Genomic DNA, 139,598 nt, shown 5'->3' with positions numbered 1-139,598 from the left:
TGTAACAATTGATGGCAGTGCAAGCATTTGCTAATTGTAAAGTTTTTCTATAAATGGCTTCTTGGGGGTCTTTTGTCTGAAGCCAGAGGTCTCAGTTTGAAAGTATTAGGGGCTGGGCGCGGTGGCTCACGCCTGTAGTCCCAGCACTTTGGGAGGCCAAGGCGGGCGGATCATCTGAGGTCGGGAGTTCGAGACCAGCCTGACCAACGCGGAGAAACCCCGTCTCTACTAAAAATACAAAACTGGCGGGGCGTGGTGGCACATGCCTGTAATCCCAGCTACTCAGGAGGCTGAAGCAGGAGAATTCTTGAACCCGGGAGGCAGAGGTTGCGGTGAGCCGAGATCACACTCCAGCCTGGGCAACAAGAGCGAAACTCTATCACACACACACAAAAAAAAAAAAAGAGAAAAGAAAAGAAAAATAAAGAAAGAAAAAACAATGCATTACGGCATAAAAGGGGAGAACTTTTTTTTTTTTTTTTTTTTTTTTTTTTGTGGGGATGGAGTCTCGCACTGTCGCCCAGGCTGGAGTGCAGTGGTGCGATCTCGGCTTCACTGCCAGCTCCGCCAAGGGAAGGACTTTTAAGAAGAAAAGGACTGGGGAGGTGCTGTAGAAAGAGGACTGCTTTGAAAATGGTGGTGGGGGGTGGAGAAGTAATGGGGCCTGTGTAGGACTATCTAAGGAATAGAAACTTTGTTTTGGGGCAGCAATTGAAAATGTTCTCATTGAAAGGCTCCTGAAGTTTACAAAAATATCAAAAGTGTAATTTTGACTGTAAAAGTTTGGTAGATAATTTTAGACTGGCAATTGGAGTAGAATGTATTTTTTTTCTATCTTCTCATCTACAAATGTGAATGTTTCAGATAATAATAACATTGGCTACCATTTATATAGTGCCTAGGGTAGGCACTTTAATTGTTTTATTTACAGTGTCAAGTTTTCACATTATGGTAAATTTGGAATTATTTCCCCTACTTTACATAAAGAAAATGGAAGTTGAAAAAGTTAAATAATTCACACAGCTAGTAAGTAGTAACATTGGGATTTGAACCCAGATCTGCATGAGTACAAAGCCTGTACTGTTTCCACTATACCAACTTAATCTGTTAATTTAAAATTTTTTTCATACTGCAAGATGATAATGTTTCACAGTCATTTTTCATGGTGCTAGAATTCGTGTTTATAAAGTACACTGAATAGTTTAGAGGAAATTGGTACATACATTAAAAGGATTATTTGGGGGGATTTCTTGGTAAAGCACTCTCAAGACATCTGTTCAAATGATGAATGAACTGAACTGCAAATTATTGTCCTTAGTAGTTTCCCACAGAATTCTGATAAATAAAATAAGTTGAGTGCTTCCTTTCGTGGTAGAGATAGTTTACCTGATCCACAAAAAGCTTTTTCAAAGTGGGAACTGGAGGGAATTGCCACTTTATTTATTTATTTCTTTATTTTTGAGACGGAGTCTTGTTCTATTTCCCAGGCTGGAATTCAGTAGCACAATTTCAGCTCACTGCAACCTTCGCCTCCTGGGTTCAAGCAGTTCTCCTGCTTCAGCCTCCTTGTAGCTGGGACTACAGGTGCCTGCCACCATTCCTGGCTAAGTTTTGTATTTTTAGTAGAGACAGGGTTTTATCATGTTGACCAGGCTGGTCTCGAACTCCTGACCTCAAGTGATCTGCCCACCTCGACCTCCCAAAGTGCTGGGATTACAGGCATGAGCCACTATGCTTGGCCAGAATTGCAACTTTAAATGCAATTCTGAATATCTATTTGTAAAAGGAAATTAACGTAAAATGTGTAAGTAATACCTAATACATTTGAACAGCAATTTCAACTTCCTCTCCTTCAGCTTCTCATTTGCATTCTTGTTATCAGATGAGAACTAGATAAAAATTCCCTTTCCCTGCGCATCCTAACAGGGGTACTGATGCCTTCTATTTGTCTGTTCAGCACTATGCCAGACTCAGAAGAATCAAAGAGGAAGATCTCTGCCCTCTAGACATTTTCACGAAAGACCTTTAGCACAAGTTCACAGTCAGTCCTGCTTGGGGGTCTTTAGGAATCCTAATGCATTCTGGATCTCTCCTGCCCCAAATACCTTGTGCTGCTCCATCTGGTTCTGAGTTTTTACTGGGGGTATAACATTAGACTTACTGTCTAGTGTATGGTACTTATGGAAGGAACAAACCATGACGATCACCGAGTATCTAGTGTTGAATGGAACGCAGTTAGTAAAGAGGCCTTTTGTCCCTGGGTTTTCCTGTGGGAATCTGAGCCATTATGTCAAAAATTTTGCCTCCAGTTTATTCCTTACTGAAGGTGAGATAGGTGGGCCTTCTAGGCTGGTTTTTCCGGGTGGTGGGGGCAGACCTCTGTGTGAGAAGCCACCTGGATTGCTTATTTAAAATGTGGGTTGGGACTTAGAGAGTGCAGCAGTTCCCGTCCCAGACCTACTGAATCAGACTCTCAGGGGATAGAGCTCTGGACTCTGCATTTGTAACAGGTATAGCTCAAGTAATTATGATTTATGTTAGTGATTAAGATCACTGCCTATATGCAAGTTAATCTTTTTAGTAACACACTATAAGTATTTGGAAGAGAAATAGCTTCCTGTCTCTGCCATAGTACTTCCAAGTTAAGCGTACGTGTGTAGGCTGGGCATGGTGGCTCATGCCCTGTAATCTCAGCACTTTGGGAGGCCAAGGTGGGAGGATCACTTGAGCCCAGGTGTTTGAGATCAGCGTAGGCAACAAAGTGAGACCTCATCTGTACAAAGAATTTAAAAATTGGCCAGGTGCAGTGGCTCACATCTGTAATGCCAGCACTTTGGGAGGCCAAGGCGGGCGGATCACCTGAGGTGGGGAGTTCAAGACCAGCCTGACCAACGTGGAGAAACCTTGTCTCTACTAAAAATACAAAATTAGCCGGGCATGGTGGTACTTGCCTGTAATCCCAGTTACTCAGGAGGCTGAGGCAGGAGAATCACTTGAACCAGGAGGCTGTGGTGAGCCGAGATCATGCCACTCTTGTTGCTCCAGCCTGGGCAACAAGAGTGAAACTCTGTCTCAAAAACAAAAAACAAAAACAAAAACAAACCAAGAAAAGGCACTTGTATAATTAAAAGAACCTGACAGGGAAATTTTAAGATGGCAAAACTACTGGTTCTTTTTTTTTTTTTTTTTTTTAAGACAGGGTTTCACTCCTGTTGCCCAAGCTGGAGTGCAGTGGCACAATTACAGCTTACTGCTGTAGGGTTGACCTCCCTAGCTCAGCCATCCTTCCACCTCAGCCTCTCAAGTAGCTGAGACTACAGGTGTGCACCACCACACCCAACTAATTTTTTAAATCATTTGTAGAGATGGGAGTCCCACTACATTGCCTAGGCTGGTCTCAAACTCCTTGGCTCAGGTGATTCTCAAGCTTTAGCTTCCCAAAGTGCTGGGATTACAAGTGTGAGCCACCACACCAGGCCTTATTTCTTTGTTTGTTTGTCTGTTTGTTTTTGAGATGGAGTCTCACTCTGTCACCCAGGCTGGAGTGCAATGCACGATCTCAACGCACTGCAGCTTCCACCTCCCGGGTTCAAGCAATTCTCCTGCCTCAGCTTCCTGAGTAGCTGAGCTTACAGGCGCCCGCCACCACACCTGGCTAATTTTTTGTATTTTTAGTAGAGATGGGGTTTCACCATGTTGGCCAGGCTGGTCTCTAACTCCTGGTCTCAGGTGATCTAGCACCTGGCCTTATTTGAACCTTTGAAAGTTTTTAAAACTAAGACCTCGTTTGAAAGTTTGAAAGCTGGCCGGGCGCGGTGGCTCAAGCCTGTAATCCCAGCACTTTGGGAGGCCGAGACGGGCGGATCACGAGGTCAGGAGATCGAGACCATCCTGGCTAACACGGTGAAACCCCGTCTCTACTAAAAAAATACAAAAAAAACTAGCCGGGCGAGGTGGCGGGTGCCTGTAGTCCCAGCTACTCGGGAGGCTGAGGCAGGAGAATGGCATAAACCCGGGAGGCGGAGCTTGCAGTGAGCTGAGATCAGGCCACTGCACTCCAGCCTGGGTGACAGAGCGAGACTCCGTCTCAAAAAAAAAAAAAAAAAAAGAAAGTTTGAAAGCTTTTGTTTTAGCATTTGACCTGATAGTGACCCTGTCCTTATTTTGACCACACCCTTTCTTCAACATTTTTAAATTTCAAGATACTTGCTGTTGGTGCCTATTGGGAAATAATAATTTGAGGCAAATCTCTGGGCCCTACATCATCTCTCTTTATGGAATAATATTTTTGCAGTAAGTCCTATAAAATGAAAAGCATTCAAGATAATAAAGGAACCAGAGTTCTCAATTCAAATCAGTACAACTCAGTATTTATAAAAATTTTACTCTGCCTTTCTAAAAAAATAAAAATTGAGCTATGTGCACACTGGGATGCTTTATTTTATAGTTTTCTTATTTAAAATGGAGATTATATTGTCATGTCCTGTTTTTCTCTTTATCTAACTTGAAGTAGCAATACTTAAATTTGTCTTTGAAAGAATAGGCCCCCTAAGTATTTTCTTTTTTCTTTTTTGAGACAGAGTCTTGCTCTGTCACCCAAGCTGGAGTGCAGTGGCGTGATCTTGGCTCCTGCAGCCTCCGCCTCCCGGGTTCAAGCAATTCTCTGCCTCAGTCTCCCGAGTAGCTTGGATTACAGGCGCCTGCCACCACATCCAGCTAATTTTTGTATTTTCAGTAGAGACAGGGTTTCACCATCTTTGCCAGGCTGGTCTTGAACTCTTGACCTTGTGATCCACCCACCTCGGCCTCCCAAAGTGTTGGAATTATAGGCGTGAATCACCACGCCTGGCCAGCCCCGTATTTTCTAGGAACTGTTTTCAGATGCTACATGTAAAGAATGTTATTATTATAAAGTATACTTCTATGAACCTTCTCTGTAAATCTTGAGAAATTTAAAGTTGTGCTTCTTGTTAATGTAGTGTTTTCCTCATTAGTCAGAGGCAAAGTTTGAAGTGTAGGATGAGTTTATGAGAAGTGTCAGTGTTAATTCGTGAAAACTTTCATTTGTGTCATGTTGCATCTAACTTGATGTAATTTGCTTGTTAATTTCACTCTTTTCAAAGAGTGAGTCCCATTGGAGCTCCCCCCACCCCACCCCGCCCAAGATGGAGTCTTGCTGTGTCACCCAGGCTGGAGAGCAATGGAGCGCTGTTGGCTTCCTGCAACCTCCGCCTCTAGGTTCAAGCGATTCTCCTGCCTCAGGGTCCCAAGTAGTTGGGATTACAGGCATGCGCTACCACACCCGGATAATTTTCCATTTTTATTAGAGATGGAGTTTCTCCAGGTTGGTCAGGCTGGTCTCGAACTGCCGACCTCAGGTGATCTGCCTGCCTCGGCCTCCCAAAGTGTTGGGATTACAGGCGTGAGCCAATGCGCCCAGCCCTGGGAGCTTTAACAGTGAGGCTTTGAGGAAAAATACAAAACCGATCTTCAGACACAGGTCATATTGGTGTATTTATTTTTTTTTTATTTATTTTTTTTGAGACAGAGTCTCGCTCTGTTGCCCAGGCTGGGGTGCAGTGGGACCATCTCAGCTCACTGCCACCTCTGCCTCCCGGGTTCAAGCGATTCTCCTGCCTCAACCTCCCAAGTAGCTGGGATTACAGGTGCCCATGCCTGGCTAATTTTTTGTGTTTTTAGTAGAGACGGGATTTCACTGTGTTAGCCAAGATGATCTTGATCTCCTGACCTCATGATCCACCTGCCTCGGCCTCCTGAAGTGCTGGGATTACAGGTGTGAGCCATCACGCCCAACCCTATTGGTGTATTTATTGCTTTCTTTCTAGACTATAAGTTTCCTCAAAATTAGAGATCGTTCATCTTTCTTTTTTTTTTTTTTTTTGAGACAGAATCTCACTCTGTCACCCAGGCTGGAGTGCAGTGGTATGATCTCAGCTCACTACAACCTCTGCCTTCTGGGTTCAAGCGATTCTCATGCTTCAGCCTCCCAAGTAGCTGGGACTACAGGCGCATGCCACCATGCCCAGCTAATTTTTCGTATTTTTAGTAGAAACAGGGTTTTGCCACATTGGCCAGGCTGGTCTCAAACTCCTGACCTCAAGTGATCTGCCCCCCTTGGCCTCCCAAGAGTGCTGGGATTTCAGGCATGAGCCACTGCATCCAGCCTGATTGTTCATCATTCAACAGATGTATTAGACAGTGTTAGACACTGGAGCTATTGGGTGAATAAAATGGAAGCAGTTTCCACCTTCAAGGAGTGTAAAGTGGAATGAGAGAGAGATGAGATGGGGGGATTGCTCAGAGAGAGTAATTTCCTTACAGTTGTGCTACAGGCCATGAAGCAAGGACAAGAATACTGTGGAAATACTACCAGGGACCCTATTCTAGCCTGATGAGAGTGACGTTGAAACTGAGACCTGGAATATGTGTTAAGGAAAAGAAGATTAGAAGACTGAAGCGTAAAGGGAAGGGTGTTGAATGTTCATGGTTGAGGCACCAGCATATGTAAAAGAAATGAGGCAGGAAGGACCTAGAACCCTTATGAAACTGAAAGCAGCACAGGGTGAGTGTAACATAAACTAGTTGCATAGTTGGAGAGAGAGTAGTACAAATGAAACTGTAGAGGTAGATTCTGTTTTGACCCTTTGAGGATGGAGAAGTCAGTTTAGTGGACTACACTCAGCAGTAAAAATAAAATTGAATTGATAGAAAACATCAAGTGTGTCATACATAGTAAAGATAAGTAATGAAATTTGTGCGTCTCATATGTACATGTAGATGTATACTGGGTTATGAGGTATAATTTATCTTACTGTGAGCTGGATTAAAAAGAAAAAATTTTTTTTTTTTTTGAAACGGAGTCTCACTCTGTCGCCCAGGCTGGAGTGTGGTGGTGTGATGTCGGCTCACTGTAAGCTCTGCCTCCCAGGTTCAGGCCATTCTCCTGCCTCAGCCTCCTGAGTAGCTGGGACTACAGGCGCCTGCAACCACGCCGGGCGAATTTTTTTGTATTTTTAGTAGAGATGGGGTTTCACCATGTTCGCCAGGATGGTCTCGATCTCCTGACCTCGTGATCTGCCCGCTTCGGCCTCCCAAAGTGCTGGGATTACAGGCGTGAGCCACCGCACCCAGCCAAAAAACTGTTCGACCAGGTGGGCCAACATGGCGAAACCCCATCTCTAGGTAAAATACAAAAATTAGCCAGATGTGGTAGCACACATCTGTAGTCCCAGCCACCGGGGAGGCTGAGGCATGAGAATCCCTTGAACCTGGGAGGTGGAGGTTGCAGTGAGCTGAGATCACTACTGGACTAGCCTGGGTGACAGAGAGAGACTCCGTCTTAAAAAAAAAAAAAAATGTAAAGCCACTGGAGGTCCTCAGCCTCCCCAGTGGCTGGGACTACAGCTGTGTGTTGCCACACCTGGCTAATTTTTGTATTTTTAGTAGAGACTTTGGATTTTATTCTGAGGGTAATGGGAAGCCATTGAAGGATTTTAAGTTGAAAAGATTTTCAGATTTGCCTTACCCAGACTATGTGGAGAGTAATATGGAGGGGGACACTAATTAGGTGGCAGATAGAGGAGTCCAGATGAGAAATGTTGGAGAACATAAGATTCATTAGAATGGAAGCTCCAGGAGGGTAAGCGCGTGTGTTCACTATACTATCCCTGGCATCTAGAGCAGTGCCTGTATGCAGTTGGCACCCAGTCAGTGTTTATTAAATGAAGGACTGACTTGGATTGATATGGTTGTTATAAAGATGACAGATAGTAGAATTGGTTGGACATAATGTTCAGTATGTAGAACTAAAAGGATTTGAAGACCGAGGACTGATTAGATGTTAGGATGAGAAGAGGATTATTAAGGATTGATGCCAGGCTCTGGCATGAAATGGGGAATGCTGGAGGAGCAGGTTTAGAGGTGAAGATCCTGCATTCAGTCTGGGATATGTGGAGTTTGAAGTGACTATGAGATATCTAAGTGGAGACATCAAGTAGGTAGTTGAAAATAACGCTTGAAGGCCAGGCACAGTGGCTCACACCTGTAATCCCAGCACTTTGGGAGGCTGAGGTGGGAGGATTGCTTGAGCTCAGGAGTTCGAGACCAGCCTAGGCAACATTGTGATGAAACCTAGTCTCTACAAAACAAAAAAAAAATTCTTTTTTTGAGGGGGAGTCTCACTCTGTTGCCTAGGCTAGAGTGCAGTGACACCATCTTGGCTCACTGCAACCTCCGCCCTGGGTTCAAGCGATTCTTGTGCCTCAGCCTCCTGAGTAGCTGGGATTACAGGCACATGCTACCATGTCCAGCTAATTTTGTTGTTTGTTTGTTTGTTTTTATTTTTTTATTTTTTTTTGAGATAGAGTCTCGCTCTGTCACCCAGGGTGGAGTGCAGTGGCGCCATCTCAGCTCACTGCAACATCCGCCTCCTGGGTTCAAGCGATTCTTCTGCCTCAGCCTCCTGAGTAGCTGGGACTACAAGTGTGCGCCACCACACCTGACTAATTTTTTGTATTTTTAGTAGAGACAGGGTTTCACCATATTGGCCAGGCTAATCTCTAACTCCAGACGTCATGATCCGCCCACCTCGGCTTCCCAAAGTGCTGGGATTACAGGTGTGAGCCACTGTGCCTGGCCATTTTTTGTATTTTTAGTAGAGATGGGGTTTTGCCATGTTGGCCAGGTTGGTCTGGAACTCCTGACCTCAGGTGATCCACCCCCTCTTGGCCTCCCAAAGTGTTGGGATTACAGGCATGAGCCTACTGTGCCCAGCCTCTACAAATATATATATATATATATATATATATATATATATATATATATATTTTTTTTTTTTTTTTTTTTTTTTTAGACAGAGTCTCACTCTGTTGCCCAGGCTGGAGCACAATGGTATGATCTTGGCTCACTGCAACCTCCACCTCCCAGGTTCAATCAGTTCTCCTGCCTCAGCCTCCCAAGCATCTGGAATTACAGGGGCCCACCACCACACCCAGCTAATTTTTGTATTTTTAGTAGAGATAGGGTTTCACCGTGTTGGCCAGGCTGGTCTTGAACTCCTGACCTCGTGATCCACCCACCTCGGCCTCCCAAAGTGCTGGGACTGCAGGCATGAGCCACCGTGCCTGGTCTACAGAAATTTTAAAGAATTAGCTGAGCGTGGTGGCATGCGCCTGTGGTCCCAGCTATTCATTCAGAATAAAAGCTACATAAGCTGGGTGTAGTGGTGTGTGCTTGTAATCCCCGCTACCCAGGAGGCTGAGATAGGAGGATCACCTGAGTTTAGGAGGTTGAGGCTGCAGTAAGCCACGATCACACCACTGCACTCCAGCCTGGGTGACAGTGAGACCCTGACTCAAATAATAATAATAACGGTAATAGTAATTATGCTTGCCTGACAGAGTAGGTACTTAATAAATTTTTGTTGAATAAACAAATGCTACTTGGCATACCCATGGTGTCAAGTTTTCTTTCTGTTTTTTTTTTTTTTTGAGACCGAGTTTTGCTCTTTGTTGACCTAGCTGGAGTGCAGTGGGGCAATCTCAGCTCACTGCAACCTCCACCTCCCGGGTTCAAGTGATTCTTCTGTCTCAGCTTCCCGAGTAGCTCAGACTACAGGTGCCTGCCACCACGCCTACGCCCAGCTAATTTTTGTATTTTTTGCAGAGACAGAGTTTCACCCTGTTGGCCAGGCTGGTCTTGAACTCCTGACCTTGGGTGATCCGCCCGCCTAGGCCTCCCAAAGTGCTGGGATTACAGGCATGAGCCACCATGCCTGGCCTTTTTTTTTTTTTTTTTTTTTTTTTTTTAATTTTATTTTTAGATCTGGGGTCTCACTCTGTCACCCAAGCTACATGGTGGGACATTTTCTAACTTGGTTACATTGAGATTACTTGAAGAGATAAGGGACACTGTCACCTTGGGGGTTCCTGTTCCAGCCCCTCTACTGCAATACTGATATCCCTTTTTTTTTTTTTTTTTTGAGACGGAGTCTCACTTTGTTGCCCAGACTGGAGTGCAGTGGCACAATCTCGACTCACTGCAAGCTCTGCCTCCTGGGTTCACACCATTCTCCTGCCTCAGCCTCCCAAGTAGCTGGGACTACAGGCACTTGCCACTATGCCTGGCTAATTTTTTTGTAGCTTTAGTAGAGATGGGGTTTCACTGTGTTAACCAGGATGGTCTCAATCTCCTGACCTTGTGATCTGCCCGCCTCGGCCTCCCAAAGTGTTGGGATTACAGGTGTGAACCACCATGCCTGGCACCCCCCTCCCTTTTTTTTTTTTTGAAGACAGGGTCTCGTTCTGTCACCCAAGCTGAAGTGCAGTAATGTGGTCATGGCCCACTGTAGCCTTGACCTCCTGGCTTCAAGTGATTCTCCCTCCACGGCCCTCTGGAGTAGCTGGGATCACAGGTGTGTGCCACCATGCCCAGCTAATTTATCTATTTATTTTGAGCCAGAGTCTTGCTCTGTCACCCAGGCTGGAGTGCAGTGGTGTGGCCTCAGCCCACTGCACCCTCTCTGCCTTCCGGGCCCAACTGGGTCTCCTCCCTCAGCCTCCTGTGTAACTGGGATTACAGGCACGCGCCACCACATAGGCCTGCTTTTTGTATTTTTAGTAGAGATGGGGTTTCATCATGTTGGCCAGGCTGGTCCCAAACTCCTGACCTCAAGTAATCTGCCCATCCTGGCCTCCCAAAGTGCTGGGATTACAGGCATGAGCCACCACTCCTGGCCCCAGTGAATTGATTTTTAATTTTTTGTAGAGACAGGGTCTCCCTATGTTGCCCATGCTGGTCTCAAACTCCTGGGCTCAAGGGATCCTTCCTCTTACCTTGGCCTCCCAAAGTACTGGGATTACAGGCCACCTGTAAGCCTCCTGTGAGCCACCACGCCCAGCCAATATTCACTGTTTAAATCAACCAACAGTTTTGCTGTGAAAGGGACACTAGGAAGTAACTTCTCGGATTTAAAGCTCTGTGAATTACTGTTTTTTCCTTGTCATCTTGTAGATCCTCCCACTTCTCTCTGTTCCTGTGGCTACTTACTTTGTCTAATGTGCTGTTGTGGGTTCCTTCTCAGTCCTCTCTGTACTTCCAACACGGCCCCTCTAGTCTGTTCGTCTACCAGTTTTAGTGCTCTTTTTTTTTCTCTCTCTCTCTCTTTTTCCAGGAGTGCTCTTTTAAAACCCTTGCTGGATTGGGTTACTCCCCTGCTTCAAACCATTTGATGGCTTCCCACTGCCTAACTTCCATGCTCCTCACCCTGTTTTATAAAGCTCAGAATGATCTGGTTTCTTCTTACCACTAACCCAGCTCATTCCATTCTCCCGCTTGCCTGCTAAACTTTAGTCACAGTTTCTCTTTCAGTTCTTTGACTAAGCCAAGCTGTTATCAGCTTCAGGGCCTTAGCTGTTCCATCTGAAGGCCTCTGTCCAGAAAACTGTACCATCTTTTCCTCTCGTAAAGTTTCAAGTCTCAGCCTCAGTGCCTAAGAGAAGCCTCTCTAACCCCCCTGCTGCAGACAGCCCCTGCACTCATTTGATTCACTTCCTTCTTAACACTTACCATTACATGGAATTCATTGTTTCTTTTCTTGTTCATTGTCTGTCTCCCATACTTGATTTTAAATTCCATGGGGTCAAGGACCATGTATCTTTTCCTTATTTTTTCTTTGTTTTTTTTTAAATTTTTTTATTTTTATTTTTATTTTTTTTTGAGGCAGAATCTCTCTCTGTTGCCCAGGCTAGAATGCAGTGGCACAATATCAGCTCACTGCCATCCCTGCCTCCTGGGTTCAAGCAATTCTCCTGTCTCAGCTTCCTGAGTAGCTGGGATTACAGGTGCATGCCACTATGTCCGGCTAATTTTTTTTTTTTTTTTTGAGACAGAGTCTCGCTGTCCCCTAGGCTGGAGTGCAGTGGTGCAATCTCGGCTCACTGCAACCTCCGGCTCACTACAATCTCCACCTCTTGGGTTCAAGCAATTCTCCAGCCTCAGCCTCCCAAATAGCTGGGACTACAGGTGTGTGCCACCATACCCAGCTAATCTTTTGTATTTTTAGTAGAGACAGGGTTTCACTGTGTTAGCCAGGATGGTCTTGATCTCCTGACCTCATGATCCACCTGCCTTGGCCTCCCAAAGTGCTGGGATTGCAGTCGTGAGCCACTGTGCCCGGCCTAATTTATGTATTTTTAGTAGAGACGGGGTTTCACCATATTGGCCGGGCTGATCTTGAACTCCTGACCTCAAGGGATCCACCTGCCTCAGCCTCCCAAAGTGCTAGGATTACAAGTATGAGCCACCACACCCGGCCTCTTTTTTATTTTTTAAGACACAGGATTTCGCCCATTGCCCAGCCTGGAGTGCAGTGGCGAGATCCTAGCTCACTGTAGTCTCGACTTCCGAACTCAAGCGACCCTCCAACCTCAGCCTCCCAAGCTATTAGTATTATAGGCGTGAGCCACTGCACCCAGCCCAGAAGTCTTTAAAGCTTATAATACGTTAAAGTAATATGGGAAAAAAGGACATGGTAAAGACCATAAACATATTACTATGCAACTCAGCAATCCCAGTCCTAGGTATTTACTCAAGTGAAGTAAAAACTAATGTTTACATAGAAGACTGTACATGAACATAGAATTACCCCCAAATGGTAACAACTCAGATGTTTTATTATTATTGTTGTTGTTCGCTACCACACTTTTTTTTTTTTTTTTTTTTTTTGACGGAGTTTTGCACTTGTTGCCCAGGCTGGAGTGGAATGGCATGATCTCAGTTCGCTGTAACCTCTGCCTCCCAGGTTCAAACAATTCTCCTGCCTCAGCTTCCTGAGTAACTAGGATTATAGGCATGTGCCACCATGCTCGGCTAATTTTGTATTTTTAGTAGAGACGGGGTTTCTCCATGTTGGTCAGGCTGGTCTCGAACTCCTGACCTCAGGTGATCTGCCCGCCTTGGCCTCTCAAAGTGCTGGGATTACAGGCATGAGCCACAGTGCTTGGACTTTTTTTTTTTTTTTTTTTAAAGTAAAGACAAGGTCATGCTATGTTGCCAAGCTGGTCTCAAACTTTTGGGCTCAAGCGGTCCTCCCACCTTGGCTTCCCAAAGTGCTGGGATTATAGGCGTGAACCACTACACCTAGCACAAATGTTTTTCAGCTGGTAAATGGTTCAACAAACTGTGATACATTCATTTAGTGGAATACTACTTATCAAAAATAGAGACAAACTATAGGAATGATACATGCTGCAGTGTGAATGAATCTCAAATGCTCTATGCCAAATGAAAGAAGCCAGACTCAAAAGGCTAAGGCACTATATGATTCCATCTATATGATGTTCCATAGGGATAGAAAACAGGTCTCTAGTTGCCAGGGAATGGGAGAAGGGATGTACAAAGACAAGAGAATTGAGGGATGATGGAACTATAGAGTGTAGATGATGGGATATGGAGTGGAACCTCCTTAACAGGAAGGCAGTACTAATGTGTTTTTTTTTTTTTTTTAGAGGCAGAGTCTCACTCTGTCGCCCAGGCTGGAGTGCAGTGGCACGATCTGGGCTCACTGCAAGCTCCGCCTCCCGGGTTCACGCCATTCTCCTGCCACAGCCTCCCAAGTAGCTGGGACTATAAGCACTCGCCACCATGCCTGGTTAATTTTTTGTATTTTTGGTAGAGATGGGGTTTCACTGTGGTAGCCAGGATGGTCTCTATCTCCTGACCTCGTGATCCACCTGCCTCGGCCTCCCAAAGCGCTGCAATTACAGATGTGAGCCACCGCACCCGGCCGTGCTTTTTTTTTTTTGAGATAGAATCTTGCTCTGTCATCTGGACTGGAGTGCAGTGGGGCGATTTCTGCTCACTGCATCCTCCGCCTTGCGAGTTCAAGCAATTCTCCTGCCTCAGCCTCCCGAGTAGCTGGGATTACAGGTGCACGCCACCATACCTGGCTAATTTTTTGTATTTTTAGTAGAAACGGGGTTTCATTATGTTGGCCAGGATGGGCTCAAACTCTTGACCTCGTGACCTGCCCGCCTTGGCCTCCCAAAGTGCTGGGATTACAGGCGTGAGCCACTGCGCCTGGCCGGCAGTGCTCATGTCTTAACACTTTAGTTACAGTAACTTTTTTTTTTTTTTTTTTGAGATGGAGTCTTGCTCTGTCACCCAGGCTGGAGTGCAGTGGCATGATCTTGGCTCACTGCAACTTCTGCCTCCCAGGTTCAAGCAATTCTCCTGCCTGTAGCCTCCTGCCTACAGTAACTTTTAGCAACTGTCTACTGTGTTCTGATTGAAAGCAAATCCAAATCTATTGGTATCAAAACAGGAATACCAGTGTATTTGTGAACCTGAAAGGGTCAGAGAAGAGATTAGATCTTCTCTATATCAGAGAAGATATAGATCTTGATTGTGGTCGTGGTTTAAAGTATTTGTCAAACTCATAGAACTATATGTGTTAGTATATTGGAAGAGTATATTAGAAAGGATAAAATATACTGTATATAAATTATACCTCAAGTTTGGGTTTTTTGTTTTGTTTTTGTAGAGACTGGGTCCCTACAAGCAAGCCTCCCACCTTGGCCTCCCGAAGTGTTGGGATTATAGGTGTAAACCACTGTGCCCAGTTTACCTCAAGTTTTAAAACGACTATAAACACCCAAGTATTGATATAATTTGCATTTGGTCCACAGAGTTACCATTTTGGTATGAAAAAGTAGAGTATGATTTCAGTCTTTCAGGAAGTTGGTATGTTAGCTCTCTCTAGTGAAATGACAAGAGTTAACATTTTATGAGTGTTTATGAACAAGAAAGTGTCAGCTGTTTAATCTGAGAAGGTCATTTCTCATTCTAGCCAAGGAGGGAGGGTATACTCCTAAAATAGAAAGAGACTGGAAGAATAAAACAGATACTTTGTAATAGTCTGTTATTTTACAATCTGTCTTGGCACTTGATCCATAATTGTATAGTGCCATCATCATTAAGGAATATTACTACTAGTGTTTTTTTTTTTTTTTTTTTTTTGAGACGGAGTCTCGCTCTGTCGCCCAGGCTGGAGTGCAGTGGCGCGATCTCGGCTAAATACCCATTGATGGACAAATTGATAAAGAAAATGTGTGTGTGTGTGTGTATGTGTGTGTATTGTATATATTTGTATATATATACACACACAATGGAATATAGATGTATAAATACATACACACACATAATAGAATATTACTCAGCTTTTTAATTTTTCTTTTTTTTGAGACGGAGTCTCGCTCTGTTGTCCAGGCTGGAGTGCAGTGGCCAGATCTCAGCTCACTGCAAGCTCCGCCTCCCGGGTTCACGCCATTCTCCTGCCTCAGCCTCCCGAGTAGCTGGGACTACAGGCGCCCACAACCGCACCCGGCTAATTTTTTGTATTTTTAGTAGAGACGGGGTTTCACCGTGGTCTCAATCTCCTGACCTTGTGATCCGCCCGCCTCGGCCTCCCAAAGTGCTGGGATTACAGGCGTGAGCCACCGCGCCCGGCACTACTAGTGTTTATTAGCTTTATCTTCTTTCTTGTGGCAGAAGGGAAAAATGTTTTAGACTAGTAAACCATGACTCAATTAGGAGCCAGGGTTCTATCTGCCGAGGGTTGAATCCTGACTCTGTCATGTACTAGCTGTGTTACTAGGTAAGTTACACAGCTTGGGGAAGTTAAACTCCTTAGTTTCTTGGCCTGGTGCGGTAGTTCACACCTGTAATCCCAGCACTTTGGGAGGCCAAGGCAGGTGAATCACTTGAGGTCAGTAGTTCAAGACCAGCCTGGGCAACATGATAAAACCCCATTACTACTAAAAGAACAAAAATTAGCCAGGCATGGCTGGGTGCTCACACCTGTAATCCCAGCACCCTGGGAGGCCAAGGCAGGCAGATCACAAGGTGGGGAGATTGAGAATATCCTGGTTAACATGGTGAAACCCCGTCTCTACTAAAAAAAAAAATTAGCTGGGCTTGGTGACGGGCGCCTGTAGTCCCAGCTACTTGGGAGGCTAAGGCAGGAGAATGGTGTGAACCCAGGAGGCGGAGCTTGTGGTGAGCCAAGACTGTGCAACTGCACTCCAGCCTGGGTAACAGAGCGAGACTCCTTCTAAAAAAAAAAAAAATTAGCCAGGAGTGGTGGCGGGCGCCTGTAGTCGCAGCTACTGGGGAGGCTGAGGTAGGAGAATGGTGTGAACCCGGGAGGCAGAGCTTGCAATGAGCTGAGATCATGCTACTGTACTTTAGCCTGGGCAACAGAGCAAGACTCCGTCTCAAAAAAAAAAAAAAATTAGCCAGGCAAGGTGGCATGCTCCTGTAGTCCCATCTACTTGGGAGTCTGAGGCACGGGAATTGCTTGAATCTGGGAGGGGGAGGTTGCAGTCAGCTGAGATCATGCACTGCGCTCTAGCCTGGGCAACAGAGTGAGGCTGTGTCTCAAAAACAAGAGACCAGGCCTGGTGGCTCACGCCTGTAATCCCAGCACTTTGGGAGGTCGAGGCGGGCAGATCACAAGGTCAGGAGATTGAGACCATCCTGGCCAACTTGGTGAAACCCCGTCTCTACTAAAATACAAACAATCACGGAGGTGTGGTGGCACGTGCCTGTAGTCCCGGCTACTCGGGAGGTTGAGGCAGGAGAATCACTTGAACCCAGGAGGCAGAGGTTGCAGTGAGCTGAGATCGTCCCACTGCACTCCAGCCTGGGTGACAGAGCAAGACTCCATGTCCAAACAAACAAACAAACAATAAAAATCAAGAACAACAACAAAAATCTCTTTTCTTTCATTATCTTTAAATGGTAATGCTATCAGTTGTTGTAAAGATTAAATATCAGATGTTTAGAAAAGTACCTGACATTGGCCTGGGCACAGTGGCTCACACCTGTAATCCCGGCACTTTGGGAGGCCAAGGTGGGTGGATCATGAGGTCAGGAGATCAAGACCATCCTGGCTAACACGGTGAAACCCTGTCTCTACTAAAAATACAAAAAAATTAGCTGGGCGTGGTGGTGGGCGCCTGCCAGCTACTGGGAGGCTGAGGCAGGAGAATGGTGTGAACCCCGGGAGGCGGAGCTTGCAGTGAGCTGAGGTTGCTCCACTGCACTCCAGCCTGGGCAACCCAGTGAGACTCTGTCTCAAAATAAAAGAAAAAAAGAAAAAAGTACCTGGCATCTAGTGAGTACAGTATAATTGTGGACTGATATTGGTATTAGCAGAAAGCAGAGCAAGTAACCTTTTACTGTGTTGTTGAGTGACTGGACTGAGTTGGGGAGACTTCATGTGAGAAGGGAACCATGTGACAAAGCAAATCTCGGTTGTAGTCATGGCTTACTTACTGGTACTTCCTTCTTACTGTCATCTCGCTTAAATGACCAGGACAAGGCAGAGGTGGGTGAATGGGAGAATAGGGCTTGTGAAATTAGGATTCCGGTGTAGTGGCCAGCACACTTACTGCTTGTTGTCAGAAACTGGATTAAACACTGGACACTTTTTCTGGTTTAAGTATTCAGATTATAAAATGACCTCAGAAATTACAGTTTGTAAGCTTATTCAAAACTGCCCCACAAATGCCAATTTTACCATAAAATACAGTAAAAGGTTAGCTAGCTATACCAGTTAAGACAGTGAGTAGGTTACCTTTATAAACGTAATTCTTACCAGTCCAAGAGAATCAATGCTTCTGTTGTTTAGGGTAGAATCAGGAACAATTTGGGGATAGCCTCCAGTTTGGTTCCAGTTCCTGCCCAACTTGAGACATATATTTCCCATTTAAAAGGTGGGGCAGATTTTGTAATCATTTCTTCAGCACCTTGGAATCCTAGCCGTCAGTCTGTTCATGCTGATAGAAGTCCGTGTGACAGTGTCCTTTGGTTGAAAGCACAAAAATATAAAAAAGATCTAGAGAGGGTGGGCATTTTATTATTCTTGATATTCTTTCTCTGCTGAACAAAACTGATGTGCCTATTTCTGTCCCATTAGGAGCTCTTGTCCCTGGCAAAGCGAAAGCGCAGTGACTCTGAGGAGAAGGAGCCGCCTGTGAGTCAGCCTGCAGCCTCGTCAGACTCGGAGACGTCTGACAGTGACGATGAGGTGGGTGTGGAGGGCCTCAGGTTCTGGAACCATTAGATAGTTGAGGGTCCTCACTTTGGTGGCTCCTGTTGGCCTCACTTCCTTAAACTGAGACTTACAACGTAAGATCTACAAGAATTATTGGGGAAAGAAAATGATGTAAGGAAGGCCGGGCGTGGTGGCTCATGCCTGTAATCCCAGCACTTTGGGAGGCTGAGGTGGGTTGATCACCTGAGGTCAGGAGTTCGAGACCAGCCTGGCCAACATGGGGAAACCCTGTCTCTACTAAAAAATACAAAAATTAGCTGGGCATGGTGGCGCATGCCTGTAATCCCAGCTACTCCAGAGGTAGGAGAATTCCTTGAACCCAGGAGGCAGAAGTTGCAGTGAGCCTAGATCGCCCCACTGTATTCCAGCCTGGGTGACAATGCAAGACTGTGTCTCAAAAAAAAAAAAAAAAGAAAATGGTATGATGAAAGCTACTGAATGTCATATTCATTGTGCTGCTAATTACCTAGCGGGTCCCTCTGCAGAACATGCGTAGCCATTCTGTAGCCTTTTTTTTTTTTTTCCAGCCTTATTGCAGAAGTGGTACAGTCAGTAGTCATGTTTTTTTTTTTTTCTTTTTTTTTTATTTTTTGAGACAGAGTCTTGCTCTCTTGCCCAGGCTGGAGTGCAGTGGCGCAGTCTCTGCTCACTGCACTGGGTTCACACCATTTTCCTGTCTCAGCCTCCTGAGTAGCTGGGACTATAGGTGCCTGCCACCATGCCTGGCTAATTTTTAAAATTATTTTTAGTAGAGACGGGGTTTCACCTTGTTAGTCAGGATGGTCTTGATCTCCTGACCTCGTGATCCACCCGCCTTGGCCTCCCAAAGTGCTGGGATTACAGGCGTGAGCCACCGCGCCCGGCCTCTCTTTAATTTTTGAGTCATCTTTTTAATCTCACTTTCATGTTAGAAAATAAATTCTATCAAGGATGCCATTGTTTAATGGGAAATACTTTAGTGAGAAAAGAAACTTTCTTTGGGAAGGTCGATTCAACATCCCTCAGAGTGACGGTGTTAACTTCAAAGGAGGAAAATCCAACTGTTCATTGTCTAGACCACTGTCACTTTCCCCAATTACCTACCAACAATGGCAGGCCCTAAACGGTCCGGAACCTTAATGGAAGACAGGGATGAGGGGACAGATATTTGAAACACTTCTACATGTTTCTCATTTGATTTGTTTATTTTATTTTTTTGAGAAGGAGTCTCACTCTGTCGCCCAGGCCAGAGTGCAGTGGCATGATTTTGGCTCACTGCAACCTCTGCCTCTCGGGTTCAAGTGATTCTCTTTTGTTTTTTTGTTTTTATTTTTTGAGATGGAGTCTCGCTCTGTCGCCCAGGCCGGAGTGCAGTGGCCAGATCTCAGCTCACTGCAAGCTCCGCCTCCTGGGTTCACGCCATTCTCCTGCCTCAGCCTCCCAAGTAGCTGGGACTACAGGCACCCGCCACCTCGCCCGGCTAGTTTTTTGTACTTTTCAGTAGAGATGGGGTTTCACCGTATTAACCAGGATGGTCTCGATCTCCTGACCTCGTGATTCGCCCGTCTTGGCCTCCCAAAGTGCTGGGATTACAGGCTTGAGCCACCGCGCCCGGCCGGGTTCAAATGATTCTCTTGCTTCATCCTCCCGAGTAGCTGGAATTACAAGCATGCATCACAATGCCCGACTGATTTTTTTTAGTTTTAGTGGAGACAGGATTTCGCCATGTTCGCCGTTCTGATCTCAAACTTCCGAGCACAGTTGATCCACCCGCCTTGGCCTCCCAAACTGCTAAGATTACAGGCATGAGCCATTACATGAAGTCTTCCATTTGATTTAAAGTATTTTCTTCCCCTTAGTAATTCCTTGGAGAGAAGCTGGATATCACCTTTCAATGTAATTTCTTACCCTGTAGCCTAGGAAAATATTTGTTAACAGTAAAATAAAAAATGTTTATTTAATATAATGAAATTTAATTAGCAGCTGAATGGTGTTTACCTGTGCCCTGAATGTGCATATTGGAGTGATTCCCTTCTGATCAACTGTAGTGATAATCTCTTTTTTTTTTTTTTTTTAAGACTGAGTCTTACTCTGTCACCCAGGCTAGAGTGCAGTGGTGCAATCTCAGCTCACTGCAACCTCTGCCTCCTGAGTTCAAGTGATTCTCCTGCCTCAGCCTCTCGAGTAGCTGGAACTACAGGCATGCCCCACCACACCTGGCTAGTTTTTGTATTTTTAGTAGAGACAAGGTTTTGCCATGTTGGCCAGGCTGGTCTTGAACTCTTGACCCCAGATGATCTACCCTCCTTAGCCACCCAAAGTGTTGGGATTACGAATGTGAGCTACCACACCCAGCCATGATATTCTCTTAATCTTAAATAATTTAATAGATCTAAAATTGCTTTCTGCAGCAAGAAGTCATGAAAGTTTACTCTTTTTTTTTTTGTTTGTTTTGAGGCCCAGTCTCGCTGTGTCTGCCAGGCTGGAGTGCAGTGGCATGATCTTGCAAGGCTCACAGCAACCTCTGCCTCCCGGGTTCAAACAATTCTCCTGCCTCAGCCTCCTCAGTAACTGGAACTACAGCCGTGTGCCACCACACCCGGCTGATTTTTTATTTTTAGTAGAGATGGGGTTTCACTGTGTTGGCCAGGGTGGTCTTGAACTCCTGACCTCAGGTGACCCGCCCCATTGGCCTCCCAAAGTGCTGGGATTACAGGCATGAGCCACCGAACCCAGCCTCTTTTTTTTTTTTTTTTTTTTTTTTTTTTTTTTTTGACGGAGTCTCGCTTTGTTGCCAGGCTGGAGTGCAGTGGTGTGATCTCGGCTCACTGCAACCTCTGCCTCCTGGGTTCAAGCAATTCCCCTGCCTCAGCCTCCCGAGTATCTGGGACTGCAGGCGCATGTCACCACACTCAGCTAATTTTTTGTAGTTTTAGTAGAGTTGGGGTTTCACCATGTTAGCCAGGATAGTCTCATTCTCCTGACCTTGTGATCTGCCTGCCTTGGCTTCCCAAAGTACTAGGATTACAGGTGTGAGCCACCATGCCTGGCCAAAAGTTTATTCTTTTGTTTGTTTTTAATGGAGGAACTATAATTTCTCTCAAATTAATAAAAAATCAGTGGGAGTCTATGAAATAATTTGCTTTTTCATTTTGTTTTCTATTTTCTTTCTTTAAATGCCTAGATAACACAGAAAAACCTTGAAATAATTTTCTCTCCCACTATTCTTTTTTTTTTTTTTTTTTTTTTTTTTTGAGACGGAGTCTCGCTCTGTCGCCCAGGCTGGAGTGCAGTGGCTGGATCTCAGCTCACTGCAAGCTCCGACTCCCGGGTTCATGCCATTCTCCTCCTTCAGCCTCCCGAGTAGCTGGGACTACAGGCGCCCGCCACCACGCCCGGCTAATATTTTGTATTTTTTAGTAGAGACGGGGTTTCACCGTGTTAGCCAGGATGGTCTTGATCTCCTGACCTCGTGATCCGCCCATCTCGGCCTCCCAAAGTGCTGGGATTACAGGGTTGAGCCACCGCGCCCGGCCTTTTTTTTTTTTTTTTTTTGAGACGTAGTCTCGCTCTGTCGCCCAGGCTCTCCCACTATTCTTATAGCTACTTTTATTTTTCATGTTTCAGAAGTCAGCTGCTGTGGTCCACCCTTGCCACTCAGTATTCTATTAAGTTCGAATCTGTGTTATGCCTGGAATACCTTGTAATGTGTTTGTGATCTCTGTTATTCCTTAAGATACAAGCAGTAAGTCCGCTTGGAACACATTCATTCTTCATATTTCTGTTGTTAAAGTTAAGTCAGAGTCCTAACTTTCGCGGTTACTATTGAGATTCCCTTCCTCCTTTTTTTAGCCAAAGCATTAGAGGAGCCCACAACTTGTGTTGGAGGAGATCCACATCCATAAAATCCTTTATGGTTTAGGGTTCCCTTTATTACTCGCAGCTGCTTAATGATGTAAAAAACTGCTAATCTTAGAACACTACCCAGCGATTTGTACACGTATTGGAGAAAAAGCTGACAATAGGCTGCACCCTGCCCAGTAGGAAATGAGCCTTTGAATGACTTTTCCCCTACAGGATTCTTAGCTCCTGCTGCTTCCTCCAGGTTCTAGTTCTCCAGGCCCTCAGGCTTATTTTACTCTACTCCAGTCCCTCTCTCATGAGAGCAGCGTCTATATCATGGTCATTCTGAAAGATGCCTATTTTTCGGTTTGCATCATGTCTCTTTGGCTCAAGACACTAACTTAGAACAGAGCACCTTCAGAGTTAGAGCAAACAGTTCATTATTTTGGACAATTCAGAAAATAACTATTAAAATCTTTATTAAAAAATTCTTCCAGCCACTGTATAACTCAGTGTTATTACTGTGAGCTCAAACTTATTGCTGCTGTGGACATTTTAGATTGGGTAAGGGACTTCTGAGAGATTCTTAGGATATAAAGTTTGAGACAGTGGCTCTTTTTTTCCTTTTCATAATGTGTTTTTTTGTTGTTGTTGTTGTTTTTTGAGACGGAGTCTCTCTTTGTCGCCCAGGCTGGAGTGCAGTGGTGCAATCTTGGCTCACTGCAAGCTCCGCCTCCCGGGTTCATGCCATTCTCCTGCCTCAGCCTTCGAGCAGCTGGGACTACAGGCGCACGCCACCACGCCCGACTAATTTTTTGTATTTTTAGTTGAGAGGGGGTTTCACTGTGCTAGCCATGTTGGTCTCTATCTCCTGACCTCATGATCTGCCCGCCTTGGCCTCCCAGAGTGCTGGGATTACAGGTGTGAGCCACTGTCATAATGATTATTAATACAGCTTTCATGAGTAAAAAAACACATACTGAAGTAGTTTGCTATGTCGTCTCGTTTCTTCAGCTTTTGTGTCTTTATCGCCTACCTTTTAGAAATTTGGTTGTTAAAGTGGCAATTCTCAGGCCAGGCATTGTGTCTCATGCCTGTAATCCCAGCACTTTGGGAGGCCGAGGCAGGTGGATCACTTGAGGTCAGGAGTTCGAGACCAGACGGGCCAACATGGCGAAACCCTGTCTCTACTAAAAATACAAAAATTAGCCGGGTGTGGTAGCGGGCACCTGTAGTCCTAGCTGCTCGGGAGGCTAAGGTATGAGAATCGCTTGAGCCCAGAATGAGCTCAGAAGGCAGAGGTTGCAGTGAGCTGAGAACATTCCACTACACTCCAGCCTGGGCACCAGAGTGAGACTGCATCTCAATAAAAATAAATAATTAAATAAAGTGGCAGTTTTCCATCAGAGGACGCCCTCCTTGTACCAGAAGCTGCCTTGGAGTTTTTTCAAACTTATATATCTCTCTCTTACTGTTTATTTTCATTAGTGAGCCATGAATATAGGTAGAAAGAAATATGTTTGTCCCCTAAGATTTGCTAGGACAGAAAATTGGTCAAGAACAACTGAGCTAAAAAGTTAATTGGTAATTTGTTTATAAAATCAGAGACATGCACTGATTTTAGAGCAAAAAGATATTTAGCTAATTGACGAGCAGGGAGGGGAAATGGAGAGAAGCTCTGAAAGTTTTCTATCCAGAAAAAAATGGATACACTGGACATTAAGTATAATGTCATATTAGTGAGGAAATAAGTAGATGTTTCACGTATAATGTATCTTGGCTGGGGGAAAAACTGAAATTTAATGACAGAGTATATATTTGTCCTATTATTTTTGGTGATTGAATTATTCTTGGTATCTGGAGGCACATGTAAAACTAAGAAGCAAGGCTGTTTGTAAGATTTACATTGGCCAAGGTCATAATGCTGTGGTGTGGCACTTTGATGCTATCACTTCCTCTCCTTGAAAGCATTTGATAGGAGAAGAAGCATCAAGGATTCAAACAAGAGTGATTGGAAGCGAAAATAACAAGATGAGGAAGAGGAGAGCTAGCAGCCATTCGATCATGAGTTGGGGTTAAAAAAAAAAAATGGCCAGCAGGGTGTGGTGGCTCACACCTGTAATCCAGCGATGTGGGAGGCCACGGTGGGAGGATTGCTTGAGCTGGGAAGTTCAAGACCAGCCTGGGCAACATGGCAAAACCCCGTCTCTACTAAAAATACAAAAATTATTGTAGCTAGAGGTGCAATAACAGAAAAATTAGGCTGGGTGCAGTAGCTCACGCCTGTAATCCCAGCACTTTGGGAGGCTGAGATGGGTGGATCACGAGGGCAGGAGCTCGAGACCATCCTGGCTAACACGGTGAAACCCTGTCTCTACTAAAACCACGAAAAAATTAGCCGGGTGTGGTGGCAGGCGCCTGTAGTCCCAGCTACTCCGGAGACTGAGGCTGGAGAATGGCGTGAACCCGGGAGGCAGAGCTTGCATTGAGCCGAGATTGCACCACTGCACTCCAGCCTGGGTGACAGAGCAAGACTGCATCTCAAATAAATAAATAAATAAATAAATAAATAAATAAAAGACTTTTTAAAAATACAAGAATTAGGTGCGGTGGTGTGCACCTGTAGCCCCAGCTACTCAGGAGGCTGAGGTGGGAGGATCACCTAAGCCCAGGAGGTCAAGGGTGCAGTGAGCGGTAATCATGCCACTGCACTCCAACCTGGGCGACAGAGCGAGACTCTGGCTAAAAAAAAAAAAAAAATAGGTTTTTTTTTTTTTTTTTTAGCCAGAGTCTCGCTCTGTCGCCCAGGCTGGAGTGCAGTGGCGCAATCTCAGCTCACTGCAACCTCCGCCTCCCAGATTCAAGTGATTCTCCTGCCTCAGCCTCTCGATTAGCTGGGATTACAGGCATCTGCCGCCACGCCCGGCTAGTTTTTTGTATTTTTAGAAGAGATGGGGTTTCACCGTGTTGCCCAGGCTGGTGTTGAACTCCTGAGCTCAGGCAATCTGCCTGCCTCGGGCTCTCAATGCTAGGATTACAGGCATGAGCCACCGCGGCCAGCCCGTTGGATATATGTAGTAGTTTTTCTGTTGATTTAAAGCCCTGACTATGAATAACAGTTCCTGTACTGTAAAAAAAAGTTTTCCTGCCGGGCGCGGTGGCTTAAGCCTGTAATCCCAGCACTCTGGGAGGCCGAGGCGGGCGGATCACGAGGTCAGGAGATCGAGACCATCCTGGCTAACACGGTGAAACCCCGTCTCTACTAAAAAAAATACAAAAAAAAAACTAGCCGGGCGTGGTGGCGGGCGCCTGTAGTCCCAGCTATTCGGGAGGCTGAGGCAGGAGAATGGCGTAAACCCGGGAGGCGGAGCTTGCAGTGAGCTGAGATCCGGCCACTGCACTCCAGCCCGGGACAGAGCGAGACTCCGTCTCAAAAAAAAAAAAAAAAAAAAAAGTTTTCCAAAATATCAAGCTGTGTGGTACTGCTTTATACAGCTTGCTTTCTCCTCTGTTGTTATTGGTAAGAAGTGACCATTGTGCTCATTTCTTGGTAATGTCTTCTTCAACACTTCCAACTTACTGCATCTGTTCTTCGTGGGGTCAGGAAGCCAGGGAATGCCATAGAGTTTAGGCTGGAATACTGCGCTTTAGTGCTTGAACTTAGTGACAGCTATTTAGATTGCTCGTGAGCTTTATATTTTATTTATTTTATTTTATTTTATTTTATTTTTTTTGAGACGGAGTCTCGCTCTCTTACCCAGGCTGGAGTGCAGTGGCGCGATCTTGGCTCACTGCAAGCTCTGCCTCCGAGGTCCATGCCATTCTCCTGCCTCAGCCTCCCAAGTAGCTGGGACTACAGGTGCCTGCCACCATGCCTGGCTAATTTTTTTTTTGTATTTTTAGTAGAGACGGGGTTCCACTGTGTTAGCCAGGATGGTCTCGACCCCCTGACCTTGTGATCCACCCACCTTGGCCTCCCAAAGTGCTGGAATTACAGATGTGAGCCACCACGCCTGGCCTCATAAGCTTTATTTTTTACACATTGGTTCTTAACTATGTAGACAAGCAGACAGTAACTCCTCATCTTTCTAGACACCATTAAGATCTCATTGCAAGAATTTGGGATAAGGTGATTTTCATGGACTAGTTTAATTGCTCACATGTATTTACAAGAAATTCTGACACTCCCAACCTAACAATGTAATGTAGTATTAATTATTTTGTGCATTTTTTGGTATCATTTCTGTTTTGCTTGTGCTTTTGTCTTCATAACTAGACTACAAGTTTTTGTGATTGAGTGCAAGGATTCTTTATGCTTTCTAGTTGAATGTATGTGATTGCTTGATGATGAAATACAATAGTGTCTTTTGTACTTTGTCTGATTAATTACACAGTAGAAAGGAAAAGAAAGCTAAGTTATTCTTCATGTCTTCAGGCTGACATTAAATTGGATTTACTGCCTCCTGTCACTTGGGATTTTAAAAATTTGCATTTACTCTTCAACTCCTCTGATCCCTTTTTTTTTTTTTTTCTTTTTGGAAACAGAGTCTTGCTCTGTCAAGAAGACTGGAGTGTGGTGGCTCAATGTCCATTCACTGCAACATCTGCCTCTTGGGTTCAGGCAATTCCTGTGCTTCTGTCTTCTGAGTAGCTGGGATTACCCGCGCATGCTACCATGCCCAGCTAATTTTTTGTATTTTTAGTAGAGACAGGATTTCACTGTGTTGGCCAGGCTGGTCTTGAACTCCTGGCCTCAAGTGATCCGCCCGCCTTGGCCTCCCAAAGTGCTGGTCCCAGCACAGGTGTGAGCCACCCCACCCAGCTTCCTCTGACTCTTTTTTTATTTTCAGAAAAAAACACCTAAATTAGGAACTGTGCCCTCTCAAACACATCTCTCCTGTGGCCATTGTCAGCATCTAGAGTAATGACTATAGAACCTTTCTTACAATTACTTTGACTCAGAATAACATTCAGTTCATATGGAAACCTACAATGTTAGAGGATCTTAGAGATCATCTGAACTTTTTTTCCCCACAGATGAGAGAACAGACTCACAGAAATTCTCATTTTCGGCCGGGCGCGGTGGCTCACGCCTGTAATCCCAACACTTTGGGAGGCTGAGGTGGGCTGATCACGAGGTCAGGAGATAGAGACCATCCTGGCTAACACAGTGAAACCCTGTCTCTACTAAAAATACAAAAAATTAGCCAGGCATGGTGGCGGGCGCCTGTCCCAGCTACTCAGGAGGCTGAGGCAGGAGAATCGCTTAAAATCAGGAGTTAGAGGTTGCAGTGAGCCGAGATTGTGCTACTGCACTCCAGCCTGGACAACAGAGCGAGACTCTGTCTCAAAAAAAATATATATATTTTCTTTTCATAAAATAGTACCTCACGTGTGTAGAACTTCCTGGTTTCTAGTGTGCTCTAAAACTCTTCTTCTTCTCTCCTTTTAGTCTCACACTACCCTGGTAGGTGGTCAAGGCAGTGTTATTATTCCTGCTTTATAGATGAGGAAACCCTCTCTGGTTAGAGGCTTGGCTCTATCCCAGTTCTTTAGACCCTCATCCCAGTGTAGTTTGTCACTAGCCCAGCTGTTACTCTTTTTATTTTTTTGGAGACAGTCTCCCTCTGTCTCCCAGGCTGGGGTGCAGTGGTGCAATCTTGGCTCACTGCAACCTCCACCTCCCAGGTTCAAGCAATTCTCCTGCCTCAGCCTCCTGAGTAACTCGGATTATAGGTACCCGCCACCAGGCCCAGCTAATTTTTGTATTTTTAGTAGAGTCAGGATTTCACCATGTTGGCCAGGCTGGTCTTGAACTCCTGACTTCAAGTAATCTACCTGCCTCAGTCTCCCAAAGCGTTGGGATTACAGGCATGAGTCACCACACCCAGTCCCAGCTGTTATTCTTGAACCCTACTTACTGAGAGGTATTTTATTTCACTTGTAAATGCAGTTCAGAGTCACTGGGTTGGAATGGTTTCTGTGCTGGGTCCTGAGACCTAGGAATGTGGGTATTCCTTACTTATTAGAGATAATTTGCTCTCTGAAATCTTGAAGTGTCTTTACTTTCCTGCCTTCATCATGCTCAAAGTACTCAGCATCTCAATGCCACCCAGTTCCAGTGTAGCCAGTCCCTGCCTTGTGTTTCTTCCCATCTTTCAACTGAGTGCCCAGAAGGACAGTTGCTTCACAGAATGAGGACCTGCTTATAACATTCTATACACACTCAGCGTGACATGTGGGAATATAGTACTCACCTTCCTTGTTTCACTAGGTAATTGTTGCCCATTAGAATATCTGTTACATCAGTGAGAGTCAAACTGCCAATCTCTATTATTGGGAAGAAAACATATTCCATCCAGTCTCTTTTTAAGTTTTCTTCATTGCATATTTACAAAATACTTTTCTGGTGTTCTGTGGGGTTGCATACATGTACACCTAGGAAAGCAGGATGTGAGTGTGTACAAGAGTCCTGACAATGGATCCTTTCCTTTACCCAGATGGTTTTTGAGCAGTGGTCATTGGGAGATCCTCTGGCCTCTGTACTTGGTTCAGATGCAGACCAGTGGGTGTTCCTTTTCTCATTCTTCGCCTATGTTTGGTGCATTTGAGGGCACTTTGAAGGTTATAACAGAGCTTACCTTTCAGTAGACCCATAGTTCTCAAAACGGATTAAGAAGTGCCAGGTCATTTCCTCTACTTCCTCCTGGATGGGGAAAGTATAAGAACATCCCTTTAATTCTCTGCTTTATTCTTTAGATCCCATTTACTACTACACCCTGGTGAAGTCATTCATTTTCCCTCTGTGTCAGAATCAGGTGAATAAGACTTTTGCAGGGATGAGTGAGCCATCTCTGGACTAACAGCTGGATTAAGATATTTCCATATCAATTCTGCTTAGACTCTGTTATTGGGAGAAGAGGTATAGAGCAAATATTTTAAGTATGTGCTTAGGCAAAAAAGCGTTCAGGAATCTATGGTTTATAGGAGTAAATGTGATCTATTCTCCAAGAAAAAAATCTTTGGGAGATTATTGGGACCTATTTGAGTCTCTTTCCCTGGATTAAATGAATAATGATGAGACTGGTTTCCAGATTTTTTTTTTTTTTTTTTTTAATTTTTTTTTTAGACGGAGTCTCGCTCTGTCGCCCAGGCTGGAGTGCAGTGGCCAGATCTCAGCTCACTGCAAGCTCCACCTCCCGGGTTCCCGCCATTCTCCTGCCTCAGCCTCCCGAGTAGCTGGGACCACAGGCGCCGCCACCTCGCCCGGCTAATTTTTTGTGTTTTTAGTAGAGACGGGGTTTCGCCGTGTTAGCCAGGATGGTCTCGATCTCTTGACCTTGTGATCCGCCCGTCTCAGCCTCCCAAAGTGCTGGGATTACAGGCTTGAGCCACCGCGCCCGGCCGGTTTCCAGATTTTAAGTGATCATTTATCTTTGAGTGGTGGCAATACAGGTGATTTTTTAAAAATCAAATTAAAAAAAAATAGGAAATATTGACTGGGTACGGTAGCTCATGCCTGTAGTCTCAGCCCTTTGGGAGGCCGAGGCAGGCAAACCCCCTGAGGTCAGGAGTTTGAGACCAGCCTGATCAATATGGTGAGAGAACCGCAATTCTCATTTTCACCCGGGTGTGGTGGCTCTACTAACCCTGTCTCTACTGAAAATACAAAAATTAGCTGGGTGTGGGGGCAGTCGCCTACAGTCCCAGCTACTCGGGAGGCTGAGGCAGGAGAATCACTTGAACCCAGGAGGGGTGGAGGTTGCAGTGAGCCTAGATCACGCCACTGCACTCCAGCTTGGGTGACAGAGTGATTCTCCCTCTTGAAAAACAAAACAAAACAAAAAATAGGGAATGTTTCACAAATTTGCATGTCATCTTTGCACAGGGGTCAGGCTAATCTCTGTATTCTAATTTTAGATATGTGCTGCTGAAGCAAGCACAGGTAATTTTTTTAAATTAATTTTTTATATTTAATTAAATTAACTAATTTATTTATTTGAGACAGGCTGTCACTCTGTCACCCAGACTGGAGTGCAGTGTCGTGATCTTGGCTCACTGCACCCTGGACCTCCTGGGTTCAAGCCATTCTCCTACCTTAACCTCCTGAGTAGCTGGGGCTATAAGTGTTCACCACCATGTCCGGCTAATTTTTGTATTTTTTGTAGAGACTGAGTTTCGCCATGTTGCCCAGGCTAGTCTTGAACCCTGAGCTCAAGCAATCATCCTGCCTCGGCCTCCCAAAGTGCTAGGATTTCAGGCGTGAGCCACTGTGTCCAGCTTATTTTATTTTTATTTTATTTTTTTGTCCCTGTTATAGCAGCAAGTGATTTTTTTTTTTTTTTTTTTTTTTTTTTTTTGAGACGGAGTCTCGCCTGTGTCACCCAGGCTGAAGTGCAGTGGCGCGATCTCGGCTCACTGCAAGCTCCTTCTCCCGGGTTCATGCCATTCTCCTGCCTCAGCTCCCGAGTAGCTGGGACTACAGGTGCCCGCCACCACACCCGGCTAATGTTTTTGCATGTTTAGTAGAGACGGGGTTTCACCGTGTTAGCCAGGATGGTCTCGGTCTCCTGACCTCGTGATCTGCCTGCCTTGGCCTCCCAGAGTGCTGGGATTACAGGCGTGAGCCACCGAGCCCGGCCAGCAGCAGGTCATTTTTTTTGTTTTTTGAGACGGAGTCTCGCTCTGTCGCCCAGGCTAGAGTGCAGTGGCGCAATCTTGGCGCACTGCAAGCTGTGCCTCCCAGGTTCACGCCATTCTCTTGCCTCAGCCTCCTGAGTAGCTGGGACTACAGGCGCCTGCCACCATGCCTGGCTAATTTTTTGTACTTTTAGTAGAGACAGAGTTTCACCGTGTTAGCCAGGATGGTCTCGATCTCCTGACCTCGTGATCCTCCCGTCTCGACCCCCCAAAGTGTTGGGATTACAGGCGTGAGCCACCGCGCCTGGCCAGCAGGTGATTTTCTAAATTAAAAAATATATATCCTTAAATAGAGTTGGGGTCTTGCTATGTTTCACAGGCTGGTCTCCAACTCCTGTGTTAAGTGATCCTCCCACATTGGCCTCCCAGAGTGCTGGGATTGTAGGTGTGAGCCGCCACACTCGGCCTGGTGATTTTTTTTTTTTTTTTTTCCAACTTTACAAATTCTTTTCTGGTTCTGCACAGTGGTGTGTTTCTGTAGTAATAGCTACTCAGGAGGTTGAGGTGGGAATATCACTTGAGCCCAGGAGTTTGAGTACAGCCTGGGCAACATAGTGAGACCTCATCACAAAAATGAAAAGAAAATAAAAAGCAAACAACTTTTCTATATTTTTAAGGCCTAATATAATGAACATTTGTTATTATTAAAATTAGATTTTAAAGGTTTATTAAAAATAAAATACAGGCTGGGTGCAATGGCTCATGCCTGTAATCCCAGAACTTTGGGAGACTGAGGTGGTAGAATTGCTTGAGCTTAGGAGTTTGAGACTAGCGTTGGTAAGATAGTGAGCTCTCCTCTCTACAAAAAGTTAACAAATTATCCAGGTATGGTAGCATGCACCTGTAATCTCAGCTGCCTAGAAGGCTGAGATGAGAGAATCTCTTGAGCCCAGTAGTTCAAGGCTGCAGTGAGCTATGATCATGCCGCTGCATTCCAGCCTGGTCAACAGAGCAAGACCCAGTCTCAAAAATAAAAAATAAAATGAAATAAAATACAAAGTAAATATACAAGTAGTGGCACTACAACTTCTCAGTACTGTAACATATATATAAGAAATTTTAGGCCAGGCGTGGTGGCCCATACCTGTAATCCCAGCACCTTGGGAGGCCAAGGCAGGTGGATTGGGAGTCCAAGGTCCAGCCTGAGGTCAGGGGTTTGAAACCAGCCTGACCAACATGGAGAAACCCCGTCTTTACTAAAAATACAAAATTAGCCAGGCGTGGTGGCGCATGCCTGTAATCCCAGCTACTCAGGAGGCTGAGGCAGGAGAATCACTTTAACCCAGTAGGCGGAGGTTGCAGTGAGCCGAGATCGGGCCTTTGCACTCCAGCCTGGGCAACAAGAGCAAAACTCTGTCTCAAAAAAAAAAAAGAAATTTTAAGTTTAAAAGTAAACTCACCCACATTATTGTAATGCCCCCAAAACCTTGTAACGTATTTCCTTTGGTGTTCTAGACCTGGCTGAGTCAGCCTCATGGGAGGTAAGGCAGCTTTGTTGTTGGAAGAAAAACACAATGTTCCCTTCTCACTTTCAGGTTTAGTTAAGAAGGCTCCTTTTCACTCAAAGCATTTTTTTTTTTTTTTTTTTGAGACAGAGTCTCGCTCTGTCGCTTAGGCTGGAGTGCAGTGGCCGGATCTCAGTTCAGTGCAAGCTCCGCCTCCGGGTTCACGCCATTCTCCTGCCTCAGCCTCCCGAGTAACTGGGACTACAGGCGCCCACCACCACACCCGGCTAGTTTTTTGTATTTTTTTAGTAGAGATGGGGTTTCACCATGTTAGGCAGGATGGTCTCGATCTCCTGACCTCGTGATCCGCCCATCTCGGCCTCCCAAAGTGCTGGCATTACAGGCTTGAGCCACCACGCCCGGCCTCAAAGCATTTTTATTTTCTTCTAGTTTACTCTTATCTTCTCACTGCCCCACAAGGGACAAACATTATAGACTATGAATGAATGACAGTTGCTAAGCTTAGGTTGAGGCAGATTGAAGCAGATAGAGGGAGAGGGTTAAGAAAGCCGTGGCTTCCTAGCACCTGCTGAGTTGGATTCACCTGTATGACTTCAGGTCATTTTGCTCTCATAAACACTTTTGTCCCCCCGAGGAATGCAGAATTTGACTCTCTTCCATGTGACAAACCCAAATCTGTAGGCAAAAATAGACCTAGTCCCTCTGACACACATGTGACCCTGACAGCCCAACCTTTATGCTCTCAACCTCTTCATATTCCCATTGGGTAGAAGTAGAAAGGGCCAAGACAGTGTTTGGAAAAGGTCGCTCATGCCTGTTTTCAAAACCAACCAATAAATGTTGAGAATATCTATTATGCATATAGTTGTGTAATTTTTTTATAACAAGAGCCACTGTAAAAGATGTTTTATATATTATTTACTCCAGTAATATCTTCATTGTCAGCATAGAAAGTTGGTATATTAGGCCGGGCGTGGTGACTCAAGCCTGTAGTCCCTGCACTTTGGGAGGCAGAGGTGGGCGGATCGTTTGAGGTCGGGAGTTTGAGACCAGCCTGGCCAACATGGCGAAACCCCATCTCCACTAAAAATACAAAAATTAGCCAGGCATTGTGGCAGGCACCTGTAATCCCAGCTACTTGGGAGGCTGAGGCAGGAGAATCGCTTGAACCCAGGAGGCAGAGGTTGCAGTGAGCCAGGATCATACCACTGCACTCCACCCTGGGTGACAGAGCGAGACTCCATTTAAAAAAAAAAAAAAAAAGTCGATATATTTTAGCTCAGTTAACTAAGAAAGTGAACACTTTGGCCTTCTGTAGGTTGTTTCAAACTGGCTTTAAAATTGTCTTCCTGGCCAGGCACAATGGCTCCTGCCTGTAATCCCAGCACTCTAGGAGGCCGAAGCAGGTGAACCACGTGGTCAGGAGATCGAAACCATCCTGGCTAACACGGTGAAACCCTGTCTCTACTAAAAATACAAAAAAAAAAAAAAAAATTAGCTGGGTGCGGTGGCAGGTGCCTGTAGTCCCAGCTACTCAGGACGCTGAGGCAGGAGAATGGCATGAACCCAGGAGGCGGAGCTTGCAGTGAGCCGAGATCACACCACTGCACTCCAGCCTGGGCGACAGAGCGAGACTCTTGTCTCAAAAAAAGAAAAAAATTATCTTCCTTGAAATGATGAAAATGTGAAATGGTTGAAAACTCAGACTTAAAAGGGAAGCATTAGGGCTGTGCAAGGTGGCTTGTGCCTATAATCCCAGCACTTTGGGAGGCCAAGGCTGGAGGATTGTATGAGTCTAGGAGTCTGAGACCAGCCTGAGTGACATAGCAAGACCCTGTCTCTACAAAAAAATTTAAAAATTAGCTTGGCATGGTGGTGCACACCTATAGTCCCAGCTACTCAGGAGGCTGAGGTAGGAGGATCACTTGAACCTGGGAGGTGGAGGCTGCAGTGAGCTATGAACCTGCTGCCCTGCACTCCAGCCTGGGTGACAAACGAGACGCTGGCTCAGAAACAACAAAAAAGATTTAAAATAGCACCCTTTTACAATGTTTTGTGACGGTAAACTAGCAGACTGTTCTTAAGAATAGCTCATATGGAAAATTTCTAAGTTGGAAACATCTTCAGAACTACACCTCTACCCAACCTCACCCCCTCAAAAAAAGACCAAAATAATTTACTTCTATTACCTGTTGTGAAAATAGGAGGTTAATTTTTCATCCTGTTACAGAAGGAACAAAGACTTCGTGCCTTTGTTGGATATTAGATGTAGAAATATTATGTTAATGCCAGACTTAATATTCAGTCTGTGATAATCAAAAGATGATGATTCTTTATGGTAATTAGAATAAAGTTTCTGAGTAAAGTATTTTTCACCTAAAATCATTTTAAGTTGGCAAGTTAGATATTAAAGGAGATATGGTTTAATGTAACTAAATAGTCTGCAAATTTGTAAAGTGGTTCTATGGCCTTTCAACTTAAAGTGCTTGATGAAGATAGCTTTTTGGTCTTGAGGTAGTTAACTGTATTGCCTGCCTGTTTGACAGTGCACATTACAGGTTCCTTATGTTTAGGTATCTGGGATTTCCTGTTTATGATCCAGTTTAAATGTCATGTTATTGTGTAATATATGCCACTGTTTTTAAAAGTATATTCACATATATTTAATGATGTACATTACTTTCTGCCTCTTTGGAGTTAGTGCCAGTGCTGCCATTCATGCCAAAGAATGGCCTTCATCCTTTCTCTCTGTGCTTTCTGCAGTTTTCTCCTGGGCACAGGCTACATTCCCTGCCTTCCTGAGACCCACCCTGAAACTAAACCATTCTCTGTACTGAAACCCAGACATATCAACCATTAACAATTACTGCCATCTCTGCCACATAAAACATCAGAAGCTGTTTTTTTGACTTGCCATAAAGTTGATATCTTTTCTATTTTCTATTGGCAATAAAACATCCATGAGCTGGGTGCACTGATGCGCACCTGTAGTTCCAGCTACTTAGGAGGTTCAGGTGAGAGGATCACTTGAGCTCAGGAGTTCAAGGCCAGCCTAGGCAACGTAGCAAGAACCTGTCTGAAAATAAAAGAAAAAATAATAATTAAATTATATGTTTATTGTGTAACTTTTTTCCTGTTTCTAAGAAATTCCAGACCAGAAGTTCTAAAGTTTTAAGCAAGTTTTCAAAAATCTAGGCTGGGGCCAGGCACAGTGGCTCACACCTGTAATCCTAACACTTTGGGAGGCCAAGGCAGGCGAATTGCTTGAGCTCTGGAGTTTAAGACCAGCCTGGGCAATGTGGTGAAACCCTGTCTCTACAAAAAATACAAAGATTAGCCGGATGTGGTGGTACACGCCTATGGTCCCAACTACTTGGGAGGCTGAGGCAGGAGGATAGCTTGATCCTGGGAGGTCAAGGCTACCGTGAGCCCGAGATGGCGCCACTGCACTCTAGCCTGGGTGACAGAGTGAGACTTTGTCTCAAAAACAAAAATTTATGCTGGGCGCAGTGGCTCATATCTGTAATCCCAGCATTTTGGGAGGCCGAGACAGGAGGATTGTCTGAGCTCAGGAGTTCAAGACCAGCCTGGGCAACATAGTGAAACCCCGTCTCTACAAAAAATATAAAAATTAACTGGGCGTGGTAGGGCACATCTATAGTCCCAACTACTCCAGAGGCCAAAGTGGGAGGATGGCTTGAGCCTGGGAATCAGAGGTTGCAGTGAACCAAGATTGTGCCACTGCACTCCAGCCTGGGCAACAGAGTGAGACCCTGTTTCAAAAAAAAATTTTTTTTTTCCCCAAAAATCTGTATTTTTTTTCATATGAAGTGTATTTGTTTTGGATTCAAAGATGAATGCCAGAGACTCTTAACTCTTGAGTCTTCCAGCTTTTCCCAATAAAGTCCCTATTCCTATTTCAGTCTTCCTTTTTCTTTTCTCCTTATAGTGGACATTTGGGAGCAATAAAAATAAGAAGAAAGGAAAAGCCAGAAAAATAGAGAAGAAAGGAACCATGAAGAAACAGGCCAACAAAACTGCCTCCTCAGGCAGTTCAGACAAAGACAGTTCAGCTGAGAGCTCAGCCCCTGAGGAAGGTGAGCTGAGCAGCCTAGACCTGGAAGGTCAACTCCCACTCTTGTCAGCTTGAAGGTGCCAAGTCAGAAGTGGGGAGGAAGGGGGGTACCAGCATTCAGCATGACCTCTTCTTTAGAGCAGTGGTTCTTAACTTTTTCCATGGTCATGGATGCTTTGAGAATCTGAATGAAGCAATAAAAATGCATGTAATTCCAAAGGTTGGTGAGACTCCTGAAACCTATCCCTGGAACCCGCAAGGATTCCTGCATTAGTCTTGCTTACCCTGAGTGCCTTTCCCTCCCCTTTTTTCCTTGCTTATGCATAGTCTGACTGAGGAGGGAAATCTCAGTAGAAAATGTTCCTTTTCTGGAAGCCAATTCCAGAATTTTTAAACACTAGTTTGAAAAGTGAACTTGGGCCAGGTGCAGTGGCTCATATTTGTAATCTCAACACTTTGGGAGGCCAAGGTGGGAGGATTGTTTGAGCCCAGGAGTTCAGGACCAGCCTGGGTAACATAGTGAGATCCCATCTCTCCAAAAAAAATATTAAAAATTAGCTGGGTGTTATGGTATGACCTGAGGTCCCAACTCCTCAGGAGGCTGAGGTGGGAGGATTGCTTGAGCCCAGGAATTCGAGGTTACTGTGAGCTATGGTCATACCACTGCACCCCAGCCTAAGTGACAGAGCAAGACCCTGTCTCAACAACAACAAAAAAAGTAGGAAAAAAAGAAAAGAAAAATGCAAGGACACTGGGAGAGAAAATAAAAGTGAACTTGTTCCAGGACTAGAATGATAACCTGTAAATTATAAAAATGTTAAAAACATTTTTAAAAATAATGTTTACATACAAGCTGACTTTATAAAATTGGCCTAACCTGGTTTTGAGCACATGCCTATGAATGTTAGCTCAAATTGAGTCAAGTACAGTTCCTGTTAAATTGCTGACTTAGCTCAATACTCATTGTACTCACATAGTTTTTCCATGTCAACATTTGTCCTATTAAGATCCAGTTATTAGAAATTCACTAATCAATTTCTAATGATTCATTAAAATTTTTTTTTATTTTTTAAATTTATTTTCGGCCGGGCGCGGTGGCTCAAGCCTGTAATCCCAGCACTTTGGGAGGCCGAGACGGGCGGATCACGAGGTCAGGAGATCGAGACCATCCTGGCGAACATGGTGAAACCCCGTCTCTACTAAAAAATACAAAAAACTAGCCGGGCGAGGCGGCGGGCGCCTGTAGTCCTAGCTACTCGGGAGGCTGAGGCAGGAGAATGGCATAAACCCGGGGGGCGGAGCTTGCAGTGAGCTGAGATCCGGCCACTGCACTCTAGCCCGGGCGACAGAGCCAGACTCCGTCTCAAAAAAAAAAATAAAATAAATAAATAAATAAATAAATAAATAAATTTATTTTCGAGACAGAGTTTCGCTCTTGTCACCCAGGCTGGAGTGCAATGGTGCGATCTTGGCTCACTGTGACCTCTGTCTCCCGGGGTTCAAGTGATTCTCCTGCCTCAAGTAGCTGGGATAACAGATGCCCGCCAGCACACTTAGCTAATTTTTTGTATTTTTAGTAGAGATGGGGTTTCACCATGTTGGCCGGGCTGGTCTTGAACTCGTGACCTCAGGTGATCTACCCACCTTGTCCTCCCAAAGTGCTGGGATTACAGGCGTGAGCCGCCACACCTAGCCATAAATTTTTTTTTTTTTAATGCCAGCTAATAAATGAAAAAGAAATTATAGGGTTAGAAAAATCACTACTTTTCAATCATAGTGATAAAGTTGATTTACTCAAGAATCTTCAATGATTGTTAAAACCACTGGGTGAGAGTTTGTTGGAAAACAAAATTTTATTTTATTTTTATTTTATTTTTTATTTTTGTTTTTATTTGTTTATTTATTTATTTTTTTTTGAGACTGAGTCTCGCTCTGTTGCCCAGGCTGGAGTGCAGTGGCGCAATCTTGGCTCACTGCACGTTCTGCCTCCCGGGTTCACAACATTCTCCTGCCTCAGCCTCCCGAGTAGCTGGGACTACAAGTGCCCGCCACCATGCCCGGCTAATTTTTTTTGTATTTTTAGTAGAGACAGGGTTTCACCGTGTTAGTCAGGATGGTCTCAATCTCCTGACCTCGTGATCCGCCTGCCTCAGCCTCCCCAAGTGCCAGGATTACAGGTGTGAGCCACTGTGCCCGGCCAGAAAACAAAATTTTATAGTCTTAAACCTTCTCCCTATACATACTATTATGTAAAGAGGAAAAGGTGCCTTTACAAAGGGAAAATCTGCGAGACGCCACCTTTACCGAGTAATCTAAATTAAAATAATGGGACAAACAGATGTTAGGGCTTCCTGATGTGATACATTGAAAAGGACACAATCACTTATGGAGTATTCTTGCCAAAAATTCATAACCTGAATTGTTTATTAACAAATCAACCAAACCCAATGAAATGGACATTTGATAACTGTTGCTATTTCAACTTAAATTAACTAAAAATTATGTTTAAAATTTAGTTTTCATTTGCACTAGCCACATTTGAGTTTGTGAATACCCATATGTGGTGGCTGCTGTTCAGATAGACAAAATTTTCATCACCACCTTACGAAATTCTACTAGACAATTTTTTTGGGCTTATACTCTTCAAAAGTTCAGTGTACCAACAAGTGGATAAAGAAAATGTGTATGTATGCCGGCCGGGCGTGGTGGCTCACACCTGTAATCCTAGCACTTTGGGAGGCCGAGGCAGGTAGATCACAAGGTCAAGAGATCGAGACCATCCTGGCCAACATGGTGAAACCCCGTCTCTACTAAAAATGCAAAAATTAGCTGAGTGTGGTGGTGCATACCTGTAATCTCTAATACTTGGGAGGCTGAGGCAGGAGAATCGCTTGAACCAGGGAGTTGGAGGTTGCAGTGAGCCGAGATCACGCGACTGCATTCTAGTCTGCCGACAGAGCGGGACTCTGTCTCAAAAAAAAAAAAAAAAACAAAATGTGTATGTATGCCATAGAATATTACTCAGCCATAAAACGGAATGAAATGATGGCCTTTGCAGCAACTTATTGGAGCTGGAGGCCATTTTTCTAAGTAACTTAGGAACGGAAAACCAAATATTGTATGTTCTCATGTATAAGTGGTGTTTAAGCCATCAGGATGCAAAAGCATAGAATGGTATAATGGGGCCAGGTGTGGTGGCTCACACCTGTAGTCCCAGCACTTTGGGAAGCCAAGGCAGGTGGATCACTTGAGGTCAGGAGTTTGAGACAAGCCTGGCCAACATGGTGAGACCCCATCTCTGCTAAAAATACAAAAATTAGCCAGGAATGGTGGTACGCTCCTGTGGTCCCAGCTACTCAGTAGGAGGCTGAGCCACGAGAATCGCTTGAAGAGGAGGTTGCAGTGAGCCGAGATCAGGCGATAGAGTGAGACTCTGTCTCCAAAAAAAAAAAAAAAAAACAGAATGATATAATGGACGTTGGGGACTTAGGGAGGGAGTGAGGGATAAAAGACTAAATATTGGGCACAGTATGCACTGCTTGGGTGATAGGTACACCAAAATCTCAGAAATCACCACTAAAGAACTTATCCATGTAATCAGGCCAGGTGCGGTGGCTCACACCTGTAATCCCAGCACTTTGGGAGGCCAAGATAGGTGGATCACCTGAGGTCAGGAGTTCGAGACCAGCCGGACCAACATGGTGAAACCTCATCTTTACTAAAAATAGAAAAATTAGCCGGGCATGGTGGTATGTGCCTGTAGTCCCTGCTACTTGGGAGGTTGAGGCAGGAGAATTGCTTGAACCCAGGAGGTGGAGATTTCAGTGACTGAAATCAGCCTAGGCAACAAGAGTGAAACTCCGTCTCAAAAAAAAAAAAAAAAAGTCCGGGTGCAGTGGTTCACGCCTGTAATCCCAGCACTTTGGGAGGCTAAGGCGGGCAAATCGTGAGGTCAGGAGATTGAGACCATCCTGGTTAACACGGTGAAACCCTGTCTCTATTTAAAAACTACAAAAAAATGAGCCAGGTGTGGTGGTGGGCACCCATAGTCCCAGCTACTCAGGAGGCTGAGGCAGGAGAATGACGTGAACCAGTGAGCCGAGATCACACCACTGCACTCCAGCCTGGGCAACAGAGCGAGACTCTGTCTCAGAAAAAAAAAAAAACCTGGGGGCCGGGTGCAGTGGCTCACGCCTGTAATCCCAGCACTTTGGGAGGCTGAGGCAAGTGGATCACTTGAGGTCAGGAGTTCAAGACCAACCTGGCCAACATGGTGAAACCCCATCTCTACTAAAAATACAAAAATTAGCTGAGCACCTGAGCTACTCGGGAGTCTGAGGCAAGAGAATTGCTTGAATCTGGGAGGTGGAGAATGCAGTGAGCTGAGATTGCGCCGCTGCACTCTAGCCTGGGTGACGAGCAAAAATTGTCTCAAACAAAATAAATAGGCCGGGCATGGTGACTCACGCCTGTAATCCCAGCACTTTGAGAGGTCGCGGTGAGTGGATCAAAAGGTCGAGAGATCGAGACCATCCTGGCCCACATGGTGAAACCCCGTCTCTACTAAAAATACAAAAATTAGCTGGATGTGGTGGTGTGCACCTGTAGTCCCAGCTACTCAGGAGGCTGATGAGGCAGGAGAATTGCTTGAACCCGGGAGGTGGAGGTTGCAGTGAGCCAAGATCACGCCACTGCACTCCACCCTGGGGCAGAGGGAGACTCCGTCTCAAAATAATAATTAAAAAAATAAATAAGTTGGGGCTGGGTGTGGTGGCTCATGCCTGTAATCCCAGCACTTTGGGAGGCAAGACAGGAGGACTGCTTGAGCCCAAGAGTTCAAGACCAGCCTGGGCAACAAAGTGAGACCCCCAACTCTATTTAAAAAGTAATAATAAATACGTCAGGCACAGTGGCTCATGCCTGTAATCCCAGCACTGGGAGGCTGAGGTGGGCGGATCACCTGAGGTTAGGAGTTCGAGACCAGTCTGACCAATATGGCGAAACTCTGTCTCCAATAAAAATAGAAAATCAGCCGGGTGTGGTGGCACACACCTGTAATCCCTACTACTTGGGAGGCTGAGGCAGGAGAATCACTTGAACCCGGGAGGTGGAGGTTGCAGTGAGCTGAGATTATGCCACTTGCACTCCAGCCTGGGCAATAAGAGCAAAACTCCATCTCAAAAAAAAAAGTGAAAACAAGTAAAATAACAAACTTATTTTACTGTAGCCTGAAGAAGGGTGATGTTGTCAACATTGTGGAGCCGCTTGTGGCCTGTCTGCTGGAGCACAGTGTAATCTTGTGTTTGGGCCTTTGTTGCAGGTGAAGTGTCAGACTCTGACAGCAACAGCTCCTCTTCCAGTTCAGATTCGGACTCTTCCTCAGAAGATGAAGAGTTCCATGATGGCTATGGAGAAGACCTCATGGGAGATGAGGAAGACAGGGCCCGTCTGGAACAGATGACAGAGAAAGAGAGAGAGCAAGAACTGTTCAATCGCATAGAGAAGAGGGAGGTGTTGAAAAGAAGGTAAGGTTGAGTCCTCGTTGTGCCCCCCGCCCCCACCTTTTCCGTTCATCTCTTTTCTCATACTTCCTCTCCTTCACACCTGCCCTACATATGGAGACTGCATTTGGAGTTGATTGTTAACATGATGAGAGGAAATGATGTATTAAATTTCAATCACATTTCTTTACTCAGTGCCACTGGCTTTATTTACTAATGTACGTTATTCAGAAGGTTTTATTCATATTATTTATGTGCATTATTTAATCTTCACAACTGCTCTGTGAAGTTGGTTATACCGTATTACAGAGGTAGAAGCTGAGGCTTAGAGACATTAGGTAGCTAAAGAGTAAGCTACAGGAAGGGAAGGACTTTGTCCTTTTCGCCGTTCTATTCCTGGTGCCTGCAAGGGCACCTGCCACAGAGATATGCACTAAATACCTGTTGAGCGAATGAATGAAGAAACTTGCCCGAGGTGATTGAGGTGGTAAGTGGTAGAACTGAATTTCAAACCTGGGACCATCTGACACCATAAAACACACTGTGGCCACATCCTCTCCTGCCTCACATTTCCTATTATTTTACCTATTCTGTAACACAGCACTACAGGCAGCATTCTAAAGAGAATTACACACTTGGGGAGGCCAAGGTGGATGGATCACCAGAGGTCAGGAGTTCTAGACCAGCCTGGCCAACATGGTGAAAACCCATCTCTACTAAACATACAAAAAAATTAGCCTGATGTGGTGGTGTGCACCTATAGTCCCAGCTACTCAGGAGGCTGAGGCAGGAAAATTGCTTCAACCTGGGAGATGGTGGTTGCAGTGAGCTGAGATGGTGCCACTGCACTCTAGCCTTGGTGAAAGCAAGACTCTGTCTCAATAAAAAGCAAAAATAAAAATAAATAAATAAATTGAATTACAGGCCAAGTCTGGTGGCTCACACCTGTAATCCCTGCACTTTGAGAGGCCGAGGCGGGTAGATCACTTGAAGTCAGGAGTTCGAGACCAGCCTGGCCAACATGGTGAAACCCATCTCTACTAAAAATACAAAAAATTAGCCGAGCATGGTGGCACGCACCTGTAATCCCAGCTATTCAGGATCCTGAGGCAGGAGAATGACTTGAACCCAGGAGGCGGAGGTTGCAGTGGGCCAAGATTACACCACTGGACTCCAGCCTAGGTGACAGAGGGACACTCCGTCTTAAAAAAATAATAAAGGGAATTGCAGGCCTGGAGCGGTGGCTTACACCTGTAATCCCAGCACTTTGGGAGGCCGAGGTGGGTGGATCACTTGATTCCAGGAATTCAAGACCAGTCTTGGCAACATGGCAAAACCCTGTCTCCTACAAAAAATAGTCAGGCATGGTGGCCCATGCCTGTAGTCCCAGGTACTTGGGAGGCTGAGTCAAGCAGGAGTATCATTTCAGCCCGGAATGTGGAGTTTGCAATGAGCTGAGATTGCACCACTGCACTTCAGCCTGGGTGACAGAGTGAGACCCTGTGTCAAGAAAAAGGGAGGGGAATTACAGAGATTGTTTGTCTTGATAAAGATCAGTACATGATTTGATTTCTACTAAGCAAAAAGTATTGAGGTAATCATAAGGTTGCCTTGGTTTTAGAACATGAATACAGTATTGATTGAGAGTAATGTGGGAACACATCAAATGATATATAAAAATTAAATGAACAAATGGTGTTTTAAAGCTTTGTATTTTACAAATTGGCTTCAAATTGTTCAAGCTCCTAGGTTGAAAAAATTTCCCAAATTCTTTTTTGGAGCCCTGTCTTCACAGGATTCAAGACTTGGAATTTCTCCTCATTATGTACAAGTTAGGTATCTGACTACCCTCTAACACAGTTTTTGTATTTTTTTAAAAAGTCAAATGTTAAATTGCTTTTTGGTATTTAGAAGCTGCTTCAATGTTTTCAACTTTTGCCATGTTTTAAATGGAAGAGTTTTAAATATGGCAGTAGTTCTTCCTTATCTCCTAACAGAATTTCAAGGTAAAAATAAACTTGGCTTTTGTCTTGGAAATAAAATAGCCCTCAGAATGAGGATCCTACCTATTTAATCTCATGAAAGGAAAATAGAAGCATTTTCTTTGGCAGCAGTTAGTTCCTTTTCATCTGGGAGTTTTGTTTGTCCCTTCTGGAGACCATATTAAGAATGCTGAGTTATCCTAGAGAAGAATGTTTGGCTTTCGGTCAGCAGCAAGCAATAGACATTTGATTTTTGTTTTTTGTGTGTGTGTGTTTTTTGTTTTTTGTTTTTTTTTAGACAGACTTTCGTTCTTGTTGCCGACTGGAGTGCAGTGGCACAATCTCGGCTCAGCACAGCCTCCACTTCCTGGGTTCAAGCGATTTTCCTGCCTCAGCCTCCCAAGTAGCTGGGATTACAGATGCCTGCCACCACGCCTGGCTAATTTTTGTATTTTTAGTAGAGATGGGGTTTCACCATGTTGGCCAGGCTGGTCTCAAACTCCTGACCTCAGGTGATCCACCCGCCTCGGCCTCCCAAAGTGCTGGGATTACAGGCATGAGCCACCACGCTCGGCCTCAACATTTATTTTGAGTGTGAATGCTTCCAAGTTTACCTATATTGGAACTATTAAATAGGACTTAATAAACTGTGCTGGAATTGCCAGACGGTTTAAAATTTGCATGTCTGAACTGTGGAAAGCATAGCAAGATGTTGTCATGTAAGGCCAATAAGTCCTATGACAAAATCACAAAGTAGCTCGAGGGTAATAGGCGGTTTGTCTCAAACTTAGTTTTTATGTTTTTCACCGTATGTGAACGAGACAGTTGACTGATTCAGTGACTTTTAAAAAATATTTTGTTTTTTTAGACACAGTCTGGCTTTGTCATCCAGGCTGGAGTGCAGTGGTGTGAACTCAGCTCTCTACAATTGCCACCTCCTGGATTCAAGCCAGCCTCCCACCTCAGCCTCCCAAGTAGCTGGGTCTACAGGCTGTCTATAGGCTACCATGCCTGGCTAATATTTTTTTCTTTCCTTTTTTTTTTGAGATGGAGTCTCACTCTGTTGCCCAGGGTGGAATGCAGTGACACAATCTCAGCTCACGCAATCTCCACTTCCCAGGTTCAGTGATTCTCCTGCCTCAGCCTCCTGTGTAGCTGGGATTACAGGCGCCCGCCACCACGCCCGGCTAATTTTTTGTATTTTTAGTAGAGACAGGGTTTCACTGTGTTAGCCAGGATGGTCTCGATCTCCTGACCTCGTGATCCGCCCACCTCAGCCTCCCAAAGTGCTGGGATTACACAGGCCTGAGCCACCCCGCCCAGCAGCCTGGCTAATTTTTTATATTGGCCAGACTGGTCTGGAATTCCTGACCTCAGGTGATCCACCCACCTTGGATTTCCAGAGTGCTGGGATTAGAGGCATGAGCCACCTCTCCTGGCGCTGTATTTTTTTTTTTTTTTTGTAGGGAGGGGGTTTGCCATGTTGCCCAGGCTGGTCTTGAACTCCTGACCTCAAGCAATTCGTCCACCTCAGCTTCCCAAAATGCTGGGGTTACAGGTGTGAATCACCACCCCCAGCTTCAGTGATTTTTTTTCAGTGACTGTAAGAATGGTTTAGTGTGCTGATTATTGAGACAGAGGTTCAGAGCCATCATAGAAAATTGATATTTTTGTAGTTCATTTGTTTAGCTTCAGGGCAGTGCAATATGGAAACTCTGGAATTTCCCGCATCTTTTTTACTTTAAAAGGTCTTTATATGGATCGCATTTAATCTTCGTAGTCTTTTTATGTAAGCACCATGAGCATCGTGTTCTCTAGCCAGCAGCACCAGTAGTGAGATGTCATTTTCAGTTGTTAGATTCTTCATGGGGGCAAGAAGCATAAAAGGGAGCCTGGTTGTAGAAAGGGCACCGACATTGCAGTCAGAAGGTCTAGGTTCAAGTCAGACTCGCTAGCGGGGTGATCGGAGTTAAATCACTTTCTCTTCTGACCTCAGTTTCCTCCTCAGGGGTTGTTGTAAACCTCAAGTGAGATGATACACATAAGAACATTATGTAAATGTAAACTATCACTGACTCTAAAAAAATGACTTTGTTTAAAATAGCCCACTTAAAGTGTATAATTCAGTGGTTTTTATATGTCCACAGAGCTGTGCAATCACCACCACAATTAATTCTAGAGCATTTTATCACTCCTCTATTTCCCCATAAGCCTCCCAGCCCTAGGCAACCACTAATCTCCTTTCTGTCTCTCTAGAGTTGCCTATTCTGGATATATTTATTATTATTGTTGTTATCGAGACAGGGTCTCGTTCCATTGCCCAGGCTGGAGTGCCGTGGCGTGATTATAGTTAACTGAAGCCTCGATCTCCTGTGTTCAAGCAATCCTCCCGCCTCAGTCTCCAAGTAGCTGGGACTATAGGGGTGTGCCACCACCTGGCCAATTTTTAAAACTTTTATTAAAGACGAGGTCTCACTGTGTTGTCCAGGCTGAACTTGAACTCCTGGCCTCAAGCAATCCTGCTGCCTCGGCCTCCCAAAGTGTTTAGATTACAGGCATTAGCCACCATGCCCAACCTGGATATTTTATATAAATGGAATCATAATATGCAGTCTTTTGTGATTGACTTCTTTCACTTAGTGTGTTTTTGAGGTTTATCCATTTAGCATGCATTAGTACTTCATTCCTTTTAACGTCTGAGTAATATTCCATTTTATGTATATACCACATTTTGTTTATCCATCCATCTATTGATTAATATTTGTGGTGTTTTCTTCTTTTTGCTATTGTGACTAGTGCTGCTGTGAACATTTATATACAAAAATTTGAGTACCTATTTTCAGATCTTTTGAGTGTATACTGGAAAGTAGAATTGCTGGCTCATATGATAACTCTGACTTTTTGAGAAACTGCTGTTGCGCCATTTTAGATTCCCATCAGCAATAAGTGTTCTAGTTTCTCCACATCTTCACTAACACTTTAACACTTGTCATTTCCTTGTTCTGTTGTTGTTGAGACAGGGTTTCACTCTGTTGCCCAGGCTAGCTAGAGTCCAGTGGTATGATCATGGTTTGCTGCAGCCTCAATTTCCTGGGCTCAAGCAGTTCTCCCACCTCAGCCTGCCAAGTAGCTGGGACTACAAGCATGTACCACCATGTCCAGCCAATTTTTTAAATTTTTGTAGAGACAGGGTCTCACCATGTTGTCCAGGCTGGTCTCCAACTCCTGGACTGAAGTGATCCTCCTGCCTTGGCCTCCCAAAGTACTGGAATTACAGGTGTGAGCCACCGTGCCTGGCCTTCCTCTGTGTGATAAGAGCCATCCTGGTGGGTGTGAAATGGTCTGTCATTATGTGGTTTTTGTTGTTGTTTGTTTGTTGTTTGTTTTTGAGGTGGAGTCTCACTCTGTCGTCCAGGCTGGAGTGCAGTGGCGCAATCTTGGCTCACTGCAACCTCCGCCTTCTGGGTTCAAGCGATTCTCCTGCCTCAGCCTCCTGAGTAGCTGCGATTACAGGCATGTGCCATCATGCCTGGCGAATTTTTGTATTTTTAGTAGGGATGGGGTTTCACCATTTTGACCAGAATGGTCTCAATCTCCTGACCTCGTGATCTGCCTGCCTTGGTTTCCCAAAGTGCTGGGATTACAGGTGCGAGCCACCACGCCTGGCCTTTTTGTTTGTGTTTTTGAGATGGAGTCTCACTCTGTCGCCCAGGCTAGAGTGGTGCAGATGAGTACAGCAATATCCTATATATGTTCTCTTTCTCTCTCTTTTTTTTTTTTGAAACAGATTCTTACTCTGTCGCTAGGCTGAAGTGCAGTGGTGAGATCTTGGCTCACTGCAACCTCTGCCTCCCGGGTTAAAGCGATTCTCAGCCTTCCAAATAGCTGGGACTACAGGCGTGCACCACCATGCCCAGCTAATTCTTGTATTTTTAGTAGAGACGGGGTTTCACCATGTTGGCCAGGATGGTCTTGATCTCTTGATCTCCTGATCTGCCCACCTTGGCCTCTCAAAGTGCTGGGATTACAGGTGTGAGCCACTGTGCCTGGCCCATATTCTCTCATTTTAAACATATTCCAACTTAATGCAATAAAATATTTTATATTTTGTTGTAATTAACATATTAAATATTTTTAATGTACTTAAAAGGTACATGAGAGTTTCTTTTAGGAAAGCCAAAATATCTATTAGCTCCTTTCCCTTAGTTCCTTTCTCCTATCTAATAGAAATCAGTTTTTACATACATTTCATTGCTAGTTAAAAACCAAACAAATATCTTTTAACCAGATTTGAAATCAAGAAAAAACTAAAAACAGCCAAAAAGAAAGAAAAGAAAGAAAAGAAGAAAAAGCAAGAAGAGGAGCAAGAAAAGAAAAAGCTGACACAGATTCAAGAATCTCAGGTAGGAGATTCAGTGTTCTTCATTGTCCAAAGAATAAACCTCTGTTTTGAGTGTGTGTGTGTGTAAAAGGTGGGTTTATATTAATCAGCCTAAGCTTATTAGTACAAGACTTGTGGCATGGTATCATTAATCTCTGGACATATCTCAGCGTTTCACCATCAGCTGTGCTATTAACTCCTTAGCACTTTTTCCTTTCCTTTTTTTTTTTCCTTTTCTTTTTTTATTTCTTTTTCCCTTTCCTTCCTCCTTCCCTTTCTCCATCCCGTCCTCCTTCCCGTCCTCCTTCCCGTCCTCCTTCCTTCTCTGGTCTCGTTATGTTGCCCAGGCTGGCGTACAGTGGCTATTCACTGGCACGGTCATAACACACTGTAGCCTCAAACTCCTAGTCTCAAGCAATCCTCCTGAGTTGCTGAGACTACAGGCATATGCCACTGTGCCCAGCTTTCACTGAAGTCTGCATTTAAAAAGCAGTCCTCAGCTGCAGTGACTCACATCTGTAATCCCAGCACTTTGGGAGGCCGAGGCGGACAGATCACTCAAGGCCAGGAGTTTGAGACCAGCCTGGCCAACATGGTGAAATCCCATCTCTACTAAAAATACAAAAATTAGCCTGGCACGATGGCTCATGCCTTTAATCCCAGCTACTTGGGAGGCTGAGACACAAGAATTGCTTGAACCTCAGAGGCGAAGGTTGCAGTGAGCTGAGATCATGCCATGGCACTCCAGCCTGGGCAGAAGAGCGAGGCTCTGTTTAAAAAAAAAGCAGCCCACTAGTGAGTGAGCATCCCTTAAGGAAAAGTTGGTAAACAACCTGTCCTAGGTAGCCAGATGCTTATGATGTTTACTTAGATGTATGTCATCCTTTACTTGGTATAAATATAGCTGGGAAAGTAATCTGTAGTTATCATCAAAATGATAAATGAGACTCCGTCTCAGAAAAAAAAAAAAAAAAGATAATGTGGGGCTGAGTGTAGTGGCTCATGCCTGTAATCCCAACATTAGCTGTGTTCTAGCGTGTTCTTCCAGAAAGAGTTTATTTGGATAATTCTTGAACTTGCTATTAGGCATTTTGGACAGGACTTATTTTACTGCGCTATCCTCTTTGTCCACAAGAGGATGCTCTCTCCCCTTACACTACAAGCTCTAAGTTTCTGCAACCCATATAGAATAACGCTGGGGGACTAAATGCATTAAGTGGGTTTAGAGAATCTTATCAGCCGTTGGTAAAGAGAGCCATCCTATATATCCTTCCTTTCCTAGGTAACATCCCACAACAAGGAACGGCGTTCCAAGCGGGATGAGAAACTAGATAAGAAATCTCAAGCCATGGAGGAGCTAAAAGCAGAGCGAGAAAAACGAAAGAACAGAACAGGTAAGGGGGGAAAGGTAATGGCTACTTTGTGTCTTTATATGATTTGACTTCCTGGTGTCCGTTTTTATTTTGCCCTCTTGTTGTGTCTTTCTCATATAAAATTCCAACACAGGCCGGGCATGGTGGCTCACGCCTGTAATCCCAGCATTTTGGGAGGCCGAGGCGGGCAGATCATGAGATCAGGAGTTCAAGACCAGCCTGGCTAACGTGGTGAAACCCCATCTCTACTAAAAATACAAAAAAATTAGCCGGGTGTGGTGGCACGTGCCTGTAATCCTAGCTACTCAGGAGGCTGAGGCAGGAGAATCGCTTGAACCCAGGAGACGGAGGTTGCAGTGAGCCGAGACTGCACCACTGCACTCCAGCCTGGCAACACAGCAAGACTCATGTCTCAAATAAATAAATTAAATAAATAAATAAATAAATAAATAAAATTCCAACACATACCGAGAATAGTACAATAAACATCCATGAACTCATCATCCAGCCTCAGCAGTCAGCTCTTGGCCAGTCTTGTTAAATCTATAATCCTTTCATCAGATTATTTTAAAGCAAATACCAGCATTATTATATTTTAACCATAAATATTTCAATATGTTCCTCTAAAAGATAAGTACTTTTGTTTTAAACCTAACTATAATACCATTATTACACCTAAAAATAACAATGAACTCTTTATCAAATATCTAGTCAGTGTTCAAATTTTTCTATTTGTATTGTAATTCAAAAAAACAATAATTGGACCACTTGAATCAGGATCTTAAAGTCCATACATTGTGATCTGTTATGTCCCTTAAGGCATTTAATCTGTATGTTTTCTTCCCCATATCTTTTTGCCCTGCCTTGCAGTGTATTTGCTGAAGAAACTGGGTCATTCGTCTTCTGGTTTCTCATGATGCTGACTGCATCTCATTTTTGTTGTTGAATGTGTTTCTAGTCCCTTGAGTTTCCTATAAATGGGTAGTTGGAGCTACGGAATTGGTCAGATTTGGGTTTGTTCTGTTGTTGTCGTTGTTGCTTGTTCTTGGGGAAGGCTGATTTTTAGGTAGTGGTATGTATTTCCATCAGGAGACACATGATATCGGATTGTCTCTCAGTCTGTGACGTTAACAATCCTATCAGTTAGCTGTTATCACAATAATGTGAAGTAACAAACTAACCCCTGTTCCTGCTCATGCATCTGAAGTTCAACTGCAGTTCACCCGCCTGATGGGATGAGTTCAGCTGGAATTATCTCCAAGCTACAGGTGGTAGCCAGGTCTGTTCTTCCTCTCTCTTCCTTCTTGGGCCAGTAAACCCCGAGCACTTTTATATGGTGATGACAGAAGTATAAAAGGGGCAAGCAGAGACACACATGCCTCTTAAGGCCTAGACTTGGAATTGGCACGGTGTCGCTATGGGCCCAGGAAGAATGACTAAGGCACATAGCAAAGGACATGGGTATAGAGAGGGGTGAAGAATTAGAAAGGATAATGTGGGGGCTGGGCACGGTGGCTCACACCTATAATCCTAGCACTTTGGGAGGCCAAGGCGGGCGGATCACCTGAGGTCAGGAGCTTGAGACCAGCCTGGCCAACATGGCAAAACCCCGTCTCTACAAAAAATACAAAAATTAGCTGGCTGTGGTGGTGCACACCTGTAATCCCAGCTCTTCAGGAAGCTGAGGCAGGAGAATCCCTTGAACCTGGGTGGCAGAGGTTGCAGTGAGCCGAGATTGCACCACTGCACTCCAGCCTGGGCAACAGAGTGAGATTCCATCTCAAAAAAACAACAACAAAAAATAATGTGGGACTGAGTGTAGTGGCTCACGCCTGTAATCCCAACGCTTAGGGAGGCTGAGGCGTGAGGATTGCTTGAGGCCAGGAGTTCAAGACCGGCCTGGCCAAGATGGTGTAACCCTGTCTCTACTAAAAATACAAAAAATAGCCACACCAGGCACGGTGGCTTACACCTGTAATCCCAGCACTTAGTGAGGTCAAAGTGGGTGGATCACTTGAGGCCAGGAGTTTGAGACCAGCCTGGCCAACATAGTGAAATCCCATCTCTACTAAAAATATAAAAATTAGGCAGGCGTGGTAGCACATGCCTGTAGTCCCAGCTACTTGGAAGGCTGAGGCACCAGAATCGCTTGAACCCGAGAAGTGGAGGTTGCAGTGAGCCAAGATCCTACCATTGTACTCCAGCCTGGGCAACGAGAGTGAGACTCTATCTCAAAAAAAAAAAAGAAATAATAGTTCTGTCCTAGTAGCCATTGATGGTCATTACCTAGATGATTTAATTCATTAGGAGTTGCAAAATGGTGATATTTCACATCTATCATTCTTTCTTCATTCATTATCTAGCCTGCTTCTATAAAGAGAAACTTCTAATCAGCTATTGAGTTACCCCCCAGGCACATTTTCAACAGGAAAGGCAAGATAAATGCTTGATTAATTTTCCTTTCGTTTACAAGTTTTTGAAAGAATGAGATAGTTCCTGGCAAGGTACAGTGGCTCACATGTGTAATTCAAGACCAGACTGGGGCCGGGTGCAGTGGCTCATGCCTGTAATTCCAGCACTTTGGGAGGCCAAGGCGGGCAAATCATGAGGTCAGGAGATCGAGACCATCCTGGCTAACGCGGTAAAACCCCATCTCTACTAAAAATACAAAAAAATTAGCCGGGCGTGGTGGCGGGCGCCTGTAGTCCCAGCTATGTGGGAGGCTGAGGCAGGAGAATGGCGTGAATCCAGGAGGCGGAGCTTGCAGTGAGTGGAGATCGCACCACTGCACTGCAACCTGGGTCTCAAAAAAAAAAAAAAAAAAAGACCAGCCTGGGCAACATAGTGAGACCCTTGTTTCCGCAATATTTTAAAGAGAGAGAGAGAGATAATTCTTAGCAACTTCCAAAGATGACCGATGAGTTTTATTTGTTTTGAATATCCTTGTGAACTCACGATTTTTAACATGCTTTATGTGTTTTAATCCATTGCGGTTATTTTTTTCCTTCTGTCCATCTGTGCATCTCTCTTTTTTGAGACAGGATCTCGCTCTGTTACTCAGTCTGGAGTGCAGTGGCACGATCTCAGCTCACTGCAACCTTCACCTCCCGAGTTCAAGCAATTCTCCCACCTCAGCCTCCTGAGTAGCTGAGACTACACGCGTGCACCACCACCTGGCTCATTTTTTTGTGTGTATTTTTAGTAGAGATGAGGTTTAGCCATGTTGGCCAGGGTGGTCTTGAACTCCTGGCCTTAAGTGATCCGTCTGCCTTGGCCTCCCAAAGTACTGGGATTACAGGTGTGAGCCAACACTCCAAGCCTAAAATTGTTTTATATTTTTCTTTTTTCTTTTTAAATCATAAGTACACAGATTCACCTCCCATCTTAGATTAATGGTAGCATACTATACACACTTTTCTCTCTCTCTCTCTTTTTTTTTTTTTTTCCAGCCACCACTCCTGGCTAGTTTTTTTGTATTTTTGGTAGAGATGCAGATTCACCATGTTGCCCAGGCTGGTCTCAAGCCCCTGAGCTCGAGTGATCTACCCACCTCGACCTCCCAAAGTGTTGGGTTTACAGGCGTGAGCCACCATGCCTGGCCATGTTCCTTTTTTTTTTTTTTTTTTTTTTGAGACGGAGTCTCGCTCTGTTGCCCAGGCTGGAGTGCAGTGGCGCGATCTTGGCTCACTGCAACCTTTACCTCCTGGGTTCAAGCGATTCTCCTGTCTCAGCCTCCCGAGTAGCTGGGATAACAGGCGCCAGCCACCACACCTGGCTATTTTGTATTTTAGTAGAGACAGAGTTTTACCATGTTGGCCAGGCTGGTCTCAAACTCCTGATCTCAAGTGATCCGCCTGCCTGTGCCTCCCACAGTGCTGGGATTACAGGCATAAGCCACTGTACCTGGCCCCACGTTCCTTTTTTATAGCTGCACAGTAGTTCATTGGTAGATGTACCAGTGGTGATTCAGCCACTCTCCTATTTGAAGTTTTCCTCAGAAGCTTCTGAAGTCATCAAGAGGGGGACCTCTTTCCTTCCCATAGTCAAGTGTCTTGAGTGCCATAAACGAGAACTGTCAGTAGTGTTGGTTACCCTTTCTGCCTACTTAGTATCAGTCTTCCAGCCCTTTTTTCATCTGTTGGGGTCTGATATTTGGCACCTGAATAATTTTAACTCTGTGTTTTAACTCATTTCTGTATATACCCCAAGTTAGCACAATCCAGTCTAGAGAGGACAGAGCTATGTATTTGAGTCCTCTTCCATTTCCAATTCTTTTTCAAGAATGAATTCATTTTCTTGTTGAGAAAACGTAGGTAAACATCTCCTTTCTTTCTAGCTGAGCTCCTTGCCAAAAAACAGCCATTAAAAACCAGTGAGGTCTACTCTGATGATGAAGAAGAGGAAGAGGATGACAAATCCAGTGAGAAGTCAGACCGGTCATCACGAACATCGTCATCTGATGAAGAAGAGGAGTAAGCTCTTGTACATTTTGGTCTAGTAGGCAGGATAGGTGGGTTTTTGAGGAAGAGTGGGCCCTGTTTGGGCCACTAACTTTGACTTGGTTACCTTTGGTTTGCTGAACTGAGTTCCCCAGCACGTCAGCCCATTCATTTGGCTGCTAGCCTGCGCGCTTGGACATTTCACCTGGGCCTGGAAGGTAGGAACTGACTTCATGTCACGCTCAGATTGGCCTGGAGCTTTCATTCATTTTCTCACTCTGATGGGTTATCTAAGATGGCAGTCTCATTTGAAACAGTTCACACTACTGGTCAGGAACAAAATCCTATTACAAGTCTTTGCTGGTGCTTCATTTACTTCTCCTCCTAGGCTAGTCACATGTACTTTGGTTAAGTTTTGAGGAGTTGATATTGTTTTTCTATCTGGTTCTGTTTTTATGATGAACATTTTTTCCAGTGCCCCTTTTTTCCTCTTAGGAAAGAAGAGATCCCTCCAAAATCCCAACCAGTTTCCTTACCTGAAGAATTGAATCGGGTTCGATTATCACGACATAAACTAGAACGTTGGTGTCACATGCCCTTCTTTGCTAAAACTGTCACAGGATGTTTTGTGCGGATTGGCATTGGAAACCACAACAGCAAACCAGTTTACCGGGTTGGTATTTCTTCCCTTGGACAATTGTCCATGCTTTCAATAGAATTAGTCTCAACTGAGGGCAGGAGCCACTGAAAAAATCTATCACTCTTTTGTCAGCATTCAATGGCAAGTAGACTCCAAGTAGGATCCCCATAGAGCAGTGACAGTCTGAGGTGCCCAGGAATCCTTCATGACTTGTCGCCAAGAAGAGGACTTGGAGCCCAAGGGACTAGAAGATTTGGATTTAGAATAATTTTCTCTATTCCCCCTTCAGTATAAAAGGGAGAAGGGAGGCATCTATGAAGTGTTCATTGGGAGTTACATAATCTAAAAGATATGTTCATTTGAAAAACCACTGAATGAAAAGTTTCGTGTTGCATACCAAGTGACTTCTATGCCAGGGAATTGTATTGAGGTTAAAAAACACCCTCCGAACTAATACAGGTTATTATGTATGTTCCAGCACTGCTTCTGTGGTCTAGGTGGACTGGGCACAGTGACTCACGCCCATAATCCCAACGCTTTGGGATTGATTGATTTATTTATATTATATTTTACTCTTTCTTTCTTCCTTTCTTTCCTTTCCTTTCTTTCCTTTCTTTCCTTTCTTTCCTTTCTTTCCTTTCTTTCTTTCTTTCTTTCTTTCTTTTTTTCTTTTTTTTTTTTTTTTTTTTTTTGAGACGGAGTCTCGCTCTGTCGCCCAGGCTGGAGTGCAGTGGCGCGATATTTTTAGTAGAGACGGGGTTTCACCGTGGTCTCGATCTCCTGACCTTGTGATCCGCCCGCCTCGGCCTCCCAAAGTGCTGGGATTACAGGCGTGAGCCACCGCGCCTGGCTCTTTCTTTCTTTCTTTCTTTCTTTCTTTCTTTCTTTCTTTCTTTCTTTCTTTCTTTCTTTCTTTCTTTCTTTCTTTCTTTCTTTTCTTTCTTTCTTTCTTTCTTTCTTCTTTCATCTCTCTCTCTCTTTCTTTCTTTTTTTTTTTTTTTTGAGACGGAGTCTTGCTCTGTCACCCAGGCTGGAGTGCAGTGGCGTGATCTCCACTCACTGCAAGCTCTGCCTCCCGGGTTCATGCCATTCTCCTGCCTCAGCCTCCCATGTAGCTGGAACTACAGGCACCCGCCACCGCACCCGGCTAATTTTTGTATTTTTAGTAGAGACGGGATTTCACTGTGTTAGCCAGGATGGTCTCGATCTCCTGACCTTGTGATCTGCCCGTCTTGGCCTCCCAAAGTGCTGGGATTACAGGTGTGAGCCACCGCGCCTGGCCTTTTTTTTTTTTTTTTTTTTCTTTTGAGATGAAGTCTCACTGTATTACCCAGGGTGGAGTGCAATGGCATGGTCTTGGCTCATTGCAACCTCCGCCTCCTAGGTTCAAGCAATTGTCCCGCCTCAGCTTCCCAAGTAGCTGGGACTATAGCCGCCCGCCACCACACCTGGCTAATTTTTGTATTTTTAGTAGAGATGGGGTTTCACCATGTTAGCAAGGCTGCTCTTGAACTCTTGACCTTGTGATCTGCCTGCCTCGGCCTCCCAAAGTGCTGGCGTGAGTCACCTCACCTGGCCTATTTTTATTTATTTATTTATTTATTTATTTATTTATTTATTTATTTTTCAGACAGAGTTTCACTCTTGTTGCCCAGGCTGGAGTGCAATGGCATGATCTTGGCTCACTGCAACCTCTGCCTCCCGGGTTCAAGCAATTCCCCTCCCTCAGCCTGCTGAGTAGCTGGTGTTACAGGTGCCCACCACTGCACCTGGCTAATGTTTGTATTTTCAGTAGAGACGGGGTTTCACCATTTTGGCCAGGCTGGTCTTGAACTCCTGACATCAGGTGATCCACCCACCTCGGCCTCCCAAAGTGCTGGAATTACAGGCATGAGCCACTGAGCCCAGCCTTATTTTTAATTTTTCAGTTTATTTTTATTTTTGGAGACAAAGTCTCACCCTGTTTCCCAGGCTGGAGTGCAGTGGCACGATCTCAGCTCACTGCAGCCTCTGCCTCCTGGGTTCAAGTGATTCTCGTGCCTCAACCTCCGAGTAGCTGGGACTACAGGCGCACACCACCACACCTGGCTAATTTTCCTTTTTTTTTTTTTTTTTTGAGACAGAGTCTCGCTCAGTTGCCTAGGCTGGAGTGCCGTGGCATGATCTCTGCTCACTGCAAGCTCTGCCTCCCAGATTCACGCCATTCTCCTGCCTCAGCCTCCCAAGTAGCTGGGACTACAGACGCCCACCACCACGCTTGGCTAATTTTTTGTATTTTTAGTGGAGATGGGGTTTCACCATGTTAGCCAGGATGGTCTCGATCTCCTGACCTTGTGATCCGCCCGCCTCGGCCTCCCAAAGTGCTGGGATTACAGGCTTGAGCCACCGCTCCCGGCCTTACTTTGGTATTTTTTTAAAATTTTTTGTAGTGACAGCCTCTCTCTGTTGCTTATGCTGGTCTCAAACTCTGGGCCTCAAGTGATGTTCTGGCCTCAGCCTCCTAAAGTGCTGGGTGTTGGTTTTTTTTTTTTTTTTTTTTTGAGACAGAGTCTCGCTCTGTCGCCCAGGCTGGAGTGCAGTGGCGCAATCTCGGCTCACTGCAAGCTCCGCCTCCCGGGTTCACGCCATTCTCCTGCCTCAGCCTCCTGAGTAGCTGGGACTACAGGCGCCCGCCACCGCGCCCGGCTAATTTTTTTTGTATTTTTAGTAGAAACGGGTTTCACCGTGGTCTCGATCTCCTGACCTTGTGATCCGCCCGCCTCGGCCTCCCAAAGTGCTGGGATTACAGGCGTGAGCCACCGCGCCCGGCCTGTTTTGTTTTTGAGACAGAGTCTTGCTCTGTCACGCAGGCTGGAGTGCTGTGGCATGATCTCGGCTCTCTGCAAGCACCGCCTCCTGGGTTCACGCCATTCTCCTGCCTCAGCCTCCCAAATAGCTGGGACTACAGGCACCCACCACCATGCCCAGCTAATTTTTTGTATTTTTAGTAGAGACGGGGTTTCACCATGTTAGCCAGGATGGTCTCCATCTCCTGACCTCGTGATCTGCCCTCCTCGGCCTCCCAAAGTGCTGGGATTACAGGCGTGAGCCACCGCGCCCAGCCCAGTTGTTGGGGGGTGTTTTTTTTTTTTTTTTTTTTTGAGACAGTGTCTTAACCATGTTGCCCAGGCTGGTCTGGAACTCCTGGACTCAAGCCATCTTCCTGCCTTGGCCTTCCAAAATGCTAGGTTTGCAGGCATGAGACACTGCCCAGTCTGAGATAGGATCTCGCCCTGTTGGCCAGGCTAGCATGCAGTGGTGTGATCATAGCTCACTGCAACCTTGAACTCCTGTACTCAATCCTCCTACGACAGCCTCTTGAGTAGCTAAGACTATAAGTGCACACCACTATGCCCAACTAATTTTTTTTTCTTTTTTGTAGAGACTGGGTCTCGGCTGGGCGCGGTGGCCCATGCCTGTAATCCCAGCACTTTGGGAGGGGTGGGCGGATCATGAGGTGAGGAGGTTGATACCATCCTGGCTAACATGGTGAAACCCCATCTCTACTAAAAATACAAAAAATTAGCCGGGCGTGGTGGTGCATGCCTGTAGTCCTAGCTACTTGGGCGGCTGAGGCAGGAGAATCGCTTGAACCCAGGAGGCAGAGGTTGTAGTGAGCCGAGATCGCACCACTGCACTCCAGCCTGGGCGACAGAGTGAGACTTTGTCTCAAAAAAATAAATAAATAAATAAAAGAGAAACTGGGTCTCTCTGTGTTGCCCTGGTTGGTCTCAAATTCCTGGCTTCAAGTAGTCCTCCCATGTCAGCCTCCCAAAGTGCTGGAATTACAGGCATGAACCTCGGCGCCCAGCCTGACTTGTTTTTGTTTTGTTTTGTTTTATTCTTAGTTGTCTGGTTTTTACGTGTGTTATCTTCTTGTATGAGGACCTGCAGCCATGCCATATCCTGAAATGCTTGGCAACAGAAACTGACCTACATGGTCTTCACATTTGGCTGATAAAAATCAACCGGTGAAATCCCAAATACATCCCTCGTAAGTTAGAATTAGTTGGAGGAAAAGCTGCCAGTGGGCCCCACCAGGCTCCTCTTCTGCTGGCACTTGCTCCTCCTGGGCACAAGGCCCCCTGTGCTTGACCATCTGCGTTCTAAACCTGAGAAGGGTGCCCAGAACCCCTGGCAGCTGTGGACTCTACTCAGCGCTCGATCAGTTGTCTGCATTCAGGTAGAGAGACGCAAAGGAAGAGTGTTGTGGAAAGCCCTGGAAGAGTCTGGTTTTGACTGGTGTCTCTGTCCTGTCACTTAGGTCGCTGAGATTACAGGTGTTGTGGAAACCGCCAAAGTTTACCAGCTAGGTGGCACCAGAACAAACAAAGGACTGCAACTGCGGTAGGAGGCACTTCTGGGGCAGCTTCTGCTTCCACTTCAAACGGGCACTGGCTTTGGGGGCTGCTATTCTCTCTGTGTGATGTGCCTTGTTACCATGAATGCTATTTATGCAATCCCCACGAGGTACACTTGGAGGGAGACTTGTATTCCATCTTTGTCTATAGGGAAGGTAGGATATTCTCTCCTCTGGGGGAACCAAATATATGAAGTGGTAGGACACAGAGAAAGGAAATGTTGCGTTGTAAGAGACCCTCCCGGAGCCTCGCTGGCATTTCCTTGGCAAACATGGCCAAGAGGCTTGCTTCTGGTTCTGGCTCTATCTTATAACCTCATGTGTGACAAGAAAGATCATTTTTATGGACTTCATTTCCTCTTCAATAAAATGAAAGTGTCATTCACTCAGCAAATATTTACCGAATGTACAGTGTGCCAGGCACTGTTCTAGGTGCCATCATAGTGCACTGCTGCTTGGAACTCCTGGGCTCAGGTGATCCTCCCACCCACCTCAGTCTCCTGAGGAGCTGCGACCACAGGCATGTACCCCTGTCCCAGGCTCTGTTGCGTATTGTTGATGCTGACTGTAATGGATTTTAATATAAACTGACTTTTGAAGCTCTGACCAAGCCCATTTGGTTTCCAGTGCTAGCTTTGGGATCTCAATCTTGGCTGCCCATTAAAACAGCCTGGGATGATTTTATAGGGTAGCTAGGATTGAGAACCGCTCCAACAGGTATATCTAAGTAGTACATAGTCTGGTAAGGTTGCTTTACTTGTACTACAGTCACCATGCACATTTCTTGGAGATGCTGTCTCTCTTTCGTGTAGGCATGGCAATGACCAACGCGTGTTCCGTTTAGAGTTTGTCTCAAACCAAGAATTCACCGAAAGTGAGTTTATGAAGTGGAAAGAAGCGGTACGTGGCTAGAGATCACCTAGCAGTTGTTCGTGCATATTGAGAAAAATATCTTTCCAAAATCCCTACTCATAACCTTGTATCGTGTTTTTGATCCAGATGTTCTCTGCTGGCATGCAGTTGCCCACTCTAGATGAAATCAATAAAAAGGAATTATCTATTAAAGAAGCTCTTAATTATAAATTCAATGATCAGGACATTGAAGAGGTAAGAAACCTGGTGCCCATGAACCAATGTTGAGAGAAGAACATGATTCTCTTTTATTTCCCTATATCTTGACATTTTTAGCTATGCATGAAAATGAGGGAATACTAATATTACTACCTTATTATTTATTGTTCATCAAGCTTTTTTCTATACATTCTCATGTGCAGATGAGGCTAACATAGACTGGAGTGTATTCAGAGTTCAGATGAGACAACAAATGAGGCTACGTACACTAAAGTGTATTTCGGGTTCCGGGATCTGTGTTCTGCTAGGCTTGATCCTTCAAGAGTTTTCCTTCTCTAAAACATCTTGGTAAAATGATTTGATCTCTGTTCTCTTGGACAGTGGCTAGCCTTACACTACCAGGCCCTTGGGCTGCTGTTTCTTGGTGCATGTTCCTTCAGACTGTCCCAGAAGAATCTCCGTGACCCGGGAAGCAGCATAGTATCCCTTGGAATGAACCCGCTCTGTCTCTCTCTGGGGCATGGCACTGCCATAGGAAGAGCAGCCCCCTTGTAACTAGCTGTTTGCATCCAAAATGGGCTCACTTAGCCTGTCTGCAAAAATAGCTTAGGAATACCTCACTGCTGGTATCTCCTCTCTGGTACAGATTGTAAAAGAGAAAGAAAGGTTCAGAAAAGCTCCACCCAACTACGCTATGAAGAAGACTCAGCTACTGAAGGAAAAGGTAAGGAGTTGTACTCGAGCCTCTTTCCTCATCCTGTAAGGCGATGTAGAAATCAAACTTTTTCATCCTCTGCCAAGTTAGTGGTGGCAGGATTGGGAGAAAATTCTGGGCTCGATTATAAGCAACACAGTGTGTTCTTGGCGCCTGGGTAACGTTCCTTGGCCATTTTCCATTCCCTAAATTCAAACTGATCTCCTGCGTGCCAGTCTTCTTACTTTCTAGTCACTTCAGCTTCCTGTGTAATAAAATAGACCCTGGGTGGTATTCAGCACTGAGTCTGAACAGACAGATGACACTGTCGAGGCCACCTGTGGCTGGTGATTTTCCATTCTTCACACCGGGTTGGGGTGGGCCTTGTTATGGTGGTTTAGCCACCCTGTGAGGCCCGGCGTTCTACTGCCGCCAGGGACCCACAGCCAGGTAGCTATATGGGAAGGTGTTCCCCACTGTACTGTGCACTACTATAATATAAATTATATCTTGTATTTGTAAAGTTACTTCTGCAGTTTTCTTCCACATCTCCTGTCCTTTGCTCACCACATGAGATACCTTTGCCTGTGCCAGAAGTAAGGGGATACTTGATATACAGTCAGTTGTATGTAGCCAAGAACTCACACATCTCTCTGTGTAGGCCATGGCTGAGGATCTGGGGGATCAGGACAAGGCCAAACAAATCCAAGATCAGCTGAATGAGCTGGAGGAACGGGCAGAGGCCCTGGACCGCCAGCGAACCAAGAACATATCCGCTATCAGGTGTGTTATAGAGCCTATTTTTGGCCCACAGACCTTGGCCAAAATTACCAGGCAAGCCTGTGGCCTGTACGCTTTGTGCTGCACTGACCCCATAGATATCCGGGTTCAGGGCTCGGTGGTTCCCTCCCTCCGTCGTTTCACAGCCATTGACTCATCCTTCTTACTCACCCCACAGTTACATCAACCAACGGAACCGGGAATGGAACATTGTAGAGTCTGAGAAGGCCCTTGTGGTAAGAACACTTTATCTGAATCACTAAAACAAAGCTAATTAATAAACCATGACATCTTTTCTACGTCTTGCCCAAGTTTATTTTTTAATTATTGAAATAACATATGCACTTAACATATACACACACTCTCTGTATGTCCACATACATCGATGTAATTTATTCCTAATGAAAAGCAGCAGTCTTCTGCCCTGTCCTGCCTTTTCCCACCCTTAGATTCTACTCCACAGGTATTTGTTTTTTCTCAATTTCTGTTTCTTGGTTGTTGCCCCCATATCTACTCTGGTATTCTTGAAGGGAAAGGATAATATGCTGGGCGCGGTGGCTCACGCCTGTAACCCCAGCACTTTGGGAGGCCGAGGTGGGTGGATCACCTGAGGTCAGGAGTTTGAGACCAGCCTGGCCAACATGACGAAACCCTATCTCTACTGAAAATATAAAAATGAGCTGGACATGATGGTGCACACCTGTAACCCGAGCTACTTGGGAGGCTGAGGCACGAGAATTGCTTGAACCTGGGAGGCAGAGGTTGCAGTGAGCTGATACCACTCCTCTTTAGCCTGGGCAACAGAGCGAGAATCCATCTAAAAAATGAAAAAAATTAGCTGGGCATGGTGGCTCACGCCTGTAATCCTAGCACTTTGGGACGCTGAGGTGGGTGGATCACCTGAGGTCAGGAGTTTACCAGCCTAGGCAACATGGCGAAACCCTGTCTCTACTAAAAATACAAAAATTAGCTGGGCGTGGTGACTTGCACCTGTAGTCCCAGCTGCTGGAGAGGCTAAGGCAGGAGAACCACTCGAACCTGAGAGGCAGCGGTTGCAGTGAGCTGAGATTGCGCCACTGCACTTCAGCCTAGGCGACAGAGCGAGACGCCATCTCACACAAAAGTTTTTAAAAAAGGAAAAGGATGATCGCTTTTTTTTTTTCTTTTCAGTTGCTTGCAAAGACTTACTTGCCTGTGAGCTTATGGTGAAAGGGTGGGGGGATGGAGATACAGTTCTGTGGTGCATGCTCTCTGTTTCAGGCTGAAAGTCACAACATGAAAAACCAACAGATGGATCCGTTTACCCGGCGCCAGTGCAAGCCTACCATCGTTTCTAATGTGAGTGCCGAAAGAGGACATTTTAGTCAGGACCTAGATTCTGGGACAGAAAATGAATTCCATTAGGAAATTAATAACGAAGTTAAAAATAATGTTTTCTTAGCTGGGATTTGCTTGTCTGAAGCTCTTGGGTCTGGATACTTCCTTTTTTATCTTGCTATTGGGCATATAGGCAGTGAAAACGTGGCATGGATTTACAAAAACCTAGTGACTGACCCTCCTGTATCAGGGTGGGTTTACAGTGCAGCAGACGTTAGTAATGTGGCCCTTAGCTAGGGCCTGGCTGGGCTGGGCTTGGCTTTCAAGCTTTTAATTGCCTTTTTTTTTTTTTTTTGCTGCTTTGAGGAAAACCCCACTAGCTGCTGATGGGCCCGCTGTGGTGCTTGTGATGTTAGTTTGGTAGGTGGGAAAGAATCTGGCAGTAGGACTCTGTGAGTGTCAAACAATCTCTAAAATAACTGATTTTCTCTCCCAGTCCAGAGACCCAGCTGTTCAAGCTGCCATCTTGGCCCAGCTGAATGCAAAATACGGTTCTGGAGTGTTACCAGATGCTCCAAAGGAAATGAGCAAGGCAAGTGCAGTACCACCCTGTTGCCTGCTGAGCAAGGCTGCTAGCTGAGGCACCAAACAAGCACCTTGTCTAGTCTGGGCTTGATTTTTCCACCTGGAGGAACAGGGAGTCCCTCTTGGAGTCCCTTCCCCATCCCAGTTATTTGCAAATATAATCAACAGATAACCTTAATTCCAAACCTAACACCACTACTTACCTAGGGCCTTGACTGTGTCCTTCGGCAGCTGGCTTCTAGCCTTCAGCATCCCCCCTTTTCTCCTGTGTAAAATGAGGGTACTACTATATACCCTGCCAACTTCACAGGAGGAGAGATAACATATAAAGATCAGATATTGTAAAAGTGAAAGCTCATTGAAAATGGCACATTTAAAAGCAGTTTTCTGGCCAGGTGCAGTGGCTCATGCCTGTAATCCCAGCACTTTGGGAGGTGGAAGTGGGTGAATCACCTGAGGTCAGGAGTTCGAGACCAGCCTGGCCAACATGGTGAAACCCCGTCTCTACTAAAAATAGAAAAAAATTAGTGTGGTGGCGGGTTCCTATAATCCCAGCTAGGAGGCTGAGGCAGGAGAATCTCATGAACCTGGGAGGGAGAGGTTGCAGTGATCTACGATCGCTCCATTGTACTCCAGCCTGGATGACAAGAGCGAGACGCCCATCTCAAAAAAAAAAAAAAAAAGCAGTTATGCGTCCAAGTTAAGTCTTTTCCTCTTTTCCTGCTGGAGTCTAACCGGTCTCAGGACTTCTGAAATCTTAGGTCAGGAGGTGACCCGTTGCCTTAAGCCCACCTTTTCTACCTTCATACCACAGACATGAGCCTGCCCTCTTCTCTGTGCTTTCAGCCTTCAGGAGAGAAAGCTCTTTGTCCGTGGCCTCCCTCTGAGAGAAGGAATCAGAAAGGCGCCTTAGTAGGAAAATGTAATGAACTCAAATAAGAGCTTTTTACCGTTAGTGGCTGCTGCTGCTAGAAATCCACTTGCATTTATGCTCTTACCATTAGTTTTCCTCTTCACATTCCAGGGTCAAGGCAAAGATAAAGATTTGAATTCTAAGTCAGCCAGTGACCTCTCAGAAGATCTGTTCAAAGTACACGATTTTGATGTGAAGATTGATTTACAAGTTCCCAGCTCAGGTATGTGAGGGTGGGGCGGGTGGTGAGGGCTGAGGACCAGATGGATCCATGGTTCTCTGGGGCAACAAGGAAGCCCACTTTAAGGGAAGAAAGGGGAATGTTGGCTCATCAGCATCCACAGGCCAGGCCAAGACAGGCTGCAGGTATGGTGAGAGGGAACAGGGCCACAGTCAGGAGGCTGCCTGCAGGGGTGCAGCACGGGACTAAGGACTTTGTGGGACCTCAGCTGCCAACTTGCTCTTCTTTCCCACAGAGTCAAAGGCTTTAGCCATCACCTCCAAGGCTCCACCAGCCAAGGATGGGGCTCCAAGGAGATCTCTGAACTTGGAAGACTACAAAAAACGACGAGGGCTTATTTGAGCACACCCAGCCTGCTGCTTCTGACCCCGCATGCCCCATCGCAGCGTCCCACCTTTCCTCCTTTCCTTTGATTTAGCCTCTTTGGGCTGGAGCAGCTGTCGAACTGGGAAGAGACTCTAAACTGCCAGTCATCTGTAATATAAACCATTTGCTGTATAGACCTCCCTGTCTGCACACCATCTCCCACCAGCCTCCCCTCCCCCAGGGCCCCACCCAGTGTGGGCCTGGGCTCTCTTGGGCTTTATCCATGTCTTTAGATTTGTGTTTGCCTTTTGTTTTTTTTAACCGCGCAGTTCATTGGCCACTCTGCACGCATTCAGTATTACCATGGAGCTGGGAATCTTGCTGGAGCCCCTGGGGCAATAGCAGCAGCACTGGGCGGTCTTCTCTCCAGACTGCCTTGGCCCACCCATTGAACATTCGGCCCCTGACCTTGTGGAGGGAGCGGGGATTGGGCACCTGCGGTCCTCCCTCTCTTCATCTTTCTCTTCTGCCCTTCTTTTTGGAAGAAGGGGTTTCAAAACCAGTTTAGTTTCCAAAAAGTGTACATTTGTGGGGGGGGGGGTCTAATTTGAGAGCGAGAGTGTGTATGTGTGTGTGTGTAAGTGTGTGGATTTTTTTATCATTTTTTTAAAATGCAGTACTCTTTGTATCAGTCTGTCATGGGTCTATAGCTGTTTCAGATTTTTTTCAGCTGTACTTGAGCATCTGAAACTGCAAGAAAGAAACTCATTAAATGTGATTCTTCTTACTAAACAGGCCTGACTGCTGTAGCTGTGTAACTTCCCCATCCCCACCTACTCTTCCCCATCCCTTCCCAACTTTGGAGAAGACTCCCCAGTTTAGCCCCCTGACCTGCAGGCTGTGTCCTGGCAGGTGCGGGAGGGAAGCCCACGGCCGGGTACCAGGGGGGGCAGCGAATGTCTTGCTCATCCCATGGGTACAGCCCACAGCTTCTTGGCTGAACATAGAACTTCTTTTTCTCACCCAGTATACCAGCCTCTTCCTAGTGATTCTGTTTTGCTGTTTTGGCAAGAATTACATTTTGTTTTGTTTTTAAGAGAAATTTCTGAATATGAATGTGGAGAGCAAACACAAAAAGATTTAGGTTACGCCGGGCGCGTTGGCTCATGCCTGTAATCCCAGCACTTTGGGAGGCCGAGGCGGGTGGATCACCTGAGGTCAGGAGTTCAAGACCAGTCTGACCAACATGGTGAAACCCCATCTCTACTAAAACTTCAAAACTTAGCCGGGCATGGTGGTGCGCGCCTGTAATCCCAGCTACTTGGGGGGCTGAGACAGGAGAATCCCTTGAACCTGGGAGGCAGAGGTTGTGGTGAGCCGAGATTGCGCCACTGCACTCCAGTCTGGGTGACAGAGTGAGACTCCATCTCAAAAAGATTTAGGTTGCAAATGTTTCAAGCATGTGCAGTTTTGTGTGTGTGTATACATATATATGGTCAGCATATATATTGTTGTGCAGCTAGGGCGAAGCCAGCAGAGGTGTGTGTATGTCTTTATGAAATGTTTGAAAAGAGATAAGCTGACTGCTTGATAATCATTCTCAGGTGTAAAGCTCCAAGTGTAAATAAAAGTGGCATTTAACAAATCTTTCAGAACAAAGTACAGCTGACTATATATACCAAGAACTAAGCTAAAGGAACAGCTGAGAGCTCCTGATCTCCACAAGAGAGGAATCTAAAAGCTCTGCTTTGTGCTTCTTCACCCTGCTTTTGTACAAGGAAGGGGGATGATGGGAAATCATGGACTTGTAAGTTGTATTTAAACATAAAAATGAACTTGGTAACTTCTGGGTTTAGTAGAGCCTCAGTGTCGCTTTAACTTAGTTTACTTTTTTAAAGCAGCAATGGATGGTTTTAAAGGAGTATTATGACTGTAAAATTGCTAAATACGACTGTAACAGCTATGTGGTAGCTGTGACACAGTTCAGTTGGGCAAAGGAGTGGTGATGGACTCGTTAAAATCATATATACTTGAATAGTCCATTGACCGCAACTCTTTATAGACCATTGTGTAAATGTGGAATCACAGACTGTTAACATTGCCTGGACTTCAGCAGAGTCCTGGAGCTGCTGGGACCTCTCCTATCATGATGAACTTGGACTTTTTTTGATTTCTGGTTTTAAAAGACATGAAATTATAGAATCCAGATAATTCGCTGGAGTCATTTTGATCCACCATGTAGATCTGTATTTAGTATCATTTGGATTTGGAGAAGTGTTGATTACATTATGGCTGTGTAATAAAATTTTTATTAAAACTGCATCACACTGTAGCCACTTTGCCACCACCTCCCCACACACAGCTGCTGAAACCCCCATGAGATGCCAATGCACACAGCAGGGAGAAAAGCCAGCCAAAGAAGACCGAAGGGTAACTCCACCCCAGTAGCCTCAGTAGCGATTGGGATCAAGACTAAGGACTTGTCTCCAGTCTCAGCTGAGGCAGGGCCTCTGACCCAAGATCTTGGCCAGGCATTAAGACATTGGCTTTGTCCTACCAACGAGGATTTCTTGGTGGTTCACGCTATATCTTGTGCTGGGGAGTTGCCTTGGTGGGCCCCCCTCCCTCCGCAGTGTGGTTTCATTGTTGAAGGGGGCAGCACCCAAGGTTGTTTTTATGCATTTTTTCAGTTCCTTCCAAGAAGCAAAAAGGCCAGCGTCCGTCTGCCTAGTTCATAATGTTTATAGATCTGTTTGTCTGTCTTGCTTCTGGCAGGTGTAGGGAAAGTCTACTGCCTGCCACTTTCCTTCAAAAAGAATGGTTCTGTTTTTGTGAAGTCCTGACTTGTCACTCAAACTGTACAAATATTGTAAATAAACGTTATGCCATTTTAACAAAGGGATCAGATTTAGTCTAAGGATTGCATCCTGAGTGGCAACTCTTAAAGCCATGTTTTGAAAGTCCAAGAGAGCCAGGCGCGGTGGCTCAAGCCTGTAATCCCAGCACTTTGGGAGGCCGAGACGGGCGGATCACGAGGTCAGGAGATCGAGACCATCCTGGCTAACACGGTGAAACCCCGTCTCTACTAAGAAATACAAAAAAATAGCCGGACGAGGTGGCGGGCGCCTGTAGTCCCAGCTACTCGGGAGGCTGAGGCAGGAGAACGGCGAAAACCCGGGAGGCGGAGCTTGCAGTGAGCTGAGATCCGGCCACTGCACTCCAGCCTGGGCCACAGAGCGAGACTCCGTCTCAAAAAAAAAAAGAAGTCCAAGAGAGCCTCTCTTACTCCTTTTCCCTCTTCTTTTAGCCCTGTGCCCACAAAAGTGAAAGTGGTCATTGTCACCTCTTTAGCAGCCTGGTTCCCCCAAAGCCTCTCTGGTAGGGTAGTTGCCTAGACCCAAGGAAACCTCCAGTTGTCCTGGTTTACGTCCTGTCTTGGTAAGAGACCAACAAGCTTTAACAGAACTAAGAAGACTCCTGATGTATTGCCTAACCCTAGTGAGAATCTGGGCCTTTAAACCTTTTTTTTTGTTGTTGTTGTTTTGCCAGGGTCTCTGCTGTCCAGGCTAGAGTGCAGTGGTGCAATCACAGTTCACTGCACCCTCAAACTCCTGGGCTCAAGTGATCCTCCCACCTCACCATTCCAAGTAGCTGGGACTACAGTCATGCACCATCACACCCAGCTAATTTTTAAATTTTCCGTTGAGACAGAATATTGCTGTGTTGCCCAGGCTGGTCTTGAACTCCTGGCCCTGAGTGATCCTCCTGCCTCAGCCTCCCAAAATGCTGGGATTGCAGGCATGAGCCACTGTGCCCACTCCTTTCAACTTTAAATTGGCCTAGGCACAGTTTCTTTGCTCTCCTTTCTTTTGGCTGTCATGAGTATGAAGGGGGTGCCCAGGGGCTGTGAGTGTAGCTATGGAGGAAACACTGATGGTCCTCCACCCCCCCCACCCCCGCCCCCACCTCCAGTGCCTGAGGGTGTGTCTCCAACCTCTCTCTCAACACATTTTAGCTAGGAAGCAAGAAGATCCTGGATCTTCTACATCTACACCCTTTAAGAAGACAAGAGATGACAATCACCGTGGTAAGAGCCACGTCCAAGACTGCTTCTGGTGGTGGAAAGGTTGCTTACCCTGCAAGAGCGTCCAATGAGGTTTTCTCCAACTCCCTAGCACTCCCACTACCTAACTGTTGGGAGCAGTGGGACCTAAAGAGCAGGGGTTCTGGGCAGACGACAACATAGCTTACCTTCCAGGATTTGGGTGCTGTGGGGCAGCCACTTGCTACCTATCCCTGAGAAGCAAGAAGGACCACCCGGAGTGCAAGTGGAGAGAAGCAGGGTGCTGGGTTGGTCAACTTCATCTCCCTGGCCACATTTTTCCAGAAGGGAGACTCTTCCTTGAGTAACTGTAGGTGGCTGTGATCCAGCAGCCTTAGGAACATCAACTCCCAGCTCAGATTTTTTTTCACGATTTCCCTGACTTAAGTGGGGACTGCTGAGCTCCCTTGGCAAGGGGGTGTTAAGGAGCTGGAGGGAATGGCAGTGCTAAGACAGGGCCCCTGCCTTCTATAAGGTTCCACAGGCCAGCCCCAGGAGACATGGAGATACGGCTTTTAGGCACTGGAGCATAGATAGGCATGTCTAGGGCTTCCAGACCATGCTCAGGATCCAAGGGAGGGCCAAGAGCCAAAACGCTCCGGAGAGGGTTCAGATTCCCGTTCTGCCACTTGCTACTACCTAGGGCTGAGCTACTTAACGCCTTTGAGCCACAAGTTTTCCACCTTTCAAAAAACAACCTGTCAGGATCATGTTGAACATTTAATGTTCCTTTCCCCAGTAGGGGTTCAATAAATGCTGTTGTTAATGAGAGTGAAGCCGCTGGACCCGGGAGGGGAGGAATGGACCTCGGAGAGGGCTGAAGGAGGGTGGAAGCATTGGGCAGTGGGCAGGACCCAGAGACTCCACTTGCAGTGGGGGTAGGGGGAAAGAAACCCTGACTCCAGATGGAGGTTCCCACCGGGAGGCACTGGGCTGGCTTAGGGTTGCAGCCAGAGAAAGTGTGCTGCCTCTGGGCCAGGCCCTTGTTGCTGTCATTCCCCACAAGCCAACGCACACCACCTTTACTGACCGGGTTTCTGAAGGCATTGAAGGCTTGCCACGGCGCCACCCTCCATCTGGCCCCAACTGAGGCCTGACCTACCCACCACCCCCAAGAGTGGTGAAAACTCAAAATAGTATCAATAATACCAAACAAGAGATAAGTGTAAAGAAGCACAACAAAGCTCTGACCCTTCCCATGATGATTTCCTCCATAGGTCTTCAAAAGATAGATACTTTTGGGCCCTGTGTGATGGCTCCTGCCTGTAATCCCAGCAGTTTGCAAGGTCGAGGAGGGAGGATCACTTGGGGCCAGGAGTTCAAGACCAACCCGGTCAACATAGTGAGACTCCATTTCTTTTTTTTTTTTTCTTCTTCTGAGTTTTTTGTTGTTGTTGTTGTTGTTGTTTTTTGAGACGGAGTCTCGCTCTGTCGCCCGGGCTGGAGTGCAGTGGCTGGATCTCAGCTCACTGCAAGCTCCGCCTCCTGGGTTCACGCCATTCTCCTGCCTCAGCCTCCCGAGCAGATGGGACTACAGGCGCCCGCCACCTCGCCCGGCTAGTTTTTTTTTTTTGTATTTTTTAGTAGAGACGGGGTTTCACGGTGTTAGCCAGGATGGTCTCGATCTCCTGACTTCGCGATCCGCCCGTCTAGGCCTCCCAAAGTGCTGGGATTACAGGCTTGAGCCACCGCGCCCGGCCTTCTTCTGAGTTTTGAGACGGAGTCTCACTCTGTCACCCAGGTTGGAGTGCAGTGGCATGATCTCAGCTCACTGCAACCTCCGCCTCCCGGGTTCAAGCAATTCTTCTGCCTCAGCCTCCCAAGTAGCTGGGATTACAGGCATGTGCCACCATGCCCAGCTAATTTTTGTATTTTTAGTAGAGGTGAGGTTTCACCATGTTGGCCAGGCTGATCTGGAACTCCTGACCTTGTGATCCTCCCGCCTCGGCCTCCTAAAGTGCTGGGCTTACAGGCGAGAGCCACCACGCCCGCCTTCTTTCTTTCTTTTTTTTTTTTTTTAAAGATCGAATACTTTCGATTTCTTTTTTTTCATTTAGCCATGGATGGCCCTGCTTCGCTAAGCGCATACGATGCAGCACACCCCTTCACCTGGCAAGCCCGGAAGGCGCAGGTTGACTCCTTCAATTTTGCCGGGGGAGCCCTTCGGCGCTCCCCGCGCGGTGTCCCCGCCACCCCCCGCACCGGCCTGGGCGCCACCCGTGTCTGCGCCAACCGTCCCCGCATCTCTCGCCCCGTACGCCTCCGGCGCCGTTAGCGCCCAGTCCACGCGACAAGGGAGGAGGCGCGCAGCTGCTGCGTTCCAGGGTGCTCTGCCTCCGTTCCCCACTCCGGGCCGGCAGCCTCCTAGCCAGGATCCCAGTGGCCCAGGGCCTGCACGAGTCTCCAGCCGCGGATCCCCTGGGGCGTGTGCCTTGGGAGTTGCGAAATGGACCCCGGCTCGCACGCGGCCCACCCGGAGATGCACGGGCACCAGGGTCCCAGATCCCGGGCTACTGCATGCTCTGTGGACTCAGTCCCCACGCACACCCGAATTCTGGAGGTCACGCCTGCAGGCGCAGAGCCCACAGATGGAATTAGGAGCTGCACCTCCCACCCCTCACCGCCCACCCCCCACCCACGCCACCGTGACTACACGATGCAGGGAAGTTCCCTGGTGGCGGCGTGAGGGAGGGAGGCCGACCACGTCCTAGGCATTCCTACAGTGGTTGCCTCCGCAAGCTGGGTCCCTGACCTCAGACCCTTCCTGTCCCCTTTGCCTCCTCTCGCACTGGGTGAGGTTCTGCGGGTTCTGAGTTCTGGAGAAGGAGGAGGATCACAGGAACTCCTGAGTTTCTGAAGTGTCAGGAGAGAGTATGTTCTTACTGCTCACACACAGGCGTGGTGACACGTTTTGTTCGTTTTAGACAAGAGTGACTCAGATTGCGGAGGGTCAGTGAACACTGCTAGATCCTGCGCCCTGCTGGCGTAACCTTGCACCCATCCCCGGATATTCCCACAAACTCTAGTCCCTCCATTTATGAGGTCAGAGATTGCTGGGAAGGAGGGGAAACCTAGAGGCCAGGAAAAGAGGCTGGGGCTGGGAGCTGAGGGCTCGCCTGTCAGGTGAAGACCCATTCATGCCTCTTTCCAAGAGAAAAGAGACCCTCACCTTTCTCCCATTCTCATGTGTCCACTGGGCTCTGGCCAGCCCTCCAGCACCCTCTCTGGAGGCCCCGACGGAGAAGGACATTGAACCGACCAGAGGTGAGGAATGTTTTGGATGCAGGAAGCAGCCGAGAAACCAAACTTCCCAGCGCCCACATTGACAACCTCTTGGAAAGGGACAGAAGGCGGCCATTGAGCCTCCTGGGGCCTGTTTTCTTCTTGGGCCCTTTCTGGTTTCCTTCCTCCATAAGACAATGAGAATGATAGGCTATCACTCCCGAAAACGCGCGGGGGCATCACAGGATCCACGCATTCCTGTGTCCTTTGCACCTAGCACAGTAGCAGCGGCTCCATGGAAGTGTGTCTGCTCTGCACATGCATGAGGGAATCACAGGTATTGTCACAGAATAGTGGGGTCTTAGGGTCATAAAGTCCCTTGGAAGGACACCAAGTCCCACAGTGCATGTCTGGGAGTTGTTACTAGAATAAGACCTTGCACCACTGGGTCCAGTGGAACATGACAGCCCAACCCCCTCCCACCTCCCCACCCCCACCACACACACACACACCCCACACACACTACACATACCACACTCACACACCACACCCACACTACACACACCACACATACCACACACACCACACCCACCAGACACACACCACACACCACTCACCACACCCACCACACATGCCACACTCACATACCACACACACCACACACACCACACACACACCACATACCACACACCATACACACTACACACACACCACACACACCACATACAACACACAATACCACACACGTGCGCCACACATACATGCCACATACACCACACCCATAACCCCCCACACACATCATACATGCCACACACATACCACACACACCACACACACCACACACACACCACACACACCACACACACACCACACACACCACACACACACCACACACACACTGGAGAGGCTCTGCTCCTGCTGCAGAAGACTTGAAGTCTCCTCAAAGGAACAGATGCCCCACTCAGGAGCACAGGTCAAAGGCTGTGCCTTCCCTTCTCTCCCCCCGGTGAGAGGCCCTGCTTGTCATCTGAAGAAGCAGAAACCAGCACTGGGCCTGGCAGAGGCTGGTGAGTGGTGATTTTGCTCCTGCCACTGGTGCTGCCCTGGGGATGGGGTAGAGGTGGGCACAGCTATGAGGCAGGCTGGGGTGAGGACCCCAGAAACCCCTCACCTCACACATCCCATTTTCCAGGCCCTTCTCTCCCCCAGTTTTGTACCCCAGGGTGATGGTTCTCCAAGAGATGCAGCCCTCAGGCATGATAAATCCTGAATTTTTTTTTTTTTTAGATGGGGTCTCTCAATCTGTTGCCCAGGCTGGAAGGCAATGGCTTGATCACAAGCTGACTGCGGCCTCAACCTCCCCAGGCTCAGTTGATCCTCCCACCTCTTCCTCCTGAATACCTTGGACCATAGGCATGTGCCACCATGCTTGGCTAATCTTCCTATTTTTTGTAGAGATGAGTTTTCAGCATGTTGCTCAGGCTGGCCTCAAATTCCTAGGTTCAAGTGATCTTCTTCCCTGGGCCACCCAAAGTGCTAGGATTACAGGTACCAGTCACTGTGCCTGGTCCTGAAGGTCTTTGAGGGGGGTAAGGACTCAGGCACTTCAAGAAGCAGACCTCAGGCCGGGTGCAGTGGCTCATGCCTACAATCCCAGCATTTAGGGAGGCCAAGGTGGCAGATGACCTGAGGTCAGGAGTTCAAGACCAGCCTGGCCAACATGGAGAAATCCCATCTCTATTAAAAATTCAAAACTTAGCTGAGTGTGGTGGCAGGTACCTGTAATCCCAGCTACTCAAAAGCTGACACAGGAAATTTCCTGAACCCGGGAAGCGGAGGTTGCGGTGAGCTGAGATCATACCACTGCATGCACTCCAGCCTTGGCAACAGAGCAACACTCTGCCTCAAAAAAAAAAAAAAAAGAAAAGAAAAGAAAAGAAAAGAAAAAGCAGACCTCTAGGGAACAGGAGGATCAACCAACTGAGATACTACAAGATAGGTTCTGGCTGGGCACAGTGGCTCACGCCTATAATTCCAGCACTTTTGGGAGGCCAAGGCAGGAGGATCGCTTGAGCCCAGGAATTCAAGACCAGCCTGGACAACAGAGTGAGATCCCTATCTCTACAAAAAATTTAAAAATTGACTGGGCACAGTGACACATGCCTGTGCCTGTGGTCCCAGCTACTCCAGAGGCTAAGGCAGGAGGATCACTTAGGCCCAGGAAGTCGAGACCGAAGTGAGCCATGATTGTGCCTCTGCACAATCATGTGCAGACTGGGTGACCAAGTGAGACCCTATCTCAAAAATAAAAAAATAAAGGAAAAGAAAAAAAAGTTATCTGCTCAGACATGTAAGCTAGCCTTGTGGCCAAGGCAGAGAGACTCTCACGGCCTGTCTCAGAACAGCCACCTAATGACCATCAAAATCTTGACACATTGGCTGGGTGCAAAATGGTTCATGCCTGTAATCCCAGCACTTTGGGAAGCTGAAGGAAGAAGACTGTTTGAGGCCAGGAGTTCAAGACTTGGGCAACATAGGGAAACTCCATCTCTACAAAAAATTTTTAAAATTTGTTGAGCATGGTAGTGTGTACCTGTGGTCCCACCTACTCAGGAGGCTGCGGCAGGAGGATTCCTTGAGCCCAGGAGGTGGAGGCTGCAGTGAGCCATGATGGCACACTCCAGCCTGGGTGACAGAGTGAGTGATACTTTGTCTAAAAACAAAAACAAAAACAACCTTGACACATTCCTCTACACCCCAGTTTCCCCCTTTTTTGTTGCTTATTTAATTTTTAAAAAACTTACAGTGGCGGTCAGGCACAGTGGCTCACGCCTGTAATCCCAGCACTTTGGAGGCTGAGGCAGGCAGATCACCTGATGTAAGGAATTCAAGACCAGCCTGGCCAACATGGTGAAACCCTGCTTCTACTAAAAATACAAAAAATTAGCCAGGCATGGTGGCACACACCTGTAATCCCAGCTACATGGGAGGCTGAGAGAGGAAAATCGCTTGAGCCAGGAGGTGGAGGTTGCAGTGAGCTGAGATCATGCCACTGCACTTCATCCTGGATGATAGAGCAAGACTCCCTCTCAAAAAAAAAAAAAAAAAAAATTTCTCTGGCCTGCTTAATGCTTAAGTGTTTGAATTCCCCCGCCCCCCGTCACTTTTTATTATTATTATTGTTATTATTAATTTTTTTTGGCAGCACTCAAGAGGCCATCATTTCCACCTCCATACTGGTCAGTCTGATTTTCTCCACATCCTTTCTATTCAAGCATCAAAGACTGGGGAAACTGAGTCATAAAAGAACAGATGTTCTAGAGTTTCAACGTTTATTCCTGGCATGACTAAGAGGACAGAAGAACCTGCTGACCTCATCCTACAGCTATACAGGGACTCCAGGCCTTGCCCCAAGATGTACCCTTATGTTTTTTGCCTGCAGTAGGTGGGGGCAGACTCTGCCTTCAGAAGGAACTACAAGATGTTTCTTTGTTTGTTTTGAGATGGAGTCCGGCACTGTCGCCTAGGTTGGAGTGCAGTGGTGCGATCTCGGCTCTCTGCAACCTCTGCCTCGTGGGTTCAAGTGATTCTCCTGCCTCAGCTTCCTGGATAGCTGGGATTACAGGTGCCCTCCACCATGCCCAGCTAATCTTTGTATTTTTAGTAGAGACGAGATTTCACCATGTTGGCCAGGCTGGTCTTGAACTCCTGACCTCAGGTGATCCACCCGCCTTGGCCTCCCAAAGTGCTGGGATTATACGTGTGAGCCATGGCACCCGGCCAGGAAATACAAGATGTTAATGAAAGAAGTTGAGAACATGGGCGAGGTGGTTCACGCCCATAATCCCAGCGCTTTGGGAGGCCTGGGTGGGCAGATCACCTGAGGTCAGGAGTTCAAGACCAGCCTGGTCAACATGGTGAAACCCCGTCTCTACCAAAAATACAAAAATTAGCCAGGCCTGGTGGCGAGCGCCTATAATCTCAGCTACTCGGGAGGCTGAGGCTAGAGAATCGCTTGAAGCCAGGAGGCAGAGGTTGCAGTGAGCTGAGATCATATCATTGCACTCAAGCCGGGGCGACAAGAGCACAGGAAGTCAGGGGACCTAGCCGGGACACACTGCCTTTTCCACCACCTAGCTGAGTGGCCCTAACCTCCCTGGCAGAGCCACTTAACCTCTTTGTTACTTCTGAAATGTGAACGAGGAGGATAGATGGATATAAGGCCCCTTACTGCTCTAAGAATCTATGGGATTGGATTTCAGTTCAGCATCCATTTCCAGGTTTGCCCTCACCTTTCCAGTGAGAGACATCTGGGCAGGTAGGGCAAAGAGCAATTCTCTGGCTGCTGGTATAGTAGACCTAAGGCTTGGGCAAGTGCCTGATACAGAAGAAAAAGAATTGCCCCTTTTTCTTGGCAGCCAGGACAGAGACCCAGTGCCCAGCCCGCTTATACCTCCAACCCGGCCCATCCATCGCCTGACACACGAGTGCCGGGCGTGTTCTTGTCCCTCATTGCCGGCCCTACCTTTCCAGTTCTGGCAGTTTCTTGCTGGCTCTCCCTGCCTTGGGTTTCCCCCCAGCCCCCTCTCTGAGGGCAGCACCTTCCCATGTCCTGCCACAGGTCAGTGTAGCTGTGAAGGAGGCAGAGGAGTGAGTGTCTGAGACACGAGTGATCCAGGGCCTTCAAGCTGCAGAGTACAACCCTCGCACACAAGCTCGGATTCCTCCAGACGGTTGTCTTAGAGAAGGTGGAGATGTGATTTCCCAGGTTCTCCATGAAGGAGTCAACTATTCAAATTCCTCTATGTTCTTCTTCCTCTTACCCCTTCATTCCCTCTGTTTCTCCTGCCTTCCTCATCGCCATTCTTTCTTACATTATTTTGCTTCTTTCCTCAGTTCTCTAGGATCTTCACCTATTTATTTATTTTGAGATAGGGTATTACTCTGCCACCCAGACTGCAGTGCAGTGGAATGGTCATGGTTCTCTGCAGCCTTGACCTCCTGGGCTCAAACAATCCTCTCACCTCAGCCTCCTAAGTAGCTGGGACCACAGGTGCATGCCAACACGACCAGCATTTTGTTTTTTTTGTTTGTTTTTTTTTTTTTTTAGACAAGTTATCACTCTGTTGCCCAGGCTGGAGTGCAGGGTGTGGTGGTGGAGTGTGGTGGTCATCTCAGCTCACTGCAGCCTCGACCTCCTAGGCTCAAGTGATCCTTCCACTTCAGCCTCCCACCTGGGACTACAGGTGCATGGCACCACACCTGGCTAATATTCTGTATCTTTAGTAGAGATAGGGTTTTGCCATGTTGCCCAGGCTGGTCTCGAACTCCTGGGTTCAAGCAATCTGCCTGCCTTGCCCTCCCAAAGCGCTGGGGTTACAAGCGTGAGCCACTAAGCTTTGCCGAAGATTCCCCATGTTCCCACTGAACTTCCTTTTTCCTTCTCCTGGGTCACTCCTGAGCCCTGGCTGAGGGGAGAGAAGGGAAGGATAGCTCCTCCTGTGGCCGTCTCAGCATCCAAGGCAATCCTTCTGGGACTGCTCTGTCCCCAGGGCCCCAGCCATTCCCAGGCACTGAGTGCCTGAGGGGGGACCCTCACTCCTCTGGCACTATGGGAAGATAGGAAAACAGTGACTTCTCCTCAAAGCAGCCTCGCCGGTCAGCTGACTACCAACATGGGAAGTGGCCGAAGATCCACATGGGATGACGCGATAAGCACTTTGTAGTGTCTGAAACTCTTAAACATCAGTGCTGTCTTCCCAGTTTTACAGACACAACTCTGTGGGTTGGGTGAGGTTTTCTTAAATGTACAAACGCAGAAATATACGGAGGGGGTAAAGGGACTGCCTAAAAATCACATCTAGAGTGTGGTGTACCTGATTTCAAATCTTTTATTTTACTCTCGCGGCAACGGGAGAATCCGCAGTCAAGGGAAGTGAAATAACTTGCTGAACGCCGCACAGCGGACTCCAAGCCCCGAGCTCCTAGAGGAGAGGAGGAGGAAGGCGGGCTCAGCTCCCGCCACCCAGCAGCGGGGGAGATGCAGTCCGGGACTCGGCTGAGCCACGGGGACAGATCCAGGCCCCGCCCCCTGACCTTGTTCTCTGCCCGCCGGGAAGTGGGGAGCTTGCGGGGAGCAGCCTCAGCTCGTCCCTGGGGCAGAGTCTCCACTTGGGTGCACGCCCTGGGGTGGGGCTTATTTGGGAGGCTGGTGGCCTTGAACTCTGTTCAGGAGCTTGGGCCGGAGAAAGGCCCCGGAGACTTGAAGCCCTTGTCCGGGAGGGATGAAACATGCAAAGGAACCCGGGGAACGGGGTAGGGGACCAAGAGCAGGACCAGCTCCTCCTGCGCAGGGACAGGGCCAGTGGAGCGGCCTGGAGGAATCCCTCCCAGCCGGGAAGCCCGGGAAGGCTGCGAGGCCCCGGCGCGGAGCGGCCCCTCCCACCTCCCCGAGGGCGGGCGGAGCAAAGCCTTGGGGCCCGGGCCCAGGTTTTGTGCCTGCGGAGGCTGGACTTCCCCGCCACCCCGAGGAGCCACCGCGGGCCTTCTGTGCCTGGCAGGGTCCCTGGGAGGCCCGCGCTTTCTCTGAAAGTGAAAGGAGTGGGCGGGGGGCGCGGCCGAGGCGGGGCGCGGGCGGGCAGCGGCGCAGGCTCCGCCCCGGGGCCGTCTCCAGCCGGGGGCGCGGAGCCGCTCCAGTCCCCGGCGCGCCGCGGGCTGGTGGGCTCAGCGGCGGCGCCGGCACTGGGAAATGACCCTGCCCGGGGGCCCAACGGGCATGGCGCGGCCGGGGGGCGCGAGGCCTTGCAGCCCGGGGCTGGAGCGGGCCCCGCGCCGGAGTGTCGGGGAGCTGCGCCTGCTCTTCGAGGCGCGCTGTGCGGCGGTCGCTGCGGCCGCCGCCGCGGGGGAGCCCCGGGCTCGCGGGGCCAAGCGGCGTGGGGGACAGGTCCCCAACGGGCTTCCGCGGGCTCCCCCGGCCCGGGTGATCCCTCAGCTGACCGTGACAGCCGAGGAGCCCGACGTGCCCCCGACCAGCCCTGGGCCGCCCGAGCGGGAGAGGGACTGCCTCCCGGCAGCGGGCTCTTCGCACCTGCAGCAGCCGCGCCGCCTTTCCACCTCGTCGGTCTCCTCCACTGGCTCCTCGTCGCTGCTCGAGGACTCGGAGGACGACCTGCTGAGCGACAGTGAGAGCCGGAGCCGCGGCAACGTGCAGCTGGAAGCGGGCGAGGACGTGGGTCAGGTACGGGCCGCGGGGGCGGGGCCAGCGCCGGGCGCGGGGGCTGCGCGGGGGACCCAGCTCGGAGCTCCCGGAGGACCCGCTCCTGTCCATGCTCCCTCCCGCGGAAGGTCCTGTTCTCGCGGTTTAGGAGGAATCTGGGGGTCAGAGGGAGGCGCCTGGCCGACCTCTCGCCTGGGCAACTTTCATTCCGGCTCCGCCGGCGGGTCGTGGCGCTGGCCCTGGGGCGTCTAAGAAGCGGGGCGAGGAGCAGGCGACCCGCCGCGGGGACTGGGCGAAGCGCGGGTAGCGGACCTTGTTGGCTGTGGGGTAGGACATGAGGGATCGGAGGGGCTGAGCCTTGCCAGGTGAACCCTCGGAAGGAGAGGGGCGAAGGAGCGTTTCCCTCACTCCCCGCCCCCTCTCTAGTGCCGTGGCCCCACCCCCGCCGTTGCCACGGTTTCCCTCTCCTGAGTGGGAGTGGAGCGGCGCTCCAGGCTCTGCTCGGGAGCCGCTGCCGTCTGCTCCCAGCGCCCGCACGAGGCGTGGACGCAGGGGAGGGAGGGGCGTAGGCCTGGGAGCTCTGGCTGGGAGCGGAACGCAGCCCACCCGGTGCGAGCCCTGCCTCCCATCCTCCCGGCTCGCCGCTCCTGAGCGCTGCAGAGAGGGACGGTAAACTGAGGCTGCAAGGGGGCGGGATCAGCCTGCTAGTCTCTGCCTCTGATAGCCTGGGTGTTCTGGGACCAGGTCTGACCCTCGGAAAACACAGCCCCGGGCACTGTTAAGTCATTCCTGACGCCCGCCGCTAGGGATGTGCGGCTCCCGGGACACCCTCCTTGTTCCCCTCGTTTTAACCACGGCCAAATACCTTGAATAACTGTCCGTGGTCAGCGCGCAGGACTTGCTTTAGATCCACGTTAGACAAGTGTCCCTGAGGCCGAGGAAGAGGCGAGGGGCGCCCCTGGCCTCGGGCGTCTGGGGCCTGCCCAGAAGGCCGGGTCGGGTCGGCTCGGCAGAGCGGGGAGAGCTGTGGCCGCGCGTCTGCTCCGCCGCACACTCGATGGGACAAGGCGGGGAAGCTGTGGCGACTTGCAGGGGTTCACAAGCCCGGAGGGCGATGGGGTTTGTCAGTGATACCAGAAGGGAAAAGCCTCACAGATCAGGAACACCTCCCGCCGCCAGGTGCTGCGTGAGCCGGGCTCGGTTACGAGCCCTGCCGCTTCCCCTTCTCCCGCGGTGCTCAGGGCAGCCCTGGACCCAGGATCGTTTCTGGGGTAATCCTTGCCTAGGTCAGGGGGCGGATGCCGGGGCTTCGCAGGATGGTGGAGTGTGGGGAAAAGCCTGAGCAGCAGCTCCGGGGGCGCGGCCCCCGCCGAAGTTCTGACACCTCAGAGGCGGCGCAGGCGAAAGGGCGCGAAGCGCGGGCGCGTCCCGTTTCCCTCTTCCGCCCGCAGGGACTCGGCGAAGTGCCTGGGAGAGGGAGTGTGCTAAGAGGAGGTCCCGCAGCCTATGCCTGGGTGTAGGAGAGACCGCCCCGGCTGAGGTCAAGCCTCGAGGACCTGGGCGACCCCGCCGCCCCCGAGCCGTCCGGAGTCGGTGCAAATCGCCGCTGAGGGCCTTTCCAGCTCCAAGGCTGCGGCTTCCAGGCCTTCCCCACCCCTAGGCCCGCCGGGGCCTCCCCGAAGGCAAACAGCCACAGCAGCAGCAGATAAGCCAGGGGCTGTTGACAGAGGCTGCCTGCGTCCGTGTGGAAGGGCCCAGGGCGGACTTTGCCTCGCGGCGGGTCCCAGAGCCGCACAGCGCGCCCGCCCAGGCCAATTTAGGGCTTTCCCAGGCAGGAAGCAAGGCAGGTCCGCCTGACCATGAAGGATGCACCTGGGCCGGACTCTAGGACTCCTGGCTTACCAGCCCCTTAAGCGCGGCCCATGCAGGCCGAAGCCCAGGAAGGTTCTGCCTGCCTGCCTGCCTGCCTGCCTGCCTGCCTGCCTGCCTGCCTGCCTCTGCCTGGGGCATACGTAGTCCCCTTCACCTCCTAGGAGCTCTCTCCAGCCTGCCCAGAGCAGGGGAATTGAGACTGGGCGGCCTCACTCTGGCAGAGGAAAAAGTCATGGGCAGGCTTTTCCTAACCAGCCAGGGGAGAAGTTGGAGGCCCACCCCCAAGGTCAGCTTCATGATTCTAAGGCCTTGCCTGCCTCCTCAAACAATTGTGGGGTGTTGCTGGAGGAAAAGAGAGGGTGTTTGGCTCCTGTTCATCTGGTTTTCTTCTTGCTGTGCTCCAGGATAGGTAAGGAGACCTGGATGCCATCCCCTCCTGGACTCAGAATTCCCACACATCACTTTCCACTAATTATAGAGCAGAATTTAGGTTAACAGACTTCCTTTTTAAAAAGCTAATGCCCATGGGAAGGTGAAGTCGTGGCTCACTTATACCTTAGTGCAAATCGTTTTATAAATTTAAACTGATTGCTCTCCCCACCACCACGACCACAGGGAGTGCTAGTTTGATAGGGCAATTGGAACATGGGGAGGGTGTTGGGCTGGTCGAGAGCTTCGACCAGAGCCTGGATGACTGGAGGCAGGGAGCAAGGGTGAGTGCGGAAAACAGAGCATTCACCCATCTGCCGGTCTGCTCCGGCATCAGCAGGTGTCTTCAAGGCTTCCAAATAGAGCTTAGACAAAGGAGGGTCTGAGGCTAGTAACCAGCTAAGCCCTGCCCAGAGAGAGGTGCTCCCTGTTCAGCCCTAGGAGTAAGGAATTATCAGAGGGCCCTCTTGTGACTTCATTAAAGTCTCTCCCACAGTCAGCAATCCTAGCCTTTGCCTCAAGATACCCAGGTAGCCTCTGGCTGTGTGTTGGTCTCCCAGAGAGGGCACCTTCGTGGAGGGAGGCCTGAGCCAGAGGATGTTCAAGCGCCTCCAGGCGTCAAGCAATTCTACTGCCTTAGTCTCCCAAGTAGCTGGGATTACAGGTGCCTACCACCACACTGGCTAAGTTTTGTATTTTTAATAGAGATGGGGTTTCACCATGTTGGCCACGCTGCTCTTGAACTCCTGACCTCAAGTGATCCATCCGCCTTGGCCTCCTAGAGTGCTGAGACTACAGGTGTGAGCCACTGTGCCTGGCCTTAGATTCATTTTTAAAAGCGTGATGTTCTCTGGGGGAGGTATCTCCCTAAGATGGAAGGTGGCAGTGAGTTGAATTCCATGACACTTGCACAACTCCTGCCATGCTTGGCCATACCTGTTACTGGCAGGGGGGCTAAATCTGTCATAGCAACCTCAGGTGGTGGAACGGAGGGCTCAGATGAGATAATGGGTATGAAAATTTTTTGTAGGCTGGGAGCAGTGGCTCACACTTGTAATCCCAGCATGTTGGGAATCCAAGGCGGGAGGATCACCTCAACCCAGGAGTTCGAGGCCAGCCTGGGCAACATGGCAAAATCCTGTCTCTATTAAAAATACAAAAAAAAAAAAAAAAATGGCATGGTGGCTCACACCTGCAATCCCAGCACTTTAGGAGGCCATGGTGGGTGGATCACTTGAGGCCAGGAGTTTGAGACCAGCCTGGCCAACATGATGAAATGCTGTCTTACTAAAAATACAAAAATTAGCCAGGCGTGGTGGTGCACGCCTGTAATCCCAGCTACTCAGGAGGCTGAGGCAGGAGAATTGCTTGAACCTGAAAGACAGAGGTTGCAGTGAGCCGAGATCACACCACTCAAATACATACATACATACATACATACATACATACATACATACAAAAATACAAAAAATCAACCAGGCATGGTGACTCACACCTGTAGTCCCAGCTACTCTGGAGGCTGAGGAGGGAGGATCACCTGAACTCTGGAAGTCCAGGATGCAGTGAGCTGTGATCGCACCACTGGACTCCAGCCTGGGCAATGGGAGTGAGACCTTGTCTCAAAAAAAAAAAAAAAAAAAAGTATTTTATAACCTGCTAGCTAGGACCGGCCTTAGTTGCTGCTGCTCTTGACTCTTATGAAATGCAGAAAACCAAGGTCAAGAGAGTAGGTGATGATGCCATTTTACCCCTGCTTGGGAGCAGGTCCATCAATCAAATGGTAGTAGCCCAGGTTTTCAGACACACATCAAATCTTCTACCAGGCCCACCTTCCAGCCCTCCTCACTGCTTCTGCACAGCTCTAAAAGGATGGTGCATTTCCCTCACCCTGCCTAACCCAAGGCAAGTTTCCTCTTCACTACATCCGTTCTGGTCCCACTATCCCCCAAATTCTTCTAGCAGGTCCCTACAGCCATTAAATTCATTCTTTTGGATAAAGGCAAAGGTGACCATCCAGTAGAGAGGGCCCCCAGGCAGGTCTCAGTGTTCCCCAGAAGTCAAAACTCAGACTGCCTTAATGCTGCACCTCACTTCACCACATACAAAGCACTTTCTCATGCCATATCCCATTTAACCCCCAAAGGGAGGCAGGATGGTAGCATCCTGCTGGGGATACTTTGGAACCTGCTGGGGCAATTGAAACATGGGGAGGGAGGATGGGCTGATAGAGAGCTTCAGCCAGAGATGTGGAGGCTGGAGCAGGGCGTGAGGGGATGTAACTCCCCTTGATTTCCTTCTGTAAAATGGGAATAATACCACTTCATGCACTTGCTATGCATGTGCATTCGTTATGGCTCTCAAACTGAGTGTGGGAGAAGGGGGTACAGGATGGTGCTGCTGAATATACATGGCACATATATCATCTTCTTGGAATTTTACTTGAGGGTTTGGAGGTGGTGAGTTTTATAATAAAACTTGGATTTATTATGCAGCAGAATGCAAACCTGCTGTGTATTTAAAGATTTCAAAAGGAGTTTGAAAGTGATGTCATGCTTCTAGTGGGCTGCTTCTGGCTACACCCCCAGATCCCTGGGGACTGGGCACGTGATCACACCCTAGTGTGCCATGTAAGGGCTTCGGTAGGAAAGTGGGAGCAATGCTGCCTGATGAAAGATGAGAAAGTGCCTGACATGCAATAGGCAGGCAGCATTTGATGGTTCATGTTACGGCAGCAGCTATGGCCTCCCAGGGGAAACAGGCCCACACAGATGGCAGTATTTGGTTGGGTTCACTCGGATGGAAGGTGACACAGCTATGACTGCAACCAACTACTGACTCCCCCACCCAGTGCTCTGTCATAACCTCCATTTCCTCCCCATGGGAAAGGGCTTTATGGTCAGCAGCCCTCCTCTACTTAGGCCACTCCCTCAGTTCTCCCTCTCTCTCTTAGAACTCCCTCTTGTCAGGGAGGTATATTCCTGTGGGGGCATAACATGTGTAACTGTGCTAAAAGGCAAGCGCCTCTGGGGGGAGGCAGCAGACACAGCTGACATGAGCCAACCTGTGCACTTCAGAGAGGACACAGGGCTGCTGAGTTGTGGGTGGGACAAGGAGAGGTCCAGAGGATGGGATGCTCTCAGGATTAGCTGGAGGCTAGAAAAGATAAGGGACACACCAAAAAACAACAACAACAACAAAAAAAAACCCTCCATCTCCTTCCCAGGTTTGTCTAAGTTGACAGGCCCTCAGGTTTGCACCTTATTTTATTTTATTTTATTTTATTTTTGAGATGGAATCTCAGGCTAGAGTGCAGTGGCTCGATCTCGACTCACTGCAACCTCCGCCTCCCGGGTTCAAGCGATTCTCCTGCCTCAGCCTCCCGAGTAGCTGGGACCAGGCACATGCCACCACGTCCAGCTAATTTTTGTATTTTTAGTAGAGACAGGGTTTCACCATGTTGGCTAGGATGGTCTTGATCTCTTGACCTCGTGATCCAACCACTTCGATCTCCCAAAGTGCTGGGATTACAGGCGTGAGCCATCACGCCCAGCCCTGCACCTTATTTTCATGGCTTAAAATTTCTGGGTCCAGATCAAAACCAAGGGTGCCCTAGGCCTTGCCAGCTAATGAGTGCATGGAATCCAGGGATAGCAAGAAAGGCTTGGAGAGCCCCAGCCTGTTCTTTCTCCAGGCCCTGCCAGGCTGGCCTCCCTGCCCTGAGCCTGTGTACAGGTTTGTTTCTGTGTATGTCTGTCTCCCCCTAAATGAGAGGAACCAAGGTCCCAAGTGAAGGAATCAGTGATTGAGATTTGTTCAGCTTCTGCCTCATATCATGGAATGGGATGGGGGAGCTGGGCGCCTGTCATGCTCAAGACTTATTTACTACTCACAGCAACCCAGTAAGGATAGTTATTGCCTCATTTTGTAGATCCTTTTCTTTCTTTTTTTTTTTTTTTTTTTTTGAGACAGAGTCTCGCTCTGCCGCCCAGGCTGGAGTGCAGTGGCGTGATCTTGGCTCACTGCAAGCTCCACCTCCCGGGTTCACGCCATTCTCCTGCCTCAGCCTCCCGAGTAGCTGGGACTACAGGCGCCCACCACCTCGCCCGGCTAGTTTTTTTGTATTTTTTAGTAGAGACGGGGTTTCACTGTGTCAGCCAGGATGGTCTCGATCTCCTGACCTCGTGATCCGCCCGTCTCGGCCTCCCAAAGTGCTGGGATTACAGGCTTGAGCCACCGCGCCCGGCCCTGTAGATCCTTTTCTTACGGATGCACAGAGGCTTGTTTCTTGGGTCCTGGAATCTTTTGAGGCATTGGTAGTAATAAAAATTTGGGGGCTGGGTGTGGTAGCTCATACCTGTAATCCCAGCACTTTGAAGAGGCCGAAGTGGGTGGATCACCTGAGGTCAGGAGTTGGAGACCAGCCAGACCAATGTGGTGAAACCCTGTCTCTACTAAAAATACAAAAAAATTAGCTGGGCGTGGTGGTGTGCACCTGTAGTCTCAGCTACTCGGGAGGCTGAAACAAGAGAACCGCTTGAACCCTGGAGGTAGAGGTTGCAGTGAGGCGAGATCGCACCACTGCACTCCAGCCTAGGCGACAGAGCAAGACTCCATCTGGGGAAAAAAAAAAAAAAAAAAAAAAAAAAAAAAAATTGGCCCTACTCTAGACCTACTTAGAATTTCCTTGCGGTAGGCCTGATAATCTGCAGTTTTTAACAAGGGTGACCATCAGGTAATTCCGATGCTCACAACAGTTCAAACACCTCGACAGAGCATTTTCGTAACTTGCCCACGCGTTCTTCAGTGGCAGAGCTGGAGCGCAAACCGGGGGCTTCAGATGCTAAGTCCAGGCTCTTGACAGCTCATTGGAGACGCTGGAATCACCTTCACTGCGCCTGTGTCAGCGCCCGCCACACAGGCGCACAATAAACCTTCCCAGAGTGAATGAATGAATGAATGACTCATCCAGCCCCAGCTGCTTCCGGTGGGTCGGGGGCGTGGTGAGACCCTGTTTCAGTGGGGGGGAGGGCTATGCATTGCCGAGACACCGATTTGCAGACTTTGACCCTGTCGCTTTCAGAAAAGCCACTGGCAGAAGATCCGAACCATGGTCAATCTGCCGGTCATAAGCCCTTTCAAGAAGCGCTACGCCTGGGTGCAGCTGGCAGGGCACACAGGTGAGCCGCGGGGCGGGTGGGCAGGTGCCCGCGACGGGAAGGGGCTGAGCGGCGCTGACGGATGCAGGTCCACAGGGAGTTTTAAGGCGGCGGGCACCAGCGGGCTGATCCTGAAGCGCTGCTCGGAGCCGGAGCGCTACTGCCTGGCGAGGCTGATGGCTGACGCGCTGCGCGGCTGCGTGCCTGCCTTCCACGGCGTGGTAGAGCATGACGGCGAAAGCTACCTGCAGCTGCAGGACCTACTAGATGGCTTCGACGGGCCCTGTGTGCTCGACTGCAAAATGGGCGTCAGGTATGCGTGCCCTGCCAGGTTGGTTGGGGGATCAAGTGGGGGTCCGGGGCTGGGACAACTGCTTGAGGTGGTCCCGGGGCGAGAGCTCGAAGGGGTCTCCTTGTGCGCCCCCTTATGCCCTGGCCGCTGCCCGCGCCCCCATAGGACTTACCTAGAGGAGGAGCTGACCAAGGCCCGTGAGCGGCCCAAGCTACGGAAGGACATGTACAAGAAGATGCTGGCGGTGGACCCTGAAGCGCCCACTGAGGAGGAGCACGCGCAGCGCGCAGTCACCAAGCCACGCTACATGCAGTGGCGGGAAGGCATCAGCTCCAGCACCACGCTCGGCTTCCGCATCGAGGGCATCAAGGTGGGGCAGGCGCGCTTCGACTGGCACCGCCCCAGCCCCACTGCGCCCTGTCTTTCCCGATCTGTCGGCGCCCACCTCCTCCGCTCCCGCCCTGCCTGCCCCTCCGCCCTCTCCCACCGCCTCGCAGTCCCCTGCAACTGGGAGGTACCACTGCCCTAGGCTGTCCTCTTCCCCACTGGCGGGCCTGGGGCCCCTGACACTCCTGTCCCACCTCCAGAAAGCGGACGGTTCCTGCAGCACCGACTTCAAGACTACGCGAAGCCGGGAGCAGGTGCTTCGCGTCTTTGAAGAGTTTGTGCAAGGAGACGAGGAAGTGCTGGTGAGAGCGGGATCTCAACCCTGAGGTGTTAGGGAGCCTGAAACTAGGGACTGCCCCTGTCATCTGGCCCAGTGCCCTCAGCTGTGTCCCCACCGTGGCCTTCACCACACTGGGTCGCAACTGCTCTAGGCTCCTTCCCTTCTGGGCCACGCCAGGCGGCGTCCTGGGTCTTCCTCACAGCAGCATTTGCCAAGCCCAGCCTGGGTCCCGGCTCCTTATCGTTAGCAGGGGCTCACTTGGCGTTTAATTAACTTGCTCTCCTCTCCCACCCACCCTCTGCAGAGGCGGTATCTGAACCGCCTGCAGCAGATCCGGGACACCCTGGAGGTCTCTGAGTTCTTCAGGAGGCACGAGGTAAGCCGTGGCCGCCTGGGTGCCTGGCCGCGAGGGCTAGGGCGGGAACCCGGCGGGGGCGTCTCTGGGCAGGGCCGCGGCCTGACCATGCGGGGCTCGCAGGTGATCGGCAGCTCGCTCCTCTTTGTGCACGATCACTGCCATCGCGCCGGCGTGTGGCTCATCGACTTCGGCAAGACCACGCCCCTCCCCGATGGCCAGATCCTGGACCACCGGCGGCCCTGGGAGGAGGGCAATCGCGAGGACGGCTATTTGCTGGGGCTGGACAATCTCATTGGCATCCTGGCCAGCCTGGCTGAGAGATGAGGCTGGACTCCTGTCCCCGTGGGCCGCCGCCCTGACATGTGGACCTGCAGCTTTGTCCCCACCGTGCATGCCGGCTTGAGACTGGAGCCCCGCGGTGCAGGGCAGTTCACCGGGTCCGGCAGGGCCAGGTGCCAACCACTAAGGGGGGGCACTGCCGATGCCAGGGGTTTCGCCCACCCCGGGCCCCAGCGTTCCCAGAGCCAAATGACACTAACTTATAGGAGGGGAGGGGGCAAAGGGCTTCTTCCTCAGGCCAGCTTTTCTGAGGAGGCTCTGCCCTCTCCAGAGGGGCCAGACCGTGGATTTTATTTAGCAAGCCTAGACCTTCTGGTCTAACCTCTCACACTAGGATGGACTCCCCTTCCTAATAAAACTCAAAGACAAGATGCAGCTTCCTGTGCCTCAGCCCTCCGCCCCTCCCTCCTCTGGTGCCCTCTTCCTGTATCCCTGGCATCCACTCAGATCGCTGGAAGATGAGAAGCGCTTTTTATTAGAAGCATCTGCAGGGTGGGGTTCTGCCCAGATGAAGGATGCTCATAGTAGGAGGGCAATCCAGTGCTCCCCATGGACACCTGGGGTGTGTGTAAGGTGGCCTCTGGCCCAAAGATCAAAAGCTGGAAGTGGCTGGGCCTTTCCCTGGGAGGCCTGGGCTGGTTTCCGGCATGGCAAGTGCAGTGCTGCCAGGCCAGCTCCGAGACAGGCCCAGACACAGAGCACAGACTGCAGGGAACAGGGGCCGCTGGCATAACAGGCCACCCAGGAGCCTGAGGAGTACAGGGAGGGACCCTCAGTGCCTCAGTCCTCACCCTCAGGGCTCCTTGGGGCTCAGGAGCGATAGGTGGGATTCCAGAGGTTCTGAGGTTGGAGGCCCCTGGATTTGAGGGGCTTGAGGCCAGAGGAAAGCCAGGGGCCAAGAGGGCTACCTCCCCAACTTTTCAACTTCCCTGGACTCAGTTCCTGGGGCTGTGGGGGTCTTAGGCACGCCAAAGATCTGTTCCCCAGCCCAGAAGCCCCTTCCTCCTCTGGGGTGGGCCCCAGCTCCATTGGCAGGGGTGAATTCAGCACATCAGGGTCCTGTAATAGAAGACTCAGGCAGCACCGGGCATAGAGTTTTCTGGCCCCGCCTCCTGACCCACAAGACCAGGATGTCAGATTAGGTCAGGGGCACACCTGAGTGCAGTACTGAAGACGCTCCAAGATGCTGGCAAAGCTGGGGCGGAGCTCAGGCTCGTGCTGCCAACACTGGGTCATGATGCGGTACCTGGGGAGAGGCAAGAGTTCATGCCCACCCATGGCTGTGAAGGACCTCCCTTCCCAGGCAGCACTCAACTCACACAGGCCCTGGGCAGCCCCTAGGAGGGTCCATCCGGCCCCCTGCAACGACGAAGTCCAGCACCTCCTGGTTGGTGCGCCCAGGATAGGGCATGTAGCCCAGTGAGAAGATCTCCCAGAGAAGCACCCCAAAAGACCTGCATCACAAGTGGGGGAACCAAGTGAGACGCGTCAGGTGCAGCCTCCCCTCACATGAGGTGGCTGGAAAGGACAGGATGAGCCTCAGGGGAGGGGAAGGGTATTATCACCAGGAATCTGTCTTGGATGTGAAGATGCCCTCCAGGAAGGCCTCTGGGGGCATCCACTTGACTGGGAGCAAGGCCCGGTCCCCCCTGCGGTAATAACTGGCCCTACAGGAGGGAGGAGGTGAATGATGAGTTGTTTACCACCAAGGTGCAGGCAAAACCCCCTTGGAGCAAGAGCCTTCCCACCTCCCCAAGTTCCGCACCGGTAGATATCTCGTGCCATCCCGAAGTCCCCAATCTTGGCCACACGGCTGGGCCCAGTGCAGCTCAGCAGGCAGTTCCGCGCAGCAATATCCCTACAGAGTAGGCAAAAAAATCACTGCCAGAATTCAGAAGTTCTTGCTCTTCCTGATCTATTTCCTTAAAAGCTGTGTGGAAGGGCTGTTCCTTGGGGAGGGAGTGGGGATGGGGGTCCCCTGAGCCAGGACTGCTCCTAACCTGTGGATGAAGTGATTTTCCTCCAGGTAGTGGCAGCCCTGGGCTATGTCCTGGGCCAGTTGCAGCAGATCCCGCATGACCAGAGGTGATGGCTGGTCCTGGGTCAGGCAGAGGGACATCAGTCCATGCAGGTCTCAGACACATGGACAGGGTCTTTAGAAGGGCCTGGGGGGCTGAGACAAGGGTCTCACCAGGTGTGGACGACTGTGCCTCAGGAAACTCTTCATGTCCCCTCCAGACATCAGTTCCAGCAGAATGAGGCGAGGGGCGGCCCTGAGGCTGAGCCCCACACACCGCACAATGTTCTGATGGCTAAACTTGCTGAGTGGGGTGGTGGACATACCCCGTCACCAGCAGGGAGATGGAAACTATGTTCTAGGCTCCACAAAGCTGGAAAGGCCCTCTGTGTCCCCTGACTTGCTACCTCAGCCTCAGGGTGAAGAGAAGCTGCTCCTGAGCCTTCCCTTCCCGCCTTCCAGCCCTGCCCCTGGTCCCGCATGCACCTGATGATGAGTGCCTCCATGAGGAAATCCAGCTCATCCTGAGGAGAGCAGAGTTCTGGCAGGGTCTGGGGAGGAAAAGGGCACAGTTTCTGAGTTGCCCTGGACACATCGGGAGGGGGGTTAACCCTAGCTGTAGTCATTGTCCTTCCCTTCAGGGTGTTCCACTCTTCTACCCCCAGCCAGAAGTCCCAATCCTCTCACCTTGATAGCCACCTGCAGGGGACTGGAGTCCCCAGGAAGGCCAGTTACCAGTCCCTCATACACCTCCCCAAAGGCACCATGGCCCAGGGCTCTGCAGGAAGACAGGTTGGAAGGGAGTGGGCAGGCAGCCTGGAGAAGAGCCCTAGAGAGTCTAGTATCCCCTTTACCTCCCCTGCCCCTGCCATATGCCCAGCTGACCCTATACAGACTCTCTCCATACCATGGCATGTCCCCAAGTAGAAGCCCTGCAAGGGTGATGCTGACTGGCATAGAGCCAGGGCAAAAGAGAGGGCAGGTGCGGGTCAGAGTCAAGGTGAGAGTGCATGATGAGGACTTCCCTGGTGTCCCTGCAGATGCCCTGGGAGGGAGGCGATCCCTGGGCTCCAAGAGTCATATTCTCTCTCTTTTTTTTTTTTTTTTTTGAGACGGAGTCTCGCTCTGTCGCCCAGGCTGGAGTGCAGTGGCTGGATCTCAGCTCACTGCAAGCTCCGCTTCCCGGGTTTACGCCATTCTCCTGCCTCAGCCTCCCGAGTAGCTGGGACTACAGGCGCCCGCCACCTCGCCCAGCTAGTTTTTTGTATTTTTAGTAGAGACGGGGTTTCACCATGTTAGCCAGGATGGTCTCGATCTCCTGACCTTGTGATCCGCCCATCTCGGCCTCCCAAAGTGCTGGGATTACAGGCTTGAGCCACCGCGCCCGGCCTCTCTTTTTTTTTTTTAAGACAAAGTCTCGCTCTGTCACCTAGGCTGTAGTGCAATGGTGCAATCTCGGGTCACTACAACCTCTGCCTCCCGGGTTCAAGTGATTCTCCTGCCTCAGCCTCCCGAGTAGCTGGGATTACAGGCACGTGCCACCACACCTGGCTAATTTTTGTGTTTTTAGTGGAGACAGGGTTTCACTATGTTGGCCAGGCTGATCTCGAACTCATGACCTCAGGTGATCCGCCTGCCTTGGCCTCCCAAAGTGCTGAGATTACAGGCGTGAGATCATATTTTTTTTTATTGAGACAGAGTCTCACTCTGTCACCCTGGCTGGAGTGCAATGGTGTGATCTCGGCTCACCACGGCTCACCACAACCTCCGCCTCCCGGGTTAAGGCGACTCTCTTGCCTCAGCCTCCCACGTAGCTGGGATTATAGGCATGCACCACCCCGCCCAGATAATTTTGTATTTTTAGTAGAGATGGGGTTTCTCCATGTTGGTCAGGCTGGTCTCAAACCCCCGACCTCACGTGACCTGCCCGCCTCGACCTCCCAAAGTGCTGGGATTACAGGCGTGAGCCACCACGCCCAGCTGCGAGATCATATTCTAAGAACTGGGACGGAGAGGTGACTTTGAGCAAGTTCCTGGCCCTTCTGGAGCTTCTCCCGGCCTCCCTCTCCCGTACGCAAGGGATGTGGGCCAGATTGTTTCTGGGATTTATAATTCACTACAGCAGGGAGAGAATCAGAGGTGGGGATTCAGACTGCACAGGTTCTCAGGAGGAGGCAGAAGACTCACCTGAGCAGAGTAACATTGGCTGGGGAAACCTCGGTGACACCTGGGGGCAGAGGCCAGGACTGGGCCGGGCCAAGCCCCACCTGGCAATAATAGGGATTGGGGGCCGTCCTGATGGCAGAGGTTCGAAGCTTGCTCAGCTCAAGCTCAGGGCTCGGCAGCCTCGTCTCCCGCAGGCCCTGCCACTTCTTCTGCTTCACTGGGGGTGGGGAGAATAACGGCACACCCTCCGCCTGCCCATCAGGTCTCCCTCCCCCACCTGCCCAGGACACCCCTCCAGGTGCTCATTCTGGTAAACGTTTTCCCCAGGCCTCCCCAGCTCCCTCCTATCTTAGAGTCCCACAGGAGTCTACCACTGCTCTGCTGCGGTGAGTGGTCGTGAAGTCAGCCCCGGGACCCCACAGAAGCCCACCCCAGCTCATTGGAGAGGAGCAGCCTTGAATCAGCTGTGCCTGCTAGATGCTTCGTACCCAGAATCAGGACCCCACACACCATAAAGAGGCTCAGTGTTGAGGTTGCCACCACAGCCACCATCAGAACCAGAGGGCCTGGGGGGTTGGGCAGGTCTAGGGAGAAAGAGAGACACCTCCAGTGGGAAGGTCTTCTCTGTTCCTCTACCCTCAAGTTTTACCCACGCTTCAAGACTCAGCTCAAGTGTTAATTTTTCCATGAAGCCTTCCCCCATTATCCTGGGCAAAAGCAACCTCTCCCTCTTGAACACCCCTAAGGCACTTTATACCTCCCACAACAATCGTCACTTGAGATATACATTTACATAGCTATATCTAAACAGCCTCCCACACTGGACGACATGCCTCTGAAAGGCACTGTGCACCCATGAATCTCCAGTCCCCTGCCCAGCACCCACCACAGGGCCTGGCACGCAGCAAATCTCTATACCATCTTTCCCAGTGGCCTACTGCTCCTCCCAGTCTGTGACCCCAGGAGTCCAGACCTTGGGCAAAGGTAGGACATACCCATGCAGGTGACGTTATCCACAGCTAGCTCCATGCCTTCTGGGCACAGGCACTCAGCCAACTGGAGCTCTGCCTGCCATTGGCAGTCTTTCAAAGGGCAGTGACTGCAGTTGAGGTGCCTTCGGATTTCTACCTCTCCGTGGTTCTCGGTGACTGTGAGTAAAAGAACTGATATGGTATGGTGTGGTGGGGCTGGGGCTGGGATATATTAAATACATGCCTTTGGCTGGGTATGGTGGCACACGCCTACAATCACTGCACTTTGGGAGGCCGAGGTGGGCGAATCACCAGAGGTCAGGAGTTCAAGACCAGCCTGGCCAACCCCGCCTCTGCTAAAAATACAAAAATTAGCCGGGTGTGGTGGCGCATGCCTGCAATCCCAGCTACTCCAGAGATTGAGGCTGCAGAATCACTTGAACCTGGGAGGCGGAGGTTGCAGTGACCCAAGCTCGCACCACTGCACTTCAGCCTGGGTGATAGAGTGAGACTCTGTCTCAAAAATAAAAATAAATAAATAAATAAATAAATAAATACATGCCTTTTCCAGCCACATGGTTAATTCTTGTCCAGGACTTTAGAGCAAAGAGCAGCACCAAGCTTACAAGGGCGGTGAGAGAAGCTGGGGGACTTCTGTCAAGCCTGCACACTCCCAGGTATTTGAAGTGAATTCATAGCAAGGGGGTACTTGACAAGCACGCAGCATGCCCTGCATTGGCATCCAGCACAACTGACAGCCCACTTTTCTTTTTTTTAAGACAGAGTTTTGCTCTTATCGCCCAGGCTGGAGTGCAATGGCACGATGACAGCCCACTTTTCTTTTTTTTTTTTTTTTTTTTTTTTTTTTGAGACGGAGTCTCGCTCTGTCGCCCAGGCTGGAGTGCAGTGGCCCGATCTCAGCTCACTGCAAGCTCCGCCTCCTGGGTTCACGCCATTCTCCTGTCTCAGCCTCCTGAGTAGCTGGGACTACAGGCTCCCGCCACCTCGCCCGGCTAGTTTTTTTTGTATTTTTTAGTAGAGACGGGGTTTCACCGTGTTAGCCAGGATGGTCTCCATCTCCTGACCTCATGATCCGCTCGTCTCGGCCTCCCAAAGTGCTGGGATTACAGGCTTGCGCCACCGCGCCCGGCCGACAGCCCACTTTTCAAATGACCCTGTGCTATGCAAGAATCCTGTGCTATGAAAGGTTATTCACGGTGCAGATGGCTCTTCAGTGCAGTGCAGGAGTGGGTTCAGGGATTGAGGAAGAAGTCCAGGCCAGGCTGAGAGGTGGGGTTGGGGCCAATACCTGCCAGAGGCTGCAGATAGAGCTCGCTGCTGGGGTGTATGAAGGATACTCCATCTTCCCCATCAGCCCAGAGGTTGTCAGTCTCTGAAGCATCACCCCCTGGAAGTGGAGAGTGATGGAGGGTTTGACTGCAAAAATGGGGGATGGGGGAGAAGCTGGAATCTCCCAGTGGAAATCCCAGTGTGGCCTTCTCTTCTCCAGCATCATGATGCAAGTGCTGTCTGTTCACAAGTGGGAGTGAAGGAGGTGAGGAAGGGGTAATCAGCTGGAGACTGAAGGCCTAGCTCAGGCTGGCTGTGACGCTTGATGCCTCCTGCCTGCCTGAACCCTTCCTGTCCCATGTCCTCACAGTCCCTTTCTGTGGGAATATAGATGATGTGCGTACGTATGAACAGAACAGCCCGGACAGGCACAAAGGCATTTACACTAGTCATTTCCAGACTTGAGGACTGATCAAAACACAGATGACTGGGACTATCCCCTAGAGTTTCTGATTCAGTATGTTACAGAAGGGCTGAGAATTCACATTTCTTTTTAAAAATTAATTTTTAATGAAAAATAAAAATTCAGGGCTCACGCCTGTAATCCCAGCACTTTGGGAGGCTGACAGGGGCGGATCATGAGGTCAGGAGACCAAGACCAGCCTGACCAACATGGTGAAACCCCATCTCTACTAAAAATACAAAAATTAGCCGGGCATGGTGGTGCATGCCTGTAATCCCAGCTACTCAGGAGGTTGAGGCAGGAGAATTGCTTGAACCCAGGAGGCAGAGGTTGCAGTGAGCCAAGACTGTACCACTGCACTCCAGCCTGGGTGACAGAGCCAGACTCCGTCTCAAAAAAAAATTCATATATTTATTGTATACAACATGATGTTTTGAAATATGTAAACATTGTGCAATGGCTAATTCAAACCAATATATGCACTATCTCACATACTTATTTTCTGTGGTAAAAGCACCTATAATCTACTCTCTTACCAATTTTCTTTTCCTTTTTTTTTTTGAGACAGAGTCTTGCTCTGTCACCCAGGCTAGAGTGCAGTGGTGCGATCTTGGCTCACTGCAACCTCCACCTCCCGGGCTCAAGCGAGTTTCCTGTCTCAGCCTCCCGAGTAGCTGGGACTACAGGCATATGCCACGATGCCCGGCTAATTTTTGTATTTTTAGTACAGACAGGGGTTTCACCATATTGGCCAGGCAGGTCTCGAACTCCTGACCTAAAGATTCACCCGCCTCCGCCTCCCAAAGTGTTGGGATTACAGGTGTGAGCCACCGCACCCGGCCTCTCTTAGCAATTTTCAAGAATACATCGTCATTAACTACAGCCACCATGTAGTACAGTAGATTCTGGAAGGTATTCCTCCTATCTAACTGCCATTTTGCATTTTTTTGACCAGCATCTCCCTAACCTTCCCCCAACTCCCAGGATAATTTGCATTTTTTTTTTTTTTTTTTAATTTTTGAGACAGAATTTCCCTCTTGTCGCCCAGGCTGAAGTGCAATGGAGTTCTCAGCTCACTGCAACTTCTGCCTCCCAGGTTCAAGTGATTCTCCTGCCTCAGCCTCCAGAGTAGCTGGGATTACAGGCTCCCGCCACCATGCCGGGCTAATTTTTGTATTTTTAGTAAAGACAGGGTTTCACCAGGTTGGCCAGACTGGTCTTGAGCTGGTGACCTCAGGTGATCCACCTGCCTTGGCCTCCCAGAGTGCTGGGATTACAGGCGAGAGCCACCAGGCCCAGCCGATAATTTGCATTTCGAACAACTTAGGTTGTGTGGATTATTGCTGGTTCCTGGACCACACTTTGAGGACCACTGACTTAACCCAATCCTGCCTTTCTGCCCTCCTGCTCAGCTTGCTCACTTGGCCAGCTCTAAATTCTGACGACTGCTACAGAACAAGGCAGGGACCTGCTGTGATGGGAAATATCCTGGATTGAATGGAAATATAGGGAGTCTTGTCTGCATGCTGATTTGCAATATATTCGACCTCCTTTTCTAAGAGCTCCTGCTTTGCCTGGAGCTGCTGAGAAGGGCTTAATGCCTCTCCCACACCTATCCTCCTGAGGGCTCCAGCCTGTGCTGAGTTTCTAACATCACCTCACCCTCGGGCCTGCTCAGGTGCCCTCTCCAACGGTGCACCTACCCCGATAGCCGCCGCCGCCTCCGCCCGCAGTGCAGGCCCCGCCGCCGCCCCCGAAGCCGCCGGCCGCGGCCCAACCAAGGGTCGCCCAAGCCTCGGAGCAGCCCTGGCCGCCCTCCGCCCCCTCCTGCAGTGAGCGGCCGGCCTGCGGAGAGGGAGCCCGCGACGTCCAGCCGCCCCCACCACCTGCAGAGTGACAGCAGGAAGGTTGGCAGCCACACGGGGAGCACGCCCGCCTCTCCCCACAGCCCCGCGCCCTCACCTGCCGCCCCGCCTGTCCCGCCGCTTCCGGGCGCCTCCGAGCGGTTCTCCAGTTTCTCGGGGGCGGCCTGAGTCCGGCCTCGGTCCCGCGGCCTCAGGTAGGCCCGACCGCCGCCTCCGGCCGCCACCAGCAGCGGTTCCAGCTCTCCGGCGCGCACCTGTGGGACCAGCGGCGTGTTCCAGGACGCGCCCTCCAGCCGTCCAGGGGCACTGCCACTGGGCGAGGGCTCCCGCCCCGGAGGACCGGATAAGGGCAGGGGCCCCCAGCCCAGCCCAGCTCAGGTATAGGGGGACCCCAACGGACGGACGGAGCGCGGGTGCGTGCGCGACCCTGGGGAGAGGATTAGGACCCCCACGCTGAGCGCTGAAGGGAGCACGTACCCGGAAAACGTAGGTGGCGCCCCCGCCACCCCCGCCACCTCCCGCCCAGCGCCGCGACCCTGGGACCTCTTCGCTCCCATCCATCGCCGCGTGCTCTTCAACAGCTCGAGACTCCCCGAGGCAGAGGAGCTGGCTCTCCGGGCTACCCTGCGGGCAGCGGGGGCGGGAATCGGCGGGGCCCGGGAGCCTCCCCTCGCTGTGCTGGTGACCCGGCACCGAGGAAAGCACGCTCCCCAGGCCCCCAGGCAGCCCTCGCCCCGCGGCGCCGGCGCCGCCCCATCCCCACTGGCTGCGCTCACTCCGGGACAGGCGTCCTCTCCCTGCTGCCCCACCAGGATGTACAGCGACTCCCCGAGACCGAGGGAGAAGATTGCTGAGACGAAGACGCCATGCGCCCGCGACAGGTGGTTCTTGGCGCCTTTGCCGCCCGCGGCTCCGTAGGCTGAGATCCTGCGGGGAGCGGTCGGTGAGTCCCCGGCCCTCGGTGCTAACAGAAGTTGGCAACAGAGAAGGCTCCAGAATTATTTTTTATCTGAGGGACTTGGAGGCTGCAATCGACTCTGACGGGATGGAAAGGGCAGGTTTGCACACCAAAAGTTCAGATATTACACTTATTTCAGGAGGGTTCGTGGAAATGTGGGGAGGCTCAAGTACCCCTTGGCGCCGCCCTGGTTGGGGGCCTTCCGCTCGGTGTAAGAGGGTCCGGGTCAGGGCTAACTCGGTGGCAACTATTGCCACCTTGAAGGGCACTCAAGGTGGACCTCTCTGCGGAATACTCCGAGACACAAGGGGGTGCGCAAGTGGCCTTCGTTCCCCTGACGGTGAAACCTCCAACTAGCAGGTCACTGCCCACCCTACCCCCTCCCCGCACTTACAGATACTGGCCAGGGCCCGGCACGCGCCACAGCTGCACGCCTCTCAGCTGCCCGGCGGCCCCCACGGTCACCACCACGCTGGTCCCCGCGTAGGCCCCATCACATTGTGTCTGTGTGGGTCCATGCCGGCCGCTGGCCCCGCAGGTAGAAAACAGCCAGGACCCCTCGGTGCCTGAGAGCAAGGAGTGAGGCAAGGGTCGTCGAGCCCCTGGCTGGGCCAGAGGGGTCTGGTGTGGTGAGCGGAAGAGGAAGGAGGCGCCTAAAGCTCACCCAGAGAATTCAGCTGGGAGGCTGGCTCCAAGATGCTAGGCGGGGCGCTGACTTTCGGGTCCTGGGGGCCAGGACTTGCCAGCGGCAGGGGTGAGGACGGCTGAAAAGGCTCCTGGGAACCCGGGCTAGAGCAGAGAATGGCGCCTGAAAGGTGTTGGGAGAGGCGCAGGACATTAAGGCGGGTGGAAATAGGAAATAAAAGAAAGAGAGAACCCCGCAACAGCTGCCCTTGCGGTCGCGGCCACACCCCTCACCCTGCCCAGCCCCCCTCTCAGCCTGGAAGCCACTACCCGACTCCGGTCGCAGAAGCCCCGCGGGTGCTCGCTGATAGCTCTACCAGTTTCTCTCCTCGACCGCCCTTCCCAGAGAATAACTTAGAGGCTGCACTGAATTTGGTCCTGCAGCCTCTCCAATACTTTCCTCGACTTAGATTGGTTGCCCCGCCCCAAGGCGGTGCTGAGACCCCAAAGAATGTTCCTCCTTCCCAAGCTGCGTGATCCAGACTCTGGGATTCGCACTACTTGGCACTTCTCCGCCCGCACTCCAGAAGCACGGACCGGAGAAATGTGGTTGTGAGAGTTCGAGGCCTCTGGAGGAACCACCGACACCTGGCCTGTTGCGACCGGCCACCCACAAGCCTAGGAAGGTGCCTTTGGCTGGACGGTCCCCTGACCGCCAGACAGCACTTACCCACAGCTCCGAACCACACCAGCAGCCGGCCCCAGCGTCCCATCCCTGTTAGGTCCACCCGGCAACAACAGCCCTTGCGGTCGTGGCCACACCCCTGTCAACCTGAAGTTGACAGCTCACTTGGCCACCGCAGCCCTGGCCGCCACTTACAGGGGTGTGCTGCGGCCGGCGAGACACTCCCTGGACCTAAAGCCGGCCTGGCCACGCCCACCTCAGACCCCAGGACGCCAGAGGAGGAAAGGGAGGGGCGTGTGGGCAGCGAGGTCCCTACGCTTCCGGGAGGAGCCTTAAGGAGTCCCCACCCAGGGGCTCTAGTCTCCAGCCGTCAGATGTGCCGCAGCCTGCTGGGAGCTGGGGTAGGTTTGAGGCCGGAGAGGAGGTGCCCCACTCTTAAAGCGGGAGCTACACCTCGGACACCAGGTGGGGGCTTCCAGGTTCCTGAGGACAGGAGCAGCGGAGTGTGCACTTCATTTGTGGTAGTGGTGGTGGTGGGTGTGTGGCACGGGTCACCACACGTGGGAAGTACTCTCTAAACTGCCCCAAGTAAGGCCTCATCACCTGCCATTACTTGTGCCTTTCAGTGGTGCCTTTGTGACTGCAAGGCTGAACCTCCCTGCTACCCCCAGAAACCTGGATCTCTGTGTTTGCCTAATATAATTCCGTTGCCCGTGTTACCCCTGTGCACAGCTTCTCACTGTGATGGGGTAAAAGACTGGACCAGACGTTAGAAGATCTGAGTGCTTTTAGTAGCACTGAAGGACGATAGATGATAGGTAGACAGATCGATCGATCGATTGATCTTGAGCACTAGTACTAGCACCTCTGGTAAATGGGTGATGTAGCACAGGCCACAATTGCTCTGAGAGTTTCCCCACCACCTGCAAAATCATATGAAGGGAAATTGCTCTGTAAGCTACAAGGTACCCTACAAATGTGGGAGCCACTCCCTTCAGGTAGTTTTGTGTCTTGAGTCTTCGATCATTTGCTTAAAATTCTAACTTGAGGGCCGGGTGCAGTGGCTCATGCCTATAATCCTAGCACTTTGGGAGGCCGAGGCAGGCAGATCACCTGAGGTCAGAAGTTTGAGACTAGATAGACCAATATGGCAAAACCCCATCTCTACTAAAAATACAAAATTAGCCAGGCGTGGTAGTGCACGCCTGTAATCCCAGCTACTCGGGAGGCTGAGGCAGAGAATTGCTTGAACCCCGAAGGCGGAGGTTGCAGTGAGCCAAGATTGCACCACTGCACTCCAGCCTGGGCGACACAGTGAGACTCCGTCTCAACAAAACAAACAAAAAACAAAAAAAACTCCTGGTCTCTATTCCCTAGTTATCACTATGAGATCACGGAATTTACCTTGCAAGGCCTCTTTAGGCCACTGCTCTTCAAATTGTGGTTGTGTAGTTGGTTCTGAATATCAGCATCAGGCCGGGCGCGGTGGCTCAAGCCTGTAATCCCAGCACTTTGGGAGGCCGAGGCGGGCGGATCACAAGGTCAGGAGATCGAGACCATCCTGGCTGACACGGTGAAACCCCGTCTCTACTAAAAAATACAAAAAACTAGCCGGGCGAGGTGGCGGGCGCCTGTAGTCCCAGCTACTGGGGAGGCTGAGGCAGGAGAATGGCGTGAACCCGGGAGGCAGAGCTTGCAGTGAGCCGAGATCCGGCCACTGCACTCCAGCCTGGGCAACAGAGCGAGACTCCGTCTCAAAAAAAAAAAAAAAAAAAAAAAGAATATCAGCATCAGTATCACCTGGGAACTTGTTAGAAATGCAGATTCTTGGGTTTCACCCCAGACGTACTGAATCAGCAGCTTCTGGTGGTAGGGCCCAGTTATCCTTTTTAAAATACCATCCAGGTGATTTTTGTCACAAAGTTTGAGAATCATTGGTATTTGCTGATACAGTAGTTGCTTAATAAAACCTATTGGGGCCGTGCGCCGTGGCTCACGTTTGTAATCCCAGCACTTTGGGAGGCCGAGGTAGGCGTACTGCCTGAGCTCAGGAGTCCGAGACCACCCTGGGCAACATGGCAAAACCCTGCCTCTAATAAAAATACAAAAAGTTAGCTGCGCATGGTAGTGTGCGCCTGTAGTCCCTGCTACTTCAGAGGCTGAGGCATGAAAATCGCTTGAGCCCGGGAAACAGAGGTTGCAGTGAGCCAAGATCATGCCACTGCACTCTGGCTTGGGCTAGAGTGAGACTCTGTCTCAAAAAAAAAAAAAAAAAAATGCTGGGCCAGTGGCTCACGCCTGTAATACCAGCACTTTTGGAGGCTGAGGTGGGTGGATCACGAGGTCAGGAGTTCAAGACCAGCCTGTCCAACATGGCGAAACCCCGTCTCTACTAAAAATACAAAAATTATCCGGACGTGGTGGCACGTGCCTTTAATCCCAGCTACTTGGGAGGCTGAGGCAGGAGACTGGCTTGAACTAGGGAGGCAGAGGTTGTGGTGAGCTGAGATTACCCCACTGCACATCAGCCTGCATGACAGAGCAAGACTCTGTATCAAAAAAAAAAAAAAAAAAAAAAAAACAAAACCAAAAAATCTATTGGATAATTCTGTGTTCAGCAGCTCCATTTATGAAGACTGGGTTCTCTCTACCTACTGACAGGGCTAAGCCTTGGCATACTGCTCTCTGATTACCTGCAAACACAGTAAGTAATTCCACACAGCAAAAGACAGTCTAAGAAAGCCTAAGTTTTAGAATTCAGACAAAAGAACAATGTAGAAACTACCAAAATAGGCCAGGTGTAGTGGCTCACGCCTGTAATCTTAGCACTTTGGGAGTCTGAGGTGGGTGGACTACTTGAGCTCAGGAATTCAAGACCAACCTGGGCAACATGGTGAAACCCTGTCTCTACAAATACAAAAAATTAGCCAGGCATGGTGGTACTTGCCTGTGGTCCCAGCCACTCAGGAGGCAGAGGTGGGAGAATGGCTTGAGCCCAGGAGGTCGAGGCTACAGTGAGCTATGATCATGCCACTGCACTCCAGCCTGGGTGACAGAGTAAGACCCTGTCTCAGAAATAAATAGACAGACAGATAGACAGACAGACAGACATGGCATCTCACTATGTTGGCCAGGCTGGAATTGAATTCCTGGAATCAAGTGATCATCCTGCCTCAGCCTCCCAAGTAGTTGGGACTACAGGTGTTCACTACTGTGCCTGGCAGGTCCCATATTCTTGCTGTCTCCAGATGTGGACAAAGTTTTTACCTCCCACTTATGATTCTTCCCCATCTCTCTCACAGCAGTCCTGCTCCTCACCTGGGATAACCCACCCCCACATACTAACCCTGAACTAACATGGCTGAAATCAGTCCAAATCAGATTTCCGGGAGATAAAAAACATTTTAATGTACAACTATAGCATTCATATACCTTAGCCCGGGGCAGGGGTTGGGAGTTAGGTAAGAAGGGATGCATTTAGTTTGCCCTGTCCCCAAAGAGGGGGTAAATAGCTAAGCTGCTCTTCACTCCCAGCACAGACCTTCAGAAGCCCCAGGTATCAGGATGTAATGGTAGGGCTCATTCTGCTCCAAAACAGCTCAAACCACCTGCTCCCAGGAAGGCAAGCTTTCTGCTCCTTGGTCTTCTGCCTGCCATTAGGACACAATGTCCTTTGTCTGGCCAGGCATCTGTTGAAAGGCTGGATACAGGACAATGTACCCATCTTTCCATCTATAGCAACTATCCTAGGTCTCTGATACCCCCTTTTGGAGCACCGTTGAAGTCAGTCTCTGGAGGTAGTGCTGACGCAGAGGGGGCAACTGAGAATAGAGCTCAAAGCCCTCTGGGAGTGTGGAATTGGGAAGCTTATAGTGGAGGAGGTGCTGCCGGAGACCCTGCAGAGAGGAAAGAAACCTTATGAAGTAGGTAATGAGATCCTGTTGTGGTCTCTGTCCCCCAAGATCCTCTAATATCCCACCCTCCTAATGGCCCTGGCCCTACCTCATCTGCCAGCAGCCACGTTTTCTGCAGCATACTCCTGCGGGCAGCTTTTACCTCATCCTAGAAGCAGAACAGGGAGAGGTGGCACTGAGCCGAGGGCTGGTACCAAGCACCTCTCCCCCAGCTGGCCCAGAGGCAGCTCTCTTCCTTCCTCTGAAGATGGAGATGTAACTTACTGAGCTCTGTGGGTCCTGAGAGAAGATGAAGCTATTGACATGAGCTACAGCCACAGCATAGAGCACGGGGCACCAATGTGGACGGAGCGCACCAGTAACCAGGGTCCGGAAGTAGAGCTGAAGGAGGGCCAGGTTGTCTTCGGGAGGCACTGTGTAACACTCCAGGGACACAGGCAACTGTGACAGGGGAAAGGATGTGTTGAGGGGGGGGGTAGTAATATATATACATCCACAAGGTGCATGGATAATAATCACATGAAACCAAATCATGAGGGCAGAGATCAGGTCCTAGACAGACATCTGTCCTTCTTCTAGCACGAGGATCAGGGTTAAAGACTACAGAGCAGATGTCGGGGAAAACTGGGAACTGAGAAGCAGCCATTAAAAAGAATGAAATTGGCCATGTGTGATGGGCCACGCCTGCAATCCCAGCACTTTGGGAGGCTGAGGCAGGCCGATCACATGAAGTTAGGAGTTCAAGACCAGCCTGGCCAACGTGGTGAAATGCCATCTCTACTGAAAATCCAAAAGTTAGCTGGGCATGATGGCGGATGCTTGTAGTCCCAGCTACTTCGGAGGCTGAGGCAGGGGAATCACTTGAACCCGGGGGTGTAGGTTGCAGTGAGCCGAGATCATGCCACTGCACACCAGCCTGGGCGACAGCGCGAGACTCTGTCTCAAAAAAAAAAAAAAAAATTAGCCAGGCATGGTGCTGTGTGCTTGTAATCCCAGCTACTCAGGAGGTTGAGGCAGGAGAATCGCTTGAACTTGGGAGCTGGAGGTTGCAGTGAGCCATTTTACTCCAGCCTGAGCAACACAGCGAGACTGTCTAAAAAAAAAAAAAAAAAAAGAAAGAAAAACAAAATCTTAAAAACAAAACATAGTAACTTTTTTTTTTCTTTTAAATAGAGTCTCGTACTATTTCCAAGTCTGGAATGCAGTGGTGTGATCATAGCTCACTGGCAGCCTCAGCCTCCTGAGTTCAAGTGATCCTCCTGTCTCAGGCTCCTGGGTAACCAGGTCTATGGGCAAGTCACCAGGCCTGGCTAATTTTCAAGTAACTTTTTATAGAGATGGTGTCTAGCTATGTTGCCCAAGCTGGTCTGAAACTCTTGGCTTCAAGCGATCCTCCTGCCTTGGCCTCCCAAAATGTTGGATTACAGGCATAAGCCACCTCACCCAGAAAAAAAAAAAAATTTTTTTTTTTCTTTTTTGAGACAGTTTCACTCTTGTTGCCCAGGCTGGAGTGCAGTGGCACGATCTGGGCTCACGGCAACCTCCACCTGCCGGGTTCAAGTGATTCTCCTGCCTCAGCCTCCAGAGTAGCTGAGATTACAGGCATGCACCACCACGCCCAGCTAATTTTTTGTATTTTTCTTTAGTAGAAACAGGGTTTTGCCATGTTGGCAAGGCTGGTCTCGAACTCGACCTCAAATGATCTGCCCACCTCGGCCTCCCAGAGTGCTGGGATATACATTTAAGTCCTTAGCCTGATATTTGAGGCTCTCTCAGACTTTACTTATTTTTAGCCTTAAGTTCCCAACAGAAATCTCTCCTCCTTCCTTCTGCCCTTTGTCATGCTCCTTTTGCTTATGTTGTTCTGCTAGGAATCTCCTGCCTTTCTACCTCTTCACCAATTCAAATTCTACCCAACCTAGAGTGCCTGGGTCAATCCCCACTTCTTCCACAAAGCCCAATTTGATCTTTCCCTTCTCTGAATCCTCACAACACCTAGCATCTGAATAATTCAGAACTATGCAGGTTTTCAGTAAATCTCTTATCTAGATTGTAGCACTGATGAGCAAGGAGCTATGCCTTATTAATAGTAATGAATACCTACCATACGCCAGATACCATGTTAAACCCTTTTCTTTTTTGAGACAGGGTCTTGCTCTGTCACCCAGGCTGGAGTGCAGTGGCGCAGTCTCGGCTCACTGTAGCCTGCGCCTCCCGGGTTCAAGTGATTCTCCTGCCTCAGCCTCCCGAGTAGCTGGGACTACAGGCACCCACAACCACGCCCAGCTAAGTTTTGTATTTTTAGTAGAAATGGGGTTTCACCATGTTGCCCAGGCTGGCCTCAAACTCCTGACCTCAGGTGATCCACCCACCTCGGCTTCCTAAAGTGATGCAATTACAGGTGTGAGCCACCACACCCAGCCCACATTAAGCCCTTTTCATTGATTCTCTTAATCCCCTCAAAGCCCCCAAGAGGTAAGATGAGGAAGCTGAGGTCTTCCAAAGCTCCTCAAGGCTCAGGACTGTCCCTGGGGCCCAGTGCAGGGTACCCTTGCAGGTCCTGCTGGACTGAAAAAGTACCTGGGTCAGAGGCAGGCTCAGAGCTCGCAAGGCTCCCACGTGTTCCCCAAAGAGAGCAAGGCGCAAGGTGACACTGAACCGACGCTGCAGGGGCAGGAGGACCAGGGCCCCAAAGAGGTGGTCCCCAAAAGAGACAGCCTCAAAATGGTCCAGGAAGTTGGCATAGAGGTCAGGGAAAGACGTCAGGCCAGGGAGTGGGCAGTCCAGGTTGAGGTTTGGCAAGATTTGAGGCTGGCAGAGCTGGGCTAGGAGGGCTGCCACCAGATGCTGTACTCGGGACTCTCGGAACAGCTCACTGTCCACCAGGAACACACACATGAGCCGTGCCAGGCGGGCAGCAGGGGGCACAGCCCAGAGGGCCTGGGGGCGCCAGCTCTCTAAAACTAGCACCCACTGCAGGACCCGCATGGCTGTGCCTACGGTGTCCATGGGAGAGAGTCCCGAGGGCGTGTCTGAAGCCCGGTGGTAGAGGTGAATCAGCGGCAGGAAGGGCCAGTCGGTGGGCAGCAGCGGCTCCGTAGGCACAGGCAGTAGCAGGGTTGGGACTCGCTGTAGCTCCCCTCGGTGCAGAGCCTGGGAGGCCAGCAGACTGGCTCGGGCTGGCAAGCAATGAGTCAGGTAGCAGCTGCGGATGCTGGGGAGGTCCTGGCAGGCCTGAGCTAGCAGAGTCCCTTGCCCACACCAAGGGACCTTGCTGCTTCCTAAAGACAGCTGGTCAGAGAAGTCAGCTGCCTCTGGACCCCCTGATGTTCTTTCCCTGTAATGGGACCCAAAAGCCAAAAATGAGGGCTGGAACCACAGCAACTGGAGGCTGTGCCAGCTCTTTGGGACTTCCTGGAGGCTCCTAGGTCCAGACCTGTGCTTCTCTGCTCCCTTAACAACCTCCCATGCAGTGCTGTGTAGCAGTTAAGAGGAAGCACGCTAGAGCTAGCTGCCTAGGTATGAGTTTACATAACTTCTCTGAGCCTCAGTTTCCTCAGAGTAAAATAAGGATAATAATAGTATCTATCTCATGGTCCAAGTAAAATACTTAACATGTTGATAAATACATAAGGGAGTATCAGACATGGAGTAAACACTCTGTAGCTGATGGCTATTACATGTGTGTAACTGATTTATATACCATTTTTTTAGCCATGCAGTCACACTGAAGTCTCACAATCATTCTTGGGTGTGTTTAGCCTGATCCTCACTTCACTAATGAGGTAATGGAAGCTCAGAAGAATTAAATGTCATCCATGGAAGAAAGAGAATTTAGGTCTCCTGGCTCCAAATTCAGGGCTGCTCTGTTAACAACCGCAGCAGTGTCCAAAAGGGCTGAGTTGATGCCACCAACCAAGCACTTACGGGAGGAGCTCCAGCCGGAATACACAGCTCAGCAGCAGCTCATGGGCGAGGTGCTCACTTCCAGGCAGCAGCCGGCTCAGCAGGGCCAAGGCCATACCATGATGGAGGGCAGCATGGGGGGCTGGTAGTAGCTGCAGTGCTGCCTGCAGACAGAAAAACAAGGAGCTATCTAGTGCGGGAGAAGGGGACGTGGCAGAGAGAAGTGAGAAAGATAAAAGTGAGGCTGAAGGGCACAGGTCCAGGGCATGTCTGGAGGAAAGTGGGAGCTGCATGGCCTGGCAGAAGCAGGCTGGGGTCCACAGAAACAGGAGGGGGATAATGGGATGGGGGGCAGAACCTGTCAGACGGGGACGCACCGCTTTCTGGGCCAGAGCGAGTGCCAGGTACTGCAGGTGGTACTCGTGGCGCAGGGCCCACGCAGAGAAGGGTGTGAGGTGTGGGGCAGCCCCAGGAGCCACACACTGGAGGAAGTAATTCTGGAGTCCCGGGGCAGCCAATATGGCAGCCAGCTGAGGAAAAGCAATTTTGTTCAGATATAGAAATTGACTCTGATGCCTTCTAGGGCTCCCCAGGTGGCTGCCCCTCTCTCCAGACTCAGGGAAATGAGTGCCAGCAGAAGGCCTCCCTTCCCCATGGGACACCCTCCCACTTTCTGTTTTTTTTGAGATGGAGTTTCGCTCTTGTTGCCCAGGCTGGAGTGCAGTTCACCACAACCTCCGCCTCCCAGGTTCAAGCGATTCTCCTGCCTCAGCCTCCAAGTAGCTGGGATTACAGGTATGAGCCACCACACCCGGCTAATTTTGTGTTTTTAGTAGAGACGGGGTTTCTTCATTTTGGTCAGGCTGGTCTCGAACTCCTGACCTCAGGTGATCTGCCCCCCTCGGCCTCCCAAAGTGCTGGGATTACAGGCGTGAGCCACTGCGCCCATTCCACCCTCCCACTTTCTTTCTGATTCCTGCCATCTTGGCCCCTTGCCTGGCCCCTAACTAGGCACCCCACACTTACCTGGCCACACAGCCCCTTGTGGATCTGGGCGAGGGTATTGAGAAGAGAGAGGAGGGCAGTGAGGAAGGGGAAGGGTGAGGCTGAGCCAGCCAGACTGAGACTGGGGCAGCCTCCCGAGCAGCCCAGTGAAACGAGGCTGGGGGGAGCTTCAGGGGCTGGCGCACAGGACAGCGGGTTGCAGAGAGGGGAGCAGTGCCTGTAGGTAAAGTGTAAAGAGCTGCTGGGTCTGTACCCAAGACTAACGGGGGGCCTGGCTGTGGAGGTCAGTGCCCACACTCCTCAGAGCCCACCCCACTGCTGCCTGCTAGGGATTCGGGTTTCCCTTGGGCTGAGGGCCTGCACCCTGGGATGGACCAGGGAACTGGACCCAGGAATCCCACAAGGATGAAACTGTCTCCTCCCGACTCCCCCAGCTACCACACACAGTACATACCTAAGGGAATCCCACAGGCCGCCCAGGGTGGGCTGACTCAGCAGTGGCAGCAACAGCTCCTCTGACAGGCGCTCCATGTCCTGGAGCCAATCCTCTGGGCACGAGCTCGGCTGGTGGACCAAGGAGTTCACTGAGCTGCTGGCCCAGCCATTCATTCTCCTAGCCCCTGTGTACCCAGGCCAATGCCACCATCCCAAGAGCCCAAAAGAGCATGTTTGGAGGCTTCTGCAGGCTGAGCCTTCTTGGGAGAGAAGGCCCCTATGTGTAGGGGGCATAAAGAGAGAGCACCCAGGCTACAGGAAGGCTGAGCTGCTGCGTGGGCTCTCTGGCTCCTGGGAAGCTGAACGGGGATATGGAGGTGAAAAGAGGAAGAAGGGTAGGAATTAAAAGGGAAGACAGTAAATGGGGAAGTAGGAGTGAAGAGACGGACACAGAGAGGGAGCAACAGGTGGAATGTAGTTGAAGGCAGGGTGCAGGGGCCTGGTAGATGGCCAGCAGGAGGCACTCACTTGCTGGCTCCAGGCCTGGTAGTAGGCACCCAGGAACAACAGGCAGGCAACCGGCACTGGGCCCACGGCTCTCCACATCTCAGGTCTAGACAGCAACTTCAAGGTCTGCCTTAGACACGGCTCGACAAGAGGCTGGAGCCCAGACACCTGTGTCCAAGTGACTAAGGAAGGGGTGGCCGAGAGGCTGGCCTCAGCAGAATCACTACAAAAGTGCCAAAGGAGGCCACAGTGAGGATCTGGCTGCCTCACGCTCCTCTACGCTCCAGTCACCCCAGCCCTGTGGAGGAGCCCTCCACCTGTCCTGTGGGTCCTGGCTATAAACTACCTGATGGCTTCAGCGGGGGTGCTGCCGGCTGCCAGAGTCAGCTGGGTGAGGAGAGTGAGCAGTGCGGCTATCCGCTGCATGGACAGGGGCTGAGGCGGGTGGGTGCTGAGCTCCTGTGGCACCACCTGCAAGGCCCGCATCAGCACTGGGTAGAGCTCCCTAGGGAAGAACAGGGACTGATTTTCACTGCATGAAAGCAGGTGAAGACATGAGACGTAGGTCACGGCCCTGACCCAGGGATCTGCAGTTTGGTAAAGGAGGATGAGGAGGAAGAGTGGGGCACTCTTGGAAGGCTCAGCCCTAAAGAATGGAAAGGATGTAGTCCTTCAAGGCTGCCCCCAACAGGGAATTTAAATGTGATTTCACAGATACCAATGCTTTTTTTTGTTTTGTTTTTGAGACAGATTCTCTGTTGCCCAGGCTGGAGTGCAGTGGAATGATGGAGTGATCTCGGCTCACTGCAACCTCTGCCTCCCAGCTTAAACCGATTCTCCTGCCTCAACCTTCTGAGTAGCTGGGACTACAGGCATGCACCACCACACCTGGCTAATTTTTGTATTTTTAGTAGAGACAGGATTTCACTATATTGGCCAGGCTGGTCTCGAACTCCTGACCTCGTGATCCGCCTACCTTGGCATCCCGAAGTGCTGGGATTACAGGCGTGAGCCACTGTGCCCGGCCAATGCTTTTGAGCAGAGAATATGGTTAACCAGGTTTGTCCCCCTCTTCCCTGGCTGGGCCTGACTCCTAAGCCTTTTCACATCTGGCAGAAATCCTCTCCCTCATTCTTATCCTTCCTCCAACCTTGGGACCTTGAGCAAGGCTGAGGTGTTTGATTTGGCCGGAAGAACAGAACTGAAGGTATCTAGGGGGAGCCTACCCACTGCCTCTCCTCACCTGTAAAGGTCACCGCCCTGGCCATAGGAGGCAGCCACAGCCCACAGACGGAGGGCCTCGGTGCTCAGCGTCTCAGCTTCCTCTGGGGGCAAGGCCAGTTCTTGGGGAGCCTCAGCTATGAAGCGGCACAGGCAGCTCCGGAGATCAAAGCTGCTCAACTGGAAATGGGCACAGTCTGGGGATCAGGGTCAGCTGTGCGTCTTAAGTCCAGCTACTCTCAGCTGGACAGAGGGTGGCTTAACTCAATCCTGACCCAGGCCCCTCTGGTGCCACAGTCATATCTCATCCACCCTGCCCTTCCTCCTTACTTATTTTATGATTTCTTTAAAATCTCAATTTTATTATTTTTTTTATCATTTATTGTTATTATTATTATTGAGACGGAGTTTTGCTGTGTTGCCCAGGCTGGAGTGCAGTGGTGCGATCTTGGCTCATCACAACCTCCGCCTCCCGGGTTCAAGCGATTCTCCTGCCTCAGCCTCCTGAGTAGCTGGAACTAGAGGTGCGTGCCACCATGCCCGGCTAATTTTTGTATTTTTAGTAGAGACGGGGTTTCACTATGTTGGCCAGGCTGGTCTCGAACTGCTGACCCTGTGATCTACACACCTTGGCCTCCCAAAGTGTTGGGATTACAGGTGTGAGCCATTGCACCTGGCCCCTACTATTTTTTTTTAGACGGAGTCTTGTTTTGCCACCCAGGCTGGAATGCAGTGGCATGATCTTGGCTCATGCCAGCCTCCATCTCCCGGGTTCAAGCAATTCTCCTGCCTCAGCCTCCCAAGTAGCTGGGACTACAGGCACGCACCACCACACCCGGCTAATTTTTGTACTTTTAGTAGAGATAGGGTTTTGCCATGTTGGCCAGGCTGGTCTCGAACTCCTAACCTCAAGTGATCCACCACCTCGACCTCCCAAAGTGCTGAGATTACACACACGAGCCACCACACCTGGCCAGTAGTAGTATTTTTGAGACAGGGTCTCACCCTGTTGCCTAGGCTGTAGTGCAGTGGTTGGTGCAATCATAGCCCACTGCAGCCTCCACCTCCCAGCTCAAGTGATCCTTCTACCTCAGCATAGCGAGTAGCTGAGACTACAGGCATGTGCTACCACATCTAGCTAATTTTTTGTTTTTGTTTTTTATAGAGACAGAGTCTCACTATTTTGCCCAGGCTGGCCCCTGAACTCCTGGCCTCAAGTGATCCTCCTGCCTTGGCCTCCCAAAGTGCTGGGATTCAGGCCTGAGCCACTACACCTAGCCCTCCCTCTTTTTAGCAAGGTTTGCTGGGCACCTTCTCTAGGGCTACTTGGCTATAGGTGATGAGTGCCTATGTGCATGAGGCCCTGATCTGGGTCTAGGGAACAGGGAGACCTCCTATCACATCATGAGACCACAGTACCCCTATATGATGCACCAGGCTCCAGTAAACAGGTTCATGCCTGGTGGTTTCTGTCGCATTTCTAAGCAACTGCATCAGAGAGGAAGAAGATGGCAAGAGCTGGCCACCCAGAGTTCAGGAGCCATGTTTAGCTCCCAACCTAACCCTGTCCCATGCATTCCCCCATCCCTCGCCCTATGTCCTGCTCACCAGCCGGGCAGCAATATTCCTCCCAGCTGAGGCCAGGACACGAAGTAGTTTCATGGCAGTAGCACAGGGTACTTTGTATAGACTAGGGGTAGGCCCTGCCCCCACAGGAGACCAGCTGGTGGGCAAGAACTCTCGAACTATGGTCTCTATCAGCCGAGGGCACTCCAGGACCTATGGGAGACAGGAGGAGAAAGGGAGGCAGGAGGAGAAAGGGAGGCAGGAGGAGAGAGGGAGGCAGGAGGAGAAAGGGAGACAGGAGGAGAAAGGGAGGCAGGAGGAGAAAGGGAGGCAGGAGGAGAAAGGGAGACAGGAGGAGAAAGGGAGGCAGGAGGAGAGAGGGAGGCAGGAGGAGAAAGGGAGACAGGAGGAGAAAGGGAGGCAGGAGGAGAAAGGGAGACAGGAGGAGAAAGGGAGGCAGGAGGAGAAAGGGAGACAGGAGGAGAAAGGGAGGCAGGAGGAGAAAGGGAGACAGGAGGCTGTGGGTCAAGACAAGGCCCAGCTAGGCTTTGTGCCCATTCCCTGCTCCCTTTTTTCTCACCCTTGTGGCTGACTCCAGGGAATGCCGGGCCAGGCGGATGAGCACGGCCAGGATGTCAAGGACCACAGCAGGTCCTGGGTAGGTCACCTCTAGCAAGTAGCGCAGCCGAGGCAGCAGGCTGGTAGCCAGGAGCCCCTGGGAGTTGGAGAGAGAAACCCACTGACAAATGCAGCTGGGCCCCGGGCACTGATGACCCCTCTTTCCAGCATGTGCTCATCCCCTGGGCCATGGGATGGGAAAGCAGCTGTCCCTTTACTTTGATGACATCATGTCGGGCCAGGTCAGGTGGAGGCCGGCTTTCTTCTTCAGGGCTTTTCCTTTTTGCTTTTTCTGCTGGGCGTTCTTCATCCTCGTCCTCATCCTCCTTGTCCTCCTGGCTGGGCATCAGAGGGAATGTCAAAGCTCCGTGGTACCAAGAGAAGGTGCTGTCGAGGAGCTCCTGCCAGAGGAAAGGGAGTTGGGGGGGCGATGCTGAAGGGGCCAGGAAATGGATCCAGGAGTAGAGAGGATGTCCCCCCAACAAAAACAGAAAGGCAAGGCTCCTGGGTTTGGGGGCCTTTAGGAGATGAGGGAGACGCCTGCCATCCCATTCTACATCTTGCCTGCAAAGCCTTAGCAATGGGGCCATGCCCAGTAATAGGAATATGGACCCTGGCACCTCCAAGCCCAAGCCTCATTCCTACCCCTGTAGTACCTCATCTCCAGGAGCCACCAGCAGAGCCCGAAGAGCACGGATGGCGGCTGCAATGACCCCATCTACTCTGTCATCCAAGGAGAAGCGCAGTAGGAAGAGGAAACCAGCATCCAAAAGGAGGCTTAAGACACTGCCTGCTAGCCGGTCCCCAAACTCACCAGCCTGGGCCTGGGGGAGGAGGATAAAACCTTGCTGAAGATGCTGAAGTTATCTGGAGTCTTTGCCCTAATCCTTCGTTTGCCCCCCTGTGATCCCAGGTTGTTAAAAGCACATAGCTGGCTAGTCAGCCAGAGTGAAAAGGGCAGGAGATGGGGAAGTCTGAGGCTGTGGGGTGAAGGGTAGGGTGGGCAGGACCAGGCTGTCAATCTACTCACCCTACTGATGACCTGGGCCAACACATGCAGTGCCAGTGCTCTCTGCTGGGACACCTGGCTGCGGGTCAGGTGGAACAGCTCCTGTAGGGAGTACCCTGCTCTCTGGGGCAGGAACAAGAAGTCAGAAGCAGCCAGGATACAGCACAGTGCCCCCAAAACACCAAGCAAGGTATCACAGGAAAGACAAAGATAAATAAGTGAAATCTGCCCTGCTTTCCATGGAGCCTCAAGCCGGTAAAGATAAGACTTGCATACAAGTAACCATGCCATAAGGCAGATGCAAAGGAACGTGGTAACTATGTTTAATTTGCAACCAGCGGACAGGAGAGAGAAGGGGACCTGGAAAATTGAACTGGTCTCAGTGGATGGGTAGAGCTTCAGTGGCCGGTCATGGAGCAAAAAGCAAAGGCATTCCCTGGAGCGACTGGAGTCCTGGAGGGCCCTGAGCACAGGAGGTATGTGGGGAAAAGCCAACAGAGCGAGCGGTGCAGCAGGGAGTGAAGGAGGCAGAGCAGCAGGGTCAGCAGGGACAGAAGGTGGAAGGAATATCTTGCCCAGTTGAGACCAGGACCTTATTCTGTGAGCAGAGGGAAGCTGGAAAACTTCTGGAGGCAAGGCATGGCCTGAGCTGGGCCAGGAGAAATCAGCATGGCAGCCCGTGAGGCATGGATGGCAGGGGGGCGGAGAATGGAGGGCATGGAGAGCAAGCAGAGGAAGCAAGGCCACAGTGCAGGAGGCATCATGAGGAGGTGACAGAAGATCGGTGAATTCTAGCAACTGACCAGAATGTGGAGAGAGGATCAAGATTTTGAACCTAAGAAACTGAATGCCATGCCTGTAATCCTAGCACTTTGGAAGGCCGAGGCAGGCAGATCACGAGCTCAGATTAAGACCATCCTGGCTAATGCAGTGAAACCCCGTCTCTACTAAAAATACAAAAATTAGCTGGATGTGGTGGCGGGCGCCTGTAATCCCAGCCAGTCCAGAGGCTGAAGCAGGAAAATGGCTTGAACCCGGGAGGCGGAGGTTGCAACGAGCTGAGGTCGTGCCACTGCACTCCAGCCTGGGCCAGAGCGAGATTCCGTCTCCAAACAAAAGAAACTGAATGCACGGCAAGGGCATGAACTAGAACAGGGCACAAAGAAGGTCAAAGGCAGTTGACCAGAGATCCTTTTCCACAGGGTTGTTAAAAGAGCTGCTCCGTCCTCTCCAGCCCCATGCCTTACCTCTGCCTCCTCTCCATGGTGGTGCAGACCCAGGTGGGTGGGCAGGTCCACGTCAGGGGCCAGTAGTTCTCCCTGAAGACTGAATCGAGCCTGCATCCTCTAATGGGAAGAGAAAGAGGACTGTGGTCTAGGGGCACCAGCAACCTTCACACACCCACTCCCCACCTTTAATCCCAGGCCTTTCAGGACTTAGGTACTGACTCTACTTCTAACCAGAAATGGGGCTTATCTGGCCTTGGGGGCCAGTCAGAGTGATGGGAAAGGTGGGTGAGAGCAAAGGAGAGATGCTTCTCAGGCTCTGGGCAATAGAAAGGCCTGAGTTCTGAGGGCAAGAGCAGCAGCTCCTCTCCTGCCCCATCTCACCCTCCCCTTGTAGGCCAGCGGGCCCTCCTCACCTCCTGTGTCTGCTGCCGCCGGAGAGGGGGCAAGTCCTGGGTCCAGTGGAGCTTCTCCAGCTCGACAGTGTCCATGTGCAGCCATTCTTTCTGAGGGGTCATGGGCAGTGCCAGAGCTGGGGAGACACAGCATGATAGTATTCCCCAAAGGGCTCAGCTCACTATCCACAGGGGTCCCCACTATCACCCAGCAGCTGCCATATCCACTTCTGTTCCAGGATCTGCCAGCTTCTCCCCTCAGTTATGGCTAAATGGCATGGCCCAGGGACTGGAACTCCTGGGGCTGGGGTGAAAATCTCAAATATGACAGACACACTCCATCCTGGGCTCCAGCCCCTTGCTGACCCCAGGATTTGTTGGGAAAGGAGAGAGAAGGAAGAGGAGAAGGAAGAAAGAGAAAGAAAGGTGAAAAAGAGGAAGAAGGAGGACCACATATATTGGGAAGGCACCACTCTCCACTCTCCAGTACCAGCCCTTAAAGGAGCAGGAGAGTGGGGACAAGGAGGAGGAGGCAGCTATACTGCTCCTGGGAGGCAGGATACAGAAACAAATCCCACAGCATTTTCCTCCTTCATGCCTACCCCCACCCAACCTGCTCAGCTGGCCTGGAGCTCCTTCGGGGGCATGAGGTTCCTGGCTGTCATAATTCGATTTCTTCTTTTGCTAATCACTAATGAAATAATCTAGTTTCTGGGAAATGAGTGCTTCCACTGGCCTCTCTGCTTCTGGTCTGGCATGTTCATAAGACCTTTGTCAGATTCTGCCTCTCCCATTACCCTGGCCCTGCCATCTTCCCCCCAACACTGTGAGCAGAGAGAGAAGGAACAGTGGGATGGACAGAGCCAGAGCTGGGGCAGCTACAGCAAGGGCAGGAAGACAGTCTGCCAGGAGGGGGTGGGGTGGGATTCAGCCATCATGCATTGCTGCCCCTTAAAAGGGAAGGCGGGGAAGGAGCAATAACAGGACAAGAAAACAGGAAGCATGTGCAGGAAGAAGACATGCATCAGCAATGAAGACTGACTTGAAGCCAGTAATGAGGATTAATGTTAGATGTCCAAAAGCACAGAAGCTTCTCTCTTCTCTCATTTGCCAGGCCTAGGAGAAGGGACAATTTCCTCTACTTTTATCCACCAAAATATGACCCCGCCTCCTGCAAACCTGGGGCTTCTGGCTCCAGCTTGTCTCCCTTCCTGGGCTCACTGGCAAAAGCTGACATGAGGGGTTTCTCCTTGGTGACATTAGCAGAGGGTCCTCCTGGCCTCTGCTCCTCAGAGGCCTTCTCTCCTGTTTGCTCTTGGGTGCGGCTGTGAGATCTCAAGAAAGCAACCAAGCTGGGGTCTAGAGGCGAAGGTAGAGGGGAGAGTGAGTGAGGGCAAATCCTCCCTGGCCTCCTACAGACCTACAACCTGCTGAATATTGCCTGTCTGTGAGTGCCAAGGACTAGGACAAGCTGCTTCCCAGCCTGGGCCTGAGCCTTCTGGGTGCTCCTGTGGCCCATCAATGACCCAGCCTTCTCACACCTGTGGGGTCACTAGGCCCACCTGCCCACCTTTCCCTGTATCCCTGATAGTCCCCTGGCCCAGGTTCCTATGCCTATCCCTGTGCTTGGTTTCAGGTCACAGTTCCAACGTAAGTGGCTGTAGAATAAGTTGATGTTGACTAGGGCCAACTCTTAGCTAATTTATTTATGCACGCATATTTACACACATATATATATATATATATATATATATTTTTTTTTTTTTTTTTTGAGATGGAGTCTCGCTGTTGCCCAGGCTGGAGTGCAGTGGCACAATCTTGGCTCACTGCAAGCTCCACCTCCCAGGTTCAGGCCACTCTCCTGCCTCAGCCTCCCAAGTAGCTGGGACTACAGGTGCCCGCCACCACACCTGGCTAATTTTTTTGTATTTTAGTAGAGACGGGGTTTCACCATGTTAGCCAGGATGGTCTCAATCTCCTGACCTTGTGATCCGCCCACCTCGGCCTCCAAAAGTGCTGGAATTACAGGCTTGAGCCACAGTGCCCAGCCTTTTTTTTTTTTTTTTTTTTGGGAGATGGGAGTCTTGCTCTGTTACCCAGGCTGGAATGCAGTGGCGCAATCTCGGCTCACTGTAACCTCTGCCTCCTGGGTTCAAGCGATTCTCCTGCCTCAGCCTCCTGAGTAGCTAGGATTAAAAGCATCCACCACCACACCTGGCTAATTTTTGTATTTTTAGTAGAGACAGGGTTTCACCATGTTGGTCAGGCTTTATATATATATTTTTAAAGAGATAGGGTCTTGCTCTGTTATTCATGCTGGAGTGCAGTAGCACAACTGTAGCTCACCACAGCCTCAAACTCCTGGGCTCAAGCAATCCTCCTGCCTCAGCCTCCCAAGTAACTGGGACTACAGGCATGCGCCACCACACCTGGCTAATTTTTTTTTTTTTTTTTTTTTTTTTTTTTTTGAGACGGAGTCTTGCTCTGTCACCCAGGCTGGAGTGCAGTGGCCGGATCTCAGCTCACTGCAAGCTCCGCCTCCCGGGTTCACGCCATTCTCCTGCCTCAGCCTCCCGAGTAGCTGGGACTATAGGCGCCCGCCACCTCGCCCGGCTAGTTTTTTGTATTTTTTAGTAGAGACGGTGTTTCACCGTGTTAGCCAGGATGGTCTCGATCTCCTGACCTCGTGATCCGCCCGTCTCGGCCTCCCAAAGTGCTGGGATTACAGGCGTGAGCCACCGCGCCCGGCCTTTTTTTTTTTTTTGAGATCGAGTCTTGCTCTGTCACCCAGGCTGGAGTGCAGTGGCACGATCTTGGCTCACTGCAACCTCTGCCTCCTGGGTTCAAGCGATTCTCCTGCCTTAGCCTCCCGAGTAGCTGGGACTACAGGCACATGCCACCACACCCAGCTAACTTTTGAATTTTTAGTAGAGACAGGGTTTTACTATGCTGGCCAGGATAGTCTCAATCTCTTGATCTTTTGATCTGCCCACCTCGGCCTCCCAAAGTGCTGGGATTACAGGCGTGAGCCTCCGTGCCTGGCTGTAACTTATTATATCTTTATTTTTTGTAGAGATGGATTATCACGATGTTGCCCAAGCTGGTCTTGAACTCCTGGCCTCAAGTGATCCTCTAACCTCAACCTCCCAAAGTGCTGGGATTACAGGTGCAAGGCACCATTCTGAGCCCTAACATGTATTATACTCTATAGAGGTGCTAGTATACAGAGGGTTACAAGATTGACTGAGTACCTGGTATTTTGGTGAACAGACACTAGCAGGGAGGTATAGCATAGCATAGTATCACAGAGTAGAAGAGACTATAGATATACTGGAGTATAGCTATAATAAAGCATAGTGTATACTATACCGGGATAGTACAGTTATACATAGCACAGTGGTTAAAAGCAGGGCCTCGGCCGGGCACGGTGGCTTATGCCTGTAATCGCATCGCTTCAGGAGGCCAAGGCAGATGGGTCGCTTGAGGTCAGGAGTTCAAAACCAGTCTGGCCAATATGGTGAAACCTGTCTCTACTAAAAATACAAAAAAATTAGCTGGGTGTGGTGGTGCACATCTGTAATACCAGCTACTCAGGAGACTGAGGCAGGAGAATTGCTTGAACTCAGGAGGCAGAGGTTGCAGTGAGCTGAGATCGTGCCACTGCACTCCAGCCTGGGCAACAGAGGGAGACTCTATCTCAAAACAACAACAACAAAAACAACAACAACAAACACAGGGCCTATGAGACCAGATAGACCTGGGTTTAAATCCTGTGCTCCTTATCAGCTATGTGACCTGGGTAAAATTTCTTTGAAATTTTAGGCCTGTTTTTTTTCATAAGTAAAATGGGGTTAATACCACCTACCTCAAAGGACAAGTTTAAGGACAGAACAGAATAACGTGTTAAAGGCCAGGCACGGTGGCTGATGCCTGTAATCCCAGCACTTTGGGAGGCTTGGGTGGGTGAATCACTTGACACCAGGAGTTTGAAACTATCCTGGCCAACATGGTGAGACCCCATCTCTACTAAAAATAAAAAAATTAGCCGAGCATGGTGATACACGCCTCTAATCCTAGCTGTTGAAAAGGCTGAGGCACAAGAATCACTTGAACCTGAGAGGCAGAGGTTGCAGTGAGCTGAGATAGTGCCACTGCACTCCAGCCTGGATGACAGAGTGAGACTCTTAAAAAAAACAACAACAACAAAAACCAGCCTGTGCAATATAGTGAGACCTCATCTCTACAAAAACCTTAAAAAAAAAATTAGCTGGGGGCCAGGCATGGTGGCTCTTGCCTGTAATCCCAACACTTTGGGAGGCACTTTGATCCACCTGAGGTCAAGAGTTTGAGACCAGCCTGGCCAACACAGGGAAACCCCATCTCTATTAAAAATACAAAAAATTAGTCAGGCATGGTGGTGGTCACCTGTAATCCCAGCTACTTCGGAGGCTGAGACAGGAGAATCGCTTGAACCTGGGAGGCAGAGGTTGCAATGAACAGAGATTGTGCCATTGCACTCCAGCCTGGGCAAGAAGAGCTAAAATCTGTCTAAAAAAAAAAAAGGCTGGGCACAGTGGCACACGTCTGTAATCCCAGCACTTTGGGAGGCCAAGGCGAGTGGGTCACCTGAGGTCAGGAGTTCGACACCAGCCTGGCTAACATGGTGAAACCCCGTCTCTACTAAAAATACAAAAATTAGTTGGGCATGGTGGTGGGTGCCTGTAATCCCAGATACTCAGGATGCTGAGGCAGGAGAATCACTTGAACCCAGGAGGCAGAGGTTGCAGTGAGCCTAGATTGTGCCATTGCACTCCAACCTGGGCAACAAGAGTGAAAACTCCATCTCAAAAAATAAATTTTTTTTAATTAAAAAAAAAAAAAAAATGGCTGGGCATGGTGGCTCATGCCTGTAATCCCAGAACTTTGGAAGGCCAAGGCGGGTGGATCACCTGAGATCGGGAGTTCAAGACCAGCCTGACCAACATAGAGAAGCCCCACCTCTACTAAAAATACAAAAAGTCAGCCAGGTGTGGTGGCAAATGCCTGTAATCCCAGCTACTCGAGGGGCTGAGGTAGGAGAATCTCTTGAACCTGGGAGGCAGAGGTTGTGGTGAGGCGAGATCACACCACTGCACTTCAGCCTGGGCAACAAGAGTGAAACTCTGTCTCAAAAAAAAAATTAGCTGGGTGTGGTGGTGTGCGCCTGTAGTCCCAGCTACACGGGAGGCTGAAGTAGGAGGACTGCTTGAGCCCTGGAGGTGGAGGCTGCAGTGAGCTGAGATCATGCTACTGCACTCTGGCCTGGGTGACAGAGCAAGACCATCTCAAAAAAAAAAAAAAAAAAAAGCATTCAAGTACTCAGCACAGTGCCCAGAACTCACAGTAAGCCTTGCTCAATAAGTGGTATTCCCCTCCTAGCCTGGTCTCAGCACGAAAGTCAGGCACCCATACCAAGCTGGGCCAGCAACCGCTGCTGTTCCTGCAGGATCTCCTCAGGAGCCATGGCCTGCAGTCTTGCTATGTTCTCTTCATGGATAGTCTGGGCTTCCTGCTCAGCTTCTTGATCCCTGAGCCCCTTCCCTGTGACCAGATTGGGTCCCTGAAAGCTGTGGCTGCTCCCAGGAAGCTGGCAGCCCTGGTCCCTAGGAGTGGGTGTCTCACAGGCCACGGCACCTGGAAGAAAGGTATGATCATGTTCATTGCTCTGTCCTCCATGGCTCTAACTGGGTTTTCTGGCCTTCTTCTATAAGCCTAATAGCCCTGGAGACAGGTATAGACCCAAGCTTTCCTCAGACAGAGTGGAGAGACCCCACTGGGTCTGGCACAGGGACTCCAGGTGGCTGCTCCACTCACCGCTTCCCTAGTACTTACATGAAAAGGTTTTCCTCAGAAACACCCTAATTTCTGACTCTTCTCTTGGATATCTAGGCAGCCATCTGTAGCCAGGGGCCTGCTCCCAGCTGTTCAGCTAATAATTTGCATCATTAAAGGAATCTTGGCCAACACATTCATTTTACAGTCTCTGCCAGACACTTCTGCCCTATTCCCTTTCTCTTAGGATTGCATAATGGCCTGTCCCACTCCCAGCACCTGAGACCCAGATATGGACCCAAGTCTCCCATACCTAGTATTCTCAGACTACTTGAGATGGCTCAAATGCACCTCTCATTTGAGGCAGGAAGATATGTCTTCAAAAATGACCCCATGACTGTGTCTTTTAAAAAGGCCAAGCCCAATCCTCTTCAACCCCAGCTCACCCTCTGGTGGGCCCAGGTTGGGCACGACTTCCCCAACTGATGGGACCCTGGCTTCAGCTATCCTCCTTGCTGCAATTTCCTGGGCGAAAATGCTTCTCTTACCAGATGTTGCTGATTTCCCCTGCGGGGCAAAAAGAAAACCCAGGTTACTGATGCTCATTATCCCACTTTCCTCTCAACCTCTTTATATCAAGGCCTCTGGAACAAAGAGATAAAAGAGGCTTTGCTCCATTTCCAGGGATCACAACCCTAGTTCTCAGAAAAAGGAGAGGTCTATAGGAATAAAAGTCTTAGAATCTCACAGACTTGGGTGGAAGTTCTGGCTCTCCTACCTATTAGGTGTGTGGTGTTGGACAAGTTATTTATCTCTTTGGGGTCTCAGTTTCCTCATCTGAAAAATGGGAATAAGGAATCCTCATCCCCAAGGTATCATCATGATACCTGCCTTGTAAGTTTGTTATGAAGATTAAAAGAAGTAATGGGTATGAAGTGCTTAGTATAGTACTGCTTTGTAAATGAAATTGCTTATCATCACTAAACTACCTGCCTGAAGAAGATGCACTGTGAGACTCACCTGTCTGTCTCCTAAGCACCACCTAAGCTTACCCTTCCCTACCTGTGTGTCCCGCGAGCGATGGAACACAGCGGGGAAAGCAACGCCACTGGGCATAGGCAGATTCACAGTCACTGAACTTGTATCTCGTTCCTGTAGCAACAAAGCACAGAGTTGTAAAGCACAATGGAGAGACTTCCCTAGGCTGGACCCTATCCTATTAGCCCAGTTCTGAACGATGAGAACCTCACTCTGGGGGGTTATGGACCCTCCTCCCTTCAGGGCAGAGTGATTCTAACCCAGCCCCCAACCTGACCTCGGGGGGTAAAACTCTACCTTTCTGAAGCACCGTCCACTCATAAGGCTCACCCGCCCCAAGCCTCCTATATCCCTGTTACCCTGGAACATCTTATCCTACTCAGCCCGAGTGAGACGCACAATAATCTTAGTCAAGACAGCAGTGATGTGCTGATCATGCCTCCTCAGCTTCTCTTCTGGGTCCTCATCCTCAGGCAGGGGGTGGCAAGGGCTGGACCTGGCTCTCTTCGGGGGAGAAGGGACCAAAGCTGGGGGCAAATCTGGGAGATCTGAGAAAGAAAAGATCCCAAACATGAGTATATGCACATACTAGGAAGACTCTGCAGGCTAGGGAAGAAAGACAGCTGCCATGGGGCCCTGGCTCAAGCCGTGTCATCTTGGGTAAGATATTTAACCTCTTTGAGCCTCAGTTTCTTCCTATGTAAAATGGGGCTGAAGCAACAGAAGCTATGCAGTGTCTGAAATAATAATGATGTGTCTGAATCCAACCACATCATGAAGAGGAAGGGGCCCAAGGCTGTACCCTCTCTACTTCTCAGCCTCATACCCCCGGGCACTCACTGTCCAACATCACCACATCCCGATGGTCCTGGAGCGTAGGCCGGTCTGAGTTGGCATCACTACCACCCCTATTTCCTTTCTTCACCAACTGCACCGCCGGGGCTGCACCAGCTGCGAGAAACTGACTCTGGAAGCGCAGCAGGTCCATCTCGGACTCCCCTGGCTTTGGTCGCGACAGCATCTTGCTGCTCCAGCTGCCTCCCCAGTACGACTCTCTCCAGCCGTGTCTCTGTGCGGGGATTCCCTCTTATTCATCCCTAAGAGCAACAAAGAATATGGGCCCTCTGCAACTGAACCCTGATTCTCTTTACTGGGCATCAGCGAAGATCTTCTTTATCCTTGGGTTCACATGAATTCATTCCTCCTCATTCATACCTTATTGCCATTCCGTCTTCAGCCCTCCCTGATGTCATCAGCCTAGCAACAACATTTATAGCCAACTTAGGTTGTTTATAATCTATGGGTGATAAAACTCTCAGGAACAGCCAGCAGGAGACCTGAGGAAAATGTCATCAAGGGCCGGGCAGATATGTGTCATAATGGGGGGTGATGATTCTGTATCAAACTGGAGAGAACATGCTTGGCCTAAAGGTATGCAAATTATTAAAAACCTTGGGCTGTAAACTATCAATGTAAAAAACATTTTTGGCCAGGCACAGTTGCTCACGCTTGTAATCCCAGCACTTTGTGAGGCCGAGGCGGGTGGGTCACCTGAGGCCAGGAGTTTGAGACCAGCCTGGTCAACATGGTGAAACCCCATCTCTACTGAAAATACAAAAAATTAGCTGGGAGTCGTGGTGGGCGCCCATAAGGCTGAGACAGGAGAATCACTTGAACCTGGGAGACGAAGGTTGCCGTGAGCCAAGATTGCACCATTGCACTCCAGCCTGGGCAACAAGAGTGAAACTCCGTCTTGAAAAAAAAAAAAAAAAAAAAGTATGTCTATGCACTAGCAAAGAACATGCAGAAAATGGAATTAAGAAAACAACTGGGCCGGGCGCGGTGGCTCAAGCCTGTAATCCCAGCACTTTGGGAGGCCGAGACGGGCGGATCACTAGGTCAGGAGATTGAGACCATCCTGGCTAACACGGCGAAACCCCGTCTCTACTAAAAACACAAAAAATTAGCCGGGCGAGGTGGCGGCGCCTGTGGTCCCAGCTACTCGGGAGGCTGAGGCAGGAGAATGGCGGGAACCCGGGAGGCGGAGCTTGCAGTGAGCTGAGATCTGGCCACTGCACTCCAGCCTGGGTGACAGAGCGAGACTCCATCTCAAAAAAAAAAAAAAAGAAAAGAAAACAACTGAATTTACAATAGCATCAAAAAGAATAAAATGCTTTAGAATAAATTTAACCAAAAAAGTACAAGACTTGTCCATTGAAAACTATTGAATGAAAGAACCAAACAAATGGGGCCGGGCATAGTGACTTATGCCCGTAATCCCAGCACTTTGGGAGGCTGAGGCAGGAGGACTGCTTGAAGCCAGGAGTTCAAGATGAACCTGAGCAACAAAGCCAGACCATCATGTCTCTACAAAAACTAATAACAATAAGAATAAAGACCTAAACAAATGGAAAGACATCCCATGTTCATGAATTAGAAGACTTAATACTCCCCAAATCTATAATTCAATATAATCTTTTTTTTTTTAAGGGACAGGATCGGCAGGGAACGGTGGTTCACGCCTGTAATCCCAGCACTTTGGGAGGCCAACGCAGGCAGATCATGAGGTCAGGAGATCGAGACCATCCTGACTAACACAGTGAAACCCCGTCTCTACTGAAAATACAAAAAATTAGCTAGGCCTGGTGGTGGGCACCTGTAGTCCCAGCTACTTGGGAGGCTGAGGCAGGAGAATGGCGTGAACCCCGGAGGCAGAGCTTGCAGTGAGCTGAGATCACGCCACACTCCAGTCTGGGCGACACAGCGAGACTCCATCTCACAAATAAATAAATAAATAAATAAATCAACAAACAAATCATCAATCAAATGTTTGTTTTGTATCATGATAAAATATGCACATTTCTATTTTTCTCTATATACTATAAATTTATATACTTTTTAAACTTGTGATTTGTTATGTTAGATTTACAGATTTATATAGATAGTATGAACAGTTTCCATATATAGTCTTCACCCAGTTTCTCCAAAGGTTAAGACTTTACATAATCATGGCACAAAGGGCAAAAAAAAAAAAAAAAAAATTAACATAGAGACATTACACTTATTTGTCAATAAAAAGGAATGAAGTTCTAATGCACAAACATTGAAAACATTACACTAAGTGAAAGAAGCTATATGACTCAGAAACATTTTATTTAGTGAAAAGAAAGAAAGAAGCTAGCCAGAAAGGGCCTCATATTGTATGATTCTGTTCATATGGAATGTCCAAAATAGGCAAATCCATAGAGACAGAAAGTAGATTAGTAATTGCCAGGGGCTAGGAGAGCTGGAGGGAAATGGGAATGGACAGCTAATGGGTATGGAGCGTCTTTTTGGAGTAATGAAAATGTTCAACCTTGTGAATATACTAAAAGTCATGAATTGTAAACTTTATTTATTTATTGTGACAGGATCTGGCTCTGTCACCCAGGATAGAGTGCAGTACCATGATCTTGGCTCATTGCAACCTCCACCTCCTGGGCTTAAGCCATCCTCCCACCGCAGTCTCCCAAAAAGCTAGGACTACAGATGTACCACCACAGTCAGCTAATTTTTTTTTTTTTTTTTTTTTTTTGAGAGACAGAGTTTTGCTCTTGTTGCCCAGGCTGGAGTGCAATGGCACGATCTTGGCCCACCGCAAACTCTGCCTCCTAGGTTCAAGCGATTCTCCTGCCTCAGCCTCCTGAGTAGCTGGGATTACAGGTGCCCACTACCACAGCTGGCTAATTTTTGCAGTTTTGCAGTAGAGATGGGGTTTTACCATGTTGGTCAGGCTGATCTCGAACTCCTGACCTTATGATCCACCCACCTTGGCCTCCCAAAGTGCTGGGATTACAGATGTGAGCCACTGCACCCTGCAATTTTTGTGTTTTTCATAGAGACACGGTTTCACCATGTTGTCCAGGATGGTCTCAATCTCTGGGCTCAAGACATCTGCCCACCTCGGGCTCCCAAAGTGCTGGGATTACAGGCCTGAGCCACTGCCCCAGCCTGTAAACTTTTAAAATGATGAATTCTGGCCAGGCTCAGTAGTTTACGTTGGTAATCCCAGCACTTTGGGAGGCCGAGGCAGGTGGATCACGAGGTCAGGCATTCAAGACCAGCCTGACCAACATGGTGAAACTCCGTCTCTACTAAAAATACAAAAAAAATTATCTGGGCGTGGTGGCACGTGCCTGTAATCCCAGCTACTCAGGAGGCTGAGGCAGGACAATCACTTGAACCTGGGAGGTAGAGGCTGCGTTAAGCCAAGATCGCACCACTGCACTCCAGCCTGGATGACAGAGTGAGACTCGTCTCAAAATAATAATAATAATAATAATAATAATAATATTAAAATGAAATGATGAATTCTGTGGTATATAAACTATATCTCAATTATAAAACAAAAAACACTGGACTGGCCAAAGATGCCTGCAAGCTGGCTGGCTAGTTTTGGAACCCCTGAGCTAGATGCTGGTAATAATAAAAACATTGTTATAGCTAACACTTATTGAGCACTTAGTATGCACCACATACTGTTCTCTAAGCACTTTTTCCATATTCATTCATTTAATCCTCACAACAGCCTATGAGGTAGGTTACTACTATTATTCAAATTTTACAGCTGAGAAAAGAAGAGTGCTGAGAAGTTAAGTATTTGCCCAAGGTCTCAGTGTAAGTGCTAGGATTAGGATTCAATCCCAGTCAGTCCGTGCTCTTACTCACTATGTTCTACTGCCTAGTGCTGTGGGTGCCTGGGTGTCCTGGAAGTCTGGAACAGTGAGGCAGATGGGGAAGAACTATAAAGAATCTCCTGAAGAGCAAAGGCTGGAACTACACTAAGCTTTCTCAGTAGGGACTATTGATCTTTACGGCTGGATAATTCTTTGCTGTAGGAAGCTGTCTTGTGCACTGTAGGATGTTTAGCGGCATTCCTGGCTTTTACCCACTAGATGCCATCAGCAAACCTCCTCCCCCAGTTGTGACAAGCAAAAATGTCTCCAGACATTGCCAAATGTCACCTCGGAAAAAAGTCACCCCCAGTTGAAAATCACTGAACCAGACCTTGAAGGATGAGATAGGCCTCTAGCCAGAAGGGATAGCTGGGCAAAGGTATAGAAGCAGGGAATAGGGCCGGGCGCAGTGGCTCACACCTGTAATCCCAGCACTTTGAGGCTGAGGGGGGTGGATCACTTGAGGTCAGGAGTTCAAGACCAGCCTGGCCAACATGGTGAAACGCCATCTCTACTAAAAACACAAAAAAATTAGGCAGGCGCGGTGGCATGTGCCTGTACTCCCAGCTACTTGGGAGGCTGAGGCAGGAGAATGGTTTGAACCCAGGAGGCGGAGGTTGCAGCGAACAAAGATTGCGCCACTGCACTCCAGCTTGGGTAACAGAGCTAGACTCTATCTCGAAAAAAAGAAAAAAGAGGCCGGGCACGGTGGCTCAAGCCTGTAATCCCAGCACTTTGGGAGGCTGAGACAGGTGGATCACGAGGTCAGGAGATAGAGACCATCCTGGCTAACATGGTGAAACCCCGTCTCTACTAAAAAATACAAAAAACTAGCGGGGCGAGGTGGCGGGCGCCTGTAGTCCCAGCTACTCAGGAGGCTGAGGCAGGAGAATGGCGTAAACCCGGGAGGCGGAGCTTGCAGTGAGCTGAGATCCGGCCACTGCACTCCAGCTTGGGCAACAGAGTGAGACTCCGTCTCCAAAAAAAAAAAAAAAAAGAAAGAAAAAAAGAAAAAAGGAGGGAATAAATATGGTACATGGGAGAACATGATGAAGTTGACCACCTCCTAAAAGTTGAAGGAGGGTGAGATGGAGAGGTAGACAAGCTAGATAGCTGGGACTAACAATAGTGCTGAATGAAGGCCGGGCGCGGTGGTTCACGCCGGTAATCCCAGCACTTTGGGAGGCCAAGGCGGGTGGATCACGAGGTCAGGAGATCGAGACCATCCTGGCTAACACGGTGAAACCCCATCTCTACTAAAAATACAAAAAATTAGCCAGGCGTGGTGGCACACGCCTATAGTCCCAGCTACTCGGGAGGCTGAGCTAGGAAAATCACTTGAACCTGGGAGGCGGAGGTTGCAGTGAGCCGAGATCGTGCCATTGCACTCCAGCCTGGAGACAGAGCATGAGACTCTTTCTCAAAAAAAAAAAAAAAAAGTGCTGAATGACACATTTCCTTACTTTTTCTTCATCTACTTCTAAGCAGGATCAGATCTAATAACTAAGCCAGCACTGGAAACACCTCCCAACACAGGGGTGGGGGTAGGCTAAAAGGGGTAGAAATGGTGAAACAATTTCATGTAATCCCAGCTACTCGGGAGCCTGAGGCAGGAGAATCAGTTGAACCCAGGAGGTGGAGGTTGCAGTGTGCTGAGATCGTGCTATTGCACTCCAGTCTGGGCAACAAGAGCGAGAGTCTGTCTCAGAAAAAAAAAAAAAAAAGCATAGGTAACTTGCCTAATTTTGTACATTTAGTGCATTTAGTGTGACGGTGTGACCTTACAAACATTATCAAAAACATTTTTTGCGAGTTTACTCTGGGCAGAGCGGTGTACAAGGGGCTGTAAATATAAAGAAATGGGGGTAAAATCCAGTACCTGGGTTCAAGGGGCTTACTGGGGAGACAGAGACCATGCCGAAATACTGGGTCTTTTAATAATTTCTCACTTCATTATCTCTCTTTGCCCACACAAGTCTAGAAATTCCAAAGGTTTACAGTTAAAATGATGTCTCCAAGATTGTAAAGGTCTTCCTTTGGTCAATGATGTACCCAAATTTGGGGTGAGAGAATATGGTAAACATGCATATACATTTACAAGGCAGTACATCCCAGTGATCAAATTAATCACACAGAAGATCACTGCTACAGGATTTCAGAGGTGGGAAAAATCCCTAAAGGTTAAAAATAGAGCTCAATATTGAAGGAAAAAACTTAGATAAGTAGAGAACTGAAGGAAGTGGATGAAGTGAGCAAAGACCTGTCTACAAAATTTCGTCTTAAATTTGGCATAGAACTTGTATTAAGTACTGTTTGTAGCATGACAACAGCAAAGTACACAGATGTGCCTTTTCCTGAATGGTAGGCAAACAGTATGAAAATGGACTGCCTGTGTTCAAATCCAGTTTCTACAATTTACTAACTGTGTAAGATTAAGCAAGGTATTTTACTGAAGTTACTCTGCTTGTTTCCTCATCTGTAACATGAAGATAACTGTACCTACCTCCTGAATTAATTATATATATGTAAGAAGATTAGAACAGAGTCTTATACATGAAAGGACACAAACGCCAGTTATGATTCTTATTATTTATACAGCCAAAGGGCAGTTAACCATATCTAATTGTTGGGCAGTCCGGCCAACAAACAAGGAAAAAGTCTCCTACCCCAGTGCCTACCCAGAGGCGCTAAGGAAGGCTGAACTAGATGAAGTGAGAATCCATGGTATGTTAACAATTCACTCCTGTAAGATTCTGCATAAGCAGAAACAATTCCTCTTACTTATCCATGGATTCATGTGACCCCAAAGCAAAGTCCAGCTCACTTCACAGGGTGTACCATACCTATATCACAAAGAGCTAGGGGGGTTATGGGCACCAGTTGTGGAATCAATAGGCCAGAAGTCAAATACCAGTTCCACTACTTACTAAATGCACTAAACGTGCGAAAGTAAGCAAGTTACCTATTTTTTTTTTTTTTTTTTTTTGAGACGGACTCTCCCTCTTGTTGCCCAGGCTGGAGTGCAATAGCACGATCTCGGAACACTGCAACCTCTGCCTCCTGGGTTCAAGTGATTCTCCTGCCTCAGGCTCCCGAGTAGCTGGGATTACAGGCGCCTGCCACCACACCCGGCTAATTTTTTGTATTTTTTTAGTAGAGACGTGGGTTCATCATGTTGGCCAGGCTGGTCTCGAACTCTTGACCTCAGGTGATCCGCCCGCCTCAGCCTCCCAAAGTGCTGGAATTACAGGCGTGAGCCACCGTGCCCGGCCTCTATGCTGACTCAAGTCACGTTTCCACAACTGTAAAATGTGAGTAACAGGTCCTATATAATAGGAAATACGTGAGGATTTAAATGACTATGCACGCAAAGCGCCTAGCCCAGTGCCTGTTACTTATATAAATAAACCTCAGTAACAATTCTTTTAGTCCTAAGTAAAGCCACCAGTGTATTTCCCCACAAACTCCAGAACAGATTTGTCCAGAACCAATCCGTGCTAGAAGTGATAACATTGGCCGGGCGCGGTGGCTCAAGCCTGTAATCCTAACGAGTAATGCCTAAAGAGTAACTCGTAAAAAAAAAGTAGTCCTAACAATGGACCTCTGGGTTTATCTTGGCCTCTGAGGAGTCTCTGGGGCTCTTACATTGCAGCCTATCCTACAGAGCCAGGATCCAATCCCGAATAGGGACGCGTGACTAGCCCCTACCGCTCTGGTCAAGGGTTCTAGTTAAGCCTCCTGGACCACCCAACTCTGCAATGAGTAATCACCGAGTCTCAGCTTTTGCCGCCCCTTGAAGGGCCGTGCCCGAGATCTATGCACTGAGGAGGCCACAGTTGCTCCCTTACAGACCAAAGGCCCGCAGGCAGGTTCCAGCAAAGAAATTGGACACGCTACCCTGGGTCCTCCGCCCAGATCACCTGAAATCCGTCCCTTCATCCCCGCCACCTACGTGATCCAGGCCTGTCTGGGCGCCGCCATCTTGCCCCGCAGAAGTAGCGTTTCCGCCGCCGCCAGATTCCAGGTTCCGCCCCGCAGCCCAGCCCCGCCTCTCCCGGGCTTAGCTCGAAGCATTCTGGGCTTTGCTTGTTCAGCGTGGCGGACTGGTGAGCGCAGTGCTGCACGGCTGGCAGTTTATTACTCCCACGTAAGCTCTATACCATCACCCAGAACACACATCCTTTTTATTTTTTATTTTGAGACAGTCTTGCTCTGTCGCCCAGGCTGGAGTGCTGTGGCGCAATCTCGGCTCACTGCAACCTCCGCCTCCCAGGCTCAAGCGATTCTTGTGCCTCAGCCTCCCGAATAGCTGGGATTACAGGTGCCCGCCACCATGTCTGGCTAATTTTTATATTTTTAGTAGAGACGGGGTTTCACCATGTTGCCCAAACTGGTCTCGAACTCCCGACCTTAGGTAATCCGCCCACCTTGGCCCCCCAAAGTGCTGATTACAGGCTGCGCCACCGCGCCTGGCCCACACATCCTTCTGATGTACAGCAGGCACAGCCCCTTCTGCACATACGACACCCTTGGCAGGGACAGAGCGTTCCTCAGACGTCCCTCTGCACTCACCAGCCAGTGTTACCACATCCTACATCCCAGCACGCACGCCCACGGCAGCACACAGAAACGTGGACACACACACACACCAACGTGACGAATGTGTTTATGGAGGAGGTAGAAGGTAACCATGAAAAAGGCCCAAGGGAAGAACACTGCCAGAGTGCACTGCGGAAATAGTGGTGGTGAGAAGAGAGGTAATAAAGCTTTCTTGCTAGCAAGGTTATCATCTTCTCCAGAATCTTGCCTTTGTTCATCCCAGTCTCCCTTCTTGAAAATCCTCCCTCTTTTCCCTGTCACCCCTGTCTCCAAAGGATATTTCTTTAAGGCCTAGCTGGCGTCAACTCTAAAACTTCTGCCAGCCACGCCTACTCACCGAACTTTCCTTGGAATCACCTGGAATCTTACCGCCTGCACCAGTTGTGTGGTATGCTGAGAACACACTGCCAACTGCCAACTGTCACCAGTTACCTTTTCACCGGACCTTGTTCTTTGCATCTAATGCTGAGCACCCAACATGTTGCCATGCACATAGTAGGACCTTAAGTAAATCATTGCTAGACTGAAGGACATCATGGGGCAGCCAATGTTAGTCCAGTGGCTTTCCAACTTTAGCAGGCACCAGAATCACCTGGAAGGCTTGTTAAACCAGATTGCTGGGGCCGGGCACAGTGGCACATGCCTATACTCCCAGTACTTTGGGAGGCTGTAGCTGGCAGGTCACCTGAGGTCAGGAGTTCGAGACCAGCCTGGCCAACATGGTGAAACTCCATCTCTACTAAAAATACAAATATTAGCTGGGCATGGTGGTGTCCACCTGTAGTCCCAGCTCCTCAAGAGGCTGAGCCAGGAGAATCACTTGAACCTGGGAGGCAGAGGTTGCAGTGAGTCAAGATAGAACCACTGCACTCCAGACTGGGCCACAGAGCCAGACTTTGCCTCAAACAAAACAAAACAGATTGCTGGGCCTCAACCTCTGAGTTTCTGATTTAGTAGGTTTTTCTTTTTTCTTTTTCTTCTTTTTTTTTATTTTTTTTTATTTTTATTTATTTTTTTTTTTTGAGACGGAGTCTCGCTCTGTCGCCCAGGCTGGAGTGCAGTGGCCGGATCTCAGCTCACTGCAAGCTCCGCCTCCTGGGTTCACACCATTCTCCTGCCTCAGCCTCCCGAGTAGCTGGGACTACAGGCGCCTGCCACCTCGCCCGGCTAGTTTTTTGTATTTTTTTTAGTAGAGACGGGGTTTCACCGTGTTAGCCAGGATGGTCTCGATCTCCTGACCTCGTGATCCGCCCGTCTTGGCCTCCCAAAGTGCTGGGATTACAGGCTTGAGCCACCGCACCCGGCCTTCTTTTTTTTTTAAAGACGGAGTTTGCTCTTGTTGCCCATGCTGGAGTGCAATAGCTTGATCTTGGCACACTGCAGCCTCCTCCTGGGTTCAAGTGATTCTCCTGCCTCAGCCTCCTGAGTAGCTGAGATTACAGGCGCCTGCCACCATGCCCAGCTAATTTTTGTATTTTTAGCAGAGATGGGGTTTCACCATGTTGGCCAGGCTGGTCTCGAGCTCCTGACAGGTGGTCCACCTGCCTCAGTCTCCTAAAGTGCTGGGATTATAGGCATGAGCTACCGCACCGGGCCTGATTCAGTAGGTTTCTAATAGAACCCCAAAATTTGCATTTCTACCAAGTTTCCAGGTGATGCTGCTGGTCCAGCACTGTAGCAGATCTATAATTCTCAAATCCTCTTGGCTTCAACTGCAGCCATAAATTTTGGCTACTAGGATTTAGTCATCTTGAGGTCCAAAATAGTACTAGACCTAGTCAGAAGTTATGGAGGTAGCGGGATGAGGGAGAGGAACTGGAGCCAAAAATGCAGAATGAATGATAGTAGAAAATCATCGTTTGCGCCGGGCGCGGTGGCTCAAGCCTGTAATCCCAGCACTTTGGGAGGCCAAGACGGGCGGATCACGAGGTCGGGAGATCGAGACCATCCTGGCTAATACAGTGAAACCCCGTCTCTACTAAAAAAATACAAACTAGCCAGGCGAGGTGGTGGGCGCCTGTAGTCCCAGCTACTTGGGAGGCTGAGGCAGGAGAATGGCGTGAACCCGGGAGGCGGAGCTTGCAGTGAGCTGAGATCCGGCCACTGCACTCCAGCCTGGGCAACAGAGCGAGACTCCGTCACAAAAAAAAAAAAAAAAAAAAAAAATCATCGTTTGCAATGAAATAATGAGATAATGGCTCGCGGCAATGGTGCCACCACGCCCAGCTAATTTTTGTATTTTTAGTAGGGACACCGTTGGACCACGTTGGCCAGGCTGGTCACAAACTCCTGACCTCAGGTAATCTGCCAGCCTTGGCCTCCCAAAATGCTGGGACTATAGGCATAAGCCACCATGCCCAGCCCCAGCATTGTTTTAACAAGCCTTCCACTTGATTTTGGTGCCTGCTAAAGTTGAAAAACACACCCGGCCCCATATAAAGTCTTCATCAACCTTTGACCTAGTAGCTTTAATAGTCATTGTTTAACAAATAGGTGAAAGGTTGATGAAGACTTTATATGGATGGATCAGGTTGCCGTTATCTGAACTTACTGATGAATCTTTTCTACTGTTTTGAGATAGGGTCTTGCTGTGTTGCCCAGGCTGGAGCGCAATGGTGCAACCTCAGCTCACTGCAACCTCTGCTTTCCGAGCTCAAGCGAGTCTCCTGCCTCAGCCTCCTGAGTAGCTGGGACCACAGGCCTGAACCACACCTGGCTAATTTTTGTATTTTTTGTAGTGACAGGGTTTTGCCGTGTCGCCTAGTCTGGTGTCAAATTCCTGGGCTCTAGTGACCCACCCACCTCAGCCTCCCAAAGTGCTGGGATTACAGGCATGAGCCACTGTGTCCAGCCAATTTTTGTATTTTTAGTAGAGACGGGATTTCACCATGTCAGGCTGGTCTGAAACTCCTGACCTCAAGTGATTCGCCCACCTCAGCCTCCCAAAATGGTGGGATTACAGGCGTGAGCCACTGCTCTGGGCCGAGACTATTACATATGAAATGTGGTCTTTGTTTATATCTTCATTTTTGAAACTGTTTTTGAGACTGTTAGGGAATACTAAATATAAACTGGATTTTGTATGATATTAAGGATTTACATTTTTTTTGAGATAGGGTCTTGCTTTGTCACTGAGGCTGGAGTGCAGTGGTGCTGTCATGACTCACTGCAGCCTTGACCTCCTAGGCTCAAGTGGTCCTCCCACCTCAGCATCCCGAGTAGCTGGGACCACAGGTGCATGCCACCACACCCAGCCAGGATTTATGAAATTTGTATTGGGTAAGACTATGATTTTTTCTTTCAAAGACTGGGTGTGGTGGTTCATGCCTATAATCTCAGCACTTTGGTAGGCTGAGGCAGGAGTATTGCTTGTGGCCAGGAATTCAAGACCAGCCCAGGCAACATAGAGAGACCCTGTTTCTACAAAAACAACAAAACAAAACAAAAAAAAAAACTTTTAATTAGCTGGGTATGGTGGCAAACACCTATAGTCCTAGCGATGCAGCAGCGGGAGAATGACTTGACCCCAGGAATGTGAGGCTGCAGCAAGCTGTTTGCACCACTGCACCCCAGCCTCAGTGACAGAGCAAGACTTTGTCTCTGAAAAGAATAATTTTTTTTTTTTTCCGAGATGGAGTCTTGCTCATGTCGCCCAGGCTGGAGTGCAATGGTGCCATCTCAGCTCACTGCAATTTCTGCCTGCCGGGTTCAAGCTATTCTCCTGCCTCAGCCTCCTGAATAGCAGATATTACAGGTGCCCACCACCATGCCTGGCTAATTTTTGTACTTATAGTAGAGATGGGATTTCGCCATGTTGTCCAGGATGATCTCAAACTCCTGACCTCAGGTGATCCGCCTGCCTCAGTCTCCCGAAGTGCTGGGATCACAGGAGTGAGCCACTGCGCCTGGCAAAAGAATAATTTTTTTGAAAAATAAACAATTTTAGAATAGTTTTAGATTTATAGAAAGATTGCAAAAAGTTTCCATTTAATCCAAACACTTTCACTTATTTACATCTAATATTAATATTTTTGTTAGAGTTATTATAATTTTATTTATTTTTTATTTTTTGAGAGAGTCTCACTTCATCCTCCAGGCTGGAGTGCCGTCGCGAGATCTCTGCTCACCGCAACCTCCCGCCTCCCAGGTTCAAGGGATTCTTGTGCCTCAGCACCCCGAGTAGCGGAGACTACAGGCATGCGCCACCAGCCAGGCTAATTTTAGCATTTTTAGTAAAGACAGGCTTTCACCGTGTAGGCCATATTGCTTTCAAACTCCTGACCTCAGTTGATCCAAAGTGCTAGGATTACAGGCATGAGCCATGGTGCCTGGCGGTGTTGTTAAATTATTGACAAATATTGATACATTGTTGCCAACTAAAGTCCACACTATATTCACATTTCCTCAATTTCCCTCATGTCTTGTTTTTTTTTTTTTTTTTTCTTTTTTTTTGAGACGGAGTCTCGCTCTGTCACCTAGGGTGGAGGGCAGTGGCGCGATCTCGGCTCACTGCAAGCTCCACCTCCTGGGTTTACGCCATTCTCCTGCCTCAACCTCCCGAGTAGCTGGGACCACAGGCGCCCGCCACCAGGCTTGGCTAACTTCTTTTTGTATTTTTAGTAGAAACAGGGTTTCACCATGTTAACCAGGATGGCTACAATCTCCTGACCTCGTGATCTGCCCGCCTCGGCCTCCCAAAGTGCTGGGATTACAGTTGTGAGCCACCGCGCCCGGCCTTATTAAACTTAATCACTGGCTGAGGTAATGTTTGTCAAGTTTCTCCATTGTAAAGTTACTGTTTTGCCGCTGCTTTTCATACTGTACTCTTTGGAAGGAAGTCGCTATGTGCAGATCACAATGAGTGTGCAGTCGCACTCTGCCTCCATGTGGGTGGAGCGTCTACATACATTATTTGTAATTCTTCTGCGTGGAAGAGGTCTGAGTTCCCCATTGATTGGTTGATTGATTGATTATTATTATTTTGAGATAGAGTCTGGCTCTGTCACCCAGGCTAGAGTGCAATGGTGCGATCTCGGCTTGCTGAAACCTCTGCCTCTCGGGTTCAAGCAATTCTCCTGCCTCAGCCTCCCAAGTAGCTGGGATTACAGGCCCGCACCAACACGCCCAGCCAATTTTTTGTATTTTTAGTAGAGATGGGGTTTCGCCATGATGGCCAGGCTGGTCTCAAACTCCTGACCTCAGGTGATCCACCCCCGTCAGTCTCCCAAAGTGCTAGGATTATAGATGTGAGCCACTGTGCCTGGCCCCCATTGATTTATTTATATAGATACAGGCTTTTATACATTGGGTTATGATTCAATACTATTTTATTTTATTTATTTACTTTTTGAGACAGAGTATCGCTCTTTCACCCAGGCTGGAGTGAAGTGGTGCAATCTCAGCTCACTGCAGCCTCCACCCCCTGGATTCAGGCGGTTCTCCTGCCTCAGCCTCCTAAGTAGCTGGGATTACAGGCATGCACCACTGCACTCAGCTAATTTTGTATTTTTAGTAGAGACGTGGTTTGGTTTCACCATATTGGCCAGGATGGTCTCAAACTCCTGACCTCAAGTGATCCACCTGCCTCAGCCTCCGAAAGTGTTAGGATTACAGGTGTGAGCTACCACGCCCAGCTGATACTATTTTATTTTGTTACTCAAATTTTCCACCTCTCCAGTGACCTTTTACTATACCCTGTCGGGGGTGGTGGTGTGTGTGTGTGTGTGTGTGTCTGTGTATTTCCTTACGTTTTTGGCATTACAACAAAGTAAGGAAATAGCTCTTCTTGTATATTTCCTGCCCAAATCGTAGAATCAGTCATTTCTTCAAGGACTCTTGAAGAAGTTATTAGAGAATAACTGTTATTGGAGAATGGTATTAGAAACCAAGATCTGGGCCAGGCACAGTGGCTCACACTTGTAATCCCAACATTTTGGGAGGCCTAGATGGGAGGATGGCCAGAGGCCAGGAGTTTGAGATCAGTTTGGTCAACAAAGGGAGGCCCTCATCTCTAATAATAATAATAAACCAAGATCTGCGTGGTAAGTATGCTCATTGCTACTGGGGTGTCTTGCTTTTTGGCCCTTCTCAACTGACAGAGTAAGTGAATATGTGTATGTATACTACAGTATACACACATATTTATAACTTTCTCTAATCATCTGTATATATGGGTCAGTTTTTTTAAGTCTACCTGTTACAGATATATATTATAATATTTATAGCTGAAATTATATGACTAAGATTTGCTTTTAAAAACTTCAGCAATCCAGCTGTGCACAGTGGCTCATGCCTGTAATCCGAGCACTTTGGGAGGCCGAGGCTGACGGATCACGAGGTCAGGAGATCAAGACCATCCTGGCTAACACAGTGAAACCCCGTCTCTACTAAAAATACAAAAAAATTAGCTGGGTGTGGTGGCGGGCGCCTGTAGTCCCAGCTACTTGGGAGGCTGAGGCAGGAGAATGGTGTGAACCCGGGAGGCGGAGCTTGCAGTGAGCCGAGATAGCACCACTGCCCTCCAGCCTGGGCGACAGAGCAAGACTCCGTCTCAAAGGAAAAAAAACCAGAAAACAAAAAAAGTCAGCAATCCCTAGTTGTCTAGTGGTGAGGAATAAAAGTTGAAGAAAAAAAAAAAACCTCCAGCAAAACAACAAACTAGAACAATGAAATACGATTGACTAAGATAATCATTGAAGCAGGATGCCAGGTACACTGGGGATTCACTGGTTATACTGTTCTCTCTAGTTGCATGTATGTTTGAAATATTTCACTGGGCACAGTGGCTCATGCCTGTAATCCCAGCACTTTGAGAGGCCGAGGCGGGCGGATCACAAGGTCAGGAGTTCACCCTGGCCAATATGGTGAACCCCGTCTCTACGAAAAATACAAAAATTAGCTGGGCATGGTGGCATGTGCCTGTAGTCCCAGCTACTTGGGAGGCTGAGGCAGAAGAATTGCTTGAACCCGGGAGGCTGAGGTTGTAGTGAGCTAACACCACTGCACTCCAGCCTGGGTGACAGAGCAAGACTCCGTCTCAAAAAAAAAAAAAAAAAAAAAGAGAGAAAGAAAGAAAGAAAAAGAAATATTCCGTAATACAAAATAAGATGGCTGGGCGCAGTAGCTCATGCCTGTAATCCCAACACTTTGGGAGGCCAAGGCGGGCGGATCACAAGGTCAGGAGTTCGAGACCAGCCTGGCCAACATGATGAAACCCCATCTCTACTAAAAATACAAAAATTAGCCGGGTGTGGTGGCGTGTGCCTATAATCCTAGCTACTCAGGAGGCTGAGGCAGGAGAATCGCTTGAGCGCAGGAGGCAGAGGTTGCAGTGAGCTGAGATCGTGCCATTGCACTCCAGCCTGGACAACAGAGTGAGACTGTCTCAACAAATACATACATACATACATACATACATACATACATACATACATACATAAAATAAGAAAATAGAGCTAGAAAAGCCTGACTGACCAGGCTGCAGTTAAAGAGGGTCAAATAGAGAAAGACAGCCAGCCAGATACAAGGCATTAACACACACGCAGTTACAGGCACACACACAAGCATACATACATAGACGCACATGCATGCACACACATATACATACAGATGCAAGCATGCATACACATATACATACACATGGATGCACACATGCATACACATAGGCACACACACAGGCACACACACATACACACACAAAACTCTTCCTCCCATGGCCATCTTTAGGTGAAATTTTGAAGATGAAAGTTTTTCTTCCATGTTTGGACCTATCTGCCCTTTCAGAAACCCCAACCTTATTGCTCTACTGCTTCCTAAATCTGCTTTTGGAGGGAAATCTGATCCTTTGAAATTTTCCCTGTGACTGAAATTCAAAGCGTGGTCCTCTTAGGAATTTACGTTTCTGTGTCATCTTCCATGGGGCAAGAAGTTGCGTTGTTTCTGGCTTAGGAATTTCAGGCAGTGGGTGTTTGACAGGGACAGCAACAGTTCCCAGCAAATGTCAAATTACACCTATAGGTAATGTTTCTACCAGTCCCAGAGGTTTCTCTAAAGGTGAGGAACACAGTCTGTGGCTTGCCCCATCCCTTGAGTGGAACTTGCCCACTGTCACCTCTTTTTTT

At 49.1% G+C, this 139,598-nt stretch overlaps 4 protein-coding genes, 1 long non-coding RNA gene and 1 pseudogene across 9 annotated transcripts in view; 2 read left to right on the top strand and 4 right to left on the bottom strand.

Annotated features, from left to right (window-relative positions):
* The window catches only part of LOC105491960 (RTF1 homolog, Paf1/RNA polymerase II complex component), a 68,006-nt gene extending 1,338 nt beyond the window's left edge, over window positions 1–66,668 (top strand). Inside the window, exons 2-18 of the mRNA XM_011758752.2 lie at window positions 17,999–18,109; window positions 36,074–36,221; window positions 41,520–41,724; window positions 47,971–48,085; window positions 49,346–49,457; window positions 53,773–53,908; window positions 54,371–54,548; window positions 58,819–58,901; window positions 59,727–59,814; window positions 59,914–60,021; window positions 60,632–60,709; window positions 61,341–61,462; window positions 61,638–61,695; window positions 62,720–62,797; window positions 63,273–63,368; window positions 64,386–64,497; window positions 64,751–66,668. Coding sequence (XP_011757054.2) covers window positions 17,999–18,109; window positions 36,074–36,221; window positions 41,520–41,724; window positions 47,971–48,085; window positions 49,346–49,457; window positions 53,773–53,908; window positions 54,371–54,548; window positions 58,819–58,901; window positions 59,727–59,814; window positions 59,914–60,021; window positions 60,632–60,709; window positions 61,341–61,462; window positions 61,638–61,695; window positions 62,720–62,797; window positions 63,273–63,368; window positions 64,386–64,497; window positions 64,751–64,857 — 1,935 coding nt within the window. The 3' untranslated portion in view covers window positions 64,858–66,668. The remainder of the gene's footprint in view (window positions 1–17,998; window positions 18,110–36,073; window positions 36,222–41,519; window positions 41,725–47,970; window positions 48,086–49,345; window positions 49,458–53,772; window positions 53,909–54,370; window positions 54,549–58,818; window positions 58,902–59,726; window positions 59,815–59,913; window positions 60,022–60,631; window positions 60,710–61,340; window positions 61,463–61,637; window positions 61,696–62,719; window positions 62,798–63,272; window positions 63,369–64,385; window positions 64,498–64,750) is intronic.
* Window positions 29,802–29,901, bottom strand: LOC139355540 (U6 spliceosomal RNA; annotated as a pseudogene).
* Window positions 66,669–78,018: 11,350 nt separating the features above from the next.
* LOC139355458 (uncharacterized) lies at window positions 78,019–78,378 on the bottom strand. Its single transcript, XR_011606135.1, has 2 exons — window positions 78,242–78,378; window positions 78,019–78,129 (listed from the first exon to the last, which is right to left on the bottom strand). It is a non-coding gene; the product is annotated as an uncharacterized lncRNA (long non-coding RNA).
* On the top strand, window positions 78,257–88,845 carry LOC105491958 (inositol-trisphosphate 3-kinase A). The gene is made up of 7 exons (XM_011758742.2): window positions 78,257–79,382; window positions 86,743–86,839; window positions 86,915–87,131; window positions 87,276–87,480; window positions 87,698–87,799; window positions 88,082–88,153; window positions 88,256–88,845. Exons 1-7 carry the CDS (start codon window positions 78,894–78,896, stop codon window positions 88,457–88,459), a joined length of 1,386 nt encoding a protein of 461 aa, XP_011757044.1. The 5' UTR covers window positions 78,257–78,893; the 3' UTR covers window positions 88,460–88,845.
* An 81-nt stretch (window positions 88,846–88,926) lies between these two features.
* LOC105491945 (leukocyte receptor tyrosine kinase) lies at window positions 88,927–100,247 on the bottom strand. Of its 2 annotated transcripts, XM_071067060.1 has the most exons (20): window positions 99,559–100,247; window positions 98,869–99,012; window positions 98,599–98,770; window positions 98,023–98,173; window positions 97,724–97,870; window positions 97,344–97,500; window positions 97,085–97,267; window positions 94,938–95,036; window positions 93,653–93,805; window positions 93,146–93,241; window positions 92,679–92,874; window positions 91,179–91,269; window positions 90,978–91,042; window positions 90,666–90,795; window positions 90,475–90,572; window positions 90,240–90,332; window positions 90,040–90,141; window positions 89,794–89,928; window positions 89,630–89,720; window positions 88,927–89,533 (listed from the first exon to the last, which is right to left on the bottom strand). In XM_071067060.1, the coding sequence occupies exons 1-20, from the start codon at window positions 99,599–99,601 to the stop codon at window positions 89,285–89,287; spliced, it is 2,595 nt and encodes an 864-aa protein (XP_070923161.1). In that variant the 5' UTR covers window positions 99,602–100,247; the 3' UTR covers window positions 88,927–89,284. The 2 variants fall into 2 exon arrangements, with proteins under 2 accessions (XP_070923161.1, XP_070923162.1); XM_071067061.1 differs by lacking the exons at window positions 91,179–91,269; window positions 97,085–97,267 and having other exon boundaries at window positions 92,679–92,758.
* Window positions 100,248–102,895: 2,648 nt separating this feature from the next.
* Window positions 102,896–131,875, bottom strand: LOC105491930 (RNA polymerase II associated protein 1). 4 transcript variants are annotated; one of them, XM_011758716.2, is made up of 25 exons: window positions 131,816–131,875; window positions 123,005–123,261; window positions 122,564–122,712; window positions 122,189–122,278; window positions 121,573–121,693; window positions 120,767–120,988; window positions 116,495–116,674; window positions 115,337–115,452; window positions 114,942–115,040; window positions 113,716–113,817; window positions 113,342–113,509; window positions 112,904–113,086; window positions 112,648–112,782; window positions 112,110–112,280; window positions 110,524–110,681; window positions 109,627–109,785; window positions 109,302–109,503; window positions 108,793–108,902; window positions 108,360–108,555; window positions 107,711–107,863; window positions 107,355–107,497; window positions 106,008–106,764; window positions 103,692–103,868; window positions 103,516–103,575; window positions 102,896–103,409 (listed from the first exon to the last, which is right to left on the bottom strand). In XM_011758716.2, exons 2-25 carry the CDS (start codon window positions 123,183–123,185, stop codon window positions 103,260–103,262), a joined length of 4,182 nt encoding a protein of 1,393 aa, XP_011757018.2. In that variant the 5' UTR covers window positions 123,186–123,261; window positions 131,816–131,875; the 3' UTR covers window positions 102,896–103,259. The 4 variants fall into 4 exon arrangements, with proteins under 4 accessions (XP_011757018.2, XP_011757006.2, XP_011757007.2 ...); XM_011758704.2 differs by lacking the exon at window positions 131,816–131,875 and adding an exon at window positions 130,832–130,908; XM_011758705.3 differs by lacking the exon at window positions 131,816–131,875 and adding an exon at window positions 130,777–130,844.
* Between the last annotated feature and the right edge of the window lie 7,723 nt (window positions 131,876–139,598).

This window comes from Macaca nemestrina, chromosome 7 (assembly GCF_043159975.1).
Source record: "Macaca nemestrina isolate mMacNem1 chromosome 7, mMacNem.hap1, whole genome shotgun sequence".
Lineage (NCBI taxonomy): Eukaryota > Metazoa > Chordata > Mammalia > Primates > Cercopithecidae > Macaca > Macaca nemestrina.
The sequence above is the reverse complement of the archived record's forward strand: the minus strand, read 5'-3'. Positions and strand labels throughout refer to the sequence as shown.

Bases quoted from the DNA above. Each gene is read 5' to 3' on its own strand.
- LOC105491945 (XM_071067060.1), bottom strand. From the start codon at position 99,601: ATGGGACGCTGGGGCCGGCTGCTGGTGTGGTTCGGAGCTGTGG. The intron at 89,929-90,039 runs GTGATAATACCC...CTTGTGATGCAG, and splicing joins ACATCCAAGACAGATTCCTG to GTCTTTTGGGGTGCTTCTCT. The intron at 89,721-89,793 runs GTGAGTTGAGTG...GCCTCTCCCCAG, and splicing joins AGGGGCTGCCCAGGGCCTGT to GTACCGCATCATGACCCAGT.
- LOC105491930 (XM_011758716.2), bottom strand. From the start codon at position 123,185: ATGCTGTCGCGACCAAAGCCAGGGGAGTCCGAGATGGACCTGCTGCGC. The intron at 110,682-112,109 runs GTGAGCAGGACA...GCCCATTTCCAG, and splicing joins GGAATATTGCTGCCCGGCTG to TTGAGCAGCTTTGATCTCCG. The intron at 109,786-110,523 runs GTGAGGAGAGGC...GTTCTTCCCTAG, and splicing joins CAGGGCGGTGACCTTTACAG to GGAGCTCTACCCAGTGCTGA.
- LOC105491958 (XM_011758742.2), top strand. From the start codon at position 78,894: ATGACCCTGCCCGGGGGCCCAACGGGCATGGCGCGGCCGGGGGGCGCG. The intron at 87,481-87,697 runs GTGGGGCAGGCG...TCCCACCTCCAG, and splicing joins TCCGCATCGAGGGCATCAAG to AAAGCGGACGGTTCCTGCAG. The intron at 87,800-88,081 runs GTGAGAGCGGGA...CACCCTCTGCAG, and splicing joins AAGGAGACGAGGAAGTGCTG to AGGCGGTATCTGAACCGCCT.